General features: G+C 31.9%; 2 protein-coding genes and 1 long non-coding RNA gene across 4 annotated transcripts; 2 read left to right on the forward strand and 1 right to left on the reverse strand.

Annotated features, from left to right (window-relative positions):
- Window positions 1-1,119: 1,119 nt before the first annotated feature.
- LOC143058867 (uncharacterized) lies at window positions 1,120-4,280 on the forward strand. Its single transcript, XM_076232344.1, has 2 exons — window positions 1,120-1,189; window positions 1,916-4,280. Exon 2 carries the CDS (start codon window positions 1,933-1,935, stop codon window positions 4,048-4,050), a length of 2,118 nt encoding a protein of 705 aa, XP_076088459.1. The 5' UTR covers window positions 1,120-1,189; window positions 1,916-1,932; the 3' UTR covers window positions 4,051-4,280.
- Window positions 4,281-11,868: 7,588 nt separating this feature from the next.
- On the reverse strand, window positions 11,869-112,050 carry LOC143058418 (uncharacterized). 2 transcript variants are annotated; one of them, XM_076231910.1, is made up of 18 exons: window positions 111,970-112,050; window positions 103,516-103,560; window positions 80,224-80,883; window positions 78,778-78,928; window positions 77,436-77,497; window positions 75,598-75,622; window positions 51,570-51,698; window positions 43,305-43,585; window positions 32,210-33,312; window positions 30,616-30,649; window positions 28,475-28,572; window positions 26,946-27,890; window positions 25,784-25,867; window positions 25,245-25,372; window positions 22,993-23,140; window positions 22,404-22,592; window positions 19,293-19,367; window positions 11,869-18,623 (listed from the first exon to the last, which is right to left on the reverse strand). In XM_076231910.1, exons 3-18 carry the CDS (start codon window positions 80,624-80,626, stop codon window positions 18,522-18,524), a joined length of 3,957 nt encoding a protein of 1,318 aa, XP_076088025.1. In that variant the 5' UTR covers window positions 80,627-80,883; window positions 103,516-103,560; window positions 111,970-112,050; the 3' UTR covers window positions 11,869-18,521. The 2 variants fall into 2 exon arrangements, with proteins under 2 accessions (XP_076088025.1, XP_076088026.1); XM_076231911.1 differs by lacking the exons at window positions 75,598-75,622; window positions 77,436-77,497; window positions 78,778-78,928; ... (1 more) ...; window positions 103,516-103,560; window positions 111,970-112,050 and adding an exon at window positions 59,417-59,511.
- Window positions 102,594-103,523, forward strand: LOC143058419 (uncharacterized). Its single transcript, XR_012973052.1, has 2 exons — window positions 102,594-102,636; window positions 103,334-103,523. It is a non-coding gene; the product is annotated as an uncharacterized LOC143058419 (long non-coding RNA).
- Window positions 112,051-129,389: the final 17,339 nt, after the last annotated feature.

Raw genomic sequence — 129,389 nt, forward strand, 5'->3', positions numbered from 1 at the left:
CCAGTGGTTAATTTTTCATGAATTTTCAGAACGAGAACTTATACACAAAAAATACAATAATTAGGTCTTGTTATACGAAGGCATCTGGGATGAAGGCCAGGAAAATTGGATCATCCCCTGGAAATTAAGGGTATAGAGGATAGGGACACGGATTTTGTCTTACACCAGATCTAGACCACCTATGTACGGACTCTCGGAAGAGTTGTCATGCACTATGGGGGCTATTAACGTACAGAGAGTTTGATAGCTCTCTAAATACATGTAGATGCAAAAGGCATCGGATTCAACATCTCAAATTTGACCAAACGTTTGCGGCTTACTGGAAAACCCTGTACAGCCAAACAGATGCCCTACTGAGCAAGGGTTTTATTGCCAGTCGAAATAAGGTATGCGTATTCCCCAGTCACCCTTGATAGTCTTTAACCTCAAATGTAAAACCATAATATTTTAGACTTTAAAGTATACTTATAGACAGTCGGATCTGTGAGTAATAACTCAATATTGAAAGTAATATGTTATTACCGTTAATGTTATTACTACCACTGGGTCGATGCCTCTGCTGTCGGACTGTTAGTCCCCGAGGGTATCACCAGCCCAGTAGCCAGTACTCCGGTACTGGCATGAAAATACGGATTTTTTGTGTTATTAAATTTGCTGTTTATAAATAAAATAAGGAATGTATCTCCCTCATGCAAAGCTCTGATTCCTTTCACGGATTTGGCTATACTTTTTGGAACTTTTGGATTATAGCTCTTCATCTTTTATATAAGCTTTGGATTTTACATATTTTGGCCACGAGCATCACTGAAGAGACATGTATTGTCGAAATGCGCATCTGGTACAGAAAATTGGTACCGTTAATGTTATTATTCACATCCTCCGTTTTTTACTGATATGCAAATGCTTATATTTTATATGAAAAATAACTTTTAATTTGTCGGAAGTGAGAGAATACGAAACTATATCACAAAGTATGTGTCGTATCAAATTCCATAATGGCATTTTAATTCACTATTGAAATTAAAGAGCCTTTGTATTAAAATAGATATTGAAACAATACAATTTTACACTTTAAAATTGTCTTTCAAATTTAACGAACCATCTTAAACAATCACGGTTACTGATTGTTTTGTTTTGTCTATTTTTTATAACAGAAAATATGGAGAGTTTTGTTTTTCGTATTTAAATTGTAAGTATTTTTGACTAATGCTATTAGAATTTCATATTTCTTATAATGGTCTTACTTGTATTAATATATCCTTATAAATAATATTGATGCAGTTCTATAAAACCATGTGTAATCCACCCTTCTAATTAAGGAAATTACTGTACCAAGTCAGGAATATGACAGGTGTTTTCATTCGTTTGATGTATTTGAGCTTTTTGATTTTGCCATATGATAAGGGACTTTCCGTTTTGATTTTTTTGCTGGAGTTTGGTACTTTTGTTATTTTACTTTTTTCTTTGTCAAATCATTCATGTTACAGCGAGCAGCACGAACGAGTTACAATTAAACGGACATTAGCTACGGTTTTGTTTTGGTTTCAAAAAAATAATTAGTCCAAATTTATCAAAATAAGCTCACAAACATCGATGACGTATTATTGACCTACTAATACAAAAAATACCAAAGAGACAATCAAACTCATATGTCGAAAATAAACTGAAACACACCATGGCTAAAAAGAAAAAAAGGATTACCAGGCAAACATCTGTACACAAAACATAACAAAAAAAAAAAAAACTATAGAATGAGCAACACAAACCTCACCAAAATCTGGGGGTAATCTCCGGTGCTCTGGAACCGATCTATGAGTTTGAATACCCTTTCGGCAATTTCTGTCACTCTTTCATACAAATAAGATGTCTATAATGTGAATTTAACCTTTAATGTAACGTTACTCTTATGCTTCAGTTTCAGACATTAAAAAGATGTCCAGTGCAATAAAAGCAGCAAAGGAAGAGCTAATATGTCACATTTGTAAAAACAATCTGAATGACCCGAAGACATTGTTGTGTCTCCATTCGTTTTGCAAAAACTGTATCCAAGGATTTATCGTTGAAAATGTAAAAAACGCAAAGAAACCAAAAGGTTTCGAATGTCCAACATGTAGACGAGAAACAAGCGTCGCAAAATTCATTGGCAAGGCACCAGGAGAGTGGGCAGACGAGCTTCATACAAATGAGTCTTTGGTCAATATTTTGAAACTTTTAACACTAAGCGATGATCAAACGTCGAGACAATGTCCTTTCCATATGAGTAAAGAAGTTGAATTTTTCTGCGAACAACATCTAACGTTGGCATGTTCCCTCTGTGCAAACATTACCCACAAATCGTGTGAGTCGGTACTTCCGCTTTCAGAGGCAATAAGCAAACGCCGCACGAGCAGTAGCAAGATAATTTCCGGTCTTTCGGAACAAATTACCATGACGGAAAAGGTGATGAACAATAGGCACGTTCAGCTAGAAACAATCGAGAAGACGGAAATGGATATCAAAAGCCAACTCGGTGATATGAGACAAAGGTTTTTGGATTTTTTCAGCCAAATGGAGGGAAGAATTTTAGACAAGATTGCGCAAGCGAGAATGAAAGAGGGCGGAGTTCTCCAAACGGAGATTGATATATGTCACGGACTGCTAAATGAAATTGAAGATTCTATAAAGACTGTGCAAGAAGCATTAGAGTATGCGGATGAAATTAAATTTCTTACTAAATATAATGACCATCTGAAGCGTTATAATGAACGACAACAACGGATAAAATCAATGACTGAAAGTCTTAGGGATATCAGAATATCCTTTCAGGCAAACCGCGAAATTGAACATCATCTATTCCAAATCAAAAGCGTTGGTACATTAAGCATAGACAGAACACGTAGTAAAATAGCTGGACTAGGACAAAACCACCATGAATTTCTTGGTACTAGTAATCAAGATTTCATGTACGATTTTATAAATGTACCGAAGACAGCACGATCAACCGTTGACATTGCATTTGTCAAACCAAATACACATCGACCAACGACATACCACCCGAGTTCAACGTCACTTCCGTCAATAAGATCTATCAGCGAAAAAGGAGATATGACGTCACGAACATCTCGCATGTCCTACATTGAAATACAATCTCAGCGAGACCCACCTCAGGTTGATTATGAAACAGAGCAACCAGGCGTCAGTATCGCATACAAAAGCTCAAAGACGATCAAAGCGACTTTGAAGACTGAACTTGATGTTGCAGTAGCTTTCCAAAAAGAGTGTTCTATTGAAGGTGCGGCTTTTCTGAAATCAGGTTATATCGTATTGTCAGACTCAGCAAACAGTTCACTGAAGCTTCTTAATTCGAAATATCAGTTTCTGACAATGACCAAATTTTCTTCTAACCCTGGCGATATAACGACTGTAGGTGAATTCGACGTCGTTGTGTGTCTCCCTGACACCATGCGCTTAAAGCATCAGAAAATAGAAAACGAGCGCATATATTCTGGAGAGGTTTTGTCGGTTAGCGATAAATGCTACTCCGTTTCCTTCAACAAAGGAACACTTGCTACATGTTCCAGCAAAAGCATTTACGTTTTCCAACGCGACCATAATGCCTGGCTCAAAACTACGACAATTCCGGTACGATCAGAAAGTCTGATGTACATCGCCGTGGATCCATCGGGAGAGAAACTTGTCGTTACTCGAAACGGACATCCAAACACTTCAATTATCTGCATGACAATCCGAGGAACAAAAATTTGGAATTTCTCACACGAGAGTGTCAAGCTTCCTCGTGGAGTTGTTTTCTATGGCAACAGGATTCTCGTGGCCGCTTGGGATCAGCATAAAATACTTCAGATCAGCTCCGATGGTCGTCTTGAAGGAGTAGTCGTAAACCAAGGAATTCAATGGCCATGGAAAATCAGTCTTAATCATCGTGGGGACAAAATGATTGTCTCACAGTGCTACTATAGACTAGCAACGAAAGAGAAAAACTGCTTGAAAATATTTAAACTGAGCAAACCGGAGCCTAAAGAGATTGTTACAGACCGAACAATAGAAGAATAAATAGAGTCCGTAAGAAAAAGTGAAAATAAGAAAATTTTAAACAAAGGAATATTTGAGCACAATTACTTTGAGAAGAGAAATCACACTTGTTCAGTCTCATATAAGTTCTGATGCAATCTATGCGATTGGTAGTAGGTTTAAAGAGTTCTTCTGTCTGTATGAAGAAGAAAATATGACAATTACATATACATTGTATCATTCAATATTGAAATAAAAGAATGCATCTCCTTTTTCTAAATTCTTGTTCACCAACTGTTAAAAACCTCGAACTTTCAGAATGCAGGTTTAAATGAAAAATAATCTAAGCAGAAAGGTAATCATGGCGTTAACGTTTGTTCACATCGGTTGCTGCCCAAAATTTAAAAAAATGTTGTCCAATTTCAATGGTGTCTGGTGTTTTTTTTTTTTTAGATCAAAAGGTTAACATTACCTTAGCCGTATTTGGCACAACTTTTTGGAATTTAGGGTCATCAATTGTTCTTCAACTTTATACTTGTTTTGCTTTCTAACCATTTTGATCTGAGCGTCACTGATGAATTTTAAGTAGACGAAACGAGCGTCTGGATTATCAAATTATAAGCCTAGTACCTTTAATAACTATTAAAAGATTAAATCTGATGCAATCAAACAAAATTGGGTAAACATGCAAATATGCACATGTACCATGTTATAAACAAATCACGAAATCCGGGTACACACAATTACCGATATATTATTTGTGGTGACACGTTTAGGTCATAAGACATCTTTAATAAAAAAAAATCATAATGTTTTTGGAGAAATAACGAGACCACAGCGGAATTCCCATATTGACGTTATGCTAATCAAAGATAGTTCTCAAACCGGAATAAACGTATTGTAAAGTAAGCACTTAAAACAAAAAATGAGATTACAAATATTGAGGATTTGGAAATGTAACTCAACTGACCGTTGTTTCAGCGCAATTGGTTTGTTTATATTACTCTTTTAAAATAATCTAAAGAATCTTATCGCATCGCGGGTAAGTTATCACGTTGTGATTGGTTTAACGCCGTCACGTAGTGACCCCCTATAAGTAAATTGTATAATGGTTCATGACGCGTTAATGGTGACGTCATATATTAATGTTCTTGTGTTTCAATGTTTATTTTTCAACAAAACGCATCAGAAAAAGTCTAGCGTGCGATGAATTCGTTGTAGGTTAACTACTGACCCCCTACGGATCCATAGAGGTCATAGAGAGTGAATAAAATCCATAGGGGATTCCGCCTCCGGCCTCACTTCCTATGGATTTTATTAACCATCTATTGATCCGTAGGGGTCAGTATCGAACCATATAACGTATATTAGTATTCGCGTGGTGTAAAGCACAACAAGGTTGACGTGATAGTTTTGGAAAGAAGATATAATCGTGTTGTCGATGGTAAAGGTCTTCAGAGACTTCAGATTGACAAAAAAGCGAACTTTTTCACAGCTAGGTTTTAAATTCAGCGAAGATTTGATATGTTAGTGATTGAGAGTGGCGGACAACTATCAAACAAGGACCAAAAGGATAATTTCCAAATATTAAATAACTACTAGACGAACAGTTTGAACAATCACTGTCACCCTCCTACAGGTACTTGACTATGCGAATTTACAATCGAGCTGTTGCGCATTCACCAATATAACAGTTAAATACTAGTACCCCTTTGTTCACGATAATTATCGGGACAATAGTTTAGCATTTTTGCGAATTTAAGTCTCTATTTATTTATTTTGATAATTGAGAAATAAGGTAATGTTTACTTGCCCCAACAAATTGATAAAGATGTCATTAAAGGTCAATAACTCCAATACGGATTCGTGTGACGATTTAAAACATCTTGACTTACTTATAGATTTTGCCTTGCTGGTAAATATTTGCTGTATCTCTTATCATATTCAAGATAATAAAAGCAAACATTAAAACACCGCTATTTCATGGCGATAAGAACCAAGCAATTCAAAAACCATGGAAAATAAAGGCAACAGTAGTATACCGCTGTTCAAACTCATAAATCCATGGACAAAAACAAAATCGGGGTAACAAACTAAAACTGAGGGAAACGCATAAATATAAGAGGAGAACAACGACACAACACTACAATGTAACTAACACACACAGAAACGGACCAAGCATCAGACAAAATCCCACGAGAATAACAAATATAACATCAAAATCAAATACATGAATTTGGGATAGACAAGTACCGTGACACGTCTTATCGCAATGTCAATTTACACTCAAAAATAAGAGAAAACAAACGACGCAACGTTAAATTGTAACACACACAGAAACGAACTATAATATAACAATGGCCATATTCCTGACTTGGTACAGGACATTTTTAAAGGAAACAAGAGTGCACACACTGAAATGTCTCACCTTCTATACTAATCATTGATATTATGTTGATAGTCCTAAGTATAAAGCTAAGCTTTATTACAACTGTCACATAAACTTAACATTAACCAAGATAACTAAACAAAGACCAATGAACCTTGAAAATGAGGTCAAGGTCAGATGAACCAAGCCAGGCAGACATGTACAGCTAACAATGCTTCTATACAACATATATAGTTGACCCATTACTTATAGTTTAAGAAAAATAGACCAAAACACAAAAACTTAACACTGTGCAATGAACCGTGAAAATGAGGTCACGGTCAAATAAAACCTGCGCAACTGACATAAAGATCATAAAATATTTCCATACACCAAATATAGTTGACCTATGGCATACAGTATTAGATAAAAAGACCGAAACTCAAAAACTTAACTTTGACCACTGAACCTTGAAAATGAGGTCAAGGTCACATGACATCTGCCCGCTAGACATGTACACCTTACAATCATTCCATACAACAAATATAGTAGACCTATTGCATATAGTATGAGAAAAATAGACCAAAACACAAAAATTTAACTATAACCACTGAACCATGAAAATGAGGTCAAGGTCAGATGACACCTGCCAGTTGGACATGTACACCTTACAGTCCTTCCATACACCGAATATACTAGCCCTATTGCTTATAGTATCTGAGATATGGACTTGACCACCAAAACTTAACCTTGTTCAGTGATCCATGAAATGAGGTCGAGGTCAAGTGAAAACTGTCTAACAGACATGAGGACCTTGCAAGGTATGCACATATTAAATATAATTATCCTATTACTTATAATAAGAGAGAATTCAACATTACAAAAAATTTAAACTTTTTTTTCAAGTGGTCACTGAACCATGAAAATGAGGTCAAGGACATTGGACATGTGACTGACGGAAACTTCGTAACATGAAGCATCTATATACAAAGTATGAAGCATCCAGGTCTTCCACCTTCTAAAATATAAAGCTTTTAAGAAGTGAGCTAACACCGCCGCCGCCGCCGCCGCCGGATCACTATCCCTATGTCGAGCTTTCTGCAACAAAAGTTGCAGGCTCGACAAAAATGGTGGGTTGAACCTGGTTTTGTGGCATGCCAAACCTCGCACTTTAATGGCAATGTTAAATATAACATAGAAATGACAATATAATATTACAGGACTACAATACAAATAAATAGGAAAACGTATTAGACAAAGAAACACATGATTAATGAATAACAAAAAGCATCAGGTTTAAAATTTAATACGCCAAAAACGCGCCTCGTCCACACAAGACTCACCAGTGACGCCCAGATATAAAAGATCGAAAGTGAAAATCAGTCTTAATCATCGAGGGGACGAGATGATTGTCTCACAGTGCTACTATAAGCTGGTAACGAAAAGACAACTTTTAAGCTTAGCAAACCGAAGCCTAAAGAGATTGTTACAGACGAACAAATGAAGAAAAATAGTGTCCGTAAGAAAAGGGTAATATAAAAAATCTCACAAGACTATGCCGAAGAAATAGAACACTTGAGCACGATTGTTTAAAGAAGTCGCAATAGACCACTTTCGAGTTCATCCGTCACCGGAAAAAACTCGTCAATTATACGCGCCTTTATGACGTCATTTACCAGATCATGAGAGGGGGTCGCCTGTATCCCTGCACTATTTACGTTCATTAAGCGTCTTGGTGATCGTCATTGTGCAGGATAAACTAGAAATAATGGTTGTTCTGTAGGTACTTAATGACAATTCACTAATGACATCAATGCTGATTGTCAATTTTGAGAATTCAATTTGTCATATAATTCGTACAATAAAGAATTATAGTTTTCCAACCACTCGCTCAACATTGGAATGGAAGTGACGACGCCCCTAAACGCACAAATGACGTTCACTAAAACCAGAGTTTTTGACGGAAATGCATCGAACTCGAAAGTTGTCTATTGTTCAGTCACATATAAGTTATTCATTCTTTGAAATAAGTTTTAGTAGTTTTAGAGAGCTCATTGCAGACATTATGAATAAAAACATATGATAATGGTTTACATATTTTATCATCAATCTTTATATATTCAATATTGAAATAAAAACTGCCCTTCTTTTTTTAAATTCTTGATCATCAGCCACTGTAACAAATTCAAACATTAATATGAAGATTTATATAAAAAATTATCCAAGCAAAAGTGTTCTCAGAGTGCCAACTTTTGTTTGCGAATAGAGACAATTTACATTTTATGCGTTTATGAAAAAGGTGTTCCTAAATTTTAACGGTGTTTGTTATATTTTTTCATATCAAAAGGTCAAAAGTTTAAATGTGAAGCAAAATAAATAAACTTGGGTAAAGTGCAAATATATGCCATGTTATAAACAAGTCACAAAGTCCGGGTACACAACATTAACGATTTATTATTGGTGGTGTCACGTTTATGTCATAAGACATCTGTCACAAAAATTAAGTGTACAAAATAAGGATAGAACGCATCGGAACTCCCATATTGACGTCATGCTCAACAAAAAGATATTGCTTAATCCTGAATTTACCTATTGCGCATATATAAATTAGAGATATCAAATATTGAGGATTTTGAAATGAAAATCAACAGACAGTTTTTAGTTCAATTCGTTTGTTTATATTACTCTTTAAAAATAATATAAAGAATCTTAATTGTACCTTTGGGAAACTTGAACATAAAGCGGCTGACGTGATAGTTTTGGAATGAAAACATCAACGTTTAGGCAATGGTTAAGATCTTCAGATCGTGTTTCCCTCGGTTTTAGTTTGTTCTCCAGATTTGTTTTCTCTTAAATGACGTTTGAACACCGATACACTACTGTTGCCTTTATTTACTCAAACAGAAAATGTCTGTTCACAGTTTTGGTTTAAAATGTTGGTCAGTGAGGTCACTATCAACCTAGGTCCAAATGACAATTAGATGAAAAGCCTGACCAATTTCAAAATATTTAATTTCAACTTAACAAACAGTTTCAATAATCACTACACATCCCTTTACGGGTTCGAACAGCATGAGAATGATCATCCGAGCTGTTGAAATTATACAAGGGTTTCATACCCTATTTGCTTAAAAGCAATTTTAAAGACTATGGTTTATAGACGTTCTTAATTTTCATACTGTATATTACAAGTAAAACTACGTGACGCATCTAGTCCAAGGATTTCTTTAAAGAGAAGTAAAATTAGATGAAAATGCAGCAGAAATTATTCTCTTGACAGTTAAAAATCATGCTGTATTTGTAGAGTTTTTTCTTAATTACATAATAGGTCCTTTAATGTGTGTTGTAGCTGAGACTTAATTTTAAAGTAGACACATTTACAGGTTTATGAGCTTATTGTTTTCTATGTGCTTGCTGTATATTTTTCATGATCTATAGTAAATAAACTCATCATAGATACCAGGACTAAATTTTATATATACGCCAGACTCTTTAGTTATTTGTGCATTCTTTTTAAAAATAAGATATTGTTTAAACTAATGTTCGGTGATCTCAACTTCCAGAAGAACTTCTTCGCTACAAAACAGTTACACTATGTAATGTGTCAGATGAAATGCTGAAATGATATTCAAATTATTTTTGTTACCAGCCCGAATGGATCTATCTAATTAACATCAAGATATTATTGTCAAAGCAGAATGATATTTTGCAATAATTTAATAGAAGGGTCTTTCAGCGACTTTACCATATTTAATTGCAAAGTGTTATAATTAATTTCATTTAAGGATGTACTTAGGTGAGGTTAGATAAAATGTAAGAAATAAGAAATTAAAATTGATATTATAAGCTAGTAGAGCATCAATTAAGGATAAAGATAAGCTAAACATATTGATAGGTCATGGACCTCCTTTTCGAGGTATTTGAGATTTAAAATATGGCGGGAAAAGGCTGACTCTGACTTTTACCTTATTTTTGCATTGGTATTATTTGGGTCTCAAAACAAAAGAAAGAAAATCAAGAATCTTCTAAAATTTTGGTAAATGACCTTTCATGAGCTATTTAATCTTATATGAAAAAATAAATGGGTGTTATGGGGCAAAATATTTTACATTGTATTGTATGGAAAAACACCAAGAAGTCCGAATATTTGACAGTTATTCCAAAACCTCACTTAAGTACATCCTTAACAACATATTGATGTAAGTAGCAGAACAGTATGTATATATTTTGAATGTTTTCCTCTCTTTACGTTGAACCTTTCGCAAACACAAATTATATTATTGCATCAGATCCATGAACTCCCCATTTAAATAATGATAGAATAAATGCTATTTAGTATCTATGTAGAAATAAAAAAAAACACACTTGTGCTGAATATAATGTTATCAATGAGTAAGATTGTTATAATTGTACTTTTTTTTGCTGAAATACTTAAAAAAGTGTGTTCTTATTTCCAAAAAGTTGATTACACATATGAAATGTGAACCGTAAATCTTTTTTTTTTTTATTTGTAAAAAAAGAAACAAAACCCAAAGGTGGCATTTGGCTGTTGTTAACTCTTTGACACTTTCTCCGTTTCCATTCTCTTAAAATTATATTGCCATGTTATCTGTCCTTTTAGTGAATTGACTGGCTAAAAAATCAGTTGTTACTTTTCCAATACTTATGATATTGTGGTCAACATAGCTGAGGAGCAAGCTTATCTTCATTGTTCTTTAAACAAATATATATGCTTTTAATAGATATACAATACATTCTGATTATCTTAACATATTTTGCCTTATTGTTAGCTTTGCTTTTGTGTCTAAGGCATATGGGGTGACCTTTTCTGGTTGACAGTCTCAAATGATAAGCATCCAGTTAGCAGTATATATGTGCTACGATGTTTAGAATTTTAATTGTAAATTTAGTCCCTCTGACAAGTTGGTATACTATACATGTATTTTTATATTTGTATTTTTTTGGGCTTTGATGGCTCTATATATTGCATTCTCCACCACATATGTATAACCCTATATGTTGTTTTTTTCTAAATGTTTTCTAAGGTTGTCTTTTTAATTTATTGACATGCCTTTACCTCTAAATAAACCATTAATTTCTAAGATGTAAATTAAGAAAATAAATTGTATGTACTGATGGTTTAACTAACAAATTGCTCGTTTCATCATTCATTGCCATTTCTATTTTCAATGTCATTTCTACATTCAATGCCATTTCTAGTACTCTAGACTATATTGTGGTTGTCAGTTTTTTTTAAATTGAGAAGGAAGCCAAAGTGCCTACATTGAACAACCAACCTTTGGCAGTAAAATTGGCTATCCTAGTCAATTAAGATCAGAGTGGAACGCATCTACCATGTTAAGGGATCAAATTCACAACCTCAATGTTGACAGGCTACATATAACTATAGATAAGTTACTGGACCACTCAGCCAACAAAGCCCACAAAAAAGGCTCACAACTAACATATAGAAAAAAAAGTGAACACCAGTGTACAAATAACAAAATCAGAAAATTTATTGCTTTGGAAGACAAATTACTTATTCAATTATATACAAAGATAATATTAGATATAAATATATTAACAAGAAATATATTTCTTTAAAACATAATTCAAAAAACTTAACTCACTATCACATGACAAAGTTTTGTTTAAAGGTGGGAAAACTAGATTTGAATACTGTAATTCAGAAATAATTGCCATGTTTTTATTATTGCCAAAAAAAAGCGACAGGTTTATAATTGCAAAAATTAAAACTCCTATTTTGATTTTGTTTATATGAATCAAACAGAATTTTTTCTGAATATCGCAAAAATTAATATCACATTTTAGTCTAAAATGACAAAATTACAATAATAAATGCACGCAATAATTTCTGAATTTTCAGGATCATTTTGATCATTTGTATAAAGAACCTAACTGCTCAACTTTGGTCTACTTCTTTTAAGAAAATATTCAGCTAAGACAAAGATATGATATAGATTTGATTTGATGTTATTTCGTTTGAGTTACTTCCCTTGGTCAATATTTTCATTTTTGGAGTAAAATAGTTCATCTTTTTATTTGTTTGAACAAATTCAAACATGTGGTACAAATATAAAGTCTGTTGAAAGATCCTTACTAAATCATAGAGATGTACTTGGGTGAGGTTGGGTGAAAATTAATAAATCAAGAATTTAAAATTGATACTATAAGCGGGTAAAGCATGCCTTAAAGATAAAATTAGCTAAAAATATTGATACTTTATGGACCTCCTTTTCGAGATTTGAGATTTAAAATACGGTGGGAAAAGGCTGACTCAGACTTTTACCTTATATTTGCATTGGTATTATTGGGTCTCAAAACAAAAGAAAGAAAATCAAGAATCTTCTACAATTTTGGTAAATGACCTTTCATGAGCTATTTAGTCTTATATGAAAAAATAAACAGATGTTATGGAGCAAAAGTTTACCTTGTATTTTATGGAAAAACGCCAAGGAGTCTGAACATCTGACATGAATTCCAAAACCTCACCTAAGTACATCCTAAGAGACTATAAAATTGCTCAGAAAACAATGTTTTCTATAACCTACCTGTTTGCATAAGTTGAATTTTGCAGATTAATGAAGGAATTTGTGCACGTAGATCACAAAAATTGTGATAAAAGGGAAATAACTCTGTTCAAATTGCATTTATAGGTTACAAGAGCGCAATTTTTCGTAATGCATTTTCCATAGGGTACCACTAGTGTTTCGTATTTTTTTTCTCGAAGACTACACAAACTAGGGAAAAACGGGTAGCAGTTTCTGTTACTAGAAATGCCCGTGTTGCATTACAACCAAAAAATATATAGGGTCATGCGGCTCAAATTGACTCAAAATGCAGTTGAAAAAGATCCTCTATTTTTTTTTTCGCTTCATGAAAAAGGCATATTTTTAATGGCTCCAACCTGCAGAAATGGAAGATATTTTCTGTAGTTCGTAAAATGTGAATATGATTTTCTGCAGTTTTTTAACCTAATTGGATAAGCCGTATAGGATTCTATTCTGAGTACCATCTTGGGTAAAAAACTTGCCAGTAAAATGTAAACAAATAATTCACTCTTGTAACCTATAGAATCTAGTATTTACTAAACTTGTAAAGGGAAGATAACTCAGCACACTGTAAAATGCAATAGATATATTTACAGTATGAGGAAAATCGTATATCAGCTCAATAGTTTTGCATAATTAAAATATTGAGAAGGCACAATGAATATCATATACATTTTCTTCAAATTGACAAGTTATTTTGCTTAATAGCTACAGTGTTTATCATATTGGTTTATTTGACGCAAGCAGTTAATAAAGTAATACATGTGTTTTGAATTTTCTAAAATTTTCTACGAAAAAATTATAAGACATCAAAACCTGATAACAAAGGAATATCAAGAAGTATAAACTATATAAATATTCAAAATATTCAAAATGGAATGTTTTTGTCTATAAACTCTTTAACTTGTAACACAAAAAACAAAATTGGCCTTTAGTCCATCAAATACGTACAGTATAGAAAAAATAATCATTTGCACCAATATATTTTTCATTCTTATACAGACTCTTTTAATCCCATGTTTCAACCATGTTACTTACTATATTACATCAGAGATAGAAACATTTATGCATCACCTGTCAATCACAATTCCTCCCCCACCCCAATGATATTCATGTGCAAAGGCAACATCAATATATTTCTATGCAGTGAATATTTAATACATACACAAGAAATGTTTAAGTTGAATAGATAGGGACATGTGTCCTTAGATAAAATCTAAACTATTCTTGGAATATCAATTACATTGTACTTGATTTATAATTCATAACAAAGCCTAATTTGGCTGAGTTTTCCCAATTATTATATACTGTTAATGCAGAAATTTTGGGCATGTTTTTGATACAGAAATGTTGGGCATGTTTTTGATATTGCATAAGTTTCAATGAGAAAGCCTTTTTTTTACAAAAATAAACAAGAACCTAGCATTTAAATTTTCATTTACCATGAATTGCTATAATTCATCTTCAAATTGTGCACATTAATAAATAATTGCAATAACAAATACATAAAATTTTTCTGAATTTACAATATTAAATTTATAATTAATATTGAAGCAATTCTACAACTTTTTTTATATGAAATAACAGATCTTTATTCAACAAAAAAAACCTTCTCTGACCTACTATGGCACAAAAACTAATTTCTACATTCTTTTTCCAAATTGCTGTTTCAGAATCTAAAAGACTATGGGTAATTTCATTGTTCCGACCACATAATGAAAACAATTTCGTGTCATCAGCTGAGTCTCTATTGATTAGAATGTTTTTAACCAATCAAAACTCTATATCATAAGCTATAGAAAATATTACCATAATGAATAAGATTCTGAAACGGCAAATTACTCTTAAAAAAAATTTCTGTCTAACTTATCACTATCTACTGGCTTATAAAAATAAAGCTATTTAAAATATTCAATGCCATTTTTATGCTTTGAGTAAATATTTGGTGTACTGTCATTCAGTCATATCTTAACCTTCACTTAATAAACACAAATAAATAGTATTGTCAACACATTGCTTTGTATAAATATTGATTTTGATCAGATATCATTTACATAATAAAATAAACAATTATAATAAAATATGTTATGATCCTGATGATCTGTCATGTGACTAGAAGCTCCATAGAGTCAATATTGCTCACCTGACTTCTAAGGAGTTTGAAATGCTCACCTGGCTTCTAAGTTATAGGCAGAAAGTTTTCATAGCTCTGTCTCATACCAAAATTAGAGAACAACAATTGAACTTATTTTCATGTAAGGTCAAAAGTCAAGTACTACAGTTGTAGGAATATTGGTCATACTGTTTTGTGGTGGATCCAAGGTCTAACCAGATGCTCCGCAGGGCGTAGCTTTATACGACCGCAGAGGTTGAACCCTGAACGGTTAGGGCAAGTATGGACACAACATTCAAGCTGGATTCAGCTCTAAATTTGGATTGTGATTAAATAGTTGACACAGCATAGGTTTCTGACACAGAATGAATGTGTTCTAATGAACTTAAAATTTTTGTTTCTCTTAGAGCAATTCACTATGCTGTTGAATATTAATCCTCTCAAAAAAATGTTTGAAGAAATTTTCTTTTTTATTTATGAAATTTCAAATGAGAAAAATTGAACCCAATTTTTTTAATCACATCCCCCTTTCCCTTATTCCAAAACTAATCTCAATTAAAATTTCTAATGGAGTTTGCAACAATAACTACTCATTTAAATACATCATAAAATATTAAGATGTAAAAAAACTGCTTGTTATCACTGAATGGTAAAGATTATTTTAATTTATCAGTTGGTAGTAAAAAGTGAATATACATTGTATATTGTATATAACAAAGATTTAAGTTGATTCTGGACAAAGAAAGATAACTCCAATTAAAAAAAAATCTTGCTATTGCACAATATTTTGCAATTAGATATTTCTTGCTCACTATTCTGGACAAAGAAAGATAACTCTAATTAAAAAAAAATTTGATATTTCACAATATTGTGCAATTAGATATTTCTTGCCATTGCGCAATACTGTGCAATTGAAAAGACTTGCTATTGCACAATACTTAATATAATAATTTTAGATCCTGATTTGGACCAACTTGAAAACTGGGCCCATAATAAAAAATCTAAGTACATTTTTGGATTCAGCATATCAAAGAACTTCAAGATTTCAATTTTTGTTAAAATCAGACTAAGTTTAATTTTGGACCCTTTGGACTTTAGTGTAGACCAATTTGAAAACAGGACCAAAAATGAAGAATCTACATACACAGTTAGATTTGGTATATCAAAGAACCCCATTTATTCAATTTTTGATGAAATCAAACAAAGTTTAATTTTGGACCCCGATTTGGACCAACTTGAAAACTGGGCCAATAATCAAGAATCTAAGTACATTTTTAGATTCAGCATATCAAAGAACCTAACTGATTCATTTTTTGTCAAAATCAAACTAAGTTTAATTTTGGACCCTTTGGACCTTAATGTAGACCAATTTGAAAACGGGACCAAAAGTTAAGAATCTACATACACAGTCATGACAGTTAGATTCGGCATATCAAAGAACCCCAATTATTCAATTTTGATGAAATCAAACAAAAGTTTAATTTTGGACCCTTTGGGCCCCTTATTATGTTGGGACCAAAACTCCCAAAATCAAACCCAACCTTTCTTTTATGGTCATAAACCTTGTGTTTAAATTTCATAGATTTCTATTTACTTATACTAACGTTATGGTGCGAAAACCAAGAAAAATGCTTATTTGGGTCCCTTTTTGGCCCCTAATTCCTAAACTGTTGGGACCTAAACTCCCAAAATCAATACCAACCTTCCTTTTGTAGTCATTAACATTGTGTTTAAATTTCATTGATTTCTATTTACTTAAACTAATGTTATTGTGCGAAAACCAAGAATAATGCTTATTTGGGCCCTTTTTTGGCCCCTAATTCCTAAACTGTTGAGACCAAAACTCCCAAAATCAATCCCAACCGTTCTTTTGTGGTCATAAACCTTGTGTCAAAATTTCATAGATTTCTATTAACTTAAACTAAAGTTATAGTGCGAAAACCAAGAAAATGCTTATTTGGGCCCTTTTTGGCCCCTAATTCCTAAAATGTTGGGACCAAAACTCCCAAAATCAATACCAACCTTCCTTTTGTGGTCATAAACCTTGTGTTAAAATTTCATAGATTTCCATTCACTTTTACTAAAGTTAGAGTGCGAAAACTAAAAGTATTCGGACGCCGGACGACGACGCCGACGCCAACGTGATAGCAATATACGACGAAAATTTTTTCAAAATTTGCGGTCGTATAAAAAATGGGGATTTTTTTTCTGTGGGGCTGGAACCCCTTTTTTATCAATACTATGGAATGGGGACATATTTTTGGACCGCCCCCCTGATGTTTAAGTAAATGTTGACAGAATCAATTATCTGAGAACTCTGCCACTTGTTCTTGAATACAGGGAAGACATGAAACAAATGCCAAGTTATTGCAATTGCTCACAGTCTCTTCCTTTAAACCAGGTGAGCATATTTAATAAAGTAGGTATAATGAGACATTCCTGCATCCTAACTGATATATAATAGTTTGCTGATAGATCTACAAAAATACTTTCAAAAGCGAGAAGCACCTAGTTGGAAAATGGCTAAATTATATTCTAAGCATGAAAAAAAGATTTGCCACTCCGACATTAGTTTTTCATATCTATATTTAGCACTTAAGGATGTTATTCATTTATTTTGTCCCCTCTTTCAACAAAAACAACAAATTATGCAGTCTATCTTTGGTTCAGTTGTTTACCATTATTACTTCTAAGTATCAAATAAAATTATTAATTCCTGGAATAACTATTTCATTATCCATGCTATGGTCTTATTCTTTTTATGGATAACATTTCTACATTTGTCGTAATGTTTAGTCCATTAGAACAGAAGTAAAAGGATTAAATGATTTGTCAATGTCAGCCTATGATTTGAAAGTCATAAATAACTGCTTTTGGCTCTGATGATAGGTTATACATGTAAAACTATTTTGAACCTAGCAATGACCATCTGATGAACTCAAATAATTATATGCTTTGGTTATTTCCTATTTTTAAAATTATAAATTTTTTTACAAGGTTTGAACACATAAAGTAATATGTTTAAAAATGAAAAAAAGACTTTGCTGATTGAAAATGTAAAATGGTAAAAATGTAGCTGAATATAAAAAATTACAATATCAAGAAATTATATCTTATTGTTGAATTTCAAAATTGTATGTGTAATATTTAAAATTGTAAAGCTCAAACTTTTCCATTTACAATTTTAGTATTTTGGAAAAAAAATCATAAAGAATAAAATATAAAAGGCATACCAATAAAACTGTTGTGAAAAATTTGAGACATAATAATTGTTTTCTAAATCAAATGTATAATCACTCCAATTAATCCTCATTCATTAGTCAATCTTTTTATCCTCTTCTGCACCAGGTTGCATAAACTGGTCCCTTTCTCCTAATGGCTTTAAAATCAGCAACCAGTCTTGCCCTAGGTTCCAGTTACTGGTACCAAAATGACCTACTTTGGGTTTGTGAGGCCATGCTCATACATCACTCTCATAGAAATGTTTTTTCCTGGTGGTACCAGATTTGATATTGGTAGACATTAGTTCCATCTTTAATGCATTCAGTTCTCTTTCTTTCTTCTGCAATACATTATATATTAATTTTAATATTTTTCAAGTTTCAAGAAAGATGGTGAGTTTAAGTATAACTTATTCATTCTTTAAAAGTTTTGAAATATTGCCTTGAAATGTTACTGTAACTACTTTTATTCGTGGGGACCAATTTTCGTGGTTTTCATGGATGACTTTATCCATGAATTTAAGTGTCCAACGAAATAAAAGAACCATTGTCCAAATCAAGACATGGAAAGTCCCCATGTAGGTTTGACTACCCATATGATTTAGAGAATCTAACAGAACAACATCTGCATGCAGGGTTATACCCATTTAATCTTTAATAACCTAAACTGTACAACTTATTTTTGATCGATGAACGTCAGTTTTCGGGTATTGATATGCTAGTATAAAAAAGTGTTCATTTTATATCCTCATCGTTCTTGTACATATGGGTAATGGAAAAGGAAACCACCTATATTTAATTAAGTTGAGTGCCTTCCATTCCCACTCCCGATAAATTTTGTAACATTTACTGAAAATTGAAATTTTGAAGTAAGTAAATTTGATTACCTCCCCTTAAACAAGTAAGACCAGATTATATGCTCAGGTAGTGTTTTTCACGAGTATTCATTTGTAGCCCAAAAATTTACTTTGCAGGGGAGAATACCAAAAATGCACAAAAGTAATTCTCACCTGTAATTCTTTATGTAACCACTGTGTGTTGTCATGTAATTCTTGTCGTACTTCAGTTAAAATTGTTTCTTTCAGCTAAAAATAAAACATAATAATTATGAAAAAGTTATTAATAAGCAATTAGTGAGACTAACTTTTATGTTTATAGAATATAGTATTAAAACAAATAGTTTGGTCATTCTACCACTGTTTTATTGCAATCTATTTGAAGTTTATGTTAAAACAATTTCAATTTGCTATCTTAAATGCATAAGTAGACAAGAGGCTCTCAAGAGCCTGAATCGCTCACCTTAATTCTTTTGGTTAAATTTCTCATCAATGATTATTTTGGCTTTTCAATTTATTTAAATGTTTTTTGGATCGTCCTATTTTCTTCAAAAGCCAAAAAAAATAATCATTTTCTCCTATGTTCTATTTTAGCCATAGGAGCTATGTTTCTTGACATACAAGGAAATAAAATATAAAATTTATACTAGATACTCTGAAACTCATTTAGCCTAAGTTTGGCTGAAATTGATACAGCAGTTTCAAAGGAGAAGATTTTTTAAAGTAAGTCAACATGATGAACAAATTGTGAAAAAAGTCTTTAAAGGGCAATAACTCCTTAAGGGGTCAATTGACAATTTTGGTCAAATTGACTTAATTGAAGATCTTACTTTGCTGAACATTATTGCTGTTTACAGTTTATTTCTATCTATAATTATATTCAAGATAATAAACAAAAACAGCAAAATTTCCTTAAAATTATCAATTCAAGGGCAGCAACCCAACAACAGGTTGTCTGATTCATCTGAAAATTTCAGGGCAGATAGATCTTGACCTGATAAACAATATTACCCCACGTCAGATTTGCTCTAAATGCTTTGGTTTTTGAGTTATAAGCCAAAAACTGCATTTGACCCCTATGTTCTATTTTTAGCAATGGCGACCATGACAATTTACAAACTAGATACCCTAAGGAACATTCAGTTAAAGTTTGGAAGTATTTGGCCCAGTAGTTTCAGAGGAGAAGATTTTTGTAAAAGATAACTAAGATTTACGAAAAATGGTTAAAAATTGACTATAAAGGGCTATAACTCCTAAAGGGGTCAACTGACCATTTCTGTCATGTTGACTTATTTGTAAATCTTACTTTGCTGAACATTATTGCTGTTTACAGTTTATCTCTATCTATAATAATATTCAAGATAATAACCAAAAACAGCAAAATTTCTTTAAAATTACCAATTCAGGGGCAGTAACCCAACAACAGGTTGTCTGATTCATCTGAAAATTTCAGGGCAGATAGATCTTGACCTGATAAACAATATTATCCCATGTCAGATTTGCTCTAAATGCTTTGGTTTTTGAGTTATAAGCCAAAAACTGCATTTGACCCCTATGTTCTATTTTTAGCAATGGCGACCATGTTTGTTGATAGATCACAACTTCTGATACAATTTACAAACGAGATACCCTAAGGAACATTCAGTTAAAGTTTGGAAGTATTTGGCCCAGTAGTTTCAGAGGAGAAGATTTTTGTAAAAGATTACTAAGATTTACGAAAAATGGTTAAAAATTGACTATAAAGGGCAATAACTCCTAAAGGGGTCAACTGACCATTTCCGTCATGTTGACTTATTTGTAAATCTTACTTTGCTGAACATTATTCCTGTTTACAGTTTATCTCTATCTATAATAATATTCAAGATAATAACCAAAAACAGCAAAATTTCCTTAAAATTACCAATTCAGGGGCAGCAACCCAACAACGGGTTGTCTGATTCATCTGAAAATTTCAGGGCAGATAGATCTTGACCTGATAAACAATGTTACACCATGTCAGATTTGCTCTAAATGCTTTGGTTTTTGAGTTATAAGCCAAAAACTGCATTTGACCCCTATGTTCTATTTTTAGCAATGGCGACCATGTTTGTTGATAGATCAAAACTTCGGATACAATTTATAAATAAGATACCCTAAGGAACATTCAGTTAAACTTTAAAAGTATTTGGCCCAGTAGTTTCAGAGGAGAAGATTTTTGTAAAAGATTACTAAGATTTACGAAAAATGGTTAAAAATTGACTATAAAGGGCAATAACTCCTAAAGGGGTCAACTGACCATTTCCGTCATGTTGACTTATTTGTAAATCTTACTTTGCTGAACATTATTCCTGTTTACAGTTTATCTCTATCTATAATAATATTCAAGATAATAACCAAAAACAGCAAAATTTCCTTAAAATTACCAATTCAGGGGCAGCAACCCAACAACGGGTTGTCTGATTCATCTGAAAATTTCAGGGCAGATAAATCTTGACCTGATAAACAATATTACCCCATGTCAGATTTGCTCTAAATGCTTTGGTTTTTGAGTTATAAGCCAAAAACTGCATTTGACCCCTATGTTCTATTTTTAGCAATGGCGACCAAGTTTGTTGATAGATCAAAACTTCGGATACAATTTATAAATAAGATACCCTAAGGAACATTCAGTTAAAGTTTGAAAGTATTTGGCCCAGTAGTTTCAGAGGAGAAGATTCTTGAAATAGTTTACGACGACAGACGACGACGGACGACGACGGACGCCAAGTGATGGCATAAGCTCACTTGTCCCTTCGGGACAGGTGAGCTAAAAAGGGTATTAACATGTAAAATCTTAAATAAAAATACAAGCTGCAAACACTTTGGTTTCGTACAGTAAAAGGGATATTTTTAAGGGTTGATATTTTCACAATTTCAATTCATTAACTCATAGAAACTCCCCTGCTCACAGAAGTCATTTGTAGTTTGTGTGTGTCTTTTTTATTGAAGTCATAATTATCTACACTATTTCAATAATTATTTTTTAAATATTTGAGTTATTTCCCTTTGACTGAAAAACTAGACTCTTCAACTTTTTTCCAGTTTCTGTTTACTGTCTGACAAGTATCCTATTTTGATATTTCTAAGGGAAAATGCATAAAGAATACTTTTGAATTTGATGACTTTGTGCAGTCTTTTTTTATAAACCTAAAACTGTATTCTGGATTTGTTGTCAACTGCCAATGATTATGTACAATTTAACTTTGTCATAATACAAAATTTATCAAAGAATAACTACCATTAATTCAAAGCGCCATGTAAACTTACCTCAGATAAACTACTGCTAAAACTATGTTCAGAATCTAAGTCTGGGATTGAGCCTCTTTGTTTGGCCTCTGATAAACGCTGTGATCCACTAGACCGCCAGGTGGCACTGTGGGTTGTTTCCATGGTTTCTTCATCCTTTTCCGTAACCATCTGTTGTTGATAAGATTGTTCTCGTAAAAGCTCAGTCATCTATCAAAAGTAAAAAAACACAACCAAGATTACACATGCACTTCAGACCACAATTAATTCCCTTTGTTTGTGGTCTAGAAATATATGTTTTAAAGTATTGTATGGGATATTTAGTCCATTTTTTTCTTGCTACTGTTTTTTTATGAAAAGTTTACTATAAATTGGTGCTATAAGTTATATATATATATATATATATATATTGAAATAAATCAAACATATGGGGAAAATTAAATGTTTAAAGTGAAAGTAGTGATTTGGCCATATTGAAAAATACCAATCTGCAAGATCCTCAGTCCTTATTGAACAGAACCAGCTTGATCTAAGGAAAATTTAAACAACTGTCACAATAATCTACAATACAAGATGTCCTCTTTACCAGGGCTCACAGAAAAGTATTTACCTTTCTGATCACATCAAGGGCTAACATTGGATTATAGTTATCATTGCCCATGTTGATACCATCCAATCTATTGGCTAAAGTTTCTTCTGTCAATACCATTTCCTTACGTAATTCTCCAAATAAATACTGTAATTCCTGGACATCTTCCCTGTAATAGAATACAAGCTGAATATAAAATAAGGAAATGTGATACCTGAGGGGGGATAGGACTTTATCGGGACCCCGGGATCGGGTGTTTTTAAGCTCGGGATTTCGGGATTGACCCTTTCGGGATCTGGGAATTTTTTTTTCGACTTTCGGGACTTCGGGATTTCGTGTTTTTAAGTCCGGGATTTCTGGATCTCATGTTTTTAAGCCCAGCATTTTGGGATCAGGAACCCTCCTACCCCCTCTCATACCTGTATGTCTTTTGTCATAAGGATATAATATTTTCAATAGTCTAAACTACAATGCAATATTTTTTTATTTCTTTTAAAGATTATTTTTTCACGGTAATAATTACAATGTATGCTTTTTCAATGCAGAATGAAAAGAATAAAACTTGAAAGAACATGTTCACAAATAGCACTGTACTTCTTCATATTATGTGTTCAGTATTAAAAAAAATACCATACTTCCTACATGAAACAAGAGTGCACACGCTGAAATGTCTCGCCTTCTATACTACTATTTGATATTATGTTGATAGTCTAAGTATAAAGCTTTATTACAACTGTCTCATAAACTTAACATTAACCAAGATAACAAAACAAAGACCAATGAACCATGAAAATGAGGTCAAGGTCAGATGAACCATGCCAGGCAGACATGTACAGCTAACAATGCTTCTATACAACATATATAGTTGACCTATTACTTATAGCTTAAGAAAAATAGACCAAAAAACAAAAACTTAACACTGTGCAATGAACCGTGAAAATGGTCATGGTCAAAAGAAACCTGCGCTACTGACATAAAGATCATAAAATATTTCCATATACCAAATATAGTTGACCTATGGCATATAGTATTAGATAAAATGACCAAAACACAAAAAACTTAACTTTGACCACTGAACCATGAAAATGAGGTCAAGGTCACATGACATCTGCCCGCTAGACATGTACACCTTACAATCATTCCATACAACAAATATAGTTGACCTATTGCATATAGTATGAAAAAAACAGACCAAAACACAAAAATTTAACTATAACCACTGAACCATGAACATGAGGTCAAGGTCACATGACATCTGCCCGCTAGACATGTACACCTTACAATCATTCCATACAACAAATATAGTAGACCTATTGCATATAGTATGAAAAAAACAGACCAAAACACAAAAATTTAACTATAACCACTGAACCATGAAAATGAGGTCAAGGTCAGATGACACCTGCCAGTTGGACATGTACACCTTACAGTCCTTCCATACACCGAATATACTAGCCCTATTGCTTATAGTATCTGAGATATGGACTTGACCACCAAAACTTAACCTTGTTCACTGATCCATGAAATGAGGTCGAGGTCAAGTGAAAACTGTCTGACAGACATGAGGACCTTGCAAGGTACGCACATATCAAATATAGTTATCCTATTACTTATAATAAGAGAGAATTCAACATTACAAAAAATCTGAACTTTTTTTTCAAGTGGTCACTGAACCATGAAAATGAGGTCAAGGACATTGGACATGTGACTGACGGAAACTTCGTAACATGAGGCATCTATATACAAAGTATGAAGCATCCAGGTCTTCCACCTTCTAAAATATAAAGCTTTTAAGAAGTTAGCTAACGCCGCCGCCGTAGCCGCCGCCGCCGCCGGATCACTATACCTATGTCGAGCTTTCTGCAACAAAAGTTGCAGGCTCGACAAAAACTGCTCACAGAAAATGAGAGATCTGAATGTGACCTATTTAATGCAAAATTTCTGCCGCTACTCAATAAATGTTTTCTGGTTACAGTCCACACATTGCAGAACCTAAATCATCTATTGATGATTTAAACAAATTCATTTACAGTGGATTGGGAAACAAGTTTTGCAACTGATATTAATCCCTTTCCACTTTGTGGGTGCGAGTGCTGCCTTGTAGGGGCATTAGCCTGCTCTTTTTCGAAATATACAAGGGTGTCTTTTACGGGTCAGCCATTTATTGTCCCCTACTGATGGACTATCATAAATCATCTATTCGTTCTTTCATTCTGAAAATATGGCATGAAATATTTGCCACTGGACACTAAACAAACAACAATCCGTCTTACCTATCACTGTATGAGAGATCATCTTTAACGAGTTGTGTTTTGACGAGGAACTGAGATTCCATCATATTTAATTCAGCTTTATATCTTTGTAGAGTATGCTGAGCAAGTTTGGTTTCTTCCTCTAATTGCTAAAAATTATACAAATGTTAGCGGAATTTATCATATAAGCATATACAAAATTTGTACTTCATTAAATATTTAGTTGTTTTCAAACCAGTGTATCCATGAAAATTGGTATCCTTTAAATAACAATAAATCCACAGTAATTTGATACAATTTCATTCCTGAAATTCTATGCCAGTTGTAAATATTATTCCTCATTTGATTTTTTTATGTGTCTTGTGTGCCATTTAAAAAATATCAGATTATCAATAAATATGAAAATAACATTCTAGATAGAAAGCACAATTCTGGATTTACATTCTTTTATTGGAACAGGTTCAACTACTTAATCTGTCACAGAACAACAAACACATGATTTATCATTAAGATTCCATCAGTTGAGGTAAACATTTTTTCATTCATAAACATTTTCTTACCTGATGTTTTTTAAGTTGTGTCCATTCCTTTACACTAAACTTTGGTACAAATCGGATGTTACCTTTACGACCCTTTGAGTCAGTCTGAAATACAGTAGACCAAATATCATACAGTACAAATTATAACGTTTCAGTTTATCATGTTTATACAGTAGTTTTTTTCTTAAAATACCGATCTCTTTCTATGCTTTTGTACTTCATTTGGAATTAGTGTTTTTCTATCAAATATATAGCAAAATATTGAAAGTGAAAAATACTTATAAAACACTGCATGAAATTTTTTATTGTTGTTTTTGGTTGTGTTTTTATTCAAATCCATTTAACCTGCTTGAAATATATTGTGTTGCTCTTATCATGACTACCAATATTGTATTGTATAAGTGCATTTACCAATCATATACATGTATGTAACATACTTGTATTATAAAAGGCTTGACATTCACTTAGAAATCTATTTACCTTACTTAGATATCTACATAATTGAGTTCAAAGTCCAAGTGCAAGTGCAATACTTGCTGAATCAGCATTATAAAGATGTGTAGTAGATAGACATTCTTCAAGATGGATTTAAAATTAAAATACATGTAGTAAGCGCATGTGAAAACCACTATTGGTAGTTACATGTAGTTACAAGTTTGAAAATAATTGCTTGTCTGAAAGATTTTTTAAGCTATAAATAAACCACCTAAATAAAATGGTTTTCATCTATTAAAGTTGTGTGATCAGAAAATCATAAAGAAAACAATAATGTATGTGTGGTCCGGTCTCACTTAGTATACCAAAACTGATAATTCAAAGTATTTTGGACACATTGAAGCAGCTAAAGCACATAGCAAACTCTAAGAAAGCATGCTGCTGACTAAATATTCTGTTCAGCAGTACCTTAGAAGAGGGATGACAATATATTTTAAACAGACGGACAGACAAGGTGATTGCAAATTAGACCTACTCCTATAAAGGAATATAATATCAAATGCAGATGACTCATTATGCAGATATTTTTTGGAAATTCTTAGCTCAAATTGTCAGCCAAAAGAAAGGCAGACAAAATTATCTACTTAGCTTGAAAGATACATAGACCAGTTTCATCAGTTTGATGCAATTGCAATTTAAACATGCCCGAAAAAGGGAGATAATCTAACAAGGGAGATAACAAGCTTACCTTGAAAGACACTGGTTGATTGACAAGCTTCATAAGTTTGTAATATTCTAAACTACCACTGGATGTACTAGAAACACTATCTGTCTGAGAAACAAGGGAAACACTAGATAAATTAAGGTTACTATCACTTTCTAAATGTTCTCTGTTGGAACCTGTCCGTCTTGGCACTGAGCCAAAAGCACTAAAAGCTGAAAGACTTGTAGGAGATGTACTGCGAGGAGGAAGTTGATTCGGAAAAAATGTCTGCTTAGTTTCCGCCAAATAAATAGAATCTCGTATACTTCTTGAATGCCCATGTGGTGTGGATAATAATTGCATCGGAAAGTCGGTTGGCATACTACCAGCTGACTCTGCAAACATGATTGAATCTCTTATACTTCTAGAATGACCTCCATGAGGTGTGGATGACCTTGGAGGAAAGTCTATTGGCACATGGCTGTCTGATGCCGCCCGCTCTAATGGATAATTTGATTGTCCACGGTGACGCCGCATAACTACAACCTCATCATTTGCCTCTGAATCAGTTGTATCCAAACTTTGACTACGTGTTGGATGACCTATTTCTTTATACAGATGGGAGATAACTCTTGGCTTGCCAATTTTTTTATTTGGATTTGAGTTGACCCAGTTTTTAGGCAGTTCAATCGTCAGTACAACAGATTTATTATTTTCGGAATAAGTCCCTGAATCATCTCCATCTCGCTCATGTAAATGATAACAAATATTTGGTGCATGCAAATATTCACTAAAATCGTCAGTTCCGACAGCAATATCAACTTTGGATGAACTTGAAAAACTCTCAGATCCTGATATATCCAATGAAATGCTTTGTGTTCCATCAGGAGATGTAACACTCATTTTGGGTGCACTTGATTTGGTAGGTAAAATAGTTATGCTACTTTTGAAAGTCTGGTCACTTTCTGTACTACTACCAAGACTTGATACCTGTAAGAAAACAAGAATATTTAATCATATTAAATTTCTTGGAACTTGTTGTAAATATTAATATTCTAACACTCTTACCTGTAAAAGATAATAGGAATTAAAAAGATTTCAAATATTGATATTTTATTAGGTAAAAGTTTTTTTCTGTCAAAAAAGGGCTTTAAATACATCAATATCAGTTAGATTATGGTTACTGTGATATTTATAACAAATTTAAAAAACGTTCACCATATCTAAAAAAAAAAAGATTTCAGGTGTATGAAATAGACAATATATCTGATGTTTATACTAAGACAAATTATGTAAATATGTACAAGTAAAACAATATCTGTAAATGTTTCTGGCAAGTGCTTTATTTCATCCACTGGTTTATTCATATGAAAATAAGATTGACTGATCTTTGGTGTTTAACACCACTTTGTTCCAGCACTATTGGGTATACATGTATGTTAAAACTCAGATTTTACTGATTAAAGAAGTTGGAGTGCCCAGAGAGAACCATCTACCTTCTGCAGACAAATAGTCAATAAAGGTACCAGTCAAACACACCTGCTATGAGCTAATTATAGAATATTTTAATATACCCTTTGTATGACAACAGGTTCTGGCATCACATTTTCTGCTTCAGCAAACCCACTGCTATCGGACTGGACACTTTCTATTTTACCAATCACTCCTAAACCTAGAAATAAAATAACCAGAATGTGAAGTAAGAATAAAAGAACAGGTGCTCTTTAAACCTGGGATCAGATTTTTAATCATCAATTTCCTGAAATAAATAAAGAATGTGTCCTGATGGCCTAGCTTGCATATAGGGGCATAACTCAAGAATGGTAAATGATGCAACTAAAATTTGAACCTGATCTGTATTTTGTTGTAATATAAGCAGTGTATAAATTTTTAACAGTTGATTGAGGCAAACTAAAATAAGTGACCAAAAAACAATTTTTGGATGTACAGACTGACAATGGTTACACTAAATGCCCCCTTCTAGGAAAAATGCGGGGAGGGGGGAGACATAAAAATGCAAGAACATCTATCAGAAATCATATCTGATCAATAAATCTTACCAAAATGATTTATGATTGCTCCCCAACTTTCACCCAATTGTTCAGTAAACTCAAATGAGTTTGATATATTAAGGAAATCCTGTGCCATCACATTTTACATAGTAAAAGCTTCTTCCCATTAAAAACAGCATAAAAACAATATCTTTGGATGATTACAGTTTGATTTTGGTCAATGGAAATGTATTGTATTTTTAAGGTTACAGGTGAGTGGATTTTACCATGGTTGGCTGGTTATGTTAATTTGCATGACTGATTGATATCCTATTAAATAGGTTAACTGCAGCTGCCTAATTTCTTGAATTATTTTTTTTCTCTGAAAACCTTACACAATTGTTACAATTATAAGGTGACAAAATTTGTCACTTTTGGTTGTGAATTTCTGGGTCAATTAATTTGTCATGGTTAATTGAGTACATTAAATGCAGGATCAATAACTTGTGTACAATACATACATTAACAATGATATCAGGTGTAATATTCAATATGTAAAACACCTGCTGTCAAATCATAGGTAATTTGCTTATTTTCAATAATGCTCTGACAGTTTGTTATAAATATTTTTTTCTTGTTTATATTCCATAAAGTCAAAGACAGCCTCCTTGTAAAATAAAATATACCAAGGATTTGTATAGTACTATACAAATCCTTGAATATACTAAAAAGAAATTTGGACATAAAGCAATAATCAAGGATTCATAAACTAATATATAATTCCTTGAATCAATCAATCAATAAAAAGTGATTTCTTTTTTTCACTTCTTCATAGCATTACATAATATTTTATTTCAAAGCAGTAAAATAATTCAAGTTATCTCCCCTTTTTTATAAGATGAATTAAAATAAATCTGGTCATTGATAAAGTATCTAGCTAAAATATATCAAGTAGCATTTTTTTCATCCTATAATTTTTTGACAACATCCGGAAGAAGGTATCTGAAAGATCTAATAACTGTTCACCTATTAAAAATCACCATACTGTTCACCTATTAAAAATCACCATGTGATGTACTCCTTTATTAGAGGAAATTTATATATACAGATAAAATTCAGCAAAGGCAGATAGTTGACTAAGATCAATAGACTATGGAGCATTGTGTAGCTTTTTGTATATATATTTCAGCAACCAATTCAACTTGTCTATCTCAATATGGCATAACTAAATATGAACAATTTACATTAATATACAAATATCTCATTTCAAAATTACCATTATTTGGACTACTTTTATCATATTAGTAATTTTTGTAAGCTGTTTCTATTTTCTAATTTGAATTGACGTTTCAGTTTATTATATACACAAACAAATCTAAAATGCATCTAATTTTGAGAGTTATTTATTTATAATGATACCTCAGGTTTTCCTAGGAACAAGGGAGATAATTCATTAACCATTACCATATTTTTTTTTAAACAAGGGAGTTAATTCATTATCCTTTTTTTCTAAGAAGGGAGATAATTCGTCATCACTAACTTTTTTTTTTTAAAGAAGACAGATAATTTCTCAACTATTTACTTTTATTCTAACTTTAGAATACAGTAGGTGTTTAATTATTTGCAATTTTAATTTATTGTGAAAAGAGAAATCTTTATTGAAACATATCTGTATAATAAATAGATTCAGTATATTTTGGCTTGCTAATATAAAAGTATCTTACCCGGTTTGTCAGTCTGTATTCCATCTACAGGGATCTAAACAAATTGAAAAAAATACATGTATAAATGTAAAATATACCCTTATATTCAAAATCAATTAAAATTTTACATAAGGAATGAGTAATTAATAGAGGTAAAATACACATTAGGGATAATCTAAACTAAGTCGAAAACAAATTTTCAGAACCTTGGCAAGAAATGAAAAATTTACAAAAAGATGTTATAATTACATGTATATTGTAGTGTGGCAACTTTTACCAATTTTCCGATCGTAAAGGCTGTTTGCTGCTTAGGAAACTCAGGAAAGCACAACTTTAAGATTGTTTGCCTACATTGGGAGGTGATCTTCAGATGGTGAACTTTAAACACAGGTTTAAAATTAAACTGGAAGAGATCCTTATTATCTAGATTACAATCTAGAAGCTAAACCAATATGTAGCAGAAGAGCATGATTTTAAATCCCAAACTATTACTGAAAAATCCAAGATCATACCCTTTACCTCAATTGTTAGAGGTCATGGGTTCAATCCAGGACAGTTCAGGGACAGTTAGGAAGAAATGTCTAATTGTTATACAGATCTCATTGAAGATTATAATCTTCTTATAGTTATATGCTAGTCCAAAATTATACAATCAAGTTATTTGCTAAAAACAATTCCGATATGCAAAATATCATGCACGCCCAATTTTTACACACTCACCATAACATTCAAGAACTCGTCATCTTTTACAATAAAAAATTTGTGACTGTCAGCCATACTGGTAGGTATCAAAAGCAAGGGGGAAGTTTCATAGCTGATTAAACTTCAGCTAAAAATTACTTTAACTACTTGAAATTCTACAAAAAATATTGGTTAATAAAAAAATTATTTTGAAAAAAATTCCCAATGCCTGCATATAATTCATTTTCATGAAAAAACTGTTTTTCATTTAAAATTTCTTTCAAAATACTTTTGAGATGGCCCCTTTTTGATGTTGAGGAAGGGAGATATTTGACTTGTTTTTAAGTGTTTCCTTTGTACAAGTATTGTTACATATAGTGGTAAACATAAAACATTTACACACTTAAATATGTTTACTCATTAAAAATGTTGAATATCCTACCCACTCAGTATCATTAAAAAATCAGATGCAACAAGAATGCATACTTCCCTCCAAAAATCAGGGTGAGTGGGAAATATTTTTGACCTTTTAAAAGTCCCTTAACTCTGCAATGAAAACTTTGAAAATGATTCAAATTAAAAGGTTTCTTGTTTTAAAAAAAATCTTTTTCTAGAAATCTTATTCCAGCAGATGTTTTTAAAGTGTTGGGATACTGAAATGATTTATTATATTTTCTAAACTTCTCCATTGATAACTTAGAAACTTAATATAGGTTTCAACAATCTAAGTATGCTAAGACATAGTAGATCTAAGATGAGTTGGGCCATTTTTCGTAATTGCATTCAGGTCAAATATTTTATAATGATTCTACATATTTATACATCCCTGGGTTGCAAATGTTTTGTTTTAAACGTTCCATTATATGAACATGATGAAGGTTATTCTAGAAAGTGCTTAGAAAACACAAAATTATGTATAAATTTTTAAACATACCTCATTTTCAGATTTCCTACAGAAATCATAGTTGTTGTTAGCCATATCAGCCTCGTTCTTTACACCTGGTACATTGATTTGCATTTCTACACCATAACGTCTTTGAAACTTTTTCCAACCTGATGCCGATTCAGGCTTTGACATTGACGTATTAGGACTGAATTTTTCTTTCTTAATACTTTCCGCTTCAATTAATTGCCGTTGAATACTATCTGCATACTCTGTGCCATTCTCTATAGAATTTTTTTTATCGGGCAAGTAAGATTCTGAATAAATGTCCACATCATCATCAAAAGATTCATGTCCCTTTAAAGTCGAAGATTTAGTTTCAAGTTTATGAATACCACTTGCAGTTAATGTGCTTTCAAGACTTCCTGTTCGACTAAATGGAGGAGATTGTAAAATATCAGTATCGTCACCAACATTATAACAGTCCTCGCTCATCATACGTTCAACTTGAGATTTTCTCTGAATTGCAGAATCTCGAGTAAATTCGGACAAGTACTCCTCATCGACACTCCTCTGAGAATCTTCAGTATTCCAGATACCTGAATCGGCAATGTTCATTTGTTCCGATTGGATGAGATAAGGTTCTGACCTTGAACTTCCATTACGACCAGTGTATCCAGGCGAATCACCACTATCATATGAATCAGTTGATGTTTCAATGGAGGTCATGCTTGGACGATAATTATCAGTACTAGATGATCTCCCCGTACCCACACTGGTACCAAATGAGTAATAATTTCCAGCACCGTTTTTCTGAGGGTCAAATACTTCATCTTGCTCCGGAACATTTTGAAGCGAAGAATAATTTCGAGATTTTGTGGCTTGGAATTTTTTTCGTTTTTCGGAAGCATCAAGAGACTGTGTTCTGCTTAATTTGTTCGCTTTAGCTTCCGATTCTGACCTAGATTTTTTTTTGTGTCGGTCATAAAATCCCTGTTGGGCTAGAAACTCCCTATTTTTAGGATTTTGCAATATACTTGGATGTTCTTCTGGTTTTTCGCCAAGATTATTTAAACTTTTTGCACTTGATAAAAGGTTAAGAAACTTCATGCCATGCATAACTGAATTAAGCATGTTGCCATAGTTAGGATTACCTGCCAAAACAAAACAAAAAAACAAAGCTAAACTAAAAATTAAAGCAAACTAAACACACACTAATATTAAAATTATTAAAACACAAAATAAACTATGGTTAAAATGTACTGTGGATTCAGTTACTTTTGTTGGTACCAATTTTCATTGTCTTTTCGTGAATATGTGATTTCGCGGTTTACAAAAGCCTCAAGAAAAATTGAAATTCGTTAAATATTCTTATTCATTGTTTACTAAATGTATTCACAAAATCCATGAAAATTGGTATCCAAAAAATAATAAGGAATTCACAGTATAAAACAAAACAGACTTTACTTAAGGTTATAATTCTATAAATAGGTGCAACTGAAGTAAGAAATATTTGATAAATTGATAGTTAGTGTTGAATGCCACCTTCAGCGCTCTTGGCTTTATTATGGCAGCCTATTTTTATTGGTGGTCAGAGAACCCCCACCGTTTCAGAAGGAAACTGTGTCAATTAAGTTTGCATACAAATGCTCCTGCCACGAATAAGTCATTTCAATATAAAACTTTTGGCAGTCCAGACCTCAGGCCTATAGTTTTTCGTCATAGATTTTTTCTTAATTTGTGAAAATCTATGACCTGAAGTTGATAGCTTAATTTTCTACATCATTCAAACTCTGATTGAAAGTTGTCCCATTTGCTATCACATAGATGCCAACCCCCTTTTGACACAATCAGTAACAAACTATCAAATTTTCCGTATTTTTGAAAAGTTTTCAGTAGTCATTCATAAACGTGCATTTACCAATAAAAATTACTGACGAGTGGTTGGAAAGTGATGTACACTAAAATTTGTCATTTAACATGTTGTCTGTAGTATGTATTCCATTCATTAATTGTTCAGATGTTCTCGACTCAAACATTTTTGTTTTGTCAAGGAGAAGTAGAGAAAGGGGGAAAGCTACTTAATAAAATGCAAGTTTGCCTCTTCGGAAGTCAGTTAGTTACCCAACAATAGGTTGATAACTCCCGAGAAACCGGAAGCATTACATTGGCGTTTCCTTAATACTGGACCAGGACGGAAAAGTAATGATAAAAATCCGCGTTTTACAAAATTGAACGTCGATGATTGGGAATCCGTAACTATTCGACTTTGACCGTAATAGCGTAGTTTTTATCGCAAAATCGGAAAAACTACGGAAAAATCGTAATGGTTGGCATCTATGCTATCATACCACAAATTCTTATTTATTGAAAATTTACAACGTAACTCTTCACTAACTGGATTTCCTTGACCGTTTGATGTATCCATACTACCAACAAACCAAATTTGAATATATCAATTGGATTATTTGTTAAAAATTGTTAAGTTAAGTTGTTAACATTTCTAATAGCCGAAAAAAAGGAGTTAGAATTATAAAAGTATAGAAGATTGCCTCTTTCTGACATGTATGAGATATTATTTACTTATAAATGATAAAGGAAGTCCATGTTTTTGGCTTTTAAGAACATTGCAGTAATCCTAGATATACCAATTTTCACTAAATACTTTAAATAGAGTATGATAATAATGCATTCACATGAAAAGTACTAAAAAAAGGTATAAAAACAAGTATATATATGTAAATCAACTAGTTTTGCTACAAACAAATTAAATCAATCATAAATAATACATGGTTAAATATACTAAAATTGTTAAATGTAAATAAGGCTTTAATTTACACCGGAAATTACATGCTGTAACTCGATCAAACCTGTCAAATTTGACACTTTTCTTTAGGAATTATTTGTTCAATGTTGCTGATTGTAAAAATTTTTATATCACATGTTATACCTAGAGTTACCTCCCATTTTTGTAAAATATTTTGTTTTCATGTTGATAATCAAAATTGGAGTTCCAGATAATATGTGATTTTGTAAATCTTGAGAAAAACTTCCCTGGCTACAGGTGTGCTCCTAAATCTTCAATTGAAATACAAAATTTATCTCTGCATATTAGTAATTCGCTTTGAAAAGGATAAGTTCACCCTCCAAGAGGATTTTAAGTCAGTCCTTTTTCAGGGGTTTAAGTATTTTAAAGTGGTCATTGTATTTTGCTATCTGTCATACATGTATATTTTTTTGTAAACAAATCAAGCCACTGGTTTTCTCCTTTGAAATGTTTCTCATTTTTCATGTCAGGGCCTTTTAAAGCTGACTAAATGGTATAAGTTTTGCTCATTGCTAAAGGCTGTTAAATGGTAACTTATAGCTACTTGCATCCATGTCCTTTGATTTCTGGTAGATAGTCATCTAACTGGCAAGAATACCAAATCCTCTATCATTAAATCAATTTTAACTTTAATTTTAATTTTCAAATTTTAATTATTTGATGATTTAAAATGTGTTTTTATGCCCCACCTACGATAGTAGAGGGGCATTATGTTTTCTGGTCTGTGCCTCCGTTCGTCCGTCCGATTAAAGTTTTTGGTCGAGGTAGTTTTTGATGAAGCTGAAGTCCAATCAACTTGAAACTTAATACACATGTTCCCCATGATATGATCTTTCTAATTTTAATGCCAAATTATAGTTTTGACCCCAATTTCATGGTCCACTGAACATAGAAAATGATAGTGCAAAGTTCAGGTTAAAGTTTTTGGTCAAGGTAGTTTTTGATGAAGTTAAAGTTACATCAACTTGAAACTTAGTACACATGTTCCCTATGATATGATCTTTCTAATTTTAATTCCAAATTATAGTTTTGACCCCAATTTCACAGTCCACTGAACATAGAAAATGATAGTGGGAGTGGGGCATCCGTGTACTATGGACACATTCTTGTTTGCTGTTTTTTTGTGAGTCTTCCTCATATTGTTCTTGGCAAAAACTTCTGTATTTATCAAATTAATGTCATTTGTTTACAACTATAGAAAATAAAATTGGTGTATATGACAGTTAGGTATACAAATTAAAAGCTTCCTGAAATTTGACATCTTTATTTTCATTTAATCAATTTTTAATTAACAATATAAATAATATCTGTAAACAAAATAACAAATTTTAAAGCAATAACAATACCAGATACAGAAAGTCTCTTTTCTTAAACTCATAACAAGCAAAATGCATAAATATAGATAGTTCTGACAGCTGCATCAAGTGAGATATTCAATTTCAAAAAAACATTTTAGGTGAGATACATTTCATGGGTTTTACATTTCAAGTGAAATACATTTGAGGTGATATACATTTTAAATGAGATACATTCCAAGTGAAAATCGTTTTCAAACTCAATAAGGACAGCTAAATTTGTCAATTCTTAGATTCAGCTCCAGAAAAATACTGTATCATATGCGATCGCAGTTGCAGAATTTCTTTCATATTTTTAGACAACATGAAAGAAACTTTGAACTTTCCTTTTAAAGGATCTTTTAAAAATGTTTTCTTTATTCAAAAAATCATTTTTGGATTATAATAACAATGGTATCTAGAGAGTCACAGACGGCAACTCAAATTGCAAAAAAGCAAACCGTCTAGGAGATGTATTAACAATAGCACTTACGTTGCATGTTTCTGAAACCAGTTTCTTATTATGTGAATTTTATATTGCGTATGATGAAATTTCATTTAATGATAAAATATTGTTTACAGAACCTGCAATAATCAAATTTATGATTGATGCGAGCAAATGTAAAATATACCAAATCCATATAAGGGAAAAATCTCTTCATTTACGTAGTCATGTAAAACTTTAAAATATGCAATCAAAATGACAACACATGTTGACAAAATACATAAAAATGACAGATGATTAAAAACAATATGTTCTACTCACATGTAAAATTTAATTCAAATCCACCACCCATTTTGGCGACTTTTTCTTTGAGGAACCGTTTTTAACAAAAATATGATTTACTAAATGTCTGCTTTTTTTTATCACTAAACTCCAAACAGACATCAATTAGCAATGAATTCTTTACAGAACTGTTTATGTGACATGTTCTACAGGGGTTAATATATGTATCTTTCCATAGGCCAAACAAAATAATAAATGAAGTACAAGTCCAAGGGCAATAACTCTAGGCGATAAGGAATTTGATGTCTAGCACATACTTAAATTGTTAACAAGGGTAAAAAGTGAACTGAAACGACCTCAAAGTCCCGAAAACAGGAAACTGGAACAAATTTATTACTAAGCCGAAAGAATCGTTTTATTTGTCTGCCTTGTTTAACATGTTATAAATCCCTCTACAGTTGAACTATTTGATGTGCATACTGGTTATTAATATTTAACGGAACAGTTTCCTCAAATTGACATGTAAAAAATACTATCAGATAGGGTGACCAGAACCTTAGTTTTTCCAGTCAACTTCAATTTGGCATGTCTTCAAGTTCCTTGTGTTTTTGCCATGTCAAATTGTCAATAAGGATACCAGTTGAATGCGTCTACAATGAGAGGGCTTCAAATTCACATTGACAGCCTAATATCATAGATAAGACTAAGACCACTTGCCCACTGAGGTTTCTACGAAAATATTAAAAAAACAATCAATTTTAGGGTTTGCAGACTTTAATTCCCAAAGTTTTGAGAAAAGTTAAATACAGTATTTAATCTTTAAATGCTCTCATGACTTGCAAGGTGTTGCATCAAAAGATGTCAAAAATTTAGTTAACGTCAACCAGGGGATTAAAGGCAATTGATTTAAAAGTGGATTTTTAAAAAGTGCAAAATCATCTCGTTTCAAAATTTAAATTCCATACGTAATAGTTCCAAAGAATGTATAAATTTCAAAGACTTCAAGTTCTAAAATATCTGAATTCTTGGCACGGCCTTAAACCATTAAATATTCAATATTTTGATGAATTGATAGACAGACGAGTCTGTATATTACGACATTACGCTATATTCAGATGTAATGACACGACAAATTTTGACAAATATTTACCTCAAGTTCCTCAAAGTAATTAATGATAAATAAGCACATTGTTGTTTATTAATATAATTTACAGAATTCAGATGCAAACAGGAAATGAAATATTCTGCTTTCGTGTTTTCAGGTCAGACAAAGATTCACAATATTTTGAAAGGATGTGAGGTCAAATTTATGAATCCTCTCTGGTGGAGAGTTATCTAATTCACAATATTGCAACTTCTCCTTATTCTTATAGAAGTTTAGCCAGGCTATTTAAATTATTTTGCTCAATAAAATAAAGTTTAAACAAAAGTGTACAAATACACAAAAGCTAATAAATTATTGGTTGGAGCTCAACCAAGATGGGTTATTTCATATTTAAGAGAAAGGCTATTGCTTAAATATAGGAGACAACATTCCGTTTTTAATTCTGTTTTCCAAGCTGATTCAAGAGCCCAAACAGAAATCAGCAGACACTATTAGCCATTTCATTGTCACTTCTTTAAATAGGGACCAAAAATACTACAGTTCATTGACCTCAGCAAGAAATGTGTTTACATTACAAATAAGTCATGTCCAATAAACGTTATACAAGTCATGTTAAATTAGTCATTTTTCGCTAATGACCCACTTTTACCTTAAAGCACACACCTTTCAATGATTCAAATACTTTACAACGTTATGTCTGCCTACTTGATACATTTAAGAGAAAAATACATGTCAATTTACACCCTGTTTTTAAAATATTTATGTCTACCTGATAAATCGGAAGAAAAAAACATGTTGGACTTATAAATTACTTTCTGCTTGTTTTCTATCTAAGGACAATGGGACAGACAATTGAAAAAAAAAACAAGTAGGATTCACATTTTATTTTAAAACAACCATGTCTGCCTGATATATTTGGAAGAAAAAAATACGTTGGACTTAAACATTGATGTAAATAACTTTTTGCTTGTTTTATATATAAGGACCATGGGACGGACAAATAGAAGACAGAAGAACGATCAAGGTTTACACATTAGGCTATCATTGTCTGTAGCTGAACGATAAATATATTTGCTAAATATATTGAAATGTTTGTTAACTTTGAAACTGGATTGATTGTTGGGTGTTTAACACCACTTTCAACACTCTTAGTTATATCATGGTTACTTGATTTTATTGTTGGAGGACGCAGTAGTACCTATAGCTAGAGAAAAACAATGATCTTCGACAAGAAAATTGGCATCCTAATTCCATAAGGGTCTTCCAACAAGCAGGGTTAGACCTCACAACTTCAGAATTGATAGGCCTGATCAGTATCACTATACATGAAATACTTAATAGATTATTTGACCACAAAGCCCTGGCCCCTTCCACCTTTAGATTTTATTTTGATCGAATAACTTAAATATATTCAATGAGCACTAAATTTACTATGGATGTGAAAGATATTGGTACCCCCAAAAATAAATGAATTTACAGTAATTTTGTCAACTGTTTAAGAACATGTTATATCTTATTAAAAACGCTGACATGCCTTTATCAGATTGCCAATAATATATGGCCTTCCATAAAATTATCTTTCAATGAGACCCTCATATAAATTATTAGTATAGAAATGTCATCGGCTTGGTTCATAAATTAAAATTTCATTTAAGGACATTTATTGGTATTCAAATCATTTATTTTACAAGATCATGGAGACCTCTTTTATCTCACAAAAACCTTGTAACATGAAGGGTCATATTAGTTGTAGAAATACAAATGTACATTTATTGGTATGCTAAACGTCCGTTTAACATTAGGTCATGCAGATTGCTTATCTCACAACATTTTTTTTAACAATGGTTACGCCCCGTGTTACGGTGTAGAGTAAGCACAACATAAGTAGAAAGATTACGAGACACAAATATCAACCCTCACAAATTAATTTTTTTACAACGGGTTACGCCCTGTGTTACTGCGTAGAGCAAGCACAACATACGTAGAAGGATGACATCTGTAAAAAGTTCTTGAAATACCAGACACAAAAACGAGCCTGTAAAATTAATTTAAGACATGTAGATACAAAATGTATGTACTATTAAAGAAGGTATTTTAATAATATTAACAGTCATTTACCCATGTCGTCCAGTCAATCTAGCATAAATTTGACCCTAACCCGAAAGTAATTGCAACAGAAGATTTTTAAGTTTTAATCTTTAGCATTATACCCCAAATATACACAGAAAAAAGTGCCATAAAATCTAACTTAAGGTAGTACCTAACACTACAGGGAGATAACTCTGTAAAGTCAGCTAAACGTTTTAATTACGTTGTGTTGTAAAAGGAATATTAAGCTTCTCAATGATCAAAATTGGTGTTTGTCAAATTGCTATATAACCAGTGTAATTTTTCTGACAAAACGGTTGGTTCAAAATTTTTTAAAATTTTTATATTTTTATTAAAGTCTCAAAGTAAATACTTTGACAAAATTTTATGAATATTAAACGAGCCAAATTAATTTTAATGAAAGTGTTGGGTACCACCTTAAAAAGACTAACAAAATCATCATTTTAAATTCCTATGGAGATTTGCATTGAAAAGGGAGATAACTCTTGCAAAAAAGGCAGAAATATCAATAAAAATTGATACAAAATTATAACTTTACCGCTTTTTTTCATCAGAATGTATTGATTCTTGATTTTTTAGCGGTCTTTAGAATATAACAAACAACTCTAAAGGTATTTTCATATCTTTTATCAAGCTATAATCTAGATTTCGTAATTCATTAGTTGACCATTTATTGAATTTTTCAACATGTCAAGGTTTAAAAGAATCTCAAATTCAATAAAAATAATTAAGCATGTATTCTTATTTTTGTGGTTTAAAGTTTCTTTAGATAAGTCAGTTGCTGAAAAAAATATAATATACATGATATACAGATATAAACAATACCAAATTTTCACATTATTTTTCAAAATGGTCACAAAGCTTCAAATTTTCACATTATTTTTCAAAATGGTCACAAAGCTTCAAATTTGCAATTTTTTTAATGAAAAATGCATGAAAAAAATAAAACTACCTATAACACTTCGGTTTTGTACATTTCATTAGCAGAAGATTATATGATTTAGTCAAATACAAACTTATAACCCCATCAAAGTATCATACTTAACATAAATTTCAAGAAAATCAACCAAAAACTGACCAAAAAAGACTAATTTTTGCAAGAGTTATCTCTTCTTCCAATATTAATTTCCATAGGAAATTAAAAATGCTGATTTTGAGTTTTCCTCAAGTTAGATTTTATGGGACTTTTTGCTATGTACGTATATAAAGGGCATAATGCTATATATTAGAACTAAATCGTTTTCAAATTCTGGTTTGACTTAACTTTACAATTGCAAATTCAAAATTTAAAAAAAAGGTTACTTAACATACAAGTGACTGTTATTCACAAATTCTTACAAGATCAATGCAATTTAACTGCAAAAATAGCATAGTTGCAGTATAAAACATGAGTTGAACGGTTAATGATTTCATAAATGTACATGCTCAATGGAATTTGACTGCGCAAATAACATATATGGTTGCAGTATAAAACATGAAATGTAATTATGAACACATAAAGGTTATGAACACAACATTTATAAAATATACATGATAATATTTCCTTTAAAAATATAACACATTTGTCTATAACAGTACACAACCTGATATTAAAGATTCGATGGCATTGGTTGATATTTGAGTATTGTAAAAATATTACCCCAGTGAGTATTGTAAAATATTACCCCAGTGAGTATTGTAAAAATATTACCCCAGTGAGTATTGTAAAATATTACCCCAGTGAGTATTGAAAAATATTACCCTAGAAACTTTTGACTGAATGAGGCTTACCATAGAAACAAAATATTACCCTCTATACTTTTGACTGAATGGACAAAATAACAAAATATTGCTTACTGAATAAAAATAAAAATAAAAAAAAGAATAAAAATTAAAAAAATATTGCTTACTGGGTTAAACAAAATGACTCTAGTTATAAAAATAAAACATTTTGAGTTAATACAACTTCATTTAAACTGTTGCATTGGCATTCTGATTGAACCATATTTGACATATATGCAATTCTTAAAAAAGAAAAAAACTTTTTTAAAACAAAAACTGCGTTTTAATGCTCTACACAGTTAATTCCAAATAGTTTCTCTAACAGTTATCTCCCATTACAAATGATTTACATTATTGTTTCTCAAGCTAATTACTTTAAAACATTTCAAAAATACTGAAAAACTATTATAAAAATAATGTTGTTTATTGCAAATTTTCTTTCATCATTAAATCAAACAGAATATAGTTGGCAAGAATAGGAGGCAGTAAATTAATAGTCTAACACCAAATTTGGTGAGTAAAGGTGAACCACAAAATTGAATTGTAAAAAGTACACATGTTCTACAGGCTACCATACACACCTTGTCTACTCAACGAAACAAAAAATCTACCAAAATACAAATTGTTATCGCTCCACAAAAACAAAAATCATATATTTCATAAATTTATAAATGAGAACAACTAGAAAAAAGTTGGCAAGAATAACAAAATTCAAACAAGACTTTCATTAGAAGAAAGTTTCCATTTTCTAAAAATAGTCGGTGAAGGTGTTTCTTCAGATGACAGACTTCGGAAAGAAGCGAGTTCTATCATCGGGGGTTCTGTGCTGATCTGTAGTGTGTTTGGTCTTTGAAGAAAATTGGACCCTTTTATTTGTACTTTGCTGTCTTCTGTATTTGGTCTTTGTACTGAACTGGACCCCTGTATGTGTAATTTGCTCTCTTTTGTTAGGGCTGCTTCCCTGTTTAACTCAACCAGGACATCTGGTATGTCTGTCACCTCTTTCAGAATTGTCTCAGGTTCTGATTTTTTCAAAAACTTAAAACTCTTTTTAAAAGTTCCAGGTTTAACAGTATCTTTGTTCATCTTCTTTTCTTTAGGTGATGATGAACTTTCCAATTTAGTCAACAAAGAAAAAAACACAAATTTTGATTTTTCCAAATTATGCTCTGTATATTCCAACAACTCTGCAAGTCTTTTAAAATCTATATAATGTAATGGTACTGAATCAAACAGTAGGCAGAGAGCTTGGAATGTGAGGTAATACAGGGGAGATAACTTACCCTGACCAGCAGCCATCATGGCATCCATATCTTTTGTATCAAGTTCAAGATTTTCTCCTCCACCTTCTTGTTGATCAGATATTGCCTGGAGTAATTGAGAAAGTTCAGGATTGTCACCAAGAAATTCTGTGATTGACACACCTTCTGCTCCTGATTGGTCAACTTTGAATCGTCCTGGAATTCTTACGTTCGGATTGTCTCCCTGCTCACCCTCTCCAAAACCAAGATTTGTCAAGATTTCTTCTGGATCATTAGATCTTTCATTTAATAGCATATCAACACTGAAAAAGAAGAAGAGATTTATGTTAGGTTAATTAAAGATGAACAATGAAAATTATAATTTTGCAACATAGTGGATTCATCCTGCGTACCAATTTTCACGGAATGAGAATATATTTAAGTCGATATTCAATTTTATGATATGCCAAAGTCTCCATACAAGCCTATTTGAATCCATAAATCATCTGTACCAATACAATCCATGAAAATTGGTATCCAGTGAATAAAAATGAATCCACCACATCTTCCTATATCTATCCACAGTAGGTGAAATGATAAACATTTGAATTTTCAGGTTTATTTATTTTTTTTTCATACTACACTCATTCGATATCCTTATATTTACCTCTATACATATACTGGACTCAACTAGACTAAATTTAACTTTACTGCATAGTTATATGCCTAGCTGTCCCACTTAACATTTCACTATAGGCGTTTCATGTGAACTTGGTTAATCCAGAAATGTGCATGAAGCCCTGCAGAAATGGCAAATTTTTACTTCTGATTTACAAACTTTAAGTTGATACCACTGCTGGTGAATTATTAGTACATGAGGGTCTTACGATCCTAAAAGTCAATTTTTTCTTACATTTCCTATAAATGACATACAATTTTTATAAATTTTCTGATAATGAAATCACTAAAAGAAATCATGACGTCTATTTTATAAAATCTTTTCACGTTCTGTATATAGTTATCAAAGGTACCAGGATTATAATTTAGTACGCCAGACGATCGTTTCGTCTACATAAGACTCATCAGTGACGCTCATATCAAAATATTTATAAAGCCAAACTAGTACAAAGTTGAAGAGCATTGAGGATCCAAAATTCCAAAAAGTTGTGCCAAATACGGCTAAGGTAATCTATGCATGGGATAAGAAAATCCTTAGTTTTTCGAAAAATTCAAAGTTTTGTAAACAGGAAATTTATAAAAATGACCACATTATTGATATTCATGTCAACACCGAAGTGTTGACTACTGTATTTGTTCTACATTTGTTATTTTCTCACGTCAACAAAGTACAGATTTTCAATAGACTTGTATGTAGTCTTTGACAAAGCTATCCAATCAAATATCCACCAATATATCCAATCAAATATCCACCAATATATCCAAGAAAATTGCTATCCATGGAAAGTCAATGCATCGATCCAGTAAGCGCTCAATGGTGAAAAGAAGAAATAAATTCCTCGTTCAATCAATTGCTTTTTATAACTTACATTTTTTTTTATTCCCAGATGATAAAACTAAAAAAGTCAAAACTTCTAGTCCTAAATCTTGACACCATTTTATACATTGTTCTAGAGAGGGAGGTCCATGAGAACAATCAATGACAATTTAAATATCCAATGGTTTAAATCCATTTTGCAATAAAAAAATAAAAAATCAACATTGCACAATACATACATGAGATAAAAGGGATTGTTATGGATTACTGTAATCTATTTTGTCAAATTATGACAGATGTTATGCAGAATATTTTTCATACATGTACCTTCCTTGTATAATGATAAATCAATAAAAATTAACACCTGTTAACATTGCACCATTTATAGTATTTAATACCATTGTGAAAATCCTAAGTTATATATTGTCTTCAAAAGACACAGGAACGTGCCAAAGGGAACTTGAGGCTTGGAAAAATATCAAATGCATTTCTGCAATCCTGACTGACATTAATTTTTTATGTCAACTCTGTATACAATTGTTTGTCATTTTTGAAAAAGCACTATTAAATTGATTATTTCAGAGACAAAACCACAAAATTTTAACCACACAATGGTGGTCATTTTTAATGACCATGACTGGATATACAGCCCTTAGTTTAAACATATTTAATTATAGTGGATTGGGAAACAAGTTTTGCAACTTATATTAATCCCTTTCCACTTTGTGGGTGCGAGTGCAGCCTTGTAGCGGCATTAGCCTGCTCTTTTTCAAAATCTACAAGGGTGTCTTCAACGTGCAAGAGATATGGCTCTCTCTTAACACGGGTCAGCCATTTATCGTATACAGCCCTAGTGTACCACACCAAAAAAATAAATAGCTCTACAGTATTTATATACAATAATGGTACATTTACAAACGAAAGTGAACCAACGCCTGGTGAGTCTGTAGTACGGTAGAGTCCATAATGGTACATTGTATTTATACTATTTATTATATTCTGTTTGTTTGTATAATCATACACTGAAGATGTAAATGGACTTACTTGCACCTTTACACACAATGGGTAAAGAAAATTTTGTAAAGAAACAAACATTTGAACAAACAAGTCAGCTAATATTTTTCCTTTATCGTCAGATAAAATATTTTTAGCTAATAAATTTATGACATAAATATCAAAGCATTCCTTAAACCAAAATTTTAGTGAGTCTATTGCATACAAAAGAGGGGCTCTGTTTGTTTACACTGATAATATTATCTGGATCTAGTAACTCTAAGTTTTTATCGTTTGATGTCTGGATTTGCTTGAGAATTATACCAACATGATTTACAATCAGGATGTAGGTTTGTTAATAAAGAACAAAATCTTTGGTCTTTTCCCTATTTGCTTGTATATGAAAAAAGAATTGAGATGTGGGGGTTATAAAGTTATTTAAACATCAACTGTTCTGTTTTTTATTACTGAGATTTTTAAGAAAGTAAATAATAAAAATATCTAAAATTCAAAAGAAAAGTCCCTAATCAAATGGCAAAATCAAAAGCTCACACATTAACTGAACGGATAACAACTGCCCTGATATTCCTGATTTGGTATATGCATTTTATTCTTATGCAGAAAATGTTGGATTAAACCGGATTTTGTAGCTATCTAAACCTCTCACTTCTATGATAAAATGGTAATTCTTCAAAAGATAATTCCTGTTCTTATGTGATTTGGACATTTATGCCCTTTCATTTTAGTCATCCATATTTGCTAGATTGTTTGGGTTTAAAGCCTCTTCTAGCACGCAAGGCTACATAATGGGGACAAGTTTTTATTGGTGGTGAAAGCTGGGGTTCAAACTTCAAAGGGAGAATAGAGATCTTCAGAAAAATATCTGGCAATCCAAATCAATGAAGATCTTGAGTAGAATGGTCAGAGCGCATGAGCTTTGAATTCACAACCTCAGTCTAACAGGCTACAGAGAACACAGACAATAGCTACTTAAACCATTTGTCAACAGAGGTCCCTGCTATTTTCTTTCCTTTTACCTTATATGTTTTGTTATAATAAAATTGTTTAGAGTTTTCTTTTTTGTGTCTACTGGTTGAATTTTTGAACATTTTTTTCTTGTTTTTTTTAGTTTTATTTAATTTCAAAAGATTTTAAAGTATCTTACTGCTTTGATCACCCCCCCCCCCCCCCCCCCCCTTTAACCCCAACCCCTAACCCCCTGAATTATCTACCAGTAAGAAGAAATGAATATTGCTCTTAATTTTGGGACCAAATTTTACATAACTGAAGAAGATTTTTCCCATTTGAAATAGGTTTCAATGAGGTAATGTCTTCCCTGGGACTATTTATTTGCACACTTACATGTATACACACAATCGATCTGTTTTATTTCATTATTTTTGATATGCAAAATTAGCTTTAAACAAAACAAAATGAAAAGTTGATTAAATACTCATAAATTACATAATTTCACTGCAAAAAAAAAATAAAACTTAAAATTCATTTTCTTAAACTTTTTGCAATCAACAAAACAATAATTTAAATGTTTGCACTTAAGACAATGGTACATGAACTTCCATAATTTCTACCTTTAATTAAATAACTGCTTATGATCTCAAAAGAATTTTCAAAAGTAAGGCAATTGATTTTAACCTGTTGTCATAAAACATTAAAAAAAATCTCTTTAAAGTATATTAAACTACCTTCATTAAACATCATGTAAACCTGGACAGCAACCAAACATCAAACTCGACCCTGAAACAGGGGCCTACGGCGGTAATTAGTACAAAAGTACAGTGTTGAAAAGAAATTAACATGAATTCTATTTATAGTAACGTAATGAACAGGTAACATATTGACTGAGACAGGTAAATGTCTAAAGGTGCAAACTGCATACATGTTGTGCTTATTTAAACAGGGAGAGATAAAATGCTAAATCTTATTTTATTTATTTTTCGATCATCAAATTTTGAAGTGGCTTTAACATTTCTTGACTCACTGAATTTTTCTCTTACAGGAAAAAGTTGAAATGACTCAATTTGATCAATTATCTCCATTATGAAAGAGAAAATTAAATAACTTAAAAAAAAACATTCAATAAAGGATTTCAAATAAAAGGCCATTCCACTACTTTGATAGTTTTCAAAGTTTACAAACCAAACTTTTAGAAATTGATTAATTATTATTTTCTTTATGTCCAGTTGCAAATATTACAAACATGACAAAATTAACAATTAATACTATAGGTAGGATTTGCAATATACTGGGGACAACCAGGATGAAGGGTAACTAAACTTTAATACTTGGCTAACTGTGCAGGACCCTCATGGCCGATCAAGGTCTTTAAAAACCTACTATTATGTTTTAGCTATATATTAATTATTAATTTTAAAAGCATGCGTCAAGTTGTGAATTATTTCAACACTATCAAAATGTGACAAGCAGATAGTTATAGATTATCATTGACCATCTCAAGGATATTGATTTTCTCGCTTGAGCCAAAACCGACTGAAACCAAGAAAAGCAATCAAATTGAGATGACCAATGATAATCTGTTTATCGCTATTTTACCTATGATGACTTTGTCAATTTCATTAGCGACCCAATGTGCATCTGTGGTTTCTAGCGAGTACTTTAGCATTATGAAAAATTATCACAAAAAATCATCAAAGGAAAAATGCACAAAATAGCGATAATATGTGGGAAATTTGTGCATGGTTTAAGTAAAAGACATCCCATGCAAAATTAACAAACAAGGCCCATCTTCAATCTTCCGAGAATTTGTATTGATCTAAAGCTTGTTTACAAAATTTCATTAGATTCGAATAAGAAATCAAAGAGCAGATTGCTCTGAGGGATACGATTGCCATTGTTTTCATTGTCACATGTATACATGTAGCTGGATAATATTATTTTCAAAACTAATTCAACTGTACATGTAAAATGTAATTTACGTAATCTGAATAGTTGCATAAAACTAATAGGCTTAGCCAATCCCAGATACAAGTGTATGAACAATGTATTTTCTTACTTTCAATTCCAAGTGACTTTCCACAGCAGTCACCGAGACTTGGAGTGAGAGAAGGTATTTCACTTCATATCTTATCACCTATTTTCCTACGTTAATTCTAGGAGGAACCCCATTCCTAACTCTTTCGTGAGGGCATTGACCTGAGCCACTGTTATAAGTCTACAGATTGCTTGAAAGCAATCGTATCCCAAAAATTGCTTATGGTTTATCATGTTTATATAAACTATTCAAAATCAGACCACTACTTTATACCAAATTTTGCATTGTGAAGCAAGGCAGATAAAAAAAGTCTTATAAGGCCTCAAATAAGCAACTTTACCATTAAATTGTATATATAATATTTTACATTTACAGTAAAGTACAGCAAAAAATATAAAGTTTCCTTTGAACCTCAGTCAACCTTATATTGTTTGTTTTCAAAATCAACTTTAAATTTAATAAATAAATCTAAAATTAAACCCCAATATAAACCCTGTTACGACCTATAAATACACATCCTTCTCAGCCAGACTTCCAAAGCTAAAAATAACCCTCTAAAATGACATATTTAAAAAATTTTGACTCCATAAAAATGAAATATTGTAACTGTGGAAAGATTGTTTAATATCAGATTCTAATTTCTGTGGATTTTACAGATTTTTGTAAACAACAAATTTACATTTTCAACAATACAAATTTTATATAGACTTATATTTGCAAACTTTTGCAAAACCATAAAATCAAACATCCACCAAAATATATCAACATAGTACAATTTTCTAAAAGCTTGTTATGCAGACTTTTGCAAAACCACAAAATCAAATCAAAGTTCCACCAAAATAAATTTGTTCTCAAAACCACAAAAAAATAGTATTTATGAAAATAATTAAACAACAAAAAAATCCCTTACTATCAAATGACAAATAAAATACTCACTTTTTTTCCACTACCTAACGACTACACCAGGAAGAAGCTAATCTACGAACACGAATCTTGATCATATATTTTACTGATAACCTTTTACCATTGATCAGTATCGCTGACAATCTTTAACAATTTCAACTTCCTACTTAACATATGATCAAATATGATATGATAAAGTCCATATTTGCCCTATATTACATAATTATTTCACCGAAATTTAAAGCAGTTTTATTGTCTTGTTTGTTTTTGTAGCGTAAATAAACAAATTTTATGAAATGAATTCACCGAAATTTAATTCAGTTTTGTTTTCTAGTTTGTATATGTAGCGTAGATAAACAATCATATCGAGTATAATAGTACACATGTGACATTTGTAAAGAAGACTTTTGACATATAACATTCAGGCATTCTAATTTTCTCCTCCTAACGCCAAAGATATTGAGTATAAAACACTAGATACCCCTATATAGCAATTGAAATATCATAGTTACTATGTTGTGTTTAAGAAAATGCTGAAATTTGAGGGTACATGTAATACTACGGAAAACTGCATTCTTTTATCATAATTCAGGCAGTGGCTGATCCAGCCATTTTAAAAAGGGGGGTTCCCAACCCAGGACAAAAAGGGGGGGTTCCAACTATATGTCCCCATTCAAATGCATTGATCGGCCCAAAAATGGAGGGGTTCCAAGCCCAGAACCACCCTCCTGGATCCGGTAATGTCAGGCTACTATAGATAAATGTTAAAAGATTATTGAGACCCAAAAAAATTGGGTTAACAAAGTCCTAGTGCACTTAGATGTGAATAAATGTGCTTTCGAATCACATTATATTGGTTAGCAAAATGGCTAAAATGACTTGGAGAAAATTACCATATCCTAATTGTACTTGTCTATTATGTTAACTCAAGATGACTTTTAGTAGTTTATTTTTGTTGATGATAAATTATACTTCATTTGAAACATGCACCAAATTCCATATATTATTATTTTGTACACTGCTCTATCATTTTTAAAATGTTTTCCTTTAACCACTCTTTTTCTAGTTTTAGAGAAAGCTGAATTTTATTTCATAACTTTGCTGCAATAAACAGGGGCGGATCCAGCCATTTTAAAAAGGGGGATTCCCAACCCAGAGTAAAAGGGAGGGGGTTCCAAGTATATGCTCCCATTCAAATGCATTGATCGTCCAAAAAAAAGGGGGGTTCCAACCCCCGGAAACACCCCTCCCCCACTGGATCTGCCACTGATAATTAAATTGCATACTATTTAAAGTTTTATGAGGATCATTAAAATTAGGAGAGTTACCCTGCTACTTGACAACATATTCTAAATAAATTTTCACAATGTAAACAGAAAATTTTCGTTTATTGCATCATTGTTTATTTCTATTTACAAAAACAAGACAACCTATGACAGTTGTATTAACAGTTACACCCATGCACTGTTTAGTTGAAAGCAAAATTGTTTCTACATGTCAAAAAAAATATATCATCCTACACTTAAATATTTTAATTTGTAACAGTGTACAAGAGGACCATTCTGGTACCCTCCCCAATTTAAGTACAGTGTCCTTTTGTGACAGTCTGGTTTCCTGCCACATCTTTTACCCAGGATGCCAAGGTATTCCTGTTTTGATTTCAAATCCATTGACTGTTTGTTTTTAATGCCATTTTCAGCAGTCTTGAGTATATCCTTGTGAACCGTTTGTACTGATGGAGTAATAGGGACAGAGTACATGAACAGATCCAAGACCTTGGGCAGGAACTATTTGCAATGATTTGCCAAAACAAGTCAATTAAGATTGAAGTTTAACATACTCTTCAACGACCACCTCAGGGGAAAAAAGATACAACAAGTACTCTGTAAAATCTCTTGATACTAACCTTATATCACTAGAGTTGCTGGTTGCTGTGTTCTGTGACAGGTCAGAACCAAAGCTATGTTGTTCCAAGTTTCCCAGAAGCCATTTTAATTTCTTGTCCACTGGTACTTCCAGCTGTGAAGTCTCAGTTCTACAAGAGATAAAAGGAAGAAATTGATGAGACTATACATGAGCAAATGAATTATAGTCTTAAACCCTGAACATCATAAGTGACAAAGCAAACATATGTTGAAGAAAAGTTTTTTTAAGGTGGTACCCAACACTTTTATTAAAATTAATTTGGCTCGTTTAATTTTCATAAAATTTTGACAAAGTATATACTTTGACACTTTAACAAAAATTTCAAAATTTCAAAACTTTTGAGCCAACCATTTTTATCAGAAAAATTACACTGGTTATATAGCAGTTTGACAAACACCAATTTTGATCACTGAGAACCTTAATATTCCCTTACAACACAACGCAATCAAAACATTTAGCTGACTTTACAGAGTTATATCCCTGTAGTGTTAGGTACCACCTTAAGCTTTGCTCAGTCATAATTGCACACTATCCCTCTTATTACTGTATACATATTGTATTTGCAAGCTCAAGCAATATATATGCTTCTATTTTATACAATATTCCCTATTATTGTATAGCAATATAATATTACCCACAGAAAGTAACCAAAAGTTAGCGTGCAATAAATTCCAATATTGCACTAGTGCAATAAATTCCAATATTGCACTAGTGCAATAAATCTTCAAAATTAATGACGTCATCAACGTCAAAATCTTAGTTTAAGCCAATTTTTACTTTCAAATATTATATTGCTATACAATAAAAGGGTTATTTCATGAATATTGGGGAATATTGTCCCTCGTAGAACATATATTGCACTCGCAAGCTCGTGCAATATAAAATTCTACTCGGGACAATATTCCCCAATATTCATGCAATAACCCTATATTATTGCATAGCGTCAATATATTTTCCACAGAAAGTAACCAAAAGTTAGAGTGCAATAAATTCCAATATTGCACTTAAGTGCAATAAATCTTAAAAATTCATGTCGTCATCAACGACAAAATCTTTGTTTAAACCAATTTTTACTTTCAAATATTATATTGCTATACAATAAAAGGGTTATTGCATGAATATTGGGAAATATTGTCCCTTGTAGAACATATATTGCACTCGCAAGTTCATGCAATACGAAATTCTTCTCGGGACAATATTCCCCAATATGTATGCAATAACCCTATATTATTGCATAGCAATATAATATTTCCCACAGAACGTAACCAAAAGTTAGCGTGCAATAAATTCTAATATTGCACTAGTACAATAAATCTTCAAAATTCATGACGTCATCAACGACAAAATCTTAGTTTAAACCAATTTTTACTCTCAAATATTATAGTGCTATACAATAAAAGGGTTATTGCATGAATATTTGGGAATATTGTCCCTCGTAGAACATATATTGCACTCGCAAGCTCGTGCAATATAAAATTCTACTCGGGACAATATTCCCCAATATTCATGCAATAACCCTATATTATATAGATATAAGAAGATGTGGTATGAATGCCAATGCAATAACCTTATAATATGGAATCTCCAATAAGCTGACAAAATTGTAATATAAAACATATGACAAAATGTGATAACAATAGTATTTTTAAAAAGTTCATTTACAAGATCAATCAGTGTAACTCCACTTTAAACACAAGGGCTATCTTATGGTGGCAACTTTATTGGTGGATCAAGTGATCAAAGAGAGCAAAAGACCTCTAAAAGGAAAACTGACAATCCTCTTGATTTGATTGAATTTAAAGTGCCACGTGCCGTTAGCAAAACTTACAATCTCAGTTTTGACAGGCAAAGGATTCATTTGTTACAACTTAGATCACTTGGCAACCGATGCCCCTCTGTATCATTTAAGGTGGTAAATAACACAACAGGGAGATAACTCTGTAAAATCAGCTAAATGTAGTTATCTGCACTTTCTATTTTTAATGTTTAAACTTATCAATGATCAAAATAAGTGTTTGCAAAACTGCTATATATATCCAATGAATGTTTTACTAAAAAGTGTGTGGTTCAAGTATTGAATGCTTATATTTTTGTCAAAGAAAAGTAAATATTTGTCAAATTTTGATGAACAAATTAGTTTTAGTCAGTTTGTTTTGTAATCATTCAATCTTATCAATCAGTCTTCAAGCAGACATTTATTATGGTAACATTTTTACTTATATCAGATCAATACTACCATACATTGTACAATAAACTTACTTTTCAGAAACTATACAACTATACACATAAAAAAGTTAACTTCTGTATATGAAAACTTCCTGATTAAATACATATTTTCATAAAATTTAAGGAAATCATTTATAAGTTATAAATACAACTATTTTTCCCTTAGTTACCGTAATGATTATAAGTAGATGTGGGTTTTGTTATTTCTAATTTTGCAGATGCATTGATAAGTAACAGCCCTGAAAATGACTAATTTTCGTGGGTACCAATTTTCATGGATTAAGGAAAACTTGTATATTCGTGGATATTTAATTTCGTGGTTTTGCTGAAGTCTGTATACAAAACCTTAGGAAATTCGTCATTCGTTGAACATTGAATTTCATGGTTTATCTGTACCCACGAAATCCACGAAAATTGGTATCCAAGGAATAATAATGAATCTACAGTATCATACAATGAAAAGATTCTAAGAGGTTTTCCAACAATGAATTCAGCATATTGATAAAATTTGAAATTTATCTTTTGGTTGCCAAATAAGAAACCACTCTTAAAATGATGCTAAAAAGTGAGAGATTTATAGTGTTTTAATAGGCAACAAAAAAAAATTCATTTAAGCATTTTGTTAAAAAATCTTTTATTTTATATATCTGTGTGTGTACTGTTTAACATCACAACTAGTTAGCTGAGATAGAGTCTTCTTTAAGTCAAGTAAAATGAAGATGTGATGACCTCATAAGCAATTTAGATCTCATGGTATTTCCCTATATGAAAATAGCTATTAACAGATCATTTTTGGTCTCTCGAACTCAAGGAAGTTTCTATGGCTATTCAACTAAATTGTAGCTTTGTTTTTAAAACTAAAGATAAACTAAATAACAAATAAAAATAAACAAGTTCTTACCAGCCTGATAAATCCAATTGACAATTATATAAATAAATGTAGGATTCATCACAAATAACAAACACTTTGATAATTTTATCAAAACTTTAAATCTAACTTCCAGAAAAGTATAAAATGTGCAACCGTGCATAAAAAATAAGTAATACTTCCACAAAAAATGTTTTAAAACTGGCAAAATTGTGACGAATAATTACAAGAAAATAATCCTTCTCCAAAAAAATGTGCACTCATTGATCGAAAAGCTATATTGTTCCAGCTACCATCAGGTGTTACCATACAGGTTCTAAAGCAAACTTGAAATAAAACAAGTAGACCAAAGTCCAAAGCCAACTTGAAACTTACAGTAGATGAAACTAACTGTGATTGAATGAAAGATACATCGTACAATTACAAGTAAGGAATACATTGACATACAGTATACACACATAACTTTATTACTTGTCCAGTAGTGTAAAACATTCATCTTAAACACTTAATTACATTACTAACGGACATAGTCATTTGTCAAAACAAGTCACCTCAGCAATGTTGGTCCAGTCTCTCCAGTGCATTAAGGTGAATTACTGTCCTTATATATATATATATATATATATAGGAAGATGTGGTATGAGTGCCAATGAGACAACTCTCCATCCAAATAATAATTTATAAAAGTAAACCATTAAAGGTCAACAGGTACGGCCTTCAACACAGAGCCTTGGCTCACACTGAACAACATGCTATAAAGGGCCCCATATATATATATATATATATATAATGTGAGCTGGTTTATGGTCCAGTGCATTGGTGTGATATAACTGGCCTTACATTTATAATGTGCGCTTGATTGGTCCAGTGCATTTATGTGAAATAACTGTCCTAACATATATGAAGGAAGCTTGTTTGGTCTTGTGTTGGTGTCAAACAACTGTCCACAAATATATAATGGGAGTTTGTTATGTCCAGTGCATTGGTGTGAAATTACTGTCCATATGAATATAATGGGTATTTTTTTGGAACATTGGTCCATTGCATTGGTGTGTTCTGTCCATAAAAATCAATGGGAGCTAACTGTTATGGTTTTTTCCAGAATTTGAAAATCTCCCTCTTCAAGACTAAGTCAAACCTGGCCTAGGGGCCATGAAACTTTCGATCATGATTATCGAAATTCAGACTCAGAAATAAACCATATCCTATTATTGGATTTGGATTTTCGAGCACAAATCTTGTCCTCCAAGTCCTGAGTAGTTTTATGACAGAGGGCCTTTGAAGGAGATGAAATCCCCACACTTTGCATGTTATCCTCTGCAAATCTGCTTCTGCCAAAAACATTGGTGTCATTTTTTCAAAACAAAATCATCTAAATGTGCAATAGCATTCCATGGAGACCAAAAGAATAAAATGACAAATTAATTTTGATGTCAAAATGCAACTAATAATTCATTTCAAATTATGATGTCAAATTTGAAATTTATGTCTAAGACTCATGAATACTAATGAAAAGTTAAATAGGTTGAATAAATTTGTCACATGAAAGAGAATTAAATTAAGCACAAAAAAAGTAAAGAAAATTGCCTACATTGAATAAAAACTAGGGTTTTACAAATCTTGAACAATTGGGATAAAAAATCAACAGTTGACTTAACACTCTTAGAGAGGTAGAGGGGTTATGTTATTAATAAAAACAAAGCAGTTTAACTGACATGAGATGTCACATACTGTTACAGACAGGACTTATTTTTAGATTTGTCAATCCTTTTCTTGATTTGTATGACTTTTACAGATATCAACAAAAAAAAATTGTGACATTAAATATACTCTGACAGTATACATGTTATACTCAGAATCATGTCCTTCCCCCAAACGTGTCTGATTCCCCCAAATGTATCTACATCGACGTCACTGAACTGCAAAACATGTCTAGTTGTAAAACAGCGCCAAAGCGTGTCATTTTTTTAAGCACCCAAACGTGTCCAATCCCCCAAATGGAATTAATGAATACTCATTTTACTAATTCATTGAAAAATAGAAAAATAACATTAGGCCTTTTTTTCTAAACCGACAGTATAACCTGAGTAAAATTGGGGGCTTTTGTTCAGCTATGTTGCATGTAAATGCTCAGTTAAATTGTAGATATTAAATCAGATAACTCGTGTAGGGAGAATGTCCCATTCTTTGTGCATTTTTAACATGGTCATAAAATAATCGTTTTCTACTTAATAAACTCTTATTTTTTTATAGTTTAAAATCCAAACTAGACTGTGTTAATCCCGAAAAACCGTAAAATTTTAGGCCCAATCTTAAAGTCTTGGTATAATAAAAGAACCTAACTTCAGTATAAAAAAGAAGATGTGGTATGATTGCCAATGAGACAACTCTCCACAAGGGACCAAATGACACATAAATTGACAGCTACTAGCATAGATGACCGTACAGCCTTCAACAATGAGCAAAGCCCATCCGCATAGTAAGCTTTAAAGGGCCCAGAAATGACAAATGCATTTATTGCTAACATGATATCATTCAAATAATGCATGAAATGTTTGGCACTGGACGTTATGTCTCTTGTCCGTGTGTCTTTAGTAATGTTCGAAACCTGAAATTTATTAAAAAAAAAAATGATAACCAGTTTATGATTTTAGGAGCTTTCAAAATATCAGAACTGTTGAAAGAAGGGAAGCCAATTCTGTTGGAAAAAAAAACCATGCAATATTTGAATGAATATAAAAGGCATCAACGGAGTTTATTAGTACAAAATAATTTACATAGTAAACAATTAATTTAACAGTACAAGAATTATATGTATGGTTGCTCAAAATGCACATGAAATGCTTGCAACTGAACAATAATCAGTCAATTTCAGTCAAAAGTCAATTTATATGTTACAGATTAAATTTGGCATATTTGTTTATGCTCATTGTACACAACTGGCATTGAACAAACTACAAATGACCACTTCCTCAACTGTATCCCCAATCATAGAATTGCCGTAAACGCTGTTGATTTAGGACGGCCAGGCATGTATTAGTGCTAAAAGACATGAGACGTTCTGGCGTGTAAAAGTGGACACGTTTTGGCGAATAACAATTAGCGGACACGTTTGGGGGTTATCAAATCGGACACGTTTGGGGAATATTGAATATTACGGACCCGTTTGGGGAGCACAGACACGTTTTGGGGGAAGGACACGTTAGGGAGTGTTACATATATGTAAAAATTGTTCAAAAAAGCAATGTCATAGCTAACAATAAAGAGTTCCTTTGGACACTAGTAACGCCTTTCATCTGTATAGAACTTGGGGAAACAATTTAGTAGCAGATTTTTTAATTAAATTATTCTAACCAAAATACAATATTTCTTCAATAAAATAAAATAAAATTTTGAATGCAATGATATTACCTGCTTGTCGACCTTCAGTATGAACAAGAAACTAAACAACTTTTCTCATTTAAATAATTACGTCAGAGTTGCTAGAAAAGGATTGTTTTCTGACATCATGTTCCACTTTGATTTAGTAGTATTTATGGGAAACCAAGTTTTTTTTTGTTGATTTTATACATTGTCTGAGGGAGTTGTTACATCAAAAAATGATTAAATTTTATAAACAATACATATCATTTTGCACTAAATGTGTCATTGTGACTAAAGAAAAATCATCTGTTAACTGTATGGTTACATATTGTGACTAAATTTTTTTTTACATACATATACATTACATAGATATATTATATTGACGAGAATAGTTTTAATTTTAATATGGCTTTTTTATTTAACTGCATATCCCTGTACACTGGATATTGCTGTTACCTACAGTTCAATGTCTGGCTCTCCCATACAACTTAATTTCTTAAGTATAAAGGAAGCAATTAACAGTACAAACACCTAAAAAAATAATGTACAGTACACTAAATTGTCTGTCATGAATGGAACATGTACAGCAAAATCAAGTGCAGGAGAATATACAGGAAATTGTACAGCAGTATCCAGTGTACAAGAATATCAAGGAAATGATGATGTACTGAGCAATATCCAGTGTACAATAATATAAGGAACATGTACAGCAATATCCAGTGCATAAGAATATACAGAAACATGTACAGCAATATCCAGTGTATAAGAATAAACAGAAACATGTACAGCATGTCCAGTGTACAAGAATTTACAGATGCATGTACAGCAATATCCAATGTACAAGAATATATAGAAATATCCAGTGTACAAGAATATACAGAATTGTGTACCATAATATACAGGAACATGTACAGTAATATATGTGTAAAAGAAAATAAATAATAATAATTAACAGTACCCGTAATAGTCCCTGTCATGCATTTCTACTAATGCAGTGAACTGAACAATGCAATATAGTTAGCAACAATATCCAGTGTACGAGAACATACACAGTGTAAGAGAGCGTACAGGAATATGTTTCAAATTGAAAAAAAAAACAAAAAAAAACAATATACAGTACACTTAATTGTCCTGGCCATGTGTTTCTACTAATACAATATATGTAGCAGCAATATCCAGTGTACGTGAATATACATTATCAGCTAAAAACAAAACAAAGATGTCTATTTACCGGTATTTTTTTTATAAACACAAAAACTACACACCTTTAGCCGTTAAAATCTATCCAGCAAAACAAAAACAATTATATATCCACAGCAAACACATCCAATATGTAAAATAAAAATAACAGCTAATCAAATCATTTTTACCTGTCAAAAGGTGTCACCATTCAAGAGCTGACTGCAAAAAGCACAGAAAATATCCAATTCAGTTATTTTTGTGATATATCACTGTTATTGCTAAGCAATTATATACAAGTACTAGTATAAGCTAACTATCTATGTATATGCTACGCAATTATATACTACAAGTATAAGCAAACTGCACTCAAACAGGGTTAAAACAATTAAATCAATAATTTTAGTCTCTCGTAAAGACAATTTCCTCTACTTTGCTTTGATTCCCATAATAAAAGTGTTTACAAAAATACCGACTACATGTACATGTATAAATATGTCAAAAGATAACAAATGGATCTCCTTCATTTGTTTTATTCATTCATAAATATCATATACAAATTATATATCATAAATATCTCGAAAAAAATTTATAATGTCCAAACAGATACAACAACTATTTGTCAGATTGCATACGCATTGAAAATAAATTATTATTTTATGAATGCAATACATGTATAATTATGTTTGGGAAGTCAAAGGTGGAAAATCCGGGAAACGCCCTCTTGTTTAGTGAAAATGTTCATCATTAGTATAAGACTATTGAATCAATTAAGAAATGGTAAAATAAAAGAACAATTGTTTCATCAATTTTTAATGATAAATTATATCCTATGATAGTTACTGTATTTAGCCATGTAATGTATGTAAGTTGTGTATCAAACATACATCCTTTAATTTCAGACATTCAAAATTTGGAAAGAAAAAAAGACAAAATTGTGAAAAAATATATTTCTAATGCTGACAATTTTTGTGTTGCTGTTTAAATGGTACCATGTTTCATAAGTTGCTTGTATCAAAGTAACTTAACATCTATATTTCATAGGGCGCTGGACATTTTGGCGAAAAAATGAAACTACTAGGGGACATTTTAGCGCCAAAATCAGAGCCCATTTTAGCGCCATTGTTTAAACATTGTCAGGGATAGCATCCTTAGTGGTAGCTGTTTTCTTTTATACCAAAATATAATACAACATTTGGTGAAATTGAATGCCTTTTAATTGTGGTCAGGCAATACAAATTTTGGATTCAAATGGAACATACATTCAATGTATTTGTTTAAAGGTAATCTTTTAAAAGTTACTGCAATGCAAAACATATAAACTTTGCCATGGCAAAGCTACAGTTTAAAGATTCTTCAGTTCATACAGTGGGAATATACATGAAATATTTGCCACTGGACATTTTTCAATCAATCAATTAATTGGTTTTAAGTTGTTAAACACAACATGAATTTTCTGAATTTGTGGACTTCACTAAATTCATTATAATTTAATTTTCAGATTAATTCCCCAAACCTACCAAAATAGTTTCCCAATGTCTCAAGCCTACCAGACCACAATATTAACTTTGTCTTTCAACATCAAGTTCTCAGTTGTTCATCAATACTTTTGAACACACAATGTATTTACCAATAACCATGATAACATATATATATATAAATATATTCTTAAACATTAAGCTTGTCTTATATATGGTAGCATCAAACATACAGATGGACAGCACAAGTCAGATACATTGTGTCACTCAAAACATACACCCAGGGGCAAAACACCTGTTATTTTCAGTAATAAACGTACATTAATAGTGACCACTAAGGTCAACTATAAGGACATCATCTAAAATATCGGTGGCTTGGAATAAGGCCGATGTTATGTATCTAAACAGTCTTTGTGTAGATGAACTGAACTATTGTCTATGTTGTATAAAGAATTCTTGGCAAGGTTGTTTGTCCTGGATTAAAGCCTAGTATAAAAATCTTGTCAGGGGCTTTTAATTGGCCTTGGTAAAGCCTAGCTTAAAATTATTGCTGCAGGGGATTTTCATGGGTATTGGTAAATGCTAGCTTAAAAATCTAGGCAAGGGCTTATAATTGGCATTAGTAAAGACTAGCTTAAAAATCTTGACCGGGGCTTTTAATTGGCATTAGTAAAGACTAGGTTAAAAATCTTGACCGGGGCTTTTAATTGGCATTAGTAAAGGCTAGGTTAACTAGAGGCTCTAAAGAGCCTGTGTCGCTCACCTTGGTCTATGTGAATAGTAAACAAAGGAAGCAGATGGATTCATGACAAAATTGTGTTTTGGTGATGGTGATGTGTTTGTACATCTTACTTTAATAAACAGTCTTGCTGCTTAAAATTATCTCTATCTATAATGAACTTGGCCCAGTAGTTTCAGTGGAAAATGTTGATAAAAATTTACAAATTTTATGAAAATTGTTAAAAACTGACTATAACGGACAATAACTCCTTAGGGGGTCAATTGACCATTTCGGTCATGTTTGACTTATTTGTAAATCTTACTTTTCTGAACATTATTGCTGTTTACAGTTTAACTCTATCTATAATAATATTCAAGATAATAACCAAAAACAGCAAAATTTCCTTAACATTACCAATTCAGGGGCAGCAACCCAACAACGGGTTGTCCGATTCATCTGACAATTTCAGGGCAGATAGATCTTAACCTGATAAACAATTTAACCCCATGTCAGATTTGCTCTAAATGCTTTGGTTTTTGAGTTATAAGCCAAAAACTGCATTTTACCCCTATGTTCTATTTTTAGCCATGGTGGCCATCTTGGTTGGTTGGCCGGGTCACCTGACACATTTTTTAAACTAGATACCCCAAAGATGATTGTGGCCAAGTTTGGATTAATTTGGCCCAGTAGTTTCAGAGGAGAAGATTTTTGTAAAAGATAACCAAGATTTACGAAAAATGGTTAAAAATTTACTATAAAGGGCAATAACTCCTAAAGGGGTCAACTGACCATTTCGGTCATCTTGACTTATTTGTAAATCTTACTTTGCTGAACATTATTGCTGTTTACAGTTTATCTCTATCTATAATAATATTCAAGATAATAACCAAAAACAGCAAAATTTCCTTAAAATTACCAATTCAGGGACAGCAACCCAACAACGGGTTGTCCGATTCATCTGAAAATTTCAGGGCATATAGATCTTGACCTGATAAACAATTTTACCCCGTCAGATTTGCTCTAAATGCTTTGGTTTTTGAGTTATAAGCCAACCAGATGCTCCGCAGGGCGTAGCTTTATACGACCGCAGAGGTTGAACCCTGAACGGTTGGGGCAAGTATGGACACAACATTCAAGCTGGATTCAGCTCTAAATTTGGATTGTGATTAAATAGTTGACACAGCATAGGTTTCTGACACAGAATGAATGTGTTCTAATGAACTTAAAATTTTTGTTTTCTCTTAGAGCAATTCACTATGCTGTTGAATATTAATCCTCTCAAAAAAATGTTTGAAGAAATTTTCTTTTTTATTTATGAAATTTCAAATGAGAAAAATTGAACCCAATTTTTTTATTCACATCCCCCTTTCCCTTATTCCAAAACTAATCTCAATTAAAATTTCTAATGGAGTTTGCAACAATAACTACTCATTTAAATAAATCATAAAATATTAAGATGTAAAAAAACTGCTTGTTATCACTGAATGGTAAAGATTATTTTAATTTATCAGTTGGTAGTAAAAAGTGAATATACATTGTATATTGTATATAACAAAGATTTAAGTTGATTCTGGACAAAGAAAGATAACTCCAATTAAAAAAAAATCTTGCTATTGCACAATATTTTGCAATTAGATATTTCTTGCTTACTATTCTGGACAAAGAAAGATAACTCTAATTAAAAAAAAATTTGCTATTTCACAATATTGTGCAATATTGTGATATTTCTTACCATTGCGCAATACTGTGCAATTGAAAAGACTTGCTATTGCACAATACTTAATATAATAATTTTAGATCCTGATTTGGACCAACTTGAAAACTGGGCTCATAATAAAAAATCTAAGTACATTTTTGGATTCAGCATATCAAAGAACCCCAAAATTTCAATTTTTGTTAAAATCAGACTACATTTAATTTTGGACCCTTTGGACTTTAGTGTAGACCAATTTGAAAACAGGACCAAAAATGAAGAATCTACATACACAGTTAGATTTGGTATATCAAAGAACCCCATTTATTCAATTTTTGATGAAATCAAACAAAGTTTAATTTTGGACCCCGATTTGGACCAACTTGAAAACTGGGCCAATAATCAAGAATCTAAGTACATTTTTAGATTCAGCATATCAAAGAACCTAACTGATTCATTTTTTGTCAAAATCAAACTAAGTTTAATTTTGGACCCTTTGGACCTTAATGTAGACCAATTTGAAAACGGGACCAAAAGTTAAGAATCTACATACACAGTCATGACAGTTAGATTCGGCATATCAAAGAACCCCAATTATTCAATTTTGATGAAATCAAACAAAGTTTAATTTTGGACCCTTTGGGCCCCTTATTCTGTTGGGACCAAAACTCCCAAAATCAATACCAACCTTCCTTTTATGGTCATAAACCTTGTGTTTAAATTTCATAGATTTCTATTTACTTATACTAACGTTATGGTGCGAAAACCAAGAAAAATGCTTATTTGGGTCCCTTTTTGGCCCCTAATTCCTAAACTGTTGGGACCTAAACTCCCAAAATCAATACCAACCTTCCTTTTGTAGTCATTAACATTGTGTTTAAATTTCATTGATTTCTATTTACTTAAACTAAAGTTATTGTGCGAAAACCAAGAATAATGCTTATTTGGGCCCTTTTTTGGCCCCTAATTCCTAAACTGTTGAAACCAAAACTCCCAAAATCAATCCCAACCGTTCTTTTGTGGTCATAAACCTTGTGTCAAAATTTCATAGATTTCTATTAACTTAAACTAAAGTTATAGTGCGAAAACCAAGAAAATGCTTATTTGGGCCCTTTTTGGCCCCTAATTCCTAAAATGTTGGGACCAAAACTCCCAAAATCAATACCAACCTTCCTTTTGTGGTCATAAACCTTGTGTTAAAATTTCATAGATTTCCATTCACTTTTACTAAAGTTAGAGTGCGAAAACTAAAAGTATTCGGACGACGATGACGACGATGACGATGACGCAGACGACGACGCCAACGTGATAGCAATATACGACGAAAAATTTTTCAAATTTTGCGGTCGTATAAAAACTGCATTTTACCCCTATGTTCTATTTTTAGCCATGGCGGCCATCTTGGTTAGTTGGCCGGGTCACTGGACACATTTTTTAAACTAGATACCCCAAAGATGATTGTGGCCAAGTTTGGATTAATTTGGCCCAGTAGTTTCAGAGGAGAAGATTTTTGTAAAAGATAACCAAGATTTACGAAAAATGGTTAAAAATTTACTATAAAGGGCAATAACTCCTAAAGGGGTCAACTGACCATTTCGGTCATGTTGACTTATTTGTAAATCTTACTTTGCTGAACATTATTGCTGTTTACAGTTTATCTCTATCTATAATAATATTCAAGATAATAACCAAAAACAGCAAAATTTCCTTAAAATTACCAATTCAGGGACAGCAACCCAACAACGGGTTGTCCGATTCATCTGAAAATTTTAGGGCATATAGATCTTGACCTGATAAACAATTTTACCCCGTCAGATTTGCTCTAAATGCTTTGGTTTTTGAGTTATAAGCCAAAAACTGCATTTTACCCCTATGTTCTATTTTTAGCCATGGCGGCCATCTTGGTTGGTTGGCCGGGTCACTGGACATATTTTTTAAACTAGATACCCCAAAGATGATTGTGGCCAAGTTTGGATTAATTTGGACCAATATAGTTTCAGAGGAGAAGATTTTTGTAAAAGTTAACGCCGGACGCAGGACGACGACGACGGATGCCGGACGCAAAGTGATGAGAAAAGCTCACTTGGCCCTGTGGGCCAGGTGAGCTAAAAATCTTGACCGGGGCTTTTAATAGTCCTGGGTAAAGTCTAGCTTTTAATTATTACCCGATGTCATTTTGGCAGACCTGGGTAAATGCATAGCTTCATAATCTATTCTTGGCAAGACAGTTCATCGACATATGGATTAATGCCTAGTTTGAAAATCTTAGCTGGGTTTTTGTTATTGGCCTAGATTAAGGACAGTATAGCTTGTCAGTCTTGTAAGGGGTCATTTATTGATGACTATTAATGATAAGCTTAAAAATGTTGCCAGAATTTTTATTTTGCCTGGACTTAAATGTGTATGTTGTGTAGCATGAAAATCTTTGCAGGGATTTTTATTGGATTCGATTTAATCTTCAAGTAGCTTAAATATCTTGGCAACCTTGGCCTTTTCATTGACCTGCCTAAACTGAAAATCTTGGGAGGGTTTTTTAATGGATTTGTGTTTTAAAATACCATGCAAAAAGAATTTAGTAGGGGCTTTAAATTGGCCTCAATAAGGAGTTGGGAGGCTTTTTTAAGGATTTGTGTTTAAAAAGACCACGCGAAAAGAATTGAGTAGAGGCTTTAAATTGGCCTCAATAAGGACTTGCCTATTTTTATATCACATGGGATGTTCATTGATGGACTGGGATTATGCAATTCAAGCACTTATAGTCAGCTTTTTATGTCAGTAACTATTGATTTATTATTATTCGTTGGATACCTATTTTTGTGGTATGAAATTAAATGTTCAATGAATAACAAATTTTCTACAAGTTGCTTTCTTTAAAAAAAGAAATGCAATCGTAAACCCAAATGCTTGTTTGGCATTATATATATATTAGATAATTGTTTAATAAAGATGTATTGTTTTATATTACTTTTGTTGTTGTGCATAAGAATTAGAAACTGACATTGCCTGTTTACCTAATGTAATACCGGCTTCACACATCAACGTATAGATCCGACGTACGTCGGCCGAGGTAAAAAAAATCATGCACTCTACCAATACGCTAGTAAATTTGATGCATTCAACCTGTCAATCATATCTGTATCGTGTGCACAACGACCTAAAACGTGTATTTGGTGTGCGTAAAGCGTACCTATGCGTTTCTCCTAGTCTTTCTACATTCCCGACTGCAGGTCTGTCTATATGTGAATGTTTGTCAATAAGTCTGTCACATTCGCCCGTCTGTTTATATGTTTACCAGTCCGTCTATGCCCACTGGTTCGTCTACATGTTCACTAGCTTTGAAATAGCTTTCGGTAAGTGCGATTATTTCAGTGATTTGTGTCTATTGTTTTTATGTAAGTGATTATTGTGCACCTTATCCATATTTTTAGGGACGCGAATTGCAACTGATATTTAACAGTTTTTTTCTTGCGTTGTGTTGTCCTTATGGTTTGGTTCATTAGGGAGGGTTGGGTTTATGGCCACCACATTGTTTATATACCAATGTCCATTCTAAAGCCAGGAACATGTAGTACAGTGGTTGTTGTTCATAATTCCTGTCGGTCAAGTTTTTTTCGTAAATTATTCTGTTATCAATAAGGCTATTTAGTTTTGTTTGATTTTTGTTTTTAAATCTTAATGGTCGGGGCATTTAATAGCCGACTAAATAGAGTTTTTTTTCATTTTTGGAGGCCGCTCGGTGGCCTTTAAAGACTTACTACCACATCATTGTAACTCTGGTTGATACTTGTATCATTAGTGTTGGACCATGGTCGATCCTATGCACCTTTGAGGCAGGCGGGATATTTTTGTAGATCTTGTACAGCTCAAACTAATGGGAGTAGTTCCTGTACTTCTATGTCTTGTCCCATGTTGCATGGTTGGAGAGGGTGTAATATCTTCTGTAGGTTTGATGAAGTTTCACCCGTATCGGACTTCTTCTCCTGAATGAAAGCTTTAAGGCGACGAGTATTTTTTTATGCAATGTGCCCTTAACGTGTCTCAAACTTATCTGTAGCGTTTTCAACGCTCGTGCAGCGTGTATATTATGTACGTGCATTATACAGGTATACGCTTGACAAACACTTGAGCTGAATGAAATTTTTTATGTTCCATTAAAATTTTCCTGAAGGAAAAGCGTTCACCAAGCATATACCTTTGCTTTTCGACGTACTTCAAACTTATGGAACGCGGGTTTAAATGCTTGCGTAGCGTTCCTCTGGTGAGCAACTAAGTTACGCATACGATGATACGGACTTTGTTAATTTTCTTTTTTGACTGGTTATTTTACATTGTCTTTTCGGGGCCTTTTATAGCCGACTATGCGGTACGTGCTTTGTCTGTTGTTGAAGGCCGTATGGAGACCCATAGTTTGTACTTCTGTGTTATTTTGGTTTCTTGTAGATAGTTGTCTCATTGACACCAAACCGTATCTTCTTTTTTATATTCGATATCTTATCGCCGACCTGGTTGAGTCTGCTAAAAATGCATGCATGATTCATTTTTAGGCTATCAGTTGTAATGAAAGTGGCACATTTAATTCGTAGTTTCATTGCTTGAAGTATCATTTCTTACATCTGCATGGTCAATGTGTATTTTTTTAAAATAAATTTTTGATTCAGATTTCAGTCACGGTTATTTCCCCCCTTTTCATATTGAATATCTATACTTATCAGTCGCATTTTAATGACGAAAAGGATTCAGAGGTTGTTATGTGACCTCCTTGTTTTAAAAAAAAAAGTAAATAATGTTGCAATATTTAAACAAAGAAAATAACTTTAAATTTGCAATATTAATGAAAATAAATATGGACATAACTTTCATAATTAACTGTTATTTAATCATATGCAAGAAAGACTTCCCTTTAATTTCAGTATAAAAAACATGTAATCTTCACTTAACGTAAAATCTAAAATAAAATGCTACTAAAACTCTTTCTAAAGATTTTATTTTTAATTATTCTCGTTCAGAATATAAAGCGCATTGTTAACATGAAATCTTATCTCATATCTAGCACAGCTGGTTACATCGTTTGACTAATTGAAATACTACGCATGTAGGTTAATATTAGCAGCTTGTAATCGTGTGCAAGAAAGTATTATATAAATTTCAGATCATACGTAAAATATCTCTATAGCAACTTAAGATGCTAATGCATATTCAACAGATTAGTAAGCTATTGCGCATGCATTTGAAAAGTGGTCATAGCTATTGCGCATGTATTTGAAAGGTGGTCATGGAAAGAACAGAAGTGTTCCGAATAACATCCGGTGTTCCGAAAGACTACATCACTCGTCCAATATATACTGCGTAAACCCTCAGGGGTTTACGCAATAAGCTTTGTATGAAGTGATTGGCAAAACCCTGAAATCAAATATCCACAAAAAGGCAAGTTTTCCTCAATCCAGGAAAAATTGATACCTGCGAAAATAAATAAATCCACAGTTAATTAAGGTGGTACCCAACACTTTCACTAAAATTAATTTGGCTCGTTTAGTTTTCATAAAATTTTGTCAAAGTAAATACTTTAACAAAAATATAAAAATTTAAAAATTTTTGAACCAACTGTTTTGCCAGAAAAATTACACTGGTTATATAGCAATTTGACAAACACCAATTTTGATCATTGAGAAGCTTAATATTCCTTTTACAACACAATGTAATTAAAATGTTTAGCTGACTTTACAGAGATATCTCCCCGTAGAGTTAGATACCACCTTAAATGAGCCTTAATGTCTACAAGATACAGAATTGACCAATTAATAGGGAATTTATAAATAACCTAGTTTGGCATTCTAAAACCAAAAAAAATATTTATTCAAATGTTTAGTTTACAGAAATTTTTCTACGGCATTTGTAAGAGTAAAACTTGCATTTACTACAAATATTCTATATAAAAAATAGACTAATATTTATGCTTTCACCAAAGAGAGATTTATTTTGCTGATTTGTAAGTAAACATGTAAGCTGTAGTGACATTTTGACAAGTCAATTCATTTAAAAAATTAAACACCTTTAAAATGATAGGTAATTTTTTCAATGACAACAAAATTAGAGATCAACCCATGATTAACCATCATGTGAATCTTAATCAGTAAATTTATATTGATTGATGTTTACTACCACTTTCAACACTATTGTGATATATCATGGGAGTCAGATTTTATTGGTGGAGGAATCTTAGCTGCAGTGTTTGGAGAGAACCACTGATCTTCAGTAGGAAGACTGACAAACCTGGTCAATTAAGGCCAATTAAAATTAATTGATAGATTTTCATCCCCGCCCGCCCCTCTGAAATCGTCCCGCCCCGATTTTTTTTATTTTGCAAAATTTACGATTTCCGGATTTTGTTCATTTCCGTTACCGGTAACCGTCAATAATTTCGTTTAATTCGAACTTCTTGTTTCAATTTTCGGTTTTCATATTTCTTGTTTCGAGTACTTTAAAACGATTATGTTGACAAATTCTGCTGCTCAATTACAGCGTCATCTACGGAGAATAGAGATAGATTACCAGAAGGGCATGACATATTCGGGTTACGAGCGAGTATTCTTGTGTCCAAGAACGCAAATCGTGGTATGTCACAAATTGGAAATTTCTTTCATCAGAAAATTGTGGATTAATTTAATAATACGTACATTGACTTTGTGTAAGCAAATTTGGGCTGTGAATGATTTCAAAAGTGCAAGAATCGTGGAACAAATTGGTAGAAAAATTATAACTGAATTAAAGAAATTGACAAAAGCACGAACTTGTTAGATCTATGACCGTATATTGAGTTCAAAAAGTCGGTAAAAATACACATTGTGTACTAGAAAACCCTTAGATTTACCTATGGCTATTGTTTTTGTTTAAAAACACAAAATACTTTTAAAAGAGTATTTAAACAACTTCATGTTTTACAATAATTACATTAGATGTATGTTTCATTATGATTCTGTATTCTGATTGGCTAACTGCACATCACGTGTTATTCCGTAAGCAATTGCATTGCTCAATAAAACTTTTCATTCATGATAACACGTGGTCCCACAATAAAGTGTACAGGTGAATTAAATAAAACAATAATAAAATTCGGGTTTTCATGATTATTGCTAAAAAATGTAATTATAAGTATTGAATGCTTCTTTTTGTAACTTCATAGGGTTGTAAAAGCGTTGACCATGCGCACATTTTTAGTATGAAGCGCTTCCGCGCTTCATACAAAATGTACTTCGGTCAACGCTTTTACACCCCAATGAAGTTACAAAAAGAAGCATTCAATTCTTAAATGTAATTATATATGCGTCATTCTTGCATAACTTGAGAATCTTAAAAGCGCCAACTTTACTATTCCCAACACTTGTTTGAGTTTTCATTTCATTCATAATACTTGTGTTGCATACCATTGCATTTACATAAGTTTATGGGGACTACAAAGTGAAACCATCACTTAGAGAGCTAAATCAGTGGCGGACCCAGCCATTTTAAAAAAAGGGGGGGGGGGGGGGGTTCCAACTATATGCTCCTATTCAAATGCATTGATCGGCAAAAAAGGGGGGTTCCAACCCCTGGACCCCCCCTGGATCCGCAACTGTAAATAAATTTGGAGTTGGTAGTCAAACTGAATAGAGAATTTCTCCATGGTTTTACTGTTTATTGAAAATAGGTTTCTAAAGTAGCAATTGCATGTAGAACAGTCGTTGCAAATCAGAGATGTTTATTCAAGAATTATGAAAAATATGTACGATTCTTTATACATGTTTACACATTTACATGGTATAAGCTGCATTTTGTAATTATAACACTTGCATTTGCATATATATGAAGTTCACATATATATAAAGTTCACGTCACAAGAAGGTTTCAAATTAAATAAAATTTAAAAAATAAAATCCTCCCACCCGCCCCATTTTTTTCAAAACTTTGGATGAAAATCTACTAATTAATTTTAGTTGGCCTAAGGTGGTACCTAACACTACAGGGAGATAACTATGTAAAGTCAGCTAAACGTTTTAATTACGTTGTGTTGTAAAAGGAATATTAAGCTTCTCAAGGATCAAAATTGGTGTTTGTCAAATTGCTATATAACCAGTGTAATTTTTCTGACAAAACGGTTGGTTCAAAATTTTTTATATTTTAATATTTTTGTTAAAGCGTCAAAGTTAATACTTTGGCAAAACTTTATGAAAATTAAATGAGCCAAATTAATTTTAGTGAAAGTGTTGGGTACCACCTTAAGATTAAAATTAATTGCACTTTCCTTGTGTGGCTTTCCAACTAACAACAGCAGTGTTGGCAGGCTAGTGATACAGTAGTTCAACTATTTATACCACTTGGAAACTGAGGCACCAGTAGATTTATAGATCAGATTTCTATTCTTGTATCTTGAGATCTATGAAGGTCAAAATATGTTGCTATCAAGTTGAGACCAAGACAAAATGCTTGGTTAACCAATTTGTGAAAGTGACCATAAAACAGAGTCCAAATTTCAGTCCAAGCACTAAAAGGAAATATAGCTTCTACGAAATGTCTGAGATACCAACCTAAATGAGTTAGGATAAATCTTAATGATATTCTATTCTGTTTTAAGTATGACAAAAAAACTGCAAAATAAAACAGTAAAAAAATTGATTCGTTGAAAGATTTTAACCAGAAAGCTTGAAAAAATGAAAATAAAGTCCTACAAAAAAAAAATCACCAAAAAGCACCTATTACGTTCATTTTATTGTTGGCAATGCAAATATGTGTATTTCTATTGTCAAAGACATTTGAACCTTATATTATAATTTTTATGCAATGTACTTTATCAACTATGTATGTATATGACTTCCTGTAAAGACATATGCCCTCCAGACATAGAATTTATAATGACCTTGTTCGTTCACCTCTAATGTTTACATTGACAGAAATAACAATTCATCATGACATTTTAGAAAACTATGTAAAACAGGACTTCACTGGAAAAAAGAGGCTGAAAACAGAGTCCTCGGAGAGTGGGGGATAACATTTTAGAAAACTATGTAAAACAGGACTGAACAGGAAAAAAGAGCCTGGAGTCAGAGCTCTCGGAATGTGGTGGTCCTGAGGTTTGTCCACAACAAATTTTTGAAGGACCAATACAATTTTGGTATTGTACTGAGAACCAGCAGGGATTTTTTTTTTTAAATCTGTGAAGATGCCGAAGGAAAAATCAAAACTCATAAGTTGAAAATAGACTGAGGAAATCATTGAAAAAAACAAAAAACTAGATGTGTCAAAGCCAAATGGCCCCGTCTCAAAAAGTTGAAAAATCTGCAATTTCAATAACACATGTGGACACAAACATGGTAGTCTCACATATCAAAAATCAGGCATAGAGAAAAAAAGTCTGTACAACTGTGATTTTCAAAGTTGTAAACCTAAATTTTGGCATAAACTTAGCGGAGTGGAACGAAACTTAAACTTGATCTGTAACTGATAATGGTTAACTCACATACCAAAAATCAGCCCAATATTCGAAGGCATTTAGAAAAAACTTTGTATAATGGTTTGTTGCAGAATGACGGAATGACAGAATAACAGAATTTTGGAATTTCAGAATTACAGAATTTTGGAATTACAGACAAGGGTAAAACTATATGGCACAGATAACTTCATTGCGGGGCCAAAAAAAGCACTTTAAAGGAAACTAAACACTGAGCAACATTGACCCAATAAAAAAAAACTGAAAATGGAGATCTATGGAGAGTAGGTCAAGGTGACCTATTTTTTGATAGAGCATTTATGCATCCCATGATTGGTCCCCTTTACTTTGTTGATGATCGACTTGTGGTTACTAATAATTAACATCAATAATATCTGCAACTGCTTCAAAAAGTATAGCTGTTTAGCATAATCACATGAAGATTGATAAAAAATCTCAGTAAGCTTTGATTTGTATTTCATTAAAAAAACGTGAAGAAATTTCAAGGAACAGAGACTTATAGATGGACAGACAGTAGTAAAAGTTTATATTCCATTCTTTAAAGTGGGGTACAATAAATCCCAGTATAAAAACCAAACTAGGCATTACATTTCAAGGTCTGTCTAGGTATAAGACCTTAGGGCTGATACAGAAAATTTTATGCCCACCCCTGAACAATGAAAATGAGGTCAAGGTCAGACAACACCTGCCAGTTGGACATGTAAACAGTCCTTCCATACACCAAATATACTAGACCTATTGCTTATAGCATCTTAGATATGGACTTGACAACCAACACTTAACCTTGTTCACCGATCCATGAAATGAGGTTGAGGTCACGTGAAAACTGTCTGAAGGCCATAAGGACCTTGCAAGGTATGCACATACCAAATATAGTTCTCCTATTACTCATAAGAGAGAAATTAACATTACAAAAAATCTTTTTTTCAAGTAGTCACCATGAAAATGAGGTCAAGGACAATAGACTTGTGACAGATGCAAAATTGTGTTAGAAGAAAGTATACATCTTTATTGTCAGAACATTTCTGACTATCTCTTCATTGAGTTTTAGACAATGACCTTCTGTTTCAAGATTGGTGTTATATACTTGTTTCACTTATTTTAAATGTTCGCATAGTTTTATTTATAAAATTGAGAATGGAAATGGGGAATGTGTCAAAGAGACAACAACCCAACCATAGAAAAAACAACAGCAGAAGGTTACCAACAGGTCTTCAATGTAGCGAGAAATTCCCGCACCCGGAGGTGTCCCTCAGCTGGCCCCTAAACAAATATATACTAGTTCAGTGATAATGAACACCATACTAATTTCCAATTTGTACACAAGAAACTAAAATTAAAATAATACAAGTCTAACAAAGGCCAGAGGCTTCTGACTTGGGACAGGCGCAAAAATGCGGCGGGGTTAAACATGTTTATGAGATCTCAACCCTCCCCCTATACCTCTAGCCAATACAGAAAAGTAAACGCATAACAATACGCACATTTAAAATTCAGTTCAAGAGAAGTCCGAGTCTGATGTCAGAAGATGTGTGTATTTTAGTCATGTTCAACTCACATTTCATTGTTTAGAAGGAAAAAAATCATCAAGGAAACAAATCCAACAAAATTTTCTACTTTCTGTTTCCAATCTTGAGGTAAAATTACATAAATTGTACACAATATCAATAAATCAAAAAGAGATGCTTCCCTACACACGATATTAACAAGAATGTGTCCACAGTACACGGATGCTCCATCTGCACTATCATTTTCTATGTTCAATGGACCATAAAAATTGGGGAAAATCTCTAATTTGGCATTAAAATTAAAAAGATGATATCATAAGGAACATGTGCACTAAGTTTCAAGTTGATTGGACTTCAACTTCATCAAAATCTACCTGGACCAAAAACTTTTACCTGAAGCAGGACAGATGGACTGAAGAACTGACGGACGAGCAAATGGACGAACATACCAGAAAACATAATGCCCATAAATAAAGCATAAAAATTTACATAGAACCAGTCATAGAAATTGGGGTTAACATTTACTTATGTTTTAGCTCTAACTGAAATTACTATTGAAACTAATATTGTTTTAATTCTTGTCTTCTTTATCACTGAGTTCTTAGAACACTGAACACAACGCTACCAAAAAACACATGAACAGTGAAGTCAGAATGTTGTTTGTTTAACTAGAATAGTCAAAGGGAGATAATTCAGGAAAATTATGCTTTTTAACTTTTTGTCTACTTTATCACTGAGAACTTTGCCACTGAACATAAAGCTACCAAAAAACAAATGAACATTGCAGTCAGAGTGTGCTCTCTTTAACTAGACTAGTTAAAGGGAGAGAATTCAGGAAAATTATACTTTTTTTACTTTCTGTCTACTTTATCACTGAACATAAAGTTACCAAAAAACAAATGAACAGTGCAGTCAAAGTGTGCTCTGTTTTACTAGATTAGTCAAAGGGAGATAATTCAGGAAAATTATACTTTTTTTAACTTTTTGTCTACTTTTATGACCAAGTTCTTTGCCACTTAACATAAGGCTAACTTCAATTAAATGAACAGTGAAGTCAAAGTGTGGTCCGTTTTACTCGATTAGTCAAAGGGAGATAATCCAGAATTTATTTCAGTCATATTTACCTCCTTTTGCAATTCTGTGAACTTAGGGGTTTTTTTTGCATTAAGTTTATTTATATTGTTTGTATTATCATACATAGTCTGAGGTCTTAAATGAAATAAGAAGTTTCAAGTTTCTACCTAAATCTACCTACCTACAAATAAATGAACCGTAAAATCAAAGCATGGTTCGTTTACACATGAGTCAAAGGGAGATAATTCCAGATTATTTTTTTATTTAAGTCATATTCACCTTTGTAGATAATTTGCTGCATGTACATTTTGCTTATATATTCTTTATGCATTATGTTTAATTATATTGTTTGTTTGTTCTTTCATGTCTCATTTGACGCCTTCAGTGATATGAGAAGTTTCAAGTTTCTTGACTTACCTTGTTGATTCCTCAAATGACTGTGCTGTAAATATAAAAGAAAGAATTTGAAATTACAGGAATTTTAAATAAACGTACAAATAATATATATTTTAATTTTTTACTTAATCTTTTAAATCCAGAATCACTTAATTAACTTGGCATGTATGGAACTATTGGAAATTAAAAAAGAACCAAAATACACTTTCTTGCATTGGTTTTTCAAATTTTGATAACATGAAATTCATTTAGCATTTCCTAATATCGTAATACTTTATCTTGCATTTGTCCATCCTAATAAATACACTCAGAAACTCAAAGTTCTGATATAGTCGAGTCCATGTTTTTCTTCCTATAATGGAAATGCAGTCAGAAATAAAGGTCCTACTATTTGAAAAGGAAACAAGAAATAATCTTAATAATATTTAGTTAGAAAGGTGTGTTTTTAACTATTGAGAAATTAATGGGAACGGAATATTCTAGTTCTACCATTCTTACAGAGATCTGCACAGAAAAAAGTTAATATAAAGAAAAACAGAAGAAGATTTGAATGACAATTTTCCTGGGTAGAAAACTTAAATTGTCTACAAAACTTTTAGAAAATATCTTCATGTGCAATTTGGACATAAATTAAATAAAGAAATCAAGGAACTTATAGAATGACATCTAGATCTACTTTTACTAACTAGGAACACAATTTAATTTAAATTTTACTGTGCCTCAAGACCAAATAGATTTTAAAATATTAAACTGAATAAAAATATACATTATGATTATCAGACATAAATTTATATTAATATTACTGGGAAATGGATATATCTTTCTATTTTTTTGCTAAATCTTTATGTCCTTCCAAAATTAGAATATTTCCCCAAGAGATAGGCATCTCTTCCATCACTAAGATTTACTTTTAGAAATAATATAAATTTTAAATTGAATTTAAAATTTGGACCTGCTTGCTCAAGATTTATTCTGTCAGGTCTTAATATTTTCATGCTTGCCCACATGCCTACCAGCCATGGCATGTACAAATTCTACAGGGCCAAAGTATATACACTAAATTTCCACACAAAAATGAAGCTGAGCCCTAGTTCTACAACAGTATATAGTGAAGATATTTATAGTCTGAAGTAAGAAGACTAAACTTTCTAGGTGTCTATTTTCTATTCAATGATATTAATAACATCCCATTTTATTCTATTCTTACATGTATTTATTTTGTTTTTCTTTTGGCAACAACCTGTAAATGAATATCTTCTGTGTGAATAAAATAGGATTGAATTTACTTGGTATCAAAATATTACACAGAATCAGGGTATAAATTTATTAGTAATTAAAGTGAAGATTTAGCATGTAATACCTTGTTTTTTTCATAAATCATAAATATGCAAACATATCTGTTCTTTTCAAATACATGTAGTAAATTTTACTACTCCATATTAGTATTATCTTAGGTTTATCTAAATAAATTTGATTTCAAATAAAATAGCAAATTCTCCTAAATCTGGATTCTAGAGAATAGTTTCAAATTAACAACCCATTATATTATATAATTTGGCATTAAAAGATCATATCATAGGGAACATGTGTGCTAAGTTTCAAGTTGATTGGACATCAACTTCATCAACAACTATCTTGACAAAAACTTTAACTTAAAATGGGACAGACAGATGAACAGATAGACAGACAAACAAATGAATGAACAAACAGACCAAAAACATAATGCCTTAAAGTGGGGCATAAATGTAAAATCAATGAGCAAAATTTCCCTGCGTACCACACCTGCAATGTAGTGACAGAAGTAACTCAGCCAGATCTCTTGACCAAAGACAAAATGAGTAAATAGCATTAGATTTTACCTTCTGATCCCAAAGGTATGGCTTCATCTAAAACTGTTTGATCTTCCTCATCTCCATTCTCGCTGAAATATATCATTTATAATTAGCTATACTGTAGGTTCATTTATTTTCGTGGGTATCAATTTTCGTGAATTGGGGAAAACTTGCATATTCCTGGATATTTGATTTCGTGGTTTTGTCAATCTGTGCACACAAAGCCATAAAAAATTTGTAATTCATTGAACATTTAAATTTGTGGGTCACTTGTACCCACGAAACCCACAAAAATTGGTATCCAAAGAATAATAATGAATCCACGGTAATTATTCAAAAGGAACCCAGAAGTGATTAAAATCATGTCAGAGCCAAAGAAGGACACACGTAACATCATAATCAAATGAAATCTCTAAACAGAATATCATGTGTTTTTCCCCTAGTTAGGAGTCCAGTGGTTGCTATTAAGATAAATATCTGCTTGAATTCTTTTAAAATAGTGTTATAAGCTTAAGCTTGTAAAATTATTTCATAGTTTTGTGATGTTTATGCATCATTCAAGAGCTAAGGCCAAATAAAAATATATGCGTGGTTCCAGTAACCCTACCGTCCCTACTTTTTCGGCTTCAAAATAGCCTACCCTAAAGATTTCATTGTCCTATTTCATAAAGCACTGTTAAATTCAGAATGTTTCTCCCATAGACTCAATGTAAAAAAACAAAACATAAAATAAAAAAAAATCCCTACCTACCTACCCTAACTTTTTTTCAGATGTAACTGGAACCATACCTACTTTTTTATTCGGTCTAAGAGCCTGTAATCCAGTGGTTGAAGATATAATTGTCTGTTGTAAAAATGTTTTTTGTATAAGGTGTAGTTAGCTTTAAGAAAATGTTTTTCTTTTAGATATTTCCAATTTCGTTGTTCTGTGGTCTTTTACAGCTTACTACACATACTATAATGTATGAGTTTTAATCATTTGTTTGAGGCTGTTCTGTGACCGTAAGTTTTTCAAATCCTTGACCTTTGGTCTTTGAAGGGTTTCCGTCTCATTGGCATTCATAAAGCCTTTCTTTGTTAACCTCATGATACTGTAGCTTCTTAATTACTCATCGAATACCAAATGTTGGTAGTTTTGTTAGAAAAGATGAACCGTATGTTCAAATGTTCAACGAAGTAAACGTTTTCGTTAGGTATTTCTGCTGACTTTGCAGAATTGGTAAAAAAACATTGAATATCCATGAAAATATGATTTTTCCCTAATCCATGTTAATAGGTACCCATTTAGTATATTATGTTGTCTTTATCAGTTGTTGTTTTTTTTCTTCTAAACCAAAAGAGATAATCTTTAAAATCCCTAATTTCTTACGCATTTCCATAATCATTTTCTTCTTCATCAACCACAACAATCTCCACTTGGTTTCCATTCTTCTGTCCATCTGTTATGTCACCATTATTTTCCTTTATTTTATCTGTCTTTTCTTGGCTATGGTTCTGCCCCAGGTTGTCATTAATTACACCTAAAATAAAGTCAATTTTTGTAAAAAAAAAAAAATTGTTCTTTTTTTCAAATATGAAATTTGATATGTCATGTAAAATGTAAGTCATCTGTAATGTGTACTTGAGTTTCTGTCACATTGAGTAAGCAATTATTGAGGTAAAAAATCCAAATTTGATACTCCATCAAACATCATTACTCAGCATATGTATAAAGGCGCCAACTTACACAACTTTTATCAACAAGTTATAAACAAGGAAATATATATATTTCTAAATTACATGTAAAGAGGTAAAAACAGGTTAAATCATTTATATCTCTCAGATTTGTTTTTCTTTAGTTATGTTAGCATGGTAAGCATTACCTCTGTTCAGGGTTAATTGTCATAGAAAATAACAGGAACCACCGTAGATAAAAATAAGAGTGGTGTTTATAAATTATAATATAATAATTTCATGTATTTCAATTGATAAAGAACAGTTTAACCACTGGGTCGATGCCACTGCTGGTGGACGTTTCGTCCTCGAGGGTATCACCAGCCCAGTAGTCAACATTTCCGTGTTGACAATATGAATATCAATCATGTGGTCATTTTTATAAATTTCCCGTTTACAAAACTTTGAATTTTTTGAAAAACTAAGGATGTTCTTATTCCAGGCATAGATTACCTTAGCCGTATTTGGCACAACTTTTTGGAATTTTGGATCCTCAACGCTCTTCAACTTTGTACTTGTTTGGCTTTATAAATATTTCGATTTGAGCGTCACTGATGAGTCTTATGTAGACGAAACGCCCGTCTGGCTTACTAAATTATAATCCTGGTACCTTGGATAACTATTACATCATTTTGTAATTCATTTAACTATACAACAATGTGTCTTTTGGGTTGTGCATGCTCGATAGTCCCCCTAAACTTGTCGTGCACTGGCCCTTGGTGAGAGATTTATCAGTTTGACAAACAATAATTTTGATCATTAGAATAGTCTGTGATAAAAAGTTCAGCTGAATTTAACAGAGTTATCTCCCTGAAGTGTTATGTACAACCTTAATCCAATGTTAATTAAAGGTTCAGTATCTTGGATCTGTATGTTTTCAATTTCTGGTTAATGCGATTATTGTATGTCTAGCAATTCAAGGTTGTCAAGAGATCTGTATATTCTATTAAGCGTTATGACTTTAATCCTCAACAAAACTAAATAGAAATGTAAAAGATGAAATGAGCTGTAAAGTCTTTATTTATCTGTTTTTCAAAGGAAAGTATTAAAATTGGGTAAAATTCTATTTGCATATATGCCTAGACAATACAGAAATCATTACCATTATATTTTGTGTAAACTTCAGGTAGTATCATAAAATTTTCTTCATTCTCATATTTACTGTTGCCATTTTGTCCTGACCAATCAGCTTCTTTCACATCTTTGTCACATGACATGTCAATGGTCTTTAAGTCAGCAGACGTTCCCGTCTGCTCTGTGTTACTTTGCTCCTGATCTTGAGGAGCACCAGAGTAACTTCCCCTGTGATTCCGACAGGAGTTACTTCCCTTTTCACTTTCATCTTCAGTAACATTTGATAGCCTCTTTTTCACCTCCTTCATAGAATTCCTACTAAATCTATCTCGACAACTGTTCACTTTAGACTTAACAAAATCTTTCCCTTTAACAATAACTGCCCTGAATTTATCTTTTGATGACTTGGCACTATTTTCTTTATTCAGCATAGATTTTACAGGTGAATTATTTGGACTGTCTTTGAAGCAGAAGTCAAATTGACTGTCCCATTCAGTTAATATTTCATTATTAGTTGTCTCAACTCTGTGTTCTGGAGTTTCATTTGTACCAGTGTTTACTTCTGTTGTCACATGACTGAGTTGGTTGCTATGGTTACTATGCTGATTATGTTTGTGCCAAGTTCCAAGGTCACCTTGATCCCACTGAATGTCATCAACTATATCTGGGACCTCTTGTTTGTTAGCTTCTGAAAAATACCAAAAAGATCGTTATGATATTTAATCAGAATAAAATAGAACTGTGAAATCTTTTTTTTGTGGATTAAAGAAATTTTGTATTTTGGTGGATACAAAAGTGTCAACAATATCGGTCTACCGGTAGCCATTTAGGAGTAGTTGCACTGACAATTAAATATGTCCTACAGATTCATAAACCCCATAGATTGCTGAAATATATAACTTGCACCAGTCACTGAACATAGGGATTCAATTGCATTCAGTGCAATCGTTGAGCTCAATAAAGTGGGTCTCATTGGGGTCTAAGCATGACGCGGGATTGCCGAATTTTTGTAAGCGGGACATGTGAAAGTCTAATTATTGTGTTGTAAAAACGGGAAATGAGGTCTTAGGCGGGACCTGGGAAATGACAAAAAAAAATGAGAATTGCTTACGTACATAGTGTAAGCGGGATACGGGAATCTGACAAAATAGTAAGCGGGATCCGGGATCGGAACACCCCCAATGAGATCCCCAATAAAGACTTACTATGGATTCATTATTATTTGTGGCAACACAGTAAACCAGGAAATTCAATGTTAAATCATAAACAAATTTTCTATAGGCTTGTATGCTGCATGCAGTCTTTGACAAAACCATAAAATGTAATATCCACAAACATGCGTACATTTTCTTTGATCCACAAGAATTGGTACCCGTGAAAATAAGTCATCCACAGTAAATATTCATTATCAGAATTCGGTCATTCACAATTTTTTTCCTTTACTTTTAAACTTTAAAATATAAAATTGAACATTTGTGATTGCCAGATTTGTAATTATGGCAATTGTTTTTACAACCTATAATAAATAACACAACCACTATATATATATATAGTCATACTAGTTGTCCTCTTTCTGCAATTGCATTGAATTTTCTATATCTATTTTTAAAGGTATCTTTTTCTATCTGTTTTAACCATTAAAAGATACCTTTGTCAAATCTTTTATAAACCTATTAAGAAATATTCTAATGAGCAAACATCAAGAAAAGCAACTATATATTAAAACATAAAAATAGTAGCTTGACAAATAAGAATTTAAGCAGTTCACTGTTTCAATATTTACAGATAATTTGGTAGTTTAATGGAGTTGCTAAACTCTAATAATTTATAATGTCTTTGATAATATTAAACAAGAAGCCATACCTGTACCATAATTGGTAGATTTTGCATCATGTTTAGGTTTTCTACTCAAATGTCTATAAACCCGTTTCATATTCACGCTTTTTCTATTCCAAGGCAAATATCATGATCCTCATAGCAATGTCACAATACAATGGCTAATTGATTGTAAGTGTTTAATTTAGATTACTTTCGGCACACTTTGCATCCTCATGCATATGGTGGCCAGTTTTTATAGATGAAAGATTTTGAACTTAGTGAGAACCAATGACCTTCAGCAAGAAGCTGGCAATCCTACCAAAACATTGCTACAAGCAATGGCACTATGCAAAAGCAGCAATTTTATATAAAACTGTACTATTTTAGCCTAATTTCAAATGTTGTTAATACAGCCATTTAGATATAAATCATAGCAGGATAATATTCTTCACTTAAAAACTATCTCTTTGAAATCTGTTAGAACTTCCTTCTGCATGAGTATTATCTTCTAATAATGTCTTATAATTCATATCTCATCATTTTCCAATTAGTATAACAATCTAAGGAACTTGTATTATCTCCATTGTTATTGATCTGAACATAGAAGAATTACTTTTCACATAAACTAATCCAAGACTTCCATTTCTGTTGAGTTTTTATCATTGTAGCTTCTATAGAAACAGCATGACTTCCAAAGCATGCATAGAAACATGTACATGTGCAGTAATTCCATATAAAATCAAATGTACCCAGAGTAAATGTTAATTTATGTTCAAAGTTTTCAGTGAAAAATAAATGTACTATTAAGTCATTAGTCAACAGTCCCTCTAAAGATTTGTCAAACAAGATCAAAGTTCACTCAAAACCTTTCTGTTTGAAAAATAGTCAAGGTTGAACTTTTAACATACTTAACAAATGCTTAATATCACAAAAAAAAATGACACATGCAGATTCACTGACAAATAATAGTCCTTCAATGGCTTTATACATCACTTAATTCTAGAAGTTGATACATTTTTACTACATAACACCCAGATATTTGAATCAGTTTATCAAATTAACAAGCCTTAAATAATGCTCCTGTCTCTCGTTATCAAAATCACTAGTCTATTTTTCTTATAGAGATCAAGTGAATATCTGATATGGACTCTTAAGAAAAAAACCACATCAAATTGGCAACTGGCACTGTCTTCAAGGATAAAAAATATTGGTCTTCTTTAATGAGAGATAATTCTTTTTAGCCACAAAGTCTTCTTTGTAAATGATCCAAGGCCAAGCAGATTAACATAACATTACATTTTTTTCAGAGATGCCACTTAAATCCTGAGAAAAAATAAAGATTCTTGTTGTTATTGACTTAAATAAACTTCCAGTGGTCCTGAGAAAGAAAAGATTTAAAATCCTTTTCCTTAAACTACATAAATCATAAATAGACACATTTTTTTCGACACCTGACTACGGTAAATCAGAGATAAAAAAAGGTTCCAATATTTCAGCTCAACCTCTGCTTATCTTGTTTATAATAGACACTTAATTGTTTCGTTTCTCATCTTCAGATGATCCAAAAGACTAGCATGGTCAATTATTTTTGTCTAAATATTTATTTCCTGAATAAAGTATACCACATTTTGAGACGTACTTATCCATATTATAATTCACATTTAAAAGATAATAATCAAAAAATCTGAGTCACATCACAGAAGAGGAATCATGAATTTGACATTGCCAGAAAAATGCAATCCCAATTTTATCCTGAATAAAGAATACCACATTTTGAGATGTACTGATATCATAATTCACATTTAATAGATAATAATCGAAAAATCTGAGTCACATCAATTAAAAGGAATCATGAATTATAGCCATAAATTCGGAAAAGATGCAATCGAAATTTTTTAAACATCCATCTTCATATATTCTTTGAACGACAAAACTCCTGCCTACATTTTTTTCACACCAACAGAGATTTTACTTTCACATCTACACTTCAATGATTCTTGATGAACAAACACTTTTCACTTTATAGGTATATAAAGACTAACTAAATCTTTTAAATATTAAAAAATATAATTTGTTAAACATCTGTATATATTCTAAAGTGCATTTACTTTTTGAATAACCAATTTAAATATGAATTTATTAAGTTTAAACCCATTGATGATATTTTCACAACATAAATCTTAAAAGTTCAATAAATTGTATGCTTCAGTGAAAGTTATCTGTGGTCGGATGAATGACATAGGATAACACTTAAGTGTTAGTTTTTGAGTGTAAACACTCATATTTTTACCCTGTACTCACAAATGAATGAACAGAGGGATTGATAGTTGATGTTTAATGCTACTTTCAGCACAATTATCATGGTTACCCAGTTTTATTTGTGGAGGAAACAAAAGTACCTTGAGTATCAAACCCTAAACCTTTTGCAAGAAAATTAACAATCCTTGTCACTACAGATTGGAGTCAGACACTTGCCAAATGTGGGGTTTGAACTCACAACCAAAGTGTTGACATGATATAGTATAGTGATAGTGACAAGAGAAGAACTACATACTGTATACAACTCTGGCCACAATTAGGCCCCTCCACCCCAAATGCTTGAAAGGTAATAGCCCACTTTCCAGTTCATCTGTCACCGGAAAAAACTTGTCAATTATACGCGCCTTTATGACGTCATTTACTAGATAGAAGGGGTCACCTGTATCCCTGCACTATTTATGTTCATCAAGCGTCTTGGTGATCATCATTGTGCAGGATAAACTAGAAATAATGGTTGTTCTGTAGGTACTTAATGACAATTCCCTAATGACAACAATGCTGATTGTCAATTTTGAGAATTCAATTTGCCGAATAATTCGTACAATATAGAATTATAGTTTTCCAACCACTCGCTCAACATTGGAATGGAAGTGACGACGCCCCTAAACGCACAAATGACGTTCATTAAAACTAGAGTTTTTGACGGAAATGCATCGAACTCGAAAGTTGTCTATTGAATGATGTTTGCATAACTTCAGTTGGCAACTTCAAAAGTAACTTGAATACTAGGAAGGTAATTGCAAACAGAGTCAATCTCAAGGGCAAGCAAAACGACAATAACAATCAAAACCAAGGAGTAAACAAAGACTCAAAAAACCAAAGGACATTTACATCAACAGTTATAAATAATAGAAAAGAGACAACACAAACTCCACTAAAAACCGTGAGTGAAATCAGGTGCTTATATATAATCAGCTCATGAAGGCGACCGTAAAATTTCTTGAGTGATGACCTTAATTTGACTGATTCATAGCCCTGTCTTAGCAACTTTTGAGAAAGCAGTATTCCTCGTTCAACAAAATCAACATACGTTGAGCTAGCTCTAGAGTAACAGATCAATTGAGACACATATACTCCATATGCTGGTGCTGCTGGGATGTTGCTACACAGAAATGGAAAGTTGACTACCGGTATAGGAAAATTAAAATCATCACATTTGTCATAAATTTTGGTATTCAACCTACCATCAGTAGTCATTTTGGTAAAAGGTCTAAATATGAAGAAATTTGACTGCTACTTGAGGAAAGGAATAATTACTTTCAAAAAGAAATTTTGCCTATGTTCTTACCATACAGCTGCATGCATGCATAGCACTTTTTCTATGCATAATTAGAGTGCAATGTTCTTTTTATGTTACAGAATTCTTTAACAACTTCTTGATGGACCATATACACATATCTGTCTCTAGTCTGAGTGGTATTATTTAAGCTTTCGGTAAGAAAAGTAATTAGTTACTACCAACTTCATGAAACCCTTTTTTCTAAGGTCAAAAGCAGAACATCAGGGTTAATTGCTACATACTTAATCAACTGAGATCCAATCACCAATACCGCTGTGTTCATATATTAGGTGACACTCATATATATATAAAACGTACAAGTGATCAATTACAGAGACTTGTATGAAACTTACATTTCCTTGACTAAAAAAGTCACATTTGGGTGTAACATGTATAACAAACAATAATTTAGTAATAAATTAACATTACTTAACTATTGTAAATTAAGAAATTATTGCATCCATCTAGTATAATAGGGATTTTGTCATTTTTGACTAAAATGCAATTTTAATTTTTATGATTTTGAAAAAAATCCTGTCCAATATTCATATAAAATATTTCAAAATGCGAGTTTAATTAAATTATTGCGTTTACAAGAATGTCTCATTTTTCACAATAATAAACACGAAATAATTAATGATTATACAGTATGCCAATTTAAAAGAACACTGGGGAGAGAGAAATTGTTTTCCTTCTGTCAAAAAAATCCTTTTTTCTTAAATTACATGTTTTAATTTATACAAGACTAGTCCTTTTAATTATATTTACTTGACCTTGAAATAGTTGGAGCTGATCAAACTTAATTTTAGTAAGTAATCTGAGCAATGATTTTTTTTATTTTGGTGTTTTAACGCCACTTTTAAGCACCACATTTAGGCCAGTTTTTATTGGTGGAGGAAGCCGTAGTTCCCAGGGAGAAAATCACTGACCTTCGATAGGAAAACTGACAATCCAAGTCATTTATTGCGAACCCTATGATAGTTTTCCATAGATTCACCTGCAAGTTACCTGTCCATTTAAACTTTTGGCAGTTCTTTTATAATGTCCCATCTAACAAATACAACAGGTATTGTTCTCTGTATAGTTTATTCAATGGGACCTTTAAATTTCTTCCAAAACTATCATAGGGTTCGCAATAAGATTGGAGTTGAGTGCACCCGCATGAGTGGGTTTCGAACTCACAACCACAGTGTTGACTGGCAAGTGATTTTAGTAGTAGCTACTTAGACCACTCGGCCACAGAGGCCCTATCTGAGCAATGAGGAAGTATAATTGAGTGAGTGAGTTTGTTTCAGGTTTAACTTGAAACTGGTCGACACAAGTAAAATAAAATCGTAATTTTGTATGCCCCAGCTTACGATTTCAAGTTTTTTATGCTTTCTGTCACCGAGTGGCCTTTGTGTGCTTTGGGTGTCAATATGTGTCTGTACTGAAACCCTTTTTAAAGTTTTTTTGGTTAATTGATAGTCTATAAGACACTTGATGTCAAATCAATTTAGAAGTCAGTACACATGTTCAACATATAAACTTTTTTTTAAAATGCCAGTCTGCAGTTTTGTCACGGTTTTAACAGTGTGGACTGAACATAAAAATGTTATACTGGTTAACCAGTACAATGTACATTTTCAGGTTAAAGTTTTGGTTATGGTAGCTATATATATATAGTTTACCATCAAGTCAATTTCACACAAACTTTTAAACTAAGTACTGTAAATTCAGAAATTATTTCGAAAAAATGAAAAAAACAAGAATGTGTCCATAGTACACGGATGCCCCACTCGCACTATCATTTTCTATGTTCAGTGGACCGTGAAATTGGGGTCAAAATTATAATTTGGAATTAAAATTAGAAAGATCATATCATAGGGAACATGTGTACTAAGTTTCAAGTTGATGTAACTTTAACTTCATCAAAAACTACCTTGACCAAAAACTTTAACCTGAACTTCGCACTATCATTTTCTATGTTCAGTGGACCATGAAATTGGGGTCAAAACTATAATTTGGCATTAGAATTAGAAAGATCATATCATGGGGAACATGTGTACTAAGTTTCAAGTTGATTGGACTTCAACTTCTTCAAAAACTACCTTGACCAAAAACTTTAACCTGAAGCGAACGGACGGACGGACGCACAGACGTTGATAGACGCACGGACGAACGGGGGCACAGACCAGAAAACATAATGCCCCTCTACTATCGTAGGTGGGGCATAAAAATGAATTAATATCGCAATAATAATAACTCACATTCGTATATCTTATAAATATATCTGTCTGCAGATTATTGTCCTGAAATCACAATCATTAATCTTGCATTTTTGTCCATTTCCAAAAAGCACATTTACAGTACCCAAACTCATCATGATGTAAAATATTAAAATTTATGACATAATATTTTGTTTGCACCTAATTTTAGAGTTCATTGACATAGAATAATAAAAGATTGAGCAGAGCATCATGTCCCATGGACACACATTCTATTTTTTAAATATTTTAATAATTCAACATTGTGCAAGATTCAATGAAATTCTTTCTTTAACCACAATTGTATGTGTGTTAAGGAAATGGGATTGGAAACCTTAATCCTCCTCACTTGATGTATAGCATCAAATTGTCCTTAAAAGATTATAAAATGAAATGAAATCTGACCATTATAATAATATGCAAATCTTAATAATAACTTTACTTTTGACTCAATTCATCAATTGTTTTGGTGTTTTGGATTATAAATTCAAAGATTGATAATTCATAATCTAAATAACCATTTATAAAAACAGCGAATAAATGTTGACCTCTATAAAAATTGTGCCTCTCATACTTTCAGGTATACAATTGCCTTTGCTATTATTTCAGTGTCCTATAAATGCTGTCTTATTGTTTATTTAACACAAAGTAGTGGCGGATCAAGAGGGGGGGGGGGGATTCGGGGGGTTGGAAACCCTCTTTTTTTTGGACGATCAATGCATTTGAATGGGGACATATAGTTGGAACCCCCCCTTTATCCTGGGTTGGGAACCCCCCTTTTTAAAATGGCTTGATCTGCCCCTGCAAAGACACTTTTCGCACAGATTATTTTGTATTCAACAAAGAGATAGCCCAACAAATGACACAGAACATTCCATTAAAGAGGAGAGTCAGTCTCTCTATACAGCAGTTCCATCAATGCATTATCGACACAAAAGGCACATTTCACATAATTCATAGCATAAAATTGAGAATTGAAATGGGGAATAACAGTCAAAGAGACAACAACCTGACCAAAAAACAGAAATCAGCCAAAGGCCACCAATGGGTCTTCAACACAGCGAGAAAATTCTGCATCCAGTTTCTTTGAAACTCTCTGTATCAATCCGTCTATTCTTTTTGAAGTCACATTGCACCTGAGAGATTTACAAAAGGCTGTAAATTACAAATGGGCATTTTACTGCACCAGTAAATTCACAGTGCAACAGAAACACCGAAAGAAAAGGCACATTTCAAAGTATACACAGTTCATAGTCAAATTTGAAGAAATATGAAGCAGGACTAGAAAATGGGCTTTCGGAGGGGAAAAAACACACCAAAGACAGCTTTTTAAATGTTTTCTTAAATGCAATGAATGAAAACCTAATTCATACCTGAACATGAACTTTATAATCCCTGGTAAAAAATTGACAATAAAATATTTGTACATATGTATTAACCCTCAAGACAAATGATAAACAGTGTACAATAAAATTATGACATTTTTGTCATTTTAACTGTAATTTTACAATTTATTAATATTCTATAACGATATAGTAAATCTTATCAAAATCACAGAGTGAAAAAAAAGACGTTTATTTGCTTTCTACAAGCGGTGTAATACAGATGGATTTTTGATGACTTCAATAGTTTTTTAAAACGAAAAAAATGTCCAAGGATGTTTGAAGGTGACTTTTTATTGCATGATTTGTTTAAATCAAAATTCTTTGTAAGAAGTTATCACACCTTTTCATCCAATGAAAACGGACCTACCACTAAACACTCATGCAAGAATTTGAAATAGAATTTACGGTGTAGGGTTGGTTCCTTATAATTTTTTACTGTTTATGATAGAGGCGTCTTCAAAAATAGTCATGTATTAACAATGAAACAATTGTAACTGAAGAGATTTCAAAGAACCATAACTCTTGAATAGAAAATCTCAAATACATTGAAACTTAATTCTATATGGTATCTGACACTGTTAGTCACTGTATACAAATTTCAAAAGACAACATGCATGAGTAAGCATGAACTACAAATCTCAGGTCCATATATATATATATATATATATATATATATATATATATGCATTTATCATATATATGAAGCTTATAATATGTGGGGCCCTCTTGCCTGTGAACCCTGCCCAAACTCTCTAAATCCAACTCAGCCCCTATACTGTTAAAGAAATATAAAAGGATGTGATTGGCCTCCACTCTATAAAAGTATTTTGATGCTTATGATGATTGCTAAGGAAATATTCCTTAACTGGTCGTAAGAGTATAGAAACCAAATGACTGCATGAGGTCGTATACCTCAACATTTCTTAGGCCAAATAAAAATATATGTGTGGTTCCAGTAACCCTACCGTCCCTAATTTTTCGGCTTAAAAATAGCCTACCCTAAAGATTTTATTGTCATTTTTCATTAAGCACTGTTAAAGTCAGAATGTTGCTCCCATAGACTCAATGTAAAAAAAAACATAAAATAAAAAAAAAATCCCTACCTACCTACCCTAACTTTTTTTCAGATGTAACTGGAACCACACATACTTTTTTATTTGGCCTTATCATATATTCAGTTATAACTTATAATCCAATAGAGCTACACAAAAAATATAATTCAAATTTTAAACCATGAAATTGGTACATAAATTTTATATAAATTTTATATAAATTTTAATTCTCTTATAAGTATCATTATAAATGTTATGTAAACAGGTAGACCGTATTATTGATATGATGTCTCAAACATTTTATGGTTAACCAATCATATCATACATGTACTTTGTCATTGTTAAATTATATAAACAAGAGTGCATATCCAGGCTGAAATGTTTCACCTGTTTTACAGCATGTTAAGAGTAAGACTTTGATTAGCTTGTTTGCTTTGTTTGAATATTGCACATACATGACATATGTAATTGGAATGATGTCCAATTGAATTTAAATATAATAATAACAGGTTTAACTATGCTCATCTATATTGTTTGCAGAATGAATGAATGATTTTGATGTCAATCTTAATTACAATGCTTAAATTCATTTTAAGGTGGTACCCAACACCTTCACTAAAATTAATTTTGGTTCGTTTAATTTTCATAAAATTTTGACAAAGTATTTAATTTGACCCTTTAACAAAATTATAAATATTTCAAAAAATTTGAACCAACCGTTTTATCAGAAAAATTGCACTGGTTATATAGCAATTTCACAAACACTAAATTTGATCATTTAAAAGCTTAATATTGCCTTAACAACACAAAGTAATTAAAACGTTTAGTTGATTTTACAGAGTTATCTCCCTGTAGTGTTAAGTACCACCTTAAGATAACATAATATTTCATATTCTATTTGAGGTAAAGTCAGTTAGCATAATTAAGGGATGCAATGTTATCAATCTAAAATGATCTACAAGAGGTAAATATAGGAACAATCATATCCTCTTTTCCCAGTTCATTAAACAGAAAACCAATTTGTTAGGTGTCATAATCATATAGGATGCATGCAGCTTACTTTAAACTCTAAACCTTACTTGTGAAAAAGAATAACAGACACTGTTTTGTAAATGTCTTTGAAATATATTTACAATAACACAAGACAACTATACAAACAAGAGTCACAGGCTAAAATGTCTCTTACCAGGCTTACTGATCATGATTGTATTTACAGAGTCTTGGCAAACACCTAATGGCAAGCTGTAAAAGGCCTCAAATGACTAGTGTAAAATCTCAAACAGGAAAACCTACAAGTACAGCAGATTTTTTTCTGCTGCTCAGATAGCAACTGCAAGCCAAAGCAGTTTGCAATCATGCACAACAGATTTTGATCTGTTTTACTTGTAGCATCTGTAGAACTGATAACTTGTAAACATGTGTTAATGCACAGTTCAATTGCCAAAACACCCATCTTTTGTTGATAAACAATTATAATAGAATGATTTCTTAAACAGCTAATTGATAACTAATTCATTATTTCTATCTATCATCACCTTGAAGGATATGAATGTATTTTGTGTCTTTCTATCTACTGTGTTTCATAATTTCCTTGAGAGCTTGAGAAATGTTACTCAATTTGTGAACCAAGATGATCCCAGTAATAAGGGTAAAGAGGCAGCCCCCCCCCCCCCCTTCATTCCCCTTTACCCGAAAAAAGACATTAACAGACTCTCCAGCTTCCACAACACCTGTGACTGTCTGAACAAAGATGAGATCACAAACATCAAAGACATGGAGACTTTGTAAAAAACAAAAGAGATGGAGGTGGCTTAGATGTGTCCTAAACAAGAACAAGAAAAGCAAAGACCATAGAACAGTGGATGAAACCAGTCGTTTCCCTTTGTGCCATCAGACTTAACAAGGACTATAAGTCAGTCAACTGACAACAGTTGATGTACTATCTAAAATATGCAAGCAGCCCCCTCCTCCATTTTCCCCCTCCAAAAATATCTAAAAATTTGAGTTTCACTGACAATATTAAACCCATTATTTACATGTTTAGAAATAGGTAATGGATGTTAATACATGATCATTGTGAATTTACCTACCTGTAGTCTACTCAATATCCTTTTACCTTAAGTAGGTTGTATTGCATGTATAACAACAATCCTACATATACAGGGGGATAAACAAATCACTTTTAAATATCTACATATCAATTTCTGTGACTAATCCAGCTGGCTGATCGAAAAGCTGTTTAAAAAATTATTCATTTTTCATATTCATAAATTTGCTTTCATTTAAATCTTATTTTACTTTTTTCACTGGTCAAAAAGCTGTTTTAAAAAATATTTATGTTTCATATTTTAAAATTTGTGTAGGTTAGATTTGATTTGATTTCATTTTATTAAATCTAATTTACATTTTTTACAGGTCAAAAAGCTGTTTTAAAAAATATTTATATTGCATATTTGTAAACTTCTGGAAATAGTTTCACAAAAAAATCCTACATGTGAAGCTAATCGTAATTCTGACACAGTTCAGTATACTTTGGATCAATTTTAGTTGTAACATTTTAAGTGAAACTTATTCCTGTTTTTATTTCATTTCAAATCTATTTTACTTTTAAATATTCATTGTTTTATTATTATTTTAATTCAATGTGCCTATTTAAGAAATGAAAATAAATTTTGAAAAGATTGACTCTGTATTCTTACAATTTTAATCTTTTATCAAAATTAACTACAGTTGAATTAAGTGTTAATTTAGACATCAACCTAATGAAATATTGACATTACAAGGTCAAAGTATGATTTAACAATCCCAACCTTCATTTTGTGGTCATAAATCTTGTGTTAAAATTTCATAGATTTCTATTTACTTATACTTAAGTTATTGTGCAAAAAAATAAGAAAATACTTATTTTAGACCTTTTTTTGGCCCCTAATTCCTAAACTGTTGGGACCAAAACTCGGTAAATCAATCCCAACCTTCCTTTTGTGGTCATAAACCTTATGTTAAAATTTCATAGATTTCTGTTTACTTATACTAAAGTTATTGTCCGAAAACCAAATGTCTTTGGACGATGACGACGCCAACATCATACCAATATACGACCAAAAAATTTACAATTTTTGCGGTCGTATATAAATAACAGACAATTTTTAATGGAATTACTGTCTTTTTTTAAATGAGACGAAAAAATAATTGATGAAAAATGATAAAATTTACTTTACCAAACATACTTTTCATATCCTCAAAGTGAAATTCTTAACTATATACATTATTGCATAAGTTCGTTCTAATCTTAAATAGATACAATTTTCATTTTAATTTCTTACCTGACAAAAATATAAATAAGAATTTTAAAAATCTCTTTGATTCAATAATCCATAAAATTCACCTTTTCATGAAATAAACAAGGATGACGAGCAGCAAATTTAACTTATGAAATGTACATTGAATACATTTCAAGTAAATATGCAAAAAATGTAAGATACAGGTGAAAACTATCAGGTGTTTGATGGCTCGTTAGCATGCAGAAGTATTTCTCTTAGACTAATCTTTTTACTTTTTAGCTTCTTATGGGTGTAGATATAACAGTGATTGAGTGGTTTGTTTAATCCTAATGTAATCAGTGTTCTTACTTATAATTACTGTTTAATAGGTTATAGTTATGTAATAAGTCTAACTGTCAAAACGGACTTTTAAGCAAGCCATTCTGAATGTGCATGTCCCTGGTTAGGGACCTGAACTAGGGACCTGTTATTCAGCCGTAATTGTTTGTTGCTGTATATCGATGTATAATTAAGTAGCTAAAAAGTAAAAACATTTTTTAGTATTAAAATACTTCTACATGCTAACTAGCTATCAAACACAAATAATATTACAAATTTCCTAAATAATATAGAGATGTCTTAATTACCTACTTGTGCTATGAATCAAATAAATTAGTCCAATTTCAGCTAACTGATTAACAATATATTCACCTTGTGAAAAATTCCTAAAACTGAAATGCTTTTGGAACCTGTACATTAATCTGTAGGGTATTTTGGGTGAAAAATAATCACTACTAAAAAGGGATATCCTGATTTTACAAAATCAAAATTTATTCTTCTTTCAAAAATTGTAACAACTAACAAATCCCATTGTTGAATCACTATTTACAAATGACATGATGAGACAGCTCTTTTAAGAGATATATACATGTATAAGTGCAAACAAAGACTGTATATATAATTATAATCACATTCTAATAATACTATTAAATAAATCTTTTCTATCTACCCATTTATTCCTTAGGTACATGTATCACGCTTTAAGATCTTATATATTGATTTCACTTTAACAGCAAATGCTATCATCAAATTTATCATTCATAGAAATTAATATCATCAAATTAATCATTCAGTCTATAACTTCCAAGCCAAGGCCTTAATTCCTAGGGAAATACATTTAAAAGCTTAGTTCATTCATTTGAAATACATCCTTCTCTTCATGCCACAAAATAGCAAGCTATGACATTAATGTTGAGATTAGTTTAAAATTTCTATCATTTAGTGACTATATACTCATGAGTGACTGTAACTGGTCCTCATACCCATGATTCAAAACATCACCATGAAAATAACCTGCTTTTCCTCAATTGTTTATAAGAGAATTTAAAATCTGTAGTTTAATGGTGTTTAAACATAAGGTTTTGTAACTATTTATATTTGCCACTGGACATTAAGCAACCAACGACATGAACAATCAATCTTTCTCAGTTACAAGACTATTTCTAAATAAAATTATCAATAATAATTGCCATAGAAAAGTAAACTGCTTTAATCTCATTTTTGAGGAATTAAAGTCTGAAGCTCCAGTGTATGAATGTCCTAATCTCAATATATGGTGTTAAACAGACCAACTGAGTTTTTCGATTCATTTATTTTTTTTGTTGGTTATTCTTATCAATGAAACTAAAAGTTTTAAATCTGATTGTCTCAATTTCAATTTCACTGACCATTACCAATATATATATATAACAAATTTACAGAATGAAAAATTCTGATCATGAAAGAAAAAAATATAATATACTGAAAATGTCTATACAAGGGAGATAACTCAAATTAGCTAAAATTAACTGGACAAAATTACCTTTAAAATCATAAAACTTTAGGATTCAAGTCTTAATTTAACAAGGTCAGTAACTGTTTGTTAGCAAAGGCTGCAATATTTCAACAGTAAATGATGAAATCAGAGATATTGGAAAACACTTTGATTCAAGTTCACATAAAATTTAAAAAAAAATGGAAATTGGGAATATGTCAAAAAGACAACCAAAGAGCAGATACATGTGCAAACCTTTACAGACATCCTCAGGTCACTTGTGTTTACCATTCCCAAGGCAACTTTTACCCCTAAATATCAACAAACTTTGCTACTCATATTTGAAATTTGTACATGTAAAAATTACGCCATTATAATAAAATTATATATAACTAGTATATTTATATATATGTAATGAAAAAGCATCAGTTTATGTTCACTTGGTCATGGTTAATTGTTTTTAATTGGAGAAGCAGACATTTTCTTGACTGATCATCAATATTTATTTAGCCTTTTTTACTTTCAAGTTTTTATATCAAAGAAGAAGAGGAATTTATAATTTCCTATAAAAAGGTTATCTGAAGGATTTTTTTTTTCAGGGGAGGAGGGGAGATACCTCATTAACAAAATGATTGAGACAGTTACTTATAATAATGATACAAGTATTATTTCAGTGTCCATAACAAAATAGAGCAAGAAATTCATGCATCTTCCGACTACCTAATGAGAACACTGATAAACCAAGAAACTTTTATTCCTTGCAATTATTACAGTGAGTTGACTGTTAGTGTTGCTCTCCACCAATTGCAATTCATTCAAAATTTTGACCAAATTGCAATTTGTTTTATAAAATCAAATTGTTTAACTGGTCAGAAATTTGAACCAACTGCTGTAGAAAACCACAGCCAAGTCATGAAAGTGCAAGTTGATAAAATAAAACATACTTACAATCCTATAAGACTTTTACTCGATCCACTTTAATGATGTTGTGACAAAATTAGTTTATCAGTTTGTATAGTTATATTATATATATTCATTTCCATGCTGAAGGGGAATTGTTTATTTTGAATTGCTATTAAATTGTCCAAACTAAGCTTTCATATAGTTTTTCTTTCTAAAAGTATTCTATATTTATAAGAATCAGACATTATGTGAATTAAAACATTTCATATTCAGTAAAATATGTGTAAAATTGCAATATATGTTTGTAGGAAGTTTCCATGGGGGAGATAATAACTTTTCTTTCAAAAAGTCTTTATTCAAAAGAATAATATTTTAGGTTATCTCCCCTGAAAACTTATCAATAGCATATTGTTATTTCACACATATTTTACTGAATATATGATGTTTTATTTAAAATGATATCTGATTCTTATAAATATAGAATACTTTTACACTGCCGACACTCGGCTAACTGAGAGTTTGGTCGGTTAATCTAAATTGAGTATGCGGCTATATCGGTGGTTGGTCTGTTAATCGGGTTGGCTAAAGTCTGTTAATCAGGTGTTATCGAGAAAATCATTGCAAGGTCAGTATGTTTCATTGTATAACATTTTAATTATATTTATATCATAAAAACTATTCATGTCTGACAAAACGATTTGGAGTACTGAATCCAGTGGTGTAATTATTTTTTTTCTAGCTTCAATAAACGATCTATAAAATGAAAAGGCGAGTTACTCATCAGTAAATTTATACACATTTTACACACACAAAATGTACACAAAAATGACAAGTTGGTTGAGTTTACTTGCATGCAATATTTTGAACATCGAAAAAAGACAGGCATTATGTTTGTTTACCATGCATATTAACATCAATATGTAAAAAATCTACACGAAAAACTGTATTTTGGTGACTTAAATCAATTTTTGATAAAAATGTGGTCTGTTAATGGGGTCGGATGTATAAAACTCGGTCTGTTAATTGGTCTGTTAAGAGTTATGATTGACATTACAAGCATAATTTAATTGCTATATGGGGTGTTATCTGAATAAAGGGATAGACTCAAGATTAGTGGCTAGAATATATGGAAACAACACATGAACAATGAAACATAAGTTTAGACAATGGAATCTGAAAATTGATAGAAATGGTTTCAAAAAGTGTAATATCAAAGTAATATTAATTTCAAAAGAAAATACATACCGGAAATAAACTCCTCATAGATACCAGGATTGAAATTTTATATTTACGCCTTATATTTACGCCAGACACGCGTTTCGTCTACGAAAAACTCATGAGTGACGAAAAAAATGTTAAAAAGGCCAAATAAAATACGTAGCTGAAAAGCATTGAGGAAACACAACTATAAATACCGGTGTCACACATCAGCGTATAGCACTGGCGTGTTCAAAATCATTTACGCTGCCAATACGCTAGTAATTTTGGATGCATTTAACCTGTCAATCATATTTGTAACATGTGCAAAACGAGCTTTAAGCGTGTATTGGGCGTACTTGAAACGTATGTTGGCGTATGTTGTATGTTTTTTTTATGCTGCATACAAATTTCCTGGGATTGTAGCGTTCATCATACGTATTTACTTTCCTTCTTTGGCTAGAGGAATAGGGGGAGGGTTGATATCTCATAAACATGTTTATCCCCGACGCAATTTTGCGCCTGTCCCAAGTAAGGAGCCTCTGGCCTTTGTTAGTCTTGTGTGATCTAGTATACATATTTTAAGGGGCCAGCTGAAGGACGCCTACGGGTGCGGGAGTTTCTCTCTACATTGAAGATCCATTGGTGGCCTTGGCCTGCTCTATGGTCAGGTTGTTATCGCTTTGAAACATTCCCCATTTCACTACAAACCATTAAAGTCTGAAATGGCCTATATCTGTACTCGACTGTACTGATTTTTACTCGACCAGTCTGAATTGGTCTGACTTTTACTTGACATTACTCGACCCCAGTCTGAACCATACTTGACTGTACTGAATCGTACTTGACCCTTATCTTTGCCGTTGAAAATAGTCTGAATTATTACTCGACCAGTCTGAAACAGTCTTAACCCATTCTCGACATGTACTCGACCTATTTTTCCAGTCTAAACCATACTTAACCAAAGGTCTGAACAATACTCGACCAGTCTTAACCATACTAGACCAAAAAAACTCTACTTTTTTGACTGTTAAAATAAATTTCTTTTCAACTGACATATATAACAACAGCCAACAAGAAATTAACCCTATAAAAGAAATATATCTCTGATTATATTTAGGATAAAAAAAAATATTATATATAACTTATATCAAAAAGGGTTAAAATTAAATAAATAAATAAAATTGTTTTCTGATTAGTGGTGAAATATAAAGAAACCAATATAAAGTATAACCTCTGCTTGGGGGCAAACTCATAAATAAGATCACACCTGGTCAGATGTATTAATTTCTAAATAACATTGATTCAAAATTGCAACATCCTGTTGAAATTAAATAACAAGGCCTTTCGAATATACATGTATGTACTAGATAAGTAATACACGAATTTAAGAAAATAGGGCTTTCTTTTTACCTGTAAAACACACTTGTACTGAGGTAATTAGAACATATTTTAAAAAGTGCTTTATGTATGCCATGTTAATTTGACAAAAATATACTTAAATTAATTGAAATTTTTTTTTACTCTTACTTTGGAACACATTTCTTTTATAAAAAGGTTATCAAGGATTGCTATGGAAATTCTATTATCATGATTATATTAAATTCTTGGTTTAATAGAACAAAACAATTAAGCTCTCATTTTTTTAAAATTTATTAAGTTGTTTTATATACTATTTTATATAAATCTTAATAAAAAAAACATTCACTGCATTATTACCTGAACTCAACTGACACCATAAATCTATACTAGGCTTAAGTTAATGGTGAAAATAGTCCAACTACCATAAAATATTTCCGAAATATTCATAAAATTTTGAATAATATTGAAAATATTAGTCACAATTCATTTTTTTAGATTATTTGATCAGCTTGTCTTATTTGTATTTTAAAAGTTTATATATATTATTATGTAAGTGTTGATTAATATCGAGTTGAAGTTATATTATGATTGATTATAATTGTGAAATTTTAATTTCAATACTATATTGAATACATTTTTAATTTCAAGTTGTTGTTCAAATTTCATTTTTATTAAAAAAATATCCTAAATTGATAAAATTCAGTTGATAGATACAAAGAATAGGTCTAGGTTGGTTAAGACTTTGTCGAGTATGGTTCAGACTAGGTCGAGTATGGTTCAGACTAGGTCGAGTACGGTTCAGACTAGGTCGAGTAAAGTTGAGACTAGGTCGAGTACGGTTCAGACTCGTATAAAATGGTTAATTACTGGTCAAGTACACATTCAGACTGTTAAGTATGGTTCAGACTACAGTCGAGTATTATCAAGTAAATCTCAGACAAATTCAGGCTGGTCGAGTAAAAATCAGTACAGTCGAGTACAGATATAGGCCATTTCAGACATTTAATGGTTCGTAGTGTTTCCTTTCTCAATTTTACCTTTGTATTTCGACGTACTACAAACTTATGCAACGCGCTTTGAACGATTGCTAAGCGTTCCTATGGCATGCAACTAACATATACCGACTTTGTCCATTTTCTCTGTACGTTTGGTGCACGCCGGTCTATACGCCAATGTGTGACGCCGGCATAAGGTAATCTATTCCTGAGGTAGAAAAGCCTTAGTATTTCAAAGAAAACGCATGGAATTTAACCAGCTGCATTGCAACACATGACAGATTCATAGATGTTACAGACTTTGAACAGACAAAAAAAAAATAAGGCTGATTGATAACTGGCCTAAATAATAAAATAAGAAATAAAATTAAAATAAAAGTTCTCTTTCTATAAGGATACTGTTGCACCGTATTGTAATTTTTTCGTCACAAGTACATCTCATTTTTTTCAACGTGAAAATATAAACTAAAGGTAGTAAGACTATTGTCGTGGCTAAATAACTCTTAACTGACACGATTTAAATTGTCCAACCCATTAACAGACTGTATTCCCCTAATATTCATTAAAATGTGGTATTACTCAACTTATATAACAATTATGAAATATTTATCAATGGCAATTATTTTTTTAGAACCAAAGTACTATTTTGTGTCCTTTAAATCATATATAAAAATGTTTTTTAGCCTTTTATCCAAAATATTGCTATGCGTACAAGCATAAAAACCACATACTTGCGAGACGCCTTTTTGTTTTACTTAAAACTGCGCAGGCTATGCATTTTTTTTACTGGTGGAAAATGTTCTATGATAGATATCATTTTGTCAGACACTTTTCTTTTTTTGATGTGGTTCTCATAATATGGCAAAAATCTGTATATTTAACAGAGTTTAATATTAAATTGTGAGTTTTACTCTTAACAGACGTATAACCAACCCGATTAACAGACCAACCACCGATATAGCCGCATACTCAATATAGATTAACCGACCAAACTCTCAGTTAGTCGAATGTCGGCCGTGTTTTAGAAAGAAAAACTATATGAAAGCTTAGTTTAGACAATTTTATAGCAATTCAAAATAAACAGTTCCTCTTCAGCATGGAAATGGCTATAATATAACTATACAAACTGATAAACTAATTTTGTCACAACATCATTAAAGTGGAGTTAAAGTCTTATAGGATTGTAAGTATGTTTTATTTTATCACCTTGCACTTTCACATTTTGACTGAACAATTTGTTCAATACTCTGACCAGTTGAACAATTTGGTTTAATAAAACAAATTGCAATTTGGTCAAAATTTTGAATGAGTTGCAATTGGTGGAGAGCAACACTAACAGTCAACTCACTGTAATATAACAAATAATTTTTTACAAAACCCTAAACATTTAAAGGTACAATTTGTAGGTTTGAACAACAGCAAAAATATATCTAAAACAATACAAAAAAACAACACCACCAGCTTTCTTACCTTTTCCTGAATGCTTTCTCTCATAATTTCCCAAACAAGTTATTCCATATGGTGTAACACCACTAATTCAGGCCCGGCCAGAAAGCACATACCAGAAAGTAGTACATATTTAACACAAAATAGTTCCTAGGCATGAGTGTAACTTTCAAAATATGTAGAATATTTAGGTATTTTTGGTATCAAATGAAAGCTGAAGGACTGGTGATCATTGTAGAACACTTTTGGACTTTCAATTTTGAATATTAAAAAAACTGCATCAAATTTTAAAAAGAGGGTACATTTTGTCTGTTTGTCAGATCTGAAGTACCTGTTTGTGTACATCCGAAGTTCTGGGAACCAGTTCTTTCTTATATGCATTTAAAGGTATGTAGATTTTGTCAGTACAAGACACCATAAAGTGTTGCTTTGCAATGCAATGATTGCCACTTTATTTGAACTTAAAACAAAAGAGGTGTGCCTGCTTGAAACGGAGGAATTTAACATAGAAAGCAATGGGACCATGAATTAGTGGTGTACTTCCATATGGTTTATACCCAACCCCCATAATAGTATAATATATAATTGATAGGAATTTACAATACTGGGTTTGATACAACAACAAATACTGTAAATACAAATTTTAGTGATGTTTTTATCACAAAAATACACAAAAATAAAAAAAACAGAGTTCTCAAAAAGTGGTTATGGGAAGGTTTTGACCACCAAAACAATTTTGGTATTTTGCAAATAAAAGTACTAGTGATTACCAGCAGATTTTCTTTCAATGACCATCAGGAAAAAACAGATTTCGAAAAAACTTCTCTGAAAACTTACATTTTAAACTTTTTTTATTGCTTTATAATTTGTATAAAGCAGTTGCAATAGTTAAATTAACATGTTTGTCTATTGAAGTAAATGTACAACATTCACATAAATAAAAGCACTCACAAATTTCTGATTTCAACCGCAAAATGACACCTGCAATCTACGAAATGTACGACACCAACTAACTTACCTTTATCCAGATCATTGCCTTCAGCCATTGACTTCACCGTCAAATTTATTCCAATTTTCATTTCCAATCACATTAGGAACAATTAACATTTAATTAGTTTCTATAGCAACCACAGAAAATGCCAAATAATTTAATGATATAACAAGAAGCTAAATGCTATATGTCAAATTAATTGAATAACCAGAAGCGTCAATTGAGTATAAACTAATTTCTTATGAAATAATCGCTTCATTAATAACAATTACGTTCGTTTCATTTTTATAATAGATAATGCTGATTTTTCTTTTAAGTCTATAATTTCATTTTCAGATTCATCAAGCTGACTGAAGACACGCCAAGGTGAAATAGGTATGCATGTGTTAAAAAGACATTTAAAAGTTATAAAATATACATATACATATGATATACTAATTAAATACTCCCTAGTGAAAATTCTTCCAATATTAAAATCTTAAATCTATTTCTTATTGATTTTTTCAAATGCTAAGCTAACTGTTGTAGAAACTGAGCTGTGATTTTCAATTTGACTTCTGCGTCTTTAAAAACTGTAATCATGGTAATATAAACTGTAAATGAATGTTTTTTACCAGTCTTGTTATTTTCATTCATTTCATTCTGTAATGTTTTCAAATGTCATTATTTGTTTATTATATGCTTAACACTACTTTTAGCATCCCCAGCTTTCATGGCAGCCAGTTTTATTGATGGAGAAAGCTCAAGTACCAAATTAAAAGAATACCAATGACCTTCGCTGTCATTGAGAAATGTCTATTAATGTATTTAGGAAATAAATAAATTTCATTGCTATACATGAACAGCATTTAAAGATCTACATATAGATGGAACTTATGGAAGACCTCATGAGATGGATGGACAAATTAGTGATTAAATGTCCAGTGGAAAAAATTACATGAATATTACAAGTGATATAAATATGAACCTTTCTTTGTACTTGACTGGAAAATTGAACTTATGTGTTTAAATTCACTTGGTTTCCTGATTTTTAAACTGTCTTATGACTTTTTTTTCTGACAAATATTTTCAGTTATGAAGAGGATGAATTACAACGATTGATAACTGCACCAGCAACTAACAGTATACATGGTATAATGAACTTTTTATCTGTGTGAAAATTACTAGAAAATTCAATCAGTGCTTTCCATACAATTCTGCTATTTTCAATCTAATGTCGTTACCCATTCAGACCTATAACAATAAATGAATTACCTGATCATTTTGCTAGTAACTGCATCCTAATGTCTTATTTTCTACCTGCAAATATAAGAAACATATCATTAAAGCTACATCATTTAACATGTTTAAGAAGTAAATCAATTATAAAAGATTCATTTACCACCAGAGTCACACAGACAGTGATAGATTTTATAAAAATATATAATTATGCAAAAGTATGTAGTACAAATAGTATACTGGTTCACTAGTCATGCTAGTTCTTATGTTTAGTAACTAGCTTATTCCTCAGTATTTTTATTGTTTCAGTATGGGATTAAGGTGGCTGGGGCCTATTCGAAGTTTCTATCAGAAGTGCCGTATTTTTAGTTATTTTATTCTTTACAGAAAGTGAATCAAATTTGTCGAAAAAAAATAGGGGGTCACGGACCATTTAAGCTCAAAATTTTACTTTTAAAGAGGTATGTAAAAGGGACCATTTTTCAATGAAATGATAGGGAAAATAGAGGTGTTGACATATTTTTATCAGAATATCAAAAAAACGTTCTATGACACTTGGTCCAAAACTGTAATTTTAAAAGCTGAACTATAGCTTCAAAAAATGAGCAAATAAAAAACATAGGTCACGGATAAGGAAAAAAACATATTTTGCCTTAAAACCCAAATTTTGGCGGGAAAGTGGTGAAAATGGGTGAAATGTCATTTTGTCCCTTTAACAGATACGGATAATAACGAAAATATTCTATTAGTTACATAACTACAATGATTTAACATTTCTAATCAATCAAAATATTTTTAAAAAATATATCGAATTTACGACAAATACTTTTGTAATTCATGCGTGAAATTATGCGCAGTCGAATAGTCCCGAGCCACCTTAAGCAGTATTTAGAATATTCTTCTTTCTTCTAAGTACTTTTTAAAATACAGTCCACAGAATGTGCTAAACCATTGGACAAGAAGCCTAATAATTCAAGCTCTATTCATATAAGAATAATAAGCCATGATAAAGCTTATTTTAAGTTATCCTCCAAAATAATTTTTTAGAAGCACATTTGCATTCTAAGGTACATGTAGGACAGATTCTATGACAAGATCTTGTTATTTTGTTGTTTAAGTTGTAGATTCATAGATGTTTATCTCCAAATATTTTTATTTATATATATATATGCAAATTATATTTACAAATATAGAGGCTTTTAATTCTTCACAGTATAAACATGATAAAATGGTCATCTATTGGTCATTTTATGACAATTTGGGTGTCATTTTGTATATGCAAATGTTTCTTGGGTTATTTTGGATGTGTCCTTAAACAATCTTAATAGCTCTTAACATGCTTAAGAAGATTTCAACTTCAAAGACAACCAGTTGTCCAAAGTGTCAATTGGTCATATTGTGGTCATCTTGTGGTCCAGTATTAAAGTCAATAAATGTCAGAAGTACATAGACAAATATGTTAAGTAGGTGTAAAGTAACATGTATCATAAAATAAAGTAATGAATACTAATTATGCATACATGTACATCATGTACATGTACCATGTGTACAAATAAGAAAGTATTATTTTGCAGATTGAGGAAAACAAAGATTTATTTGTGGATTGTGGAACAAATTATTTCACAAATACAAATGTACATGATATTGTATGTTAGTCGTTATAACAAAAACTGAATAAAATTTTATATTGGAATGGAAATCATCAGCATAATTCTGGTTATTTAAAATGTGAATTCGAACTTATCAATGCAATCAAAATTAAAATTTAAATGAATCATTTTGCTTGAACTGTGATGTAGCTTCGATAGTCTGTTGTCTGTTGAATACTTATATAAATGTACATGTACATGTAGGAGGATAAAATTTAAAGGTATATCGCCCTTGAAACCTGTGAAAGTGAGTTCAAGTAGCTCTCTGTGCAAACATAATTTACTTTTTTACACACAAAATCCTGTTTTTCAGTGGTTGTCATTAATTAGTTGTTCGAATTTTCTGTCATACAAAATCAGACATGTAAATGCTTTTTAGTTTAATATATATTTATAAGGTTATACCTGGGATTGAAGTTAACTGAAAATATTGACATGGTAGACCAAGCCCACAGCTGTAATTTAGGTAGCCAATATACAAACTTCTATACAAAATAAATTTGATATATGTCCAAGGGACACAGATGATGGCCCCTGTGCTTGCATATAAACTTACAAAGGCACAATACATGTATATATATATATAACTCAAGAACCGAAAAAGTGAACATATACATTTTCACTCTAGTATTGTTTCACACTTTGCCATCATGCTATGCAGATCTCTATATCACATATACATGTAGTCTACTATGGGTTTTGGTCATTGTGATAAGGTCAAGTATGATGACCTGTATAGTTGTTAATATACATGTATATAATAATCCTTCAGGCTTGTTGTGGGTAGTAATCTCATTCCTCCACATAAACATAATTATATATAATGGGTATATAATGGGTAATTCAGAAAATGTAAAAGAACTCGCATTAAAATAAATTTAATCCTAAGAGAATTTGGGGGGCAAGAGAGAATTTGTCTTAAAAGTTATTTTTAGTGAATATATGTACAGGAACACAATGAATAAAAATCATTTTTAATGAAACCTATACATAGAAAGTATCTTAAACTTTGTGATGAATTTTACAAATCTTTGATCTTCAAAATATTCATTCAGTACCCACTACAACTTCATATTTATACATTGTACAATCAAATGCGTAAAATATTTATAGGTCAAATCGCCGCGCTTGACACATTTATAAACACCTTCTAAATCATTTAGTTTCTTTTTTTGTCAATTCATTATTCGTTTCCACAACAATTTACAAACAGATCTTTTCTTTCTTTAAATTGTAATAATATACCTTACTTACCTGTAAATATATATATATATAACAAAGATAGATATCAAAATCGTTTAGTATACCATACACTTTGAAAATTTCTTCACAAATGAAATTTTAATATTAAAATCCAATAAAAAAGTTTTAGATATAATATACAACCACAATAAATTAACCTTTACTGACATTAAATTTCAGACCAGTAGAATGTTCTCCGACTACTATAACTGGGCGTTAAGTTTGTTTACATTAAAGTTCATATTTGATCATCACTTGTACGACATCTACCCACATACGGACAATGTAAATAAAATTTCACTTACAATCATTTGATCCCAAAAGATACCCTCTAAATTTTAATTGTTTGGAAATAAAGTTGGAGTCGATCTCAAAAGATACCCTCTTAATTTTCATTGTTCTGAAATAAAGGGTGGAGTCGATCTCAAAATATACCCTCTTAATTTTAATTGTTTGGAAATAAAATTTGGAGTCAGTTCATACTGCACTGTCCTAAGACTCAATTATATATCTTGGACATATCTATAAAATGTTGAGTGTCAACAAAGATTTAAATTTTAGAAATGGAAAATCTAGTCTGTATTACAAAATGTATATGATTCACATTTATCACAATAAAATTATATAATAGAAATCCACCCATCTTAACATATTAAATCAAATTTTGATCCAAAAAGATATGTATACCCTTTTAATTTTAACTGCTTGGAAATAAAGTTGGAGTCTATCTCAAAATGTACCCTCTTAATTTTAATTGATTGGAAATAAAATTTAGAGTCAGTTCATAGTCTGCAGTTCAATACTGTCCTAAGACTCAATTATATATCTTGGACATATTTATAAAATTTTTAGTGTCAACAAAGATTTAAATTATAGAAATGGAAAATTTAAATCTAGTCTGTATTTTATGATTCACAATTATCACAATAAAATTTGTAATAGAAATCCACCCATTCCACCCCAAAAGATACCCTTTTAATTTTAATTGTTTGGAAATATAAGTTGGAGTTGGTATAGATTGTACATAAAATGCAGGTCAACATAGTCAATGTATGTAAGACTCAATTACATATATATCTTGGACATACATGTATTTATAAAATATAGGGTGTCGACAACAAAAGATTTAAATTTTTAAAATCGAAAATCTAGTCAGTATTTTATGATTCACATTTACCACAATAAATTTTTAAATAGGAATCCACCCATCTTAACATATTCAATCAGATGGGTAAAATATTGTCATGTGATGCATATTAAAATATTGTCAAGTGATGTATATTTTTTGAATGATTGACTTGCAAGAATTTATATTTATCAACATCAATAATAAATAATCACTTGAGATTTACATTTTTTAAAAAGAAAATTCTGACCGAATTTTTATAATTCATTTCCAACCATTTAACTTTACTACAAATCTGTGTCAATTTTTATACAGTCAAACCAGTATAAAAAGGTCACTTTTGTTAACAGAGAAAACGGACTTTATACATATGTACGAGAGATGACCTCTAAACTGAGGTCTAAAATGCATAGGTATAACAAAAGCTTAGAAGAACAAGAACAGGTTAACTTATTACAAGGTTTTCCCTAAAATAGGTTACCTTTATAACAGGTTAAGATGGGTTAAGAGGTGACCTTTGAATTGAAGTCTAAAAAGCATCAGTCAGTGGTACATGTATTACAGCTGAGCAGGACAAGAACAGAGTGACTTATCTATTTTATTACATGATTATATGAATATAAAAAAGAAGATGTGATATGATTGCCAATGAGACAATTGTCCCCAAGAGACCAAAATGACACAGACATAATTAACAACTATAGGTCTATGCACGGCCTTCAACAATGAGCAAAGCCCATACCGCATAGTCAGCTATAAAAGGCCCCGATATGACAATGCAAAACAATTCAAACGAGAAAACTAACGGTCTTATTGAAGCAGGTTTGATGGTACACATGTACATGTACATACAAATATAAGATGAAATTAAATGTTACTCAGGTAACATTGATTGTTGGTTGCTTATTGTTCAGTGGCAAATATTTCATACATGTTCAAGAAGAGTATCTGAATACAGGAATGTACACTTTAATAGTTCTTCATGTACATAATCCATCAGACTAGAGTTCATAATAACAACCTTATCAACATGATCAATCTACTATCATCATTTAAAACCTGATTACAGATGAGATCAAATTTCTGAAATCGGAAATTTCTAATACTGGTTACTGTAATTGTTGTAAAAATGATGAAAATGCATGATGTGATTTCGTGAAATGATGTATGTCATTACTCAGATATCAAAATTAAGAAGAGTGCAAACGCTAAAATGTCTATAGCAGCCTTCTTACTGACCATTGATTTTATTTTGAAAGTCTTCAAGATTATAAGGGTTTAACTAAAAGCATTGCAGGAACTCAGGTCTTCAAGCCAAGAAATTGAATAAGCCGGCGCCAGAGTACATGTACCCAGAGAAAACCACTAACATATATACATTTTTTTGTACATTGTACATGTAGCAGGAAAGTTGTCAATCCTAGTCATCTAAGACAGATTGAGATCAGAGATGAAAGCACCTTGCCATTAGAAGATATTGAATCCTAAAAAGCAGTGTGTACAAGTTTAGAAGACAACTGAAGCCCATTATGGGTAATATATATATTCTCTGTGTGCAGGATCTTGCTTATTGAAGACCCATTGTTGACCTTGGGCTGTTTTCTGCTCTTTGGTTCAATGGGTTGCCTCTTTGACACATTTTCATTCTCATTTTATATGTGTATATTATTTTACTAACAATGAGCTTGAGAAACTTATAATACTTTTACATGTATAATATGTAAACACAACATGAATGAAGATAACATACAGTTCAGTTCATATGAGGACTTCCTCTTAACATGCTCAAACTTAATTGAACTCATAGTAAAAGATAAATTAGGGAAAGTATTTTAATGAAAGATAACATACATGTAGGTAACTAAGGTTGTTCATGTTGTTGGAAAGTTAAAGATAAATAAAATATGAATGACTTCCTGACTAAATATTGTGTTGTTATATATACATTTAAAATTGGTATTTTCCAAACTTATTTAATAAATTAACATGATTAAAGGAACATTTTGACTTAACATGCAAATAGATGTAGTAAAAGGTGAAGTAAAACTTTTATAACTGTGAGATTCAACATGTTCAAGATAAAATTGAACACTGTCTTTAGTAAAACAAATCAGTATTTATATATTACATGAAATAATTGTAAATTACATTATGCCTGCAACTTTTACTTTTTAATTTATAATAAGAGCAACTCGATACAAAAATTCAAAAGATCTTCAGAGGACAACATATATTTGGGGACCATTTATTGCCTCTGTGGATTGAAAAAATTAAATCCCTTTTTTTAATATTTAATTTTTTAATTTCCCAAAATGAAGTGGCCTACTAAGATTATCTCCCTTTGACCATAAGTCATACATATAAGGTACAATTTCTTTCTTATAGTTAAACAGACCTTCCTGAGAGCAGGGTTTAAACTCACAGATTTTGTGTTGACAAGCTAGTGATCACTGTTAATTTATATGAACTACTGGTACATGTACTTGTAGCTGATGTCATTCTTTAAATACATGTATGATTTATTTTGTTTATAATATGTCATGTACATGTATGTGTGCACTACGTACTTAAGGAGGTAGACCTAGGTTAAGGGAAATAACTCTTAAAATCATCAGTACGTTTGAGTCAGCCATTTTCATAAATATGTTCTAAGCTTCTAGGATACAAAGATTATTTCGAATCTGTTTCAGGTAAATGCTTAAAATTCATTGACAATACTTGACTGTTACAAACGCATAACTGATTTAAAGAGTTATCTCCCTGAACCAAGGTCTACCCCCTTAAGTCTTAACAATGAGCAAGAAAAGTTATAACTCATTAGACTTCATATGAAACCACAATGAACATGATGAATCAAGATAACAAGCAGTACATTTGTAGACACATGTACATGTATGAGGACCTGTAATGTATTAGATACATGTACATGTATGAGGACCTGTAATGTATTAGATACATGTACATGTATGAGGACCTGTAATGTATTAGATACACTTGTAAAATTTATAATCGACTCAAAAGATAAATCCAGGAAAGTATTGTTATTGAACATGTTGAAGATAGCACAGGTCCTTGTGGAGTTAAATTTGATAATAAATTGCATCCCAACTCTGGCCATAATCATTGATAATCTCTCTGGCAATTTTGAAAATCACTACAGCTGTAAATCTTGCAGGTTGAAAATCTATGACCCTCAGATCACTCGCCTCAATGATGATTTCATGGCAAAATTAATATTTGGTCTTGAAATTTAAAAGCAAAATTTCATCTCATAGTACAGCCGAAATAAAAAAAGCCTCAGTATTATGATGTCCTACATACAAGAAGGTGTAACAGCTAAAAGTACAATAGCCTTTCAGATCATGTCATCTTTATTATTTGGGCTATAAGTAGGTTGCAATGTGTCTTCTTAAAAAAACGTAAATAAATACATGTATACACAGCCCCTATAGATCAGTCATGTCAGTATGATCAGCATGAATATTCTGACAAGTTGCAAAGTTGTGCATGATAGATTTTTCATATAACTGTCTTTTGACTTTTTCAACAGGTTACCTACTCTTTGATAGGACATCTGGTACTTGGTCAAGTAAGAGCAACCTAAAGCATTTTTAAAGGAAGTAAAATGAAACTTTAAATTGGTACAAATTTGGGGGAAAATCAACTGTTTTCTGTGTTCTATACACATCAAAATAATCGGAAAACAGTAAACTTTCCCCAATATTGCACCAATTATAATATATGTTTGATTTTACTTCTTTTTGGTTGCATTTACCTGACCTAGTACCAGGATGTCCTACCACAGATAAGGCAACCTGTCGAAAAATTATATAATCCGGAGTCAAAGTCGGTTATATGCCAATGTATGAAAAAAGTCAATTAAAACTGGTAAAAGTGTTCAATAGGCCACATAATTATAGCATCTTTATTTAGCTAATTGGGGGAGTTTTTAGATTGGGTTCGAAATATTACAAAACTTGAAAGTACGGGAAACCTAAGCATGTTTCCAAACTTCTGTTCTGTTTCATTGATGTGTTCTCTTGTGTTTGTTCATGCATTTTCACCACCATTATGAAAATCTACCTCTATTTAATAAGGCTACAATGATTGCAAAGGAGCCTATAATTTGTTACAAATTATGCAGCCTATGCATCACTTGCTGTTGAGACCAGGAACAGCAAGGAACCCATGTAGATAATTTGTGTCATGATTTAATACATCATAGCCCTTTGTTTCTATACTAATGTCTGAATATTAATCAATAAGTAAAAAGTGCAATTTATATAGCAGCTGGGACTAAATAACAAGACACAGCGACATGTTTTTGTCCGTCATCACATTTGACAGTATGTACAACACTAACAGTACATAATCATGATAATATTTCAGTCAGACAACAAAGAATATAAATAATGTTTATAAGTGAGGCTTGCTTACTTTCACTTTTCAAAACTTCTTAAAAGTCATTCTCACCTGTTCAGTTGAAATTAAAGTTGATTTGTCGCGATTGTTAATCCATCAAAATAACCGGAAGTGTAACTGGTAACAGATGAACTGATTTCCGATTTCCCGCGGATTTGAAATCAGCTACTATCCCATTCGGATTTCGAAAATTTCACAAGTTTAAAATAAATGCATTTATAAGATTTTTGATAATTTCAATGTCTACAAACAGATGTAGAAACAAAACAATGTCCTTGTATAATAAGTCTTCGATTGGATAGACAAACTTCGATATAGTAAACAGTAAAACCAGGGACTAAATTAAATGTTTAAAGTTATAGTAGTCCCCTTATTGTATATCTAAAGCACAGGGACTGGGTGAGCAGATTAAAATTTTGTTAATCAATGTTTTTTATATTTTTTTTAGTACTTCCTGTCTATTTGTATTATTTCCGTATACTGAATTTATATAAGCCTAAAGTTAGGTTTTTTTCAGTATACGGATATGAATAGTAAAGTGCACATTGCTAGAAAACAAAGAAATATCGATGACATCGTCAAATACGTTAATAAAGTAATACAAATAGACCGGAAATACTAAAAGAAAATATAAAAAAACATTGATTAACAAAATTTTAATCTGCTAACCGAGTCCCTGTGATCTAAAGTACTGGTAAAACCCAACTCCGAATAAAAAAAAAACGGGCATGGCTTTTGATTATGTGATTACTAGGCCCTGTTTTAGTGATTATTTGATTAATTTACCAAATATTTCATGATTATTTTATTATCTAATAAATTGATTGCATTTTTGATATATATGATTACCGAGTTTTAAGAAGAAGAAAATCGGAAGATAAGAGATCTATTTTAAACAAGTACTGTAAATTCAGAAATTATTGCGATGTTTTTATTATTGCGAAAAATGCGACAGGCTTATAATCGCAATAATTTAAACTCGCGATTTGGAAATATTTTATATGAATCAAACAGGATTTTTTTTTTATGTCGCAAAAATTAAAATCGCATTATAGCCTAAAATGAATAAATTGCAATAATAAATGCACGCAATATTTTCTGAATTTACAGTAATAGCTTTTCCCAAAAGCTAGACGTCTTTTAGCTAATAAAATTGAAAAGTGTATGCAAAATTATAAAAGGATAGTACAATTTTACTTGTGTTTAAGGATTATAATGTGTCAACACTGGGATGATAGGGGTGATCTGTCACAACTCGAGTCTTAATCGTTTGTATCTTCTTTTTTTTTTATATAGATAAATTTTGTTGTTGTGTGTTTACTTCTATGTGCTAGAAAAATGTGGCGCTTTCGACTAAATGTTGTTCATTCATTTATAGTAGAGACACATAATACAAACAGTCAAGGTTGAAGATTGAATGATCGTAAACTAATCGATACATTTTAATATCTGCAATTAAAACCATTGTCGTAATTTGTAAAAAAAAGAGAAAAAAAAAACTATTGTGGATTCATTAATATTTGTTGGATATCAACTTTCGTGGATTTTGTAGGTACAAGGGAACCACGAATTGCAAATTTTCTAATAGAATGTTTGCAGACTTTGTCAAAACAGACTCTGGCCAAAACCACGAAATAAAATATCCACGAATATGGAAGTTTTCCTCAAACCACGAAAGTGGTACCCACGAAAATAAATGAATCCACAGTATGGTGAAATAGCGTAACCTTGCATGATATATATGTGTAGACATACTAATTGTAAAAAAAAATATTGACTTATGTGGTTTTATTTCTTTTTACCAGAGACATATAGGTAAAAGAAAGCGCACAAATGAATGTGGTCTAAGAATTCTAAAATACATTTACCTATATATACTCTAATATCCAAAATCTAAAATAAGTTAGAATCAGCATTTCAAAGAACTCAAAAAAAATAATTTTTAATTTTTTGATTTTGGACCGTTTGGACGTCAATAAGGACTAGTTTATTAACAGGACATAAAATCCAAAATCTAAATACAGATCACAGTTACAGTAGATCCAGCATATCAAAGAACCACAAGAATTAAAAAAATTGGTTTAAAGCAAACAAAGTTTAATTTTGGACCATTTGGACCTCAATGTGAACCAATTTGATAATTGGCCCAATATCTAAATACACAGTTTGATTATATAAAATAACCAAAGAATTCAATTTTGGGTTTAAATCGAACTTAGATTAATTTTGGACCCTAAATTTGAACCAATTCGAAAACAGAAATACACAAAATTAACTGTCATTGGTAACAGATTCAGCATAGTAAACAACCCAAACTCACTGTTCGGTCCTTGTATGTCCCTTCTGTATTCTTGTTTTAAGTTTGATTAAATTTCAATGCATTTATTTTTGTGGTCTGTATCTGAATAAAATCTTCCAAACGAGATAGATATGTCCTATTTTCGGTGCAAAATACCAAACTTTAAAATTATGAGTTTTAAACTTATATCTTCTTATATCCATGTTCTTTCTGGTTCTAAAACAGCGTTTTAGTGTCCTTAGTGCAAAAACTTTCTTCTTAGTGCACTAAGAAGTCCTTTGCGGTATTTCTACACACCGTGCAAAAAGAAATTTGCAGTATAATTTATATTTAAGAAAATTGAATCTGAATGAATTTTCATTTGTGTCATTTGTCATTTGGTCATTTATATTAAATCAAGCATTTAAACTGAATTATTATATTCAATATTCGTAATTTACCGTTGTGTCCATGTGTCCGGACACAAAATGCATGTCAACTATATTTTGCACCGAAACCTTGCCACTCATAACAGACTACACAAATAAGATTTGTCAAATAGAGTTATCCCTCTTTGTACTGGATCTGTACTACCCATATATTTGAATAATTGGTATGAAGTGTGATGTAGGCTTCAATATTGACAAACAGTCGGCAATATTCGGTAGTATTCGTTCGGCCGAATTGAGATGAATGTATTGTCAAACTGATAAAAAAAAATCAGATCTATTGCAACTCGCTTAAAGCAGCTGATGACCGAAAAATTAAAAACAAAACATAAAACACAGCTACAAAAAACTACACAACAATCAGTTCATCAAAAGTCTCCTATCCACAGTTCCATTTACTCTTTTAAAAAGAACCACCATGGTATGATAGACTTAGTACTTCTATTATTGAAATGTTTGATTAAGAAAATATTGTAGCTTTTTTAAAAGCGGATCTCAAAAAGGTAGTAATTTTAGAATCCAGTATATCATAAAAGAAAAAAGGTTTCTTGCATTTTCATTTCTGTGGCAGTGGGAAAAAAAATGAAATTCATCACCTAAATTATTTTAGGAACAACAAATTACGTATTCTCAGTTTTGCTCTTCAACTTCGTACTTTATTTGGCCTTTTTAACTTTTTTGGATTCGAGCGTCACTGATGAGTCTTTTGTAGACGAAAAGCGCGTCTGGCGTATATACAAAATTTAGTCCTGGTACCTATGATGAGTTTATTTGAATGGGATAATTGATATGCTCTTTCTATAAATTTGTTTAAGAAACTTGCGGAGACATGCTTTTAAGTATACTCTAAACTTTTCACTATTATTTTTATAGAGACTATAATGATAAGGATATGCAATTCTTTGTAGCGCAGACTAACTTAAACACCTTACTTGTAGTATAAAATTGAGAATGGAAATAGGGAATGTGCCAAAGAGACAACAACCCAACCATAGAAAAAAACAACAGCAGAAGGTCACCAACAGGTCTTCAATGTAGCGAGAAATTCCCGCACCCGGAGGCGTCCTTCAACTGGCCCCTAAACAAATATATACTAATTTCCAAATTGTACACAAGAAACTAAAATTAAAATAATACAAGACTAACAAAGGCCAGAGGCTCCTGACTTGGGACAGGCGCAAAAATGCGGCGGGGTTAAACATGTTTGTGAGATCTCAACCCTCCCCCTATACCTCTAGCCAATGTAGAAAAGTAAACGCATAAAAATACGCACATTAAAATTCAGTTCAAGAGAAGTCCGAGTCTGATGTCAGAAGATGTAACCAAAGAAAATAAACAAAATGACAATAATACATAAATAACAACAGACTACTAGCAGTTAACTGACATGCTAGCTCCAGACTTCAATTAAACTGACTGAAAGATTATGATTTCATCATATGACCATCAGGCACAATCCTTCCCGTCAGGGGTTTAGTACCATACCATCATAACGTATATGAGAAGAACATAACCCGTGTCATGCCAACAAGTATGCCTTTTCCTAATCTTATTAATCCTTCTGTAGCACCGGACCTCGCATCAATATACTCCTTTCCATATGAGATCTTACGAAACTGACCATAGAATATTTACTTACATGAGTAACACGACAGGTGTCACAAGTGGTACAGGGACTGCTCGTGTATATAGGCATTCCAGCTAGAGCACATGAGCTCACCCAGTTTTCTTGGGGGATCCGTGTTTCTGAGCCGATCTTCTATATGCAATGGGTTTTTTTCATTACTTTTTTCATTTTTTGATATGGCGTTTTTCTCCGACTTATGAGTTTTTAATGTTATTTTTGTATTTATATTTGACTAAAGTACAGAGCGATTTGTGTATTTGTTACGGTTGATGATCACCTCGACTGCACATGCACAACAAGGTACAGGTAAATATTAAACCAATCATGACAATACACTCTTGAAATAAAGGAGATATTTTTAAATCATATTGTTGTATAAAACATTACCAGGAAATATAACAGGAAACACTGAGCTAAAATGTCAGAACATATAGAAAATGATGATTGTGAAAGGACTAAAAGTAGATTATCAAAATTAATTGATGATACAGTTTCTATCGTACAAAGCAGAGTGAGGGACGTAGTCATCGATGATGAAATAGAGAGAAAAGTTAAAGCAGTTGTCCAGCAACTTCTCGAATATACAGCGGAGAAGGACCCCCGTTTTATATCATCCGAAATTCTTTCAGTAGGTAGTTATAAAGAGAATACAAAAATATTAGAACCGGACGAATTTGATTTTTTAGTTGTAATGGACGAATTATCAAAGTCAGGTGTCATTTCAATCGTCAAAGACGATGCGCTCCCTTGTTACACGTATTTGGAAGTTCAAGACGAAGCAGTGGCTTATAACTGGTGGTGTGATGAAAACAAAATATTGCACCAAATTCAGTATCTTCCAAATGTTACCGATGTGCCCGAATCATTTTGCACAACAATGTTATCAGCAATAAGTGAGGTTGCAAAATGTCAAAATGTTAAATTATCCATGGATAACACTACCATATTAGCTGTTGAAATAGAAGAAAAAACGGACAGAATAGGACTAACATTCAAGTCAGTTGAAGATACGTTTTTGCACCAGGCTGCTGTTCGAAGTCCTAATTTCATTCTTTCGCTTGTCGTAAACGGGCATCACTTGACAGTGGACATTTGTCCAGCAATACGCTACAACAATGTAAACGAGGTGTACTCGATTGATGATTCTTACTATCCTGACTTAGCGGAGCGTGTCATAAAAAGGGGAACGATATTGTTCGTTAATCAACGTTTAGGTGGAATGCCTAATCCGCAACATAGACTATTCAAAATCACCTTTACGGAAACAGAGAACGACATTGTTCAGGATATGACAAAAAATCACAAACATATTTACATTTTTCTCAAGTTTTTTAACAAATATTTTGAGACAGTATTGTATAACCCTTATCCGTCGTACGTTTTGAAAATTGCATGCATTCAGCACTCCTTAACGTGCGAATGTAGTACAATTTCAGGTTGCCTGAAACATATTGTTGAAATACTAGATATGTGCTCAAAAAATGAATACATTGCAAGCCCATTCCTTAAAACCCATCTAATTCGGAAGCTGGCAACAGCAGAGGTTGATGAAAATTTTCTAAGTATTTTGACAGATTTGACATCCGATTCACTAAAAATTCCAAATTTTAGCAGATCTGATGTTGACATATTACAGTCTCACGTAAGAAATAACACTATGTCTACTGATGACCTATTACGACTGATTTTGGCCAAACTTGGTATCCTGCCAACCGAATCGTCGAAAGAGGATGATGTCCATCTATAATGCTTTTATATGCAAAAAATAAAGATTCCGTGCAGTATGGCATGGGTATACGTAATGTTCATAAATTGATACCTTCTTGCATGACACTGACAATTGTTAGCCTCCTCATGGGGTTTTTGATTATGTGATTACATTGGGAATTTTATAGTGATTATGTAATTACCATACCAAATATTTCATGCTTATTTCTATATATTTGATAATCTAGGACTGCATTTTTGATTTTTTGACTATCTTGTTTAAAAAAAGTTAAGGATTATGTGATTATATTGGCAAAACATTTTTGATTATGTGATTACTTGGAAACCCAATGAGGGGTCTCAATTTTGTTGTAATTTTCGTATGTGGATGCCTTGTTTATCAAATTACTCCTGTCTTTTGTCAAATAGATGATATCTATAATACTAAAATTACGAGGTCCAATTTGTCAGTCGTCATCACGTAAAAACGACGAATCAAATAATTCAACTTTATATACAACTAATATAGTACAAAGGTGTAGATTAAAAATTACACCACTCCAGGCCCTTTTGTTTCCACGTAATTAATATTGCCAATAATTAGGAAGTTCCGGGTCGAGTCCGATACCGATACCAATAGTATAATCACCTGTTACCTATTACCTTATCTGTACGTTCCGCATCTGACAGGCGCAACACCAGACGGTGTATTCAGGATTAATATGCTATATACACGGGTCATAATCACAGGGTTGACACTACTAAATTGTCAAATTGTTACCTATTGTAGTATTTTAATCCGTAAGACTTTCTAAGATAACAATACGAATACTAAAAATCTGGACTAAAAATAAGTTTCAATTTGTTAGCGGGCATGACGTAAAACAGCGAATCAAAGAATTCAACTTTATTTATAACTAATATAGGACAATGCTGTTGATTAAAAAATACTCCATTCCAGGACCTTTTGTTTTCCAAATAATTAGTATTACCAATAATTGATAAGTTCCAGTTCGACGGGTTCAAACAGAAAGATTTGAAAGCAGAGAAAATTGTGTATCTTATAATCGGCATGACTTTATCAGATGACAGTACTAATACTAAGATAAGGCTTGCGCATAGTTATATACTTTAAGTCACGGCGATATCACGGGTGTGTTCTAGTATTTGTATAAAATACACGTTTGAATCCCCACCCTATTTTCAATACTGAAAACAAAAACAGTTGTTGAACTTTTTAATACCTTTACTGTGAAGAAGTTGAAAGAATTTTAATTTTGCTGAATATTTCAACGAAAATTGAGATACTCATTTTGGGTTTCCTTTCGGCTTTGAGAAAGTGTTCTACAATTGACCTTTCTGTTCTTTAAACTATAGAAATAAGAAGATGTGGTATGATTGAAAATGGAGAAACTCTCCACAAGTGACACAGAAATTATAAACTATAGGTTATCGTACGGCGTTTATCATTCAATGAACAAAACCCAAACCACAAAATTGGCTATCATACTGCCATGATGGTTTTCCCCGAAATGATATTTGAACAATTTAGAAAAACGAGACAACTAACGACCTCGATTAAAGTACAAAAAATGAACAAAAAAATACAATATACAGCAAAAAAAGACCACCACTCAATTACAGGCTCCTGACTTGGGACAGACACATACATAACGTGGCGGGCCGGTTAAACTAGTTTAAAACAAAAAACGAAAAACAATAATGAGAAACCGCAAAAAAACTGACGAACACTCAATTACAGGCTTCTGACTAGGGAAAGGTACATATGCTATGTGGTTGGGTTGACGTTGCTAGCAGTATTGTTTTTTTATGCCCCCGCAACTGAAAGTTGGGAGTATATTGTTTTACCCCTGTCCGTTCGTCTGTCCGTCCCGTTATGGGTATATAGTTATTCCGCATAGCTCCTACTACATGCACTTTGTCTAGTTTTCATTTGGTTCCGGTGTTATATAGCCATTCTTCCCCCATGCCAGTTTTTCCCCCGAGGGAAATATTGGCTCATGCCAGTCTTTCCCCCGGGGAAATATTGGATCCTTGTCATTCTTCCCCCGTGGAAATTTGACAATACGTATACATATAGTCACTTTTCCCCCATGCCAATCTTTCCCCTTATATTATTGATTACCCTACATGTATAAATATACACGTCTGAAAATTAAACCGAACAGTGTTAGACATAGGTTTATATATACAAATGTTTAGTTCTTTTACATTAACACAAGTCTGTCTACAGGTTTATCAGTCTGTCTATGTGTCAACTTATCTGTCTTTCTTTGTGTCCTCTAGTCTTTCTGAATTCTCAACTGCAATTTGCAAGTCTGTCCACATATTCACCCGTCTGTTTACATGTTTATCAGTCATTCTATGTCCACTAGTCCGTCTACATTTTCACTACATTTGAAATAGCTTTCAGTAATTGCAAGTACTTTTATTTCGGTCATTTGTGTCTATTGTTTATGTAAGTGATAATTGTTCACCGTACCAACATTTTAGGGAAGCCATTTGTAACTGATATTTTACATTTTTTTCGTTGTGCTGTCCTAGGTTGGGTTCATTGGGGAGAGTTGAGTTTATGGCCACCGCATTCATGACATCAGTGTTTATGTGCCAATGCCCATTCCAAAGCCAGGAACATGCAGTACAGTGGTTGTTGTTCATGGTTCATGTCTGTCAAGGTTTTTTTTCGTAAATTATTTTGTTATCAATAAGGCTGTTAGTTTTGTTTGAATTGTTTTCCAATTTTTATTGTCGGGGCATTTAATAGCGGACTATATGTTTTTTTTTTCATTGATGGAGGCCGTACGGTGGCTTTTAATTACTTACTACCACGTCAGTGTAACACAGATGGATTTTTGTATCATTAGTGCTGGATCGTGGTCAACCACAGGCACTTGTCTCAGAAAAAAAAATCCCATATATACCTTAATATAACATATAAGTGTTATATTAAGGTCTTTAGGAAAAAATTTCTGAGACAAGTGCCTGTGTGGTCAACCCTTAGCACATTTAGGGCAGACGGGATACTTTGTAGATCTTATACAGCTCACACTAATGGGGGTAGTTCCTGTACTTCCACCTCTCCCATGCCTGTTGGAGAGGGTTTACATATCTTCTTTAGGTTTGATGAAGTGTCATCCGTATCGGACTTCTTCTCCTTAATAAAAGCTTAAGGGCGACGAGTATTTTTCTCTATCCGTGCCTTTAATGGGTTCTTTTACAACGTGGTCTTAAGCATGATTTATCATGTGAAATCATTTCACCATATTACTTTGGAGACATCATAGAAGTCTGTCCTCGGAAAAATCTACTAATTGACTGGAAGTGTTTAAAAGTAATTGTATTCATTTAGTCAATGATACCAATGGTTCACGAAAAAGAATGGATGTGAGCATCACATCAGCATGTACTTCGTGTGTATAAATATAAAATGTATGTACATGTATATATAAATATATTTCAAATGTATACTAACACGACTCCGTAAAGCTTTGGTACCGCTAAACTAATAAAAAAAAGTTTATATTGTTTTATTAGGATAAATATTTCTAACTGACGTCGCCGACGTTAGACTATATTACAAGGGGAAAAACTAGCTTCTTATGTCGGAAAAGGGGGGAAATTGGCCTGATCCTCGTTTTCCCCCTATAGCGCTGAGGGGGAAAAGTTGGATCATGCCAATTTTTCCTTGGGGAAAAATTGGATCGATCCAGATTTTCCCCCCGGAAAAATTAGCATGGGGGAAGAATGGCTATAGGACACCTGTTAAGACATATATGTTTTTTATATGTCTCTGGTTCCAGGATTGCGATTTCATATTTAATATCTTCTCTGGTGTATGGACGAACATAAGAGGAGGAATTGCTGACTTTAAGAAGCACCATCGTTCTCAATCGTATTTTTTTAATTCTCTCACTTTAACTCTTTACCGTTCCTATGACCCGAATTCGGGTCATAAGCACTTTTTTGCGTAAAATTTGCATTTAAACCTTAAGTTCTTTGTCATTTGACTATCAACAGATTTCACCAAGGGCTTAAATGAAACCTGTGAGTTTCCGCTACACGTTAAAATGGCAGTTGTGTATTTTGGGGTTGATCTTTGTGGTTGATTAAAGCAATTAAGCTATCATCGTTTTAAAAACAAAATCAGCTAAAATTTAATAGAAAAAACTTTAGAATTGTGTTAATCTTGAATTATGAAAATATTGTGTTTGGTTGCTATAAACCGCAAAAATCGGTCCGTTTATATGGATCTTTTTCTTTCAGGTTTGTGTTGAGCTTTATAAAATGAAGGTTTATTTTTTTATTTTTTTTGATGAATTTCTACGAAAAACGAATACAATCAGTGAACATTGTCAACATGTCAGTAATTTTCAGCAAATGTTTCTTAGAATTTCTGCCCATACCAGTAAAAACGTGCATATTGTGGTTCCAGAGGCCAAATAGTATATAAATAAAATGCATTTCTTACTACTTGTGTTACTTGTTTTTGAATTAAAATCATAATTACCCCTCCCCTTTTCCCCCTTTCCCCTCCCCCTGGTTTACAGACCATCCCGCATAGTGTGTTCTTTTAAAGATGTATACATCTTTCTGAATATCTTGTTATAGTCTTAATATTTGTATGTGAAAGGTATAAAATAACCAGTGAAGGATATCCCTGCTTATGCGTAGTGTGGCATTCCAACAATGACGTCACTATAAAATATAATGTAGGTTGGATATATTTAGAATATCTCGTCATACTGATTTTTCCGGATTGTAAAAGAAACGTAAATAGTGTAAAGGAGAGCTCGATATACGATAATTTCGAGAGAAACAGAAGGGAAATGTGTAAAAAAGTGTTTAAAGTCAATTTATTCATTTGTGTCTCCCCATCTCATCATTCTTAGTAAGATTTGTTGGGGGGTTTTCCACACTATAAAAACAAAATGAATGATGTGAGGGAATGTCACTCTGGTCAACCCCATTGGGGATTGACGGCTTGAAGCCGTCTTCCCCAAAAATAACTCCCAAATCCGCAGAAACGTAATGGCCCCTTCTCTGACGGACAAAAAGGTCATCATTTTCTTGTGTGTACCAATAAATGAAAGATCTTGTTCTGTCAACGTATATTTGTTCCACCAAACAGAAGTTCCACTGGAAACTTTGTTATAAACCATGTTATAATACCTATTCCTTTTGGAAAAAATATTCTATGCCATTTATTCCATTAGGAACATATACTGTAATATTTATTCCTGTGGAAATAATATTTCAGAATATTTTTTCCTTTTGGAACTTTTATTATGAAGGAACTTCTATTCCGTGACAGTTCTATGTGTAAAAATGAAACTGAAGATGAAAGACATGTGTTTACTTGATGTCCTTTATATGCAGACCTTCGAAATAATCAAATTGTATAGTGAAGCAGCAAAACATAATGATAAATTTGATAACTTGTTTATTAACTAAAAGAGTGGATTTTTTTGGGGTTTTTTTCAGAAATGATGATCTACGTCAGGATGTAGAAGAACAAATTGTAAATCTGTCCTAGGACTTAGGAAAACTGCATGTAATATTTCAGCCAAAACAGAACTGGGCAGATTTTCTATGGCTTCATTTATTAAACCACAAGTTATGCTATATTTCTGTAGATTTCATACCCATGATATTAATCCTCTGTTAAAAGAAGCCTATGAATTAAATAAGTCCCTGCATAATGATGGTTTTCATAGTTGGTATACATTTGCTCTAAATATTTTTAAAGCGAACGGATTAAATGCTGAAGATTTTGAAACTTATGATAAACCATACAATAAAATTAAATATTCCTTAAAGATGAAGTTTAAACAGATATCACATGAATTTTATACAAAAAAAGTCTTGAATAAACTTTCTTCTATAACAGACAGTTCGAAATTATTTCTATATAGTCAAATAAAAACTGAGATAAAAATTGAAAATTATTTATTAAAAGAATCAAATATTAAAACCAGACAATTAATTTCTAAATTAAGGGTTAGTGACCATAACCTAGAGGTTGAAATGGGAAGATATAAAAATGTACCCAGAGATCAAAGGTTATGTAAACTTTGTAATAAAATTGATGATGAATACCATTTTTTTCTATATTGCAAACTAAACTCAACTTTAAGAGATTGCTTTTTTTTTTAAAGATTAATAATATAAATCCTGATTTTACAAATTATCAACCACTTTTAAAGCTAAAACAACTTTTAAATCCTAAATCTGAGCCTTTGACAGAAATTGGTGACTTTATAAAGCAATCTTTAGAATTGCGAGAATGAGGTCCATGTCCATCAAAGGTTACATTAATTACCATTTATAACTATGTTTGTTTTATGTTTATATTTGTAATTCTTCACTGTCTGTCTTAAATGTTGTATTTGTGTTTGCTTTACCCATATGGGTGTATTTTGCAAATAAAATTATTATTATTTATTTGTATACCGCTAATCCAAATAGATCTTGCCAAAACTTACATCGCGATGTTTGTTTTCTTTGATCCCGTTGATATAATGACATATAGACAATAGACAATATTTTATTAATATCTCCTTAATCTATAGCTTTGTCTTTGGGTATTATTAAAGTAAAAATGAAGTTTTAAATTAATTGCATTATAAACAGTGAAATTAAATGGATGTTTTTGCATGGGCAAAATTAGTGTTGAACATCGTTCACGATTGAAAATTAATTGATTGCTTTTGTTTACGTAACTTCGAAATTTTATCAAAACACAAAAATCATGTATCCACTTTATCAAAAAAGAAACATTGTGTGATTATATATGTTGCTTTAAGGTAGGACAATGATTTAAATTGCATGCATCCAATAGTTATTTTAATTTCATCGAAAAAAAACTTAAAATAAATATTTCACAAGTCGGTCTATGTTGTCAATGTAACAATATGGTTGATGGGTTCGTAATGATTCAAAATTCAAACATTTTTTTTTTTTGGTCAAAGTTTTAAAATATTTGAAAATTTGACCAAATAACTGGGACTGGTTTAATAGACCCAGCAAATAATCAAAATGGTAAGTTCAAAAATGTGTTTTTAAATTCATTAGTTAAGAAATCCGGAATTGGTTTAGATATGTAATCAAACTTTAAAAATGCTTAACATAACCAAGGAATTGTATATTTAGATATACATTTCCTTGACATAACGTGCAGTTTTGATCATTTCGCTTCAGTTAATTTTAACACTGTGGATATAATATATGGCATCTATAATATCTACTTGTCGATGGGCCACAAACATCTTATTGTGCCGCTAGGATTATCAATTCCCGATGGTACAATACTACTGCTTGATACGATTTGGATGATAATAACTTTGTCTGTGAGTTTCTAGTTAGCAAAGTTCTGTTGTTGCTCCAAAGCAGCTCAGTATTCTAATCTTTTATATGGCTTATATCGGACTCAGGGTGTATAATAGCCAACGACGTGAAGAAGATAGTTGGAACATAATATGGCTGCTCAACCCGTTAAATTTTTTTCGGTCTTCACTTTCATAAAATATAACGGACGAAATGGATTTTAATAATATCAGAAAAAATATACATGTCCCGAAGAAGCTATCTGAAGTCATCATTATGTAACTGCAGTCTTATTTTAAAAACATCGTCATTTTTCCCGAGTCCAATAAAATGTCCCGATGGACAAAATATCACAAAGAATAATTCAAAGGCTTTTTATCAAACGAAATTCTACTATATCTCAAATTTTTAACACCTGTTAACTGATATGAATGGAAAATACATTTAGTTTCCTCTAAAATGATATGATATGGATTTTTGTTTGAGTTGCATGTAGAAAATCCGAAACGATCTAAGATGTCCAATGAAATGTCCCCGTAACCGTAATTTGACGTTCGCGATATAATAACGTTAAATTGTATACGAATTTTCTTGGATATTTGGCATATTAACATAATTTCATGAAATGGTCTGATCTATAAATATATAAAATAAAGTTCTCGTTTAATAATATGCATTAAAATACAGATCTACATTAATTCATGCATATAAGATGTCAAAATATTTAACTCGGATATTTCATAAAGACAAGGCCTATAACAAAGAGATAACTTACTAATGATCACACTCCCCATTTATAAAAGCAAGATACATTGAAAAAGAAAATGCGATCAAAATTGAGATCTTATTAAAAAAAATTATCCTCCTAAGCCAGATAGTATATGTAATTCCTAGCATTGCTAGCAATAAAAAAGATTCGAATTCGAAGCTATACACATGAATGAAAATTCTCACAAAAAATTTATGAGAAAAAGTACACCTTAGTCGTGAACATTTCAGTAAAACGTGCAATCATTTTTTTTTATTTTGTCGCATCGACTCATTTAACAAAAAGTTTACGAATCAGAGAAATACTTTTCAGTATATCTAACGATCGTTTTTTTTTATTTACTGTGAGTAGAAATATTCCTAGTCATCTACCTAGCAATATGTGTATGAAAAATAAGGTTATTACATTTAGAAGTATTGTGGGAGAATGAATATTTTTTTCTTGAATCTCCAACAGAATTGCCTGGTACATAGGCATGTGATGAAACTAGTATATTGAAATTGAAACTTTTCTTTTACCATAATTTGAGAAAGAACGAAAGAGAGAGAGTGAGAGAGTAGTTGTCCGACATATATGATGGATGGCACACAAACATGTAGCAGCTAGCTCCAAGGTATTAACTTACAGACACTCCCAACTCATTCTAGAAAAAAAAATCAACCAATCAATCTGCTGTGTAAAGTAGATCTTTGTTTTATCTTCGCAGAACGCCACAAAACATAGCTTGAATATTAATTTTTGTATCGCGATGACCGTGAGGGCATTCCGATGTATTGTTGCCATAGAGATTTGACTTTCGTTTTTGACTGGTAACCGATCGTATAAATACGCGGATATCATCGAGTGCAAAATAACATTTCTTATCGCTTGTTATAAATTCACTTCTTCAATGAATACTCATAAGAACAGAAATTGATAATACGAAAATAGCATGTCGTTAGAAATATTTATATGCATTAAAATCTATGCACACGTACAAAAAGGTTGTGGTAAAGCATGCAGAAGAATATCACAAGAAAGGTTTTTGGGAAAATATGAATGTCTACTCAAATCCAATCTATTGGAAAAATCGAATTGTTATAGAAGAGTGTACACCATGCACTTGTACTGCACTTTTATTAGAATCGTAGAATAGAATGATATAATAATATATAATATATTAAAGCAGTGAAGTTGAATTTCTTGTCATTTATTCATCATCCACGCACGAACTTGTCTCAGAAAAAAATATATCTCTGTACATAAACCTCAGTTTTCCGGTATAGAAATGTGATTTTTTTCTGGGACAAGTGCTTGTGACCATCCACAAGAATTTGTGGTCATCCGAGGTTTAGTACTTCAGTACTTTGATTATTCTTTTAAAACAATGTAAAAACGAAACCAAAAAGATTGAAACCGAAAACATAAAAATAATCAGATGAATGTCAAAGAAGATTTAGTATAAACCGATACTCAGTTATATGTTGAAAATGGAAGTGCTGAACCAAAAATATTGTATATTATAAAAAATGCATGAAATGCATTCCTGGTCCATAGTTGTTCGCTTGAGAAAACACTGATCTATGCAAACATGCATATATAGCAGTTAATTAAAAAATCACATCTAGTAAAAAAAAAATGTATTATTCAAAATCGGATTTCGACCTGCTGGTAATCTGTGAGGTAGGTATTGGTCTGTGTAAGAGTTTTCCATACAGCACGTATTTCTTTTTAAACATGATGCACATTTTATAAAGTTTTTTGTTAGAGATTTTTGAAATAATGATATATTTAACATTTTCCATAAAATCGGGATTGATGTTAAGGTTGTGGACTTACTTATACGTTAAAATAAATAATATGAATTAAAATGTAATTATAAGTCACTGTTTAATTTTTTTTAAATAAAACCAAATTTTGGGACTTTTATATTAACGTTAGTATAATAGGCCCAGGATTAAAGTGTTGATACAATAAGATTATGAAAAGAAAAATAGCTTGAGATATATTACCTACATCTTTCACATAATCAAAGACAGATCAAGAAGCATTTGAATATTAACGTTAATTGAGGGAGCGAAATTACCAAATTACAACAAACAGAATAAACATGTAATTGGGGAAAAGAGACAGAAACAAGAAACGAAATATTTACAATTTCACTAGCAAAGATAGGAGACGTCTTCTGGCAGAGAGAACATTCATTTGCTTAATTTTAAGAAATAAAAGAAACTGATTGTTGAAGGCCGTACAGTGACCTATAGCTGTTAATTTCTGTGTCATTTTGATCTCTTATGGAGAGTTGTCTCATTGGCAATCATACCACATCTTCTTTTTATATATTTAAATCATTTTACAAGACATCAAATTGTCATTTTGTGCTATTGTTGCAGGCAATTCTTCGCAAAAATTAAGAAATGTTCATGTATCTAAAATTTTGTTTTAATTCAATGGAATTTTGCATTTGCACCGGCTTGACTCGATTGAAAAATAAAACCATATAAAGAAGCAACTTCGAATTAACATCTCTTTACTTTAAGCGGCATTTTCACATGAGTAGAATATAAGGTCAACGTTTGAAACTTTCCGTGGAACAACGTCAAAATCGTCGTTTTATTAGGAACGTCGTGTAACACTGAGTGGTACCAATACCGTGCGTAACGTCTTAAACGTTTCTTTTTTTTTAAATGCAAATGTGCCTGAGACGACGGTTTTATGTATACTCCTATATATCTGAGACTACTATAACACATAGTGTGTTATAGTAGTCTTTTTAAAGTATATATATACGAATATATGAAAACGGTTTTTGTTTCTCAGTACAAGGACGTATAAATAAAGGCAACAGTAGTATACCGCTGTTCAAAACTCATAAATCCATGGACAAAAAAAAAAAAAAAAAAAAAAAAAAAAAAAAAAAAAAAAAAAAAAATCGGGATAACAAACTAAAACCGAGGGAAACGCATTAAATATAAGAGGAGAACAACGACATAACACTAAAATGTAACACATATAGACAAAATCCCACGAGAATAACAAATATAACATGTATATATAACATCAAAACCAAATACATGAATTTGGGATAGACAAGTACCGTGACACGTCTTATCGCAATGTGAATTTACACTCAAAAAAATGCAAATAACTCTTGTGATGCTGATGTTTTTTAATCTTGAATTTCTTGTATAACTAACAAGGATTCGTGTCTCGCGGTATCTCGTTAAAATATCGCATATCGTGAGACTTGTTTTGTATACAAGTAATAGCTTTTCTAGAAAGCTTGTCGTATTTTAGATGATTGTATTGAGACAAGGA

This window comes from Mytilus galloprovincialis, chromosome 14 (assembly GCF_965363235.1).
Source record: "Mytilus galloprovincialis chromosome 14, xbMytGall1.hap1.1, whole genome shotgun sequence".
In the NCBI taxonomy this organism is placed as follows: Eukaryota; Metazoa; Mollusca; class Bivalvia; order Mytilida; family Mytilidae; genus Mytilus; species Mytilus galloprovincialis.

Coding starts and splice junctions, on each gene's coding strand:
- LOC143058867 (XM_076232344.1), top strand. CDS start 1,933: ATGTCCAGTGCAATAAAAGCAGCAAAGGAAGAGCTAATATGTCACATT.
- LOC143058418 (XM_076231910.1), bottom strand. CDS start 80,626: ATGCTGAATAAAGAAAATAGTGCCAAGTCATCAAAAGATAAATTCAGG. Junction 27,891..28,474: donor AACCTGTTGTCATACAAAGG/GTATATTAAAAT, acceptor GTTTTCTTACAG/GTATCAAGTCTTGGTAGTAG. Junction 25,373..25,783: donor CACAACTTAAAAAACATCAG/GTAAGAAAATGT, acceptor TATAATTTTTAG/CAATTAGAGGAAGAAACCAA.